The sequence below is a fragment of the Eurytemora carolleeae genome, unplaced genomic scaffold (assembly GCF_000591075.1).
Source record: "Eurytemora carolleeae unplaced genomic scaffold, Eaff_2.0 scaffold49, whole genome shotgun sequence".
Lineage (NCBI taxonomy): Eukaryota > Metazoa > Arthropoda > Copepoda > Calanoida > Temoridae > Eurytemora > Eurytemora carolleeae.
The window spans coordinates 4,848-149,026 of record NW_019396071.1 but is presented as its reverse complement, the minus strand read 5'-3'; the positions used below and the strand labels follow the sequence as shown (position 1 = coordinate 149,026).

Here is a 144,179-nt window from a genome sequence, read left to right as displayed (position 1 = left end):
AAGATAAGAAAGACCAATAGGAAAAGTACTAGAACTATTTCCTAAAGTTTTCCTACCACAAATATAGAATTCATTGTCACTAGAAATAAAAAACTCTTGTTCTTTAAACTCGTTAGAAATTAATTGCATGTGCCATCCTAAGTTCTGAGCTAGATATTGATCTTGATTGAGCTACATAACCCCCCCCCTCTCTCTCTCTCTCTTCCTTATACTTTCCCCCTACCTATTGGACGAAAACCAATTGTATGATTTAAAAATGATGTCATACAATAACATCCGGGTTTGCTATTAAAGACGGCCTATGTTGGCTTGGCAAATCCCGTCATTCAAGTGTTTTATATCCATGTAAAAATATGTACTTAAATGGTAAATATCTATCTATCTATTTTATTTTTAGCGTACGAGGAGGATGACGAGTTAAAATCTCTAATCTCTGGGACAGTGACCGGCGCGGTTTTTAAATCCACGGCGGGCCTCAAGAAATGTGCTCGTGGGGGGGCCATAGGACTTGGACTTGCAACAATATGGGCCTATGGTCTCAAGCGTCAAGAGACAGTACAGAACTATATGTAGAACCTATATTAAAATTTTTCCATCATCATGATCTTGTAAAATGTGATTCATTGCTCGCTTGGTTAACGTCAACTGCTGACATTTATGATGTTAGTGGTTTGTACGTCTTCACACTTTTCTCAAATCCTCCAAACTCAACCAATTTCAAATCAAAAATGACGTTTTTTTGTTTGTCACAATTTGAAAAGAGGGTTGTAACGGTTTTGGCCGATAGAAATTTTAATTAGCTAGTCTGTTGCGTCAACTGCGCCTAGGTTGCGTATACATAATGTATATTACATCCTTGGTGTTGAATATTCATCCAGGTTATTTCAGATTTAAAATGTCAAATCGTAGTTGTAGAGTGTATATAGGTAAAACTAAAGCATAAAGTATTGATGTCTGTAATGCCCTTCCATATTGTTAAAATTGATTTTTTTTAACGAGAAACAATGCTTGGTATGTTGTGAAATAAAATTAGCCTTAATAGTACTTTTTACAAATAATTTTCCACATGAAGAAGTACTTGCTCGGTTCTGTACCGCACCCTTTAATACGATGAAGTATTTATTGTGGGTTTTTTATTTACAAAGATTGACATTTTAAAAAGGGAGAACGTGGATGTAGAGAACCATTGTGAATCGTAAATCATTAAGTGAAGTAAGGTTAATTTAAGTTTACTCAAAAGTCGCTATATATATTACTGAAATGTCATAAATATTGAACATTTATTAAATAGATTTTTCATTCCAAAACAATTATTGACGTATATTACTTCTGTGATAGTTAATCTCTGAATTTAATTTAGGAAACCTGCCTAAGGATTGTCGGGAACGTGACCTGGAGAAAGAATTTAAACATTTCGGTCGGGTTCGTGATGTTCTTGTCAAGACAGGATACGGGTTCGTAGAATTCGACGAACACAGGTCAGTTTTAGGATTTTACTCAAGTCTCGAATTCATTCACAGCTTTTATTATTTTTCTATGAACCATTCTATTTTACAAGGCTTCTCGACCAATCATTCGTTCTTCTTATAAATATTTACAAGGTCTTGATCTCAACATCAATATAGTTTTACTTCTTTCTTCTACAATGATCTTTTAACCAATTAACTGATTCTTAATTTTGATTTGGATTCTGGTTCTAAAGAATTGGGCCGAGAAAATGGATCCCTGTCCAAAGATCATAATTACATTTTAGAGATTTTTTTTACACAAATTATTTCCAATATTTGATTATTTCGAGGGAGAAATCGTATTTTTTTTGTGCCAAATTTATCAAAATCTGCCATTTTAATGGCTCCATGTATGGGTGAAAATCAAAACTCGTTAACTATTAAAATCGTCCGGTCCGGATTACATTTCTCAACTTAATTATTTAAAGTTTTTTTTCTGTTTGGGTCACTTCGGACCAACTTTCAATATAACTAGTTTATTTTGAATATTTAAAAAGAATTGTTTAGGGATGCTGATGACGCTGTTTATGATATGCATGGCAGAGAATTCCTTGGAGAAAGGTAAAGATAAAAACTCTGTGGATAAAATAATTTTAATTTTAATATACCCTATATTTAAAAAAAAGTAACAAAAAGACGGGCATGTCTGATTCACAACATTAGCTCTAAAAACGTGAATTTGATCATTGATGTGGGAGAGATCTTCGTTTTTTCTAATAGTTCACAGCAAATTACGTTCTCTGTTCAGAGGCCGAATTGAGGTCGCTGATCCGCCAAAAACCGGTTCCTATTGAGCTCCGGCTCAAATCTCTAAACACTGAATACAATTTGGAATACAAAGTGGAACCAAACTTGTTTGAACCGCGTCTCATATTTTATCCGTTCGGCCTCAGATAAATCTCACTTTTAAAGTGACGTATTATTTTCGTATCCGTTTTAAGCGTAAGCATAATTTCAAGTGAAAATATTTTTTCTATATTTTTATACTTTTATGTCCGATTTACACTGCACATGTAAATTATGGTGACATACTAATGGGGTTAAAAACAATTAGGGTGCATAGGTTAAATGGGTGATGTGGCCCATTGCATCAGGTGGAAGTCGTATTTGGTGAGGGTCAATGACCTCCGATCACAAATTTTCTTTGTGATCCGGGTATATAGCCACAATGGGAGGCTGAATGCGAAATAGCAGCCTTTTATCTCAATTTTTAGAACCAAACGCTGCCCGTACCAAATTTGATGTCTCTAAGTGTCGAATTGCCCCCCCCCCCCCCCATCCTAAACAAAATCCAGATTATTTCCTGAAACTACTTCCACCAAAGTTTATCAAGTTAGAACAAAAAATGTTTTTGCAGTTCAATACTAAGGGTTTACATCACCCAAGGAACCTATGTACCTTTCATTTTATTACTTTAACTTCTTTATGTGTCACCCTTCATGTTTTTTTTTAATCCCGAATATCAATTTTATGCCGAACGTGAAAATTAAAAATTTGAATGAACCTTTTTACGCCGGTGACTCCCGGAAAGTTATTAAAAATATGTTTAACATAAACAGCTTTCACACAAAATACAAACGTTTCTACGGATCGCTGAAGTTATCTTTGATCAGTGGAAGATCTAAAAATAGAATAACGTCTGCCCTTCTTATTATGATAAATTGTTGTGGAGTGATTTTTTTTTAATCTTTACGTTTTTTACAATGTGTCAGCTCTTCTACAAGCAGGGGTTGATATTTTAAGAATTTAATAACTAGGGAAATTTTTTTTAAATCGACGAGTAAAGGCAAGTTTTTAATCCATTTTCATACTTTAACCCCACATTTTTAAAAAATTTTCTTAAATTTCATTTATTTTTTCCTAATTCGATGAATAAAACCCGAACTAAAACACGTACTTAACTTTTACAATAAAAAAATGTTTTGTAAAGGAAAATATACACCCCTGGCTACAAGCTTTTGCACTTCTGTTCTTGTTTAATTTGATTAAAGATTCTGATCAGTGTTCAAGTGAATTCAATCATCTACTTACGCGAAATCAATAATTTTATTTTTATCAGTTTACCAGAAAATTAATAGTATATTATATTAATAATATTTGTTTTAAACGCTCACGACCAACTACGTTTTATTTTGAAATGAACCTAATGCAGGGGTTCATCTAGGATTAATTAATCAGAGATTACTTATCCATTAAACCCAAAAACGTCACTTAGCAACATTTGGGTGTATAAAAACTACCTCAAATGGTCAAAAAAAATGCAACAAAAAGTATTACATAAAAGTCACTGATTCAGGATTTAACATTAGCCCATCCTTAAACTTGATCGGTATAGATGCCTGGCTTTCAAAAAAAAAAAACATTTTTAGAATTACCGTTGAGTTGGCCCGAGGAACCAGGAGGGAAAGAAGCAAGGACAGGAAGAGGGGCAGGTACCAATATTATTATTCTTGTAAATATCAAATATTCAAATATTTGTATTCCTGTAAACATCAAATACTATCTTGAGAGAAAAATGCTTGGAAATTAACTTTCTATGGAAGGGGGATGACCAACTGTTTTTCTGCGCAAGTTTTATATAAAAAATCTTTTCTACTTTTTTTCTTAAAAATATTTACTTGTATTAAAATAAAAGATACAGGATATAAAGGGAAAATATTATATATGATAAAAAGGGAAACCATAGGTTTTTTTTTCTCTCTTTCAGTCCGAAATTTTTCTCAACTAAAATCTGAATTTAGAAAATATATCAATATCTTGTGTAGAGATACTCTCAAGTTCATAAAGCGCGTATGAAGATGTACACTGATGTACATATTAAAATGTTGTTTTTGTAGCCGAGCACCCTGGATGGATAAGTATGGTCCCCCTCAGCGTACCAAGTACAGAGTTGTTGTCGAGAACTTGAGTACCCGGGTATCCTGGCAGGTAACAGCGCCAATAAGAACAAACCATATTTAAATAGCGGGAGAATTTTTTTGCGTCAAATTTTCTATAAAAATGTCCTTCTAAACGGTTGTTGAGAAAAAATATATTTTTTTTTCAAATCTCCATTATGGTTAAGGCTATAAGCATGCATGCATCTGTATGATTTCAATTCACAATTCTCTGAATTCTAACATTTCCCCCCCAAGCTTAGGAAATGTATTTATAATGGGAGTGTTCGTGAAAAATGAAAGGGTAGTAGTATGAATCCGGTGCACATTTTTTTATCCGTTTTTTCTATACGAGAATTTGTAATAAACTGTTGAAAAAACTTCTTCCCTCCATATTAACAAATTTGTCGATTTAAAACAGAAGACTATTTTGTCAAATAAAAGTTTTTCGTTGCGCGCGCACGTTGCCCCCCCCCAAAAAAAAAAAAAAAATCTTTATCTAAATAAATTCATCGAAATCGGCGAAATTTTTGCAATGGAAGGAAGGAAGTTGTCTTTTTTATCAAGATAGACAGAGCATTAACTTCTTATGCTCAATGATGTAAAATGAGTTAGGTAATGATGAAAAACTGAGATTTTAACTGAGTCTGTGGTTTATTACAACTTCTCAAATTAGGTCCATAATTAGAAATAAGAATGGTTCCAATCGATAGAAACCCCACACAAACCCTATTTCATTTTTAACCAATACCCTCTTAAACTAGGTGTAAAGAATGACATAATTTTAGTCATGTTAAACACGACTTATCTTTCTATATCACGGAACCGCCACTAAAATGTATGCCCGTAGTCGAGACATTTTTCTCAATTATTATATTCTTTGTTTACTTGAGTTGATTTTATTATTACTAAGTCCACTCCGGATGAAACCTTTCGGGTGCCCATTGGATGCTTTCGACACCCCTGAGATGCCCTCTGAGGCCCTAGATGCCTCTTGCCGTGTTCTGATGTCGCCCCTTGACGACCTGAGCAACAACGTATCTGGTGTAACCCCTGGATGTTTGTATCCCCCTAAAGCTGGATTGCCCCCAGGAGGTGGTCCAGGGACCGGAGGAAGGATAAAGACGACCTCTAGCCTCTGCTCAAAGGAGTATGTAACTCTCTTTGTATTGACAAAATGTTAAATTAAGATGTATCCGGAAAAGTCCGTCTTTTAATCTAAATCATTATATTGACGCAAGATTTGAAATTATTTTACAATATTAACATTTTGTCAACATGATGGTTTTTAACAAATGCATTTGTTCACAACAATTCTTTCATCCCGTTTTTATCCAAAAGAAGAAGAAAAATCAAAACCAATTGAAAATTGTTAAGTGTGAACATGCTTTCTTATTAAACTAAAGGCTTAATGTTGATGTTGTAACGGGTTGCACTTGAACTCAAGTTTTTTTTCTCCCATGTTCTGAAACTCTTTCTTTCTGACCTACTTCAAAATGTTTCTGAACTCGGTCCTATACTTGAATATATTTCCAAGCATTTCCTGCATAGTCCTAACGACCTTTACTAAACCAAATCTGCCTCTTTCCTAATCCTTCTCAAAAACTTGTCTTCTTCCTTTTCCTTCGCCAATAACGGGCTCTGCCATTAAATTTTATTAATTCTTCATTTTTCATGATCTTAGCAAACTATTATTCTATATCCTGCACAAATCCTAGCACATTTCTCTATCCTAAACTTATCCTAGCCTATTTTTCTATCCTTCATCAATCCTAGCATATTTCTCTATCCTACATCAATTCTAGCATATTTCTCTATCCTTCATCAATCCTAGCATATTTCTTTATCCTTCACCAATCCTAGCATATTTCTCTATCCTTCACCAATCCTAGCACATTTCTCTATCCTTAATCAATCCATGCCTATTTCTCTATCCTTCACCAATCCTAGCACATTTCTCTATCCTTCATCAATCCTAGCATATTTTTCTCTCCTTCATCAATCCTAGCATATTTCTCTATCCTTCATCAATCCTAGCATATTTTTCTATTCTTCATCAATCCTTGCATATTTCTCTATCCTTCATCAATCCTAGCATATTTCTCTATCCTTCACCAATCCATGCATATTTCTCTATCCTTCACCAATCCTAGCATATTTGATTTCTCTATCCTTCATCAATCCTAGCATATTTCTCTATCCTTAATCAATCCTAGCATATTTCTCTATCCTTCATCAATCCTAGCATATTTCTCTATCCTTCACCAATCCATGCATATTTCTCTATCCTTCACCAATCCTAGCATATTTCTCTATCCTAAATCCATGCATATTTCTCGATCCTTCGCCAATCCTAGCATATTTCTCTATCCTTCGCCAATCCTAGCATATTTCTCTATCCTATATCAATCCTTGCATATTTCTCTATCCTTTATCAATCCTTTATATTTCTATATCTTTCACTAATCCTAGAATATTAGTCTATCCTTCATCAATACGAGCATATTTCTCTTTTTCTACACCAATCTTACTCTTATTCCTAATCCTAGACAATCCTTAAATTTTTCTGTTTCCTTATCCTTCACCAATATTTCTCTTTCCTGATCCTAGACAATCCTTAAATTTTTTCTTATCCTACACCTATCTTACTCTTTTTCTAATCCAAGATAATCCTTAAATTTTTCTTTTTTCCTTATCCTACACCAATCTTACTCTTTTTCCTAATCCAAGACAATCCTTATTTTTTTCTTTTTCCTTATCCTTCACCAATATTTCTCTTTTCCCTAATTTTGTCCAATTCTTTTAACTGTTAATTTCTTGCATGGCAGTTATTTATTACCAGAGACCTTTGAAATACTTCACTCCTAATTTAATTTTTTCCTAATTATTTCTACTACATAACTTCCTTACCTGAATGTTCAGCCACTAGAGCGAGGTTCTAAAACTGACTTGTGTATTTTGTGTTTAACATTTTGTTTCCGGTTTAGGATCTGAAGGATCTGATGAGAAGGGCAGGGGAGGTGTGCTATGCTGATGCTCATAAGGATCGGAGAAACGAGGGGTAAGTTCATTTTATATTATCTTTTCAGTGTTGTAGAAATATATATAAGGTTTTATAACATGCAGCATATAGTATAACATTTGTAGTATAACAAATCAAGCCATGAATGGTTGTCTTAATGATTACATTAATCCTATTCTTTCCTCAGGGTGATAGAGTTTGCAACCAGGCGCGATATGGAGAGAGCATTGGACAAGTACGATGGTTATGAGATGAACGGTCGCAAAATCAAGCTTATCGACGAGTCAGGAGGTGGTGGATCCCGATCAAGATCTAGATCCCGTAGATCTCGGTCCCGCAGATCCCGATCAAGACGATCTCGCTCCAGGTCAGGATCCAAGTCAAGGTCTCGCTCCCGTTCTCGGTCTAAGCGGAGCCGATCCAAGAACAAGTCTAGATCTAAGTCCAACTCCAGATCTAAGTCCAAGTCTAGATCCGCCATGAAAGAAGAATCTAGATCAAGGTAAAGTGTTGAGTACAGTTTTCCTCCTAACAAGCCATTCAGTTTGAACCACCAAATGACATTTATTAAATGTACCTACAGTGCATATGTCATGCAATACAAAAATGTGATAAATATTGGTCCAAACCTCATATCGTGGAACTTCTACCCTAAACGTGAACTAAACTTACATTAAAACCCAATTAGTTTTAGTCCATTAAGGGATTTACAGTTACCTTAGAATCAAATGTGATATTTCGAAAGAACTGTTACGATTTGCTTTTCCTAAATATATAATTTGTTTAGGTCTAAGAGTCCAATGGAGAACGGCAGTGACAAAGATTAAGAATTTACAGTTCCCAACTCTGGAATCTGGATACAAATATCAAAACCTCTTTTTAATCGTTACAACCACGGCTCATCACAACTGTATTTACCTATATTTTTTTTCTCATTAGAATAAAAAACACTAAAAATTGGCATTATTTGTTTGCGTTGTTTGTTTTTGGGGTGTTTAAAAGAAACGGCAACTTTTAAAAGGGGGGAGCTATCTTAAAGGATGGAGCGTGGCAATAAAAAATCGAGCATGCTCCCACCAAGCTGGGGTTATGTCGTTAACGCCCAGAAAAAGATTTTTTTCTTCAAGATACCAAAAATCGGAAATGTTTTACCGTTCTTGTTTGACGACATAGTCTGAAATATTATGACTTATTTGTTCCCCTTATCTTGGAATGTCTTGCGAGTCCAAAACTAAAGAACGAAAAGTAAAATCGCCGAAATTGACAATTTAAATTTTGTTACTCCGAGAAATTCGCGCAGTCTCAATCTTCTAATGCAATTAATTATGATTCTCAGGAAATCGTTGCAGCGCTTCCGTATTCACTTAGTCCATTTTTATCATGAAACATATGAGTCAGCGATTAAAATTGATTTAATATTGAATTCATTTTTTATTAAACTTAATTATAAGCTATTACTACAAACTCTCGCATTCTTTAGTTATAGGCTCTGGTAAGTTAATTTTGTATGAAGAGAAAAGGCTTGGAGATTAAAGCAAGTGGTGTGCTCTTTGACTTTTTCTTGTATTTACAGGAGGGTTGCCCAAGAAGGATAAATGACTAAATAAATGACTTGATTAGAACAATCTAGATCTAAAGTTTGTTCATCATCCGTAAATACTAAAACAGTTTAACTGAATGATTAGACAAAGAGAGAGTGAGCTGCTAGAAGCCATTAATGTAGGGGGAAAACTTCTATTTTGGATAATTTTGTCTGTAAAGACCCATTATCAGCGGGTTTAATTGGTGAGATTATGTTTACATATCACGGGTGTGATAATTTAAAACATCTCTTTTCCGACTTCATTGGCCGTTCAGGAATTCAGCCAGTTATCGACCTTGTCTTTGAAAATGTTCAGGTTTCCGACCTTGTCTTTGAAAATGTTCAGGTTTCCAGCACTTTTGATTTCATATGGGATATCATTCCATATATTGATAACTCTTGCACTAAAAAAGTTTCTTCGTATTTCGGTGTGCACAACAGGTATTTTCAGATTCAAAGGATCACTGGACATTCTGGTTTGTCTTTCATTTTCACCAGGTACATAGGCATTTGTTTTTATCCACATGATCATGTTCATGAAGGATTTTCCAGACTTGAATCATATCTCCCCTCTTCCTTCTTTCCTAACCCTGTATTTCTATATGACAAATTCTGATGTCAAAACAGTTGAACTAGTCATATCTTTTTATTCAAAGGGGCTTAAGGTAATGCTTGACCATTATCATTAGTTGTTGCTTAATGAAACATATACCCAACAGTTGTAATAGGCTTTTACCAGATTTGGTCGGATAGGTGGGATGTAATTAAATGCCAGGAGTAATATACAGGGTGTCCCACATGATATTAGATCGTTAAAATAGCTCTAAATTCAGGTTAGATCGTTAAAATAGCTCTAAATTCAGATTTACAGGCTAATTAGAAAATTATAAAAGAATAAACCATATAAAATATTGTTTATGGCTAATATTAAATCTTCCAGAAAATACCAGGTTTTTCGAGTATTTGGCGTTTTAGCTTTATGATCTAATACAGGGTGTCCCACGAAGCATGACAGTTGGTGAATCTAATCTGAACCCAACTAATCTCTAACTTAATGTTAACAGAGTATATCTCTAATCTGAACCCTACTCATCTCTAACTTTAACCGTGTATATCTATAATCTGAACCCTATTGATCTCTAATGTTAACCGTGTATATATCTAATCTGAACCCTACTCATCTCTAACTTTAACCGTGTATATCTATAATCTGAATCCTACTCATCTCTAACTTAAATCGTGTATATCTATAATCTGAACCCTACTAATCTCCTACTTAAACCATACTCATCTCTAATCTGAACCCTACTCATCTCTAACTTTAACCGTGTATATCTATAATCTGAACCCTATTGATCTCTAATGTTAACCGTGTATGTCTATAATCTGAACCCTACTAATCTCAAACTTAGACCGTACTCATCTCTAATCTGAACCCTACTGATCTCTAATGTTAACCGTGTATATATCTAATCTGAACCCTACTCATCTCTAACTTTAACCGTGTATATCTTTAATCTGAACCCTACTATAACTAATCTCCTACTTAAACCATACTCATCTCTAATCTGAACCCTACTGATCTTTAATGTTAACCGTGTATATATCTAATCTGAACCCTACTTATCTCTAACTTAAACGGTGTATATCTATAATCTGAACCCTACTAATCTCCTACTTAAACCATACTCATCTCTAATCTGAACCCTACTGATCTGTAACTTTATCCGTATTCATCTCTAATCTGAACCCTACTGATCTTTAACTTTAGCCGTATTTATTATAATCTGAACCCTACTGATCTCTAACTTTAACCGTATTCATTTATAAGCTGAACCCTACGAACCCTACTGATCTTTAACTTTAGCTGTATTTATCTATAGTGTGACCCCTACTGATCTCTTACTTTCATCGTACTCGTCTATAATCTGAACCCTACTCATCTTTAACTTTAACCGCATTCATCTCTAATCTGAACTCTAACTTTAACCGTATTCATCTCTAATCTGAACCCTACTCATCTCCAACTTTAACCGTATTTATCTATAATCTGAACCCTAATCATCTCTAAATTTAACCGAACTCATCTCTAATCTGAACCCTACTGATCTCTAACTTTACCCGTACTCATCTCTAATCTGAACCCTACTCATCTTTAACTTTACCCGTATTTATCTATAATCTGAACCCTACTGATCTCTAACTTTAACCGTATTCATCTATAGTCTGAACCCGATTTCATCTCAAAAAGTATCTGCGCCCAATTCATTTTATCACTAAATAAATCTTCCTTTTTACCAAGAAGAAATCAGATTTAATTCAATTTGTATAATTTTATTGAAAATACAATGACTAAAATATTTTGACAACACAGTAATCTGATGTTTTCTAAAAAATTACAAACATATAGCACATCTTCCTCTACTATTCTAGGTATGTTACAACATTATTGTTAAATTACCGAGTTTAGAATTTCAATTATTACACTAGGCCTCAAATCCGCACAGACGCAGACTTTCGCATGAAAGACTTATCAGGGAAAGCTGAGCTAAGCCTTGAATATTGGAAATCCACAATGTTGAATAAATGAATAAAACCTGTTTGTACAGTGGGGCTTGATAAGCTCTCTCACAGAGTATACTTTACAATAGAATATGGTAATAAATTATTTTTGGCACAAATAAGAACCATTATTAAACCATGTTGCTATATCAAAATAATTTGATAAATTGAAATCTTTTTCCTTTTTAAATTTGGCAACATGTGGAAAACAACGGAACTTTACAAAAATGACTAAATACACTTATAAAAATAGCAAAAAAATTGGCAAGAAAATATTTGGCACATTTATATTGAGATCTTAGAAATTTTTGAGACCAATGGTATGAGATTCTAAAAATGTAAGTACAAGATATGTTTAAATAAAATCACTAGAAAATTTCTAAAAAATGGGAAGAAAGGCGGGCAGGCGGGGTTTATAGAAAAATACAAACATTTTTGGACAGAATAATTAAAGCCCAGTAATTGTCCGGTTACATCACATTTAATTCCATCAAATGCCATTAAACATTAATCAAGTCCATCCTGTGGCTATTTTTTGGCTACAAAATAATGCCATGGCGAGACTCCTCTAATTCTAAGTTTACATTAATTCACAGCGTAACATGAGTATTTCTCGACATAAACATTCATTCACAAAATAGATATTTTTCACATTTATAAACATTGATTTTTGGCTACACGCTAAAGCTCGTTTAAGTTTAATTTACACTTATCTCTAAATATTAGGTACACGTATTTGAATGCTTTGGTCTTGAATTCAGGCAAACCGAATGGTTTGAGGCCTAAATCAGAGTCGTCCACCGTAAAGGACAATCCAATAGAACTTAAGTTCAATTATTTCCTAATTCAAAATGTTAAATAATCTGTAGTGCACAACTTTGTAAATTTGTTTCCAAGTTTGGATTAGAATGTCGAGTAAAATATTTCCAGATTTTATACATTAAAATGAAGCATAATTTATGGAAAAGATACAACTTAAATTACGAATTTAAATGCAAAATATCGACTGACCTAAATAAACTTAGACATAACTAGATTTTTTTTTGCTAATTCGAAGTTGGAATTAAATAAATGAATTAGGAATGCTGAACTTAAATTCCGGATCAATGCTTCAAAAAGTCAGGACTCTGAACCAGTTTTGGAATGTGAATTTGCTGAGCAAACCTCCTTTTTATCTTTGGACTAAAATTGATAAACATTGAATGACTTATTTTCCATCGAAGACATCGGTACGAAACTGACTAAATATAATTAATTGCAACATGTTGATACTTTCTTTACTTAAGATTGCAAATATTCCCTTCTCATATAGAAAACGCATAATCCTGCTTTCAATTATTTTGAGCGAACAGTCTCGATTAATACTGGAGGGGGGGGGGGGGGTATTTATGCTTTGGTTCTTACAAGGAACTTGAAAACCTCATTATCCCTAGATCTTTGGAAGCATCTTATCGAGGTTGGCGAGGCGAGTGTTTATGCGGATATATTATGCTGGTTCTCTTGTTCTAAGAACGGTTGTTGGTCTGTCATCAGTTCTATTCTGTGGGTTTTAATATGCTGCTTCATGTTGTAACGCTGGATAAACCGCCTGGAAATATAAAAATTAAGCATTTTTAAAAGTTGATAAATTACCGTAAGTTGAGAACTAAATGATGAAATTTGCTTTTATTTGACAATGAGAAAATGTTTGGAATTATAAAAGTACGTTATCATGTTTCCCTTCTCCGCAATTTATAAATAATCATTTATGTAGTTTCCAAAACATTTAATTCTTTCCTGTTCAATAATTAAGTGCATTAAATACATATTCTACCTAGGACAATATGGACATTTGTGAGGTTTATCTCCGGAATGAATCTTCCTGTGTCTGTACAGACTACTAGGATCTGCTAACTTCTTCCCACAAACCTCACAAGCAACACTTGGTTTTCCATTCGTTCCAATTTCACCAGTTCTAAACAAATTAGATTTTAAAAACACTTTAAAAATATTATCATCTAAGAAAAAAGTGCATGCACTGTAGAATTAGATCCCAGAAGAAAATCTATGTTTATGATATCACATTTTCTTGCAAGTTCTATGCCACATGGATTTCAGGATGCTTTGCAACCATCTTTCAACTTTTAAAACAAAAACAAAAAATGTTTGATCATATTTCTTCGTAGATTTTAAAAATTTACGGAAATTAAAAAATCTTTAAGACAAAAATTCGTTCAATTCTGAGCATCCATAAACCACCCTGGGCCCGTTCGGTTCGCCTGTTTTGACTGTATACATATGTAGAATGAATCAGATTAATGAAAAAAATAAAAAGCTAAATTTAACGAGAATAAAATAAAAACTGCCCGGCGGCCCTATTAATTGTTTAAGGGTGAACCTGGTTTGCGAATTGGAGTGGACCAAAGTCTTCCAATATTTTCGCAACTCAAGTTCACCCGATCTGAAAGTACAATATTCACAGACTGATAACAAATATATATAGACCAAGAGAGATAGATAATTATAGAGATATAGAAAATAAAGGAAAATTAAAGAAAAAAAATTAATTATCTCTTACGATGATCCACGGGGCACTAGGTCATAGTTTAAAAAAGTTATTTTAAAGATGTAAACAAAAAGATTAAACACACAAAAAGATCATCATTTTCGTAAACATCACATCTCTAAATGAAACAAAACGACAAAGAAAATATAAAATTAGTTACAAGAATCTTCAATGAATAAAAATATTTTACAGGAGAGCATAAATTCTAACCTTATTCCTCCAAGTGGGTTTTTATCCAGTTTATCCGTTGAACCAGTGGACCCCCTTCTAGACTCCTTAGGTAGGTTTGCAAGGGAGCTCAAGGTACTCAAGGATCCCATGCTGGCCAGAGAGCTCATTGAGCCCAGAGAATTGAGTGAGCCACCTCCCATACCGTTGAGCCAGGCGTAGGATTGTGTTGGAAGGTTTGAAAGGAAATGAGAGCGAATGCGTCCAGCAATATCTATACCAAGAGTATCACTTAATGAACCCAAAGGTTGTGGAATATCCTAAAATATCAAGTAATTAATTGACTGTTAAACATGCATGTTGCTAGAATTTAACACCAGATAAAATTTTTCCTCACCTTAATATCTTTCTCATAATCTTCTCCACTTGAGTTTCTCTCCTCCCTTGAGTCTCCTCTGGAGTCCCTTGAGGCAGGTCTTTGACCTCGCATGCTGGTCAACTGTTCCAGACTGTTCAACCATGGACTGCCTCCATATCCAGAACGGCGGAGATCTTCCGCCAGCTCCGCCCTTCTTAGATCATAGCCGAGGTCCTCAGGAGGTGTTGTACTAGATCTGCCTGTCTTCAGGTAGGATCCGAGGATGGAGTACCGGGGCGCGAGGTCAATCTTCCCTCCCGTGCTAAAATCTACAGGTTGGTCGGTGTCTATCTCCTCGGTGTCAGAAACTGGTAGATTGTCGATAGGGGATCGGTTCTCACTGGACCCTGAGATCTGATCTAGGGATGTGATCCTTAGATCATTTTCTATATGGGGCCAGGGTCGGGGGCTGGACATCTCGCTTTCCCGGTCTCCGCTCAATCTCAATTTTTTTGGCACAGAGGATTTCCGTCCTTCTCCTTTCCTACTCCCACTCTTACCACTAGTGGCGCTGTGGCTGGACAAGGTTTCAACACTCTGGAATTTATCTCCAGACACATCGGAGGCTTGAAACTGCTCGTCTACTATTAAAGGTCTCGGAGTATCATCATCGGAGGTCGGAGGTTCAGCTGTTGTGAGACCTCTGATCTTGAGACTAGAAGCTGTCCTAAGAACCTCCTCAAGGTCGACTTGGCGTACAGAGATGTTTCCTCGGTACATGTACTCTAACAATAGGCGCATATGCTCGTCAGAAACATCCTGGAAAATTTACTTTTATTTTTCATGAAGAAAAAATACTTACTTCACAGAAGAGTAAATAAGAGTCAGAGGATTAAAAGTTTATCAAGATTCTTCTGTGCTAAATGTTCAATATATTTGAAATCAGCACTTTCTAAAAAAATCGATAAATATTGGATAAATGGAAAAAAACTCTAAACTAAAGAAGGTAAGAGAATCCTCACAGTTTTGATTTGAAAAGAGAAATAACACAACATACTTTATTAACAGCTCACGTTTTCATTTAGCGTAAACATTCAGGAATTGTATTTATGAATTGGATTCAAGAATCAGCTTTTTTTAAAACCTTTTGAAGGGCCCGTTGTTATACAATAGGATGCTTGCAAGGATTGGCGAGGAATAACTGCCTGAAGGGCCCGTTGTTACCGGGGTATTTACCTTGAGAAACACAATAGGATGCTTGCAAGGATTGGCGAGGAATAACTGCCTGAAGGGCCCGTTGTTACCGGGGTATTTACCTTGAGAAACACAATAGGATGCTTGCAAGGATTGGCGAGGAATAACTGCCTGAAGTAGGGACTGCAGGCGGACAGAATCAGCTTGTGAGCCTGAAATAGTTTTAATATTTATATTTCCTTTTATTCGGATCATTGTGTAAGCAGTGTCAGTATCAGTAACAGTGTCAATATCAGCGTCAGTGTCAATATCAGCGTCAGTGTCAATCAGCGTCAACGGTCGGGAGTCGGCGTTGACCCTGTCAGCATCAGTGTCTGTATGACTTATGGTAAAAAAAACACAAAAAATTGCGCCTTAAATTTAATTTAAATTAAAGCATAAATACCTTAAACTGTTCTGTTTCTGTTGCAATAGTCACGTCTGTAAATTCTCCGCTCTGAAAACATAAAAATTAAATTATCAATATTGTCAGTAAATAAATTTTTTTGTCAAAAATTTTGTATTTCTGGTGGAAAAATATAAAGACTCTGTAATCTGTATGATTTTTTTATTTCCCTCCACCCCCTTCCTTCTGGGGAGGGAGAGTACAAAAGTTTTGAACTTAAAACCTTTCACAATTGTACGTTTAGTTTATTCGAAGTGATTTGTTTTTCTTTATTTTTCCCTCATATTTGAGATATTTAAACACTTTTCGACTTTTAAGCTAAATACTCTCGAGAAATGATTTTAAATTCTTTTAAAATGTCTTCCACAGTTTAAATAAAGGTTTTCTGTATTCAGAAACAATAAAGAAGTTTAAATATTTACAGGGTTTCATGTACGAAATGCGGGCATTTTCTTTTAATAATTTTCAAAGATAAATTTTATTATCTTAAAATTAACTCTTAAAACATTGAAGAAATTAAAAAGTACTTGTTATGTAGAAGAAATCAATGTTTTGTATCATTTAAAGATGTAGAAGAAAAAAATCAATGTCAAAAACTTAAAAAATTTGATGTCAGTTAACTATTAACTATCCACGAGATGAAAATTTTAATGAAGTTAAAAAGTAGTCGAACTGATAAGGACTAGTACACTTCTTCACTACTCTCCGTAGAGTAGTCGAACTGATAAGGACTAGTACACTACTTCACTACTCTACATAGAGTAGTCGGAACTGATAAGGACTAGTACACTACTTCACTACTCTACATAGAGTAGTCGGAACTGATACACTACTTCACTACTCTACATAGAGTGGGACCCAAAAACTGTGGAATAAGAAGACAACTGTTAAACGCAATTTAGAATACTAGGCTTTCGGGCCCATCTTCCCAAATTCAATTGTGAACATTTTCTCTTTAAATACATTGTAAAACAAAAACAAACAGTTTGCGGATTTTATAACAAAAAAATTTGGTGGATAAAATGGAAATCGAATTTTGTTAGAAGCTATTTTAGGAAATTTGGATCATTCATAAACCTTCCGTGGATTACGTAAGGTCCCACACACAATTTGGGCCCGATCGGTTCAGCATGTAACACAGCCATTTTGCAGTGCACAGAAACCCAATTCACTCAATAACGTAAATGAATCATAATAACTATACCTGACACAGTTGATGAAACACATTGATTAGTTGGGAGTTGTGTTCTGACCAGCGCAGCATATATTCAGATTCATTCTTCATCCTATTCATTAATACATTCAGATTTATCCTCTTCGTTAAATTATTCATTCTTCGTCCTATTCATTAATATATTCATTCTTTATCCTTTTCATTAATATATTCATTCTTCATCCTATTCATTAATATGTTCATTCTTCATCCTATTCGTTAATATATTCATTCATCCTGTTCGTTAATATATTCATTCATCCTTATATTCATTCTTCATCATATTCATTAATATATTCAGATTCATTCTTCGTCCTGTTCGTTAATATATTCATTATCCATTCTTGATCCTGTTCATTTATATATTCAGATTCATTCACCATCCTATTCAATAATATATTCATTATTCATCCTATTCATTAATATATTCATTATTCATTCTATTCATTATTAATATATTAATTCTTCATTCTATTCATTACCATGTTCATTATTTATAATATCCATTAATATATTAATCATTCAATATTCATTATTCATCCTATTTATAAATATATTCATTATTCATCCTTGTCATTAAAATGTTCATTATTCATCTTATTCATTCAAATTTTCATTCTACATTCATTAACCTATTCATTAAATTTTCATAGTTCGTTCTTTATGAAATTCTTTGTTATATTCTCTATTCATCATTCCTCCTATTCATTGATATATTTAGGATCGTACTTCATCTTATTCATTGAAATAGTCCTTGTGTATTCGTTAACATGTCCATAAAAAAATTTCTTTCTTTATCCTTTTCGTTTAATATATTCATATACATTACATACCTTAGTTCGTTGTTCTTCGATAAATTCATTAATATGTTAATTAATTAAATTTATCTTCGACATTTTTAAACTTACTCTTCTTCCTTTATTGAGTGTAGATCTGAGTGTGATGGAGAGTTAGGAGTTAGACCAATCATTGTTCACAAGTATAACTTCAAGTTACTGACTTAGAATGGGTTGCCTTTTATATTGCACTTGTTGGCACTTTTTGCAACTTTTTAACTTAAAAAAGTGGAAAAGTTTGTCTTTTATATAAAAATATTAAATCTCTCCACCGCGCTGCCGTCCTCCTTGTTCACATGACGGAGACTCAAACTGAAATGAAAATAATGAGTTGGTTGATTTTCCCCCAAGCCGCCGCCCGGCTCTCTCCCTCTCTTTCTCTCTCGGTGTAAGCAACATAGGATCCAAATCCCCCAGATCGAAGTCTATAGAGTCCAACGGTTTGAAAACCATTCCTAATTAGTATTTTTTCAATTGTAATTCTATTTCAGCAATCGAGATTTCCTTTAAATTTAAAACTTGAAATGTTTTAAAATGAAAAAAATCTAACCCGGAAACCGCCGGTCTGTATAGAGGACGTGCTTAGACAAGAACTCGGTGGTACTTCAATGCTCTGACACATGCCACGGGAAGGGGGGATGCTTTGGGGGATTTTTAGGATGGGGGAATGGTTGCTTGGCCCGGACCTGAGGGGAATTTTGGGTGCATATAGGGATGAAAGGGGAAGAAGGACGCTATGATTCATTCAAAGTGTACTAAAATACACAACGGTCGCTAGTGCTTTTTCAGCATTATTATACGTGAAAAAAATTATATGAAGTCCATGAGGATCGGAATTCGTCAGAATTAATAATATATTCATCTGTTGTTTAAATGGTGTAATTCTGGGCATTACAAATTAATTCCCGTTCAATGCTTTCTGCATATATATATGAGATTTTCAGTCGGAAATAAAATTGTGCCAATTAAGTAATTTCCTCAAAAAAGCTATTAACTTCAAAGCAACATCGGCTTGGTTTTAAAAACATATGTTAGATCTAAAACCTGCAATATATGTATGTCTATGATGCTGGGGGAGTCCCTCAAAACCATTTCAGCAGATGGTTCTTGAATAGGCTTTAGCAGGTGCATGTATTACACTGACTGCATATATTTCAGATTTCAGCGTGTGCTAAGAGGGAGGGGGAAAGGGGTGTGCTCTGAGGGGAGAATGGGGGGTACCAAGTGAGGGTTGGGAATATTTTTGATGAAAGCTGAATGAGAAGGTTAGAAAAAATAATAGTAACAATATAAGAAAGCAGACAAGGGAATATTATACATAAGATTTGAACAAAATTTGAAAGGAAAGAATTAAAATTCAAGTCGAAATTTAAGCATTTGACATGATAATAAAGTCGAAATAGATTAAAAGCTCTGATAAATAGACAAAAGTTGAGGCTTGGCAAATAGATTATCAAGTAAATATGGTGGCAACTGGCAACAGAGAAATGAACCAATAATACACGACGTCACAAGTGTCAAATTGTGTCAAATATAACGAGGAAAACGAAATTTTTTAGTTCACATGTTTTCCAAGATTTAAAAAAAGTGTAAAAACAGAAAATAAAGAACACATAAAATTTCATTTTTTACTGGAATATATGCGCTTGTGAAGTAAGAATACAGCTGTACTGAGAATTGTACGATTGTACTATATATTAGAGGCTTGAGAGAATTTAGAAAATAAAAGTTGAAGAGAAAATGTTTGTACAATTAAGGAAATGTTTGAAACTGGAACAAAACCTACGATAGTAGGAGGATGGAGATTCCTAAGAAAGGATTGAACAACAACAAGAATAACAAGAATAATCATGTTTAAAATTATAAGCAAGAAATTAATTCCTAATCACAGTCTCAATCGCGGGCAGGTCAGCCCCCCACCACCCTCCAAACCTAGACCCCCCCCCTCTCCAGGACAAAATCTATTATACAGTCCTTGTCTAGGGTTCCGATGCTACTAGAAAGGTCTCCCCCCCCCCCTTCTCCCCTGCCCTAATACCCAGTCAGACCAATGCTAAAATAATCAATAGTAGACGTAGACATACATGGATTTGGGCAGATATTACACTATAAACTAGTATGGCTCAAGGGGGGGGGGCTCATCCTTTAAAAGTTTCCAATCAGGATTTGAAGCCATAAGTAAATCTTTTAAAGTTCATGTCCTTATACATGTAGAATGACAACTATAAATATTGTATTTAATAAAATTTTGTCCTTCATATCTAATTTATTTTTCTATAAAAATAGTAATTTATTTCCAAGCATTTTTTCTGGGAGGATGCAAATGGTTTGATTTGTTTTGATCATATTTTTATTTTTACTTAGATCAGAAAATATCTAAGGACGTCGAAACCATACCGAAGAAACATTAAGACGATGAAAAATAAGGTATTCTCTGCCTAATCACGTGTTTCTCCCAGCAAAGAAAAAACGAAATGATTGAGACATAAAGACAAAAACAGATTATATAAGCTGGGACATAAGAAACAAAAACGACTAATTTGTATAAGTGTTTATAGCAAAACAACCAAAACAATTGGTTCCAAAAAAAGTGATCATTTGGAAATTAAAAACAAAACATAGTAAACTGCAGTGTAAAAAAATGATGATTTAGAAAGGAGAAAAATCAAGGTTTCAGCTCGAGCTTTATAAAACAAGAAAGTTTTGGAAGCTGGAAACTCACAAGAAAACTTTCTTTTAAGAGAAAATACCATTATTAAACGTGACTAGAATAATGATATTCTATTCCTCAATGACATTGATATCTTAGAATTAAAATAAAAAAATACCAAATAATTGTGCTGCAGGGTAAGATCACAATATTTGTGCATTCTTTAATTATTCGTTGAAAAGGCCGTAACTGAAAGTTTTTGCAGGGGGGGGGGAGGGTACGATAAAAAGGGTGAACAGGGGGCCGGAGGGACAAAGCCCTCTACACAATCAAGAAGCACTAAATCATAGATGGGGGGGGGCACGAGATCGTGTGCCCCCCCCCCTTAGACGGCCCTGCATTTAAATGCTAACTGAATGGCGCAAGAATGTGACACGAGTTCATGGATTATAATTTGTGAACATATCTAATCAATATTAATAGTTTGATCAATTTAGTAAAGTTGATAGTGAGGCATAAAATGTTGACAAATATATGCATGAATCATGCACTGACTCAGGCAAAACTTGGTTTTTAAAACTGGTATTGAGGGATTCAAGGGGAATATATAATATAACTTTAAGGTTCGATGTGTCGAATGACTGTTAATATCAACCCCCTATAGTGGAAAGAGGAATATTAATTATATGCGAAAAGAACCATTAAAGGGACTGTCATAGAATCTTTCTTTGAATAGCAATATAGAGATTAAAAAGAAGTCCATTATAAAGGGACACTGCAGTGAGTTAAAATTTAAGTTAAAGAAATCAGATATCGATCTCGCGCATGTAGAAACACAGGTTTATAGGTTATTAAAGAGTCGAATCATAAATATATTACATGTATAACAGATATGTACAGCAGCTATTAAAACAGACTTGCTTAAACACTACCTCTTAAAGGTCACTTTATGTAAAAAATCTCTTTACGGTGAACCTATCGTATCTGCACTGTATAGTGTATACTGCACATTAGGGTCCGACCTATAGTGAATGATTTTTGGACCCCAGCCCTCCCTCCCCCCTCCTATAAAAAATCCAAAAAGGGTCCAAAAATAGTATACGAGGAAATTACCGCACATTACACGAGGAAATTACCGCACATTACACGTAGTGCAGGGAGGCATCGAAGGCACATATAGAGGGTGGAGGGGTGGAAATCGCAAGATCAATTATTTTATTTTATTTCTCAGCAATACGATTTTTGGACACCTCCAGCTCCTGTCAATTTTGTACATGGATCTTATGTATTTAAGACATGGATAAAGTTCAACAAGGTTATATTTGACCATGTGGTCACAGCTCCGGCCTCGAATCCTGTCATAGCCGCGGCGCTCGGCCCTCATAGCAGCTGTCCTATAGCAGCAGCGCTCGGCCCCGAAAGTGTCTTAACTTAACCTGTAAACCCTAAATATATACTAATTTTGTTGAAAATTTTTGAAATTGAAGGCCCGTTCTGGCCGCAGCGCTCGGCCGGCCCCAGCCTCCTATGCCACATGCGCTCGGTCCAGAAATTGTCTTTATAACCTAACATATGCCCCTAGTGTAATACAAAATCACTTAAAATTAATGGTCATGTACAAAATTAATAGAAGGGGGGACGGACCTGAAGGATTTAAACTTATTATTAATTTGTGTGCACACACACTGCACTGCAGTCAGTTATGTTATTCAGAACGTAAATACTTGCATGCAACGTGCAAAATTATAATATTTTTTGAGCAAAATCAGTTGTTCTCAAAATTACGCAATTGATGTGCAGCTGGATGCATTATAAAATATAAACTTAATAAGATAATTTATTACCAGTTAATCTTCGAAATGTTGAACGTATACGACTTCTTATTCCGATTGCGCGGAATAACTTTAATGCGTGATCACTATGCACTGACTGAGGCTATTATTGATCCGTTTTTACCAGTTTCTCCCCCCACTCTCATCTACCCGGACCGGCTTAAGGGGTTGAAAAGGAGTGTAGGCATTGGTCATCTTCCCCCCCCCCCACCCCCAGCAATCCGGCCTGGACAAAGGTCGCCTTGTTGAGATAGGGGTTGGGGCATTCTGACCCATATTGCCCTGCTTGAAGGGGGGGGGGGGGCTACGGTATGGGTTGACCTGCCCAGGACACAGCTGGATTTCATTAGATGTTTCTATCCTTAATTTCTTAGTTCAGATTATAATATTTAAAAAAGCCAAAGCATGGATGGATTATAAATTGATCATTTTTAAACCATGATCTCTTAAAGAAAAAGATCAAATGTGATCATTAATATTCCCCCCCCTCTCCCTCCCTCTTCTCATAAAGAATTGTGTTGAAAGCATGCCCCTGATCGCCCTGAGTTGAGGCCTGTAAAGCAGTGACAGGGCAGACTTTTCATATGTAAACATCTTTAAACCAAGAAACTGGTTTTGCTTTAGAAGGCCCGTTCCGTAACAATCGAGGGGGGCTCGGGGGGCACAGCTCTGGGTCACAACTATACTGCAGGATCATTTTTCTTTTCTCAACAATAAAAAATTTTCTGCACTCATTCAGTTTCTTTATTTTTATGTGAAAATGAAATGTTAAATTTTAAATCATTTCTAACATTTTGAGCGGTGCACCTTATATTTCCCAATTCTTTAATACATGATTTAAAACTTTTTTAGCGCTATTATAAGTAACAATGAAGATCAATTGAAATTCAAGATTTTCTTTTTATTCAAACTCCAGCATATTCTATAGTTGCATGTGAGATTTATAAAACTAGAATTTTGGCAAACTGAATTATTTTCATAAATTATCTTTTTCATGCAGACATTTACATCCTTTTTTCATGCTTTTACTAGTTCCAAAGATAATTTTCGGCTGTTCATGGCTCATGCAATAAATTATTAATATTAGGTTTCATAGTCTTTAACTCTTATCTTCTCAACATGTTATCTGAACAGAGTTTTCAAGGGCGTATACAGAGGGGGGCATGGGGGCAGTACCCCCCTAGAAATCAGAGCTTTCACCTTTTCAAATTTTAAACTGAAGAGAGAAGAACATCAAAGTTGGCTGTTCATTCAGTGCACTAAGAAAATTGTAAACGTGGACCAGAGCCACCATTGGCAGATTTCCGAATGAAAAATCTATCTAGAATGCACATTCATGTTAATCGGATGGGCGCTATCAGGGAATGGGATAGCAAAGTAAACAGTTATTTTTAAATGCCAAGCCACGAAGGCTTCAGTTTGGAGGTAGTAAAAGATCATTTTTTTTTTTTTTAATTTAGATTTAATTTACTTTAATCATTGCACCGCCGTTTTGTAATCTTTGCTTGTACCCATGGAATTTTAAATATCGAATTAAAACAAAAAACTTATAATTTATTTAGCTTATGTCATCCCCAAGGGTATCTATGAGTTTCCTCACTAAAATTCAGCCTATTTGATTCAGCCGTTTGGCCATCCATAGCAAACACATAAATGATCTATAAGTGATTTATTATTATTATATCTTTGCATATATACTTTGTATAATTGTACTCCTACTTTTTTTTCACAACTGAAACTTTTTCAAGTCATTTACTTTGTCCTTTTTTTTATCTCATAGAATTTAAGTTGAATTGTTTGGTTTTTCATGTCTTTTACTAGTATAATAATAATTATTACAAACACAAAGTATCATAAAATGTCGATATATTAGAAACAATGCTTTTTTTGCTAGTTTTGTTTGAAGGAGAGATAAAGAAAAGTACTTGCAAGCAGTGGCGGATATAAGGGGGGTTATTGGGGTTATTTACCCCCCCCTAGAATCCTGGGGGTAAATACCCCCCCTAGAATCTTGGAGGTAATTACCCCTGAACATATATTCAGGCCCTGAATAGCAGGGGTTCCTCCACTTGCTGCCTCTTCAAGTTCTAGTTGCCTTGACCCCTTCACTTAAAAAAAAATATATTCCCTATTGCTTAGTCTGCACTCAAGTGTAAAGACTTCTATTTTCATGATAGTAAAAGTTTTTGCGGCATTTTGCAGATGCCTAAACAGTTATAAGCTTTGAAAACTGTTTAAAATTTAAACAAAAAATATAAACGGAATTGTATATTGATAATTAGGTTGCTAACATGGCTACGGAACACCATGAAAACAGAAAGGCTATCTAGCCTTGCACTCATGCACTCCCATCCAGGGGTGTACGAGGGGGGGCCGCGCCCCCCCCTCCCNTTAAGCAGTTATATATGACAACCTGACTGATGTAGGAGGACAGGGGCAAGTGGGCGGCTGTCAACAACTCTCGCAGCGAAAGGGTGCGTTCTTTCTACTCAACAAGAAAGAAGCTTTAAGTGGATTGATCCAAGTGAATGACTATAGATGTTTAAGAGAGGAAAGGTGGACAAGCAGTGAGATTCTATGGTTTCCAGTTATAGGCACTTGGGGGTATCCCATCCAGGCTTACACATGTTTGGGAGCAATGAGTGTGATGTTTCCTGTAAAGAAGCCAAATGTTTTGAATTTACAGTTTAAATTTTGCCCCCCCCCCCGGGCAACTCCTTTGGGGGGGGACCAATTTTGCACCCCCCCCCCCCCACCACATTTAATTCTGTATATGCCCTTGAGTTTTATGATCAATTGCATGATAGACAAAATTTTTGTGCAATGTAATTGTTAAAAATCAGTTTTTTAGTCTTGATTCATAGATTTTAACATTTTCTGATGTTTTGGGATAAAAAAAAATCATAAAATGTTTATCCAGCGGAGCACACCTCCTTATTATATGCATCTATGCATTTTTTAAAACTTTGTGCCCCCCCCCCACAAACAGTTTCAACACAACACACTTTTTAAATAATAACACCATATTAAAATTCCATCCAACAATTTGATTATGTCATATATACTATAAGCCATTAATTATTCATTGGCTCAATAACTTGTAAACTTCACAGTCGTCTTCTTATTCCGCAGATTATGGGAGTGGGACCCAGGGGCGTGCGAGGGGGGGGGGGCTCTTTTAATATTATATCTGCTTGCATTTCCCTTCCTCAGGCAATCTACATTCTATTTCTACATTGCATGCATTGCGTTGCACTCACCCAAACTAAAAGATTAAGAAAAGAAATAAAATATATTCTGATTCACAACAATACCTTTCAAAGCTTTGTCTGATCAAGTATTGCATTAAGAATCCATGTTTCCCTTTTTGAAAACTGAATATTTTTATTTGTGGTTTCTCTACAAAAGTGACTCGCACATTTCTTGCTTCAAAAACGATGGAGAAATGAAGATTTTAAAGGTACGTTGGATATGCCACTCTATAAATGGAGAGTCACTTAAATTAAGCATGTATTCCATTAAGTATAATTACATCTCTGCACTGTTGCCCTTAACTAAAAAAGTTTCATTATAAAAAGCTTTAATCAATACTGCCTTCAGTGTAAATATATATTTGCTATAATATTTGATAATACAATATGTATCAATCCTATTAAAATATAGATAATTTTTTAGAAACATTTCCATCTATGTTTTTCATCCCTTGAAGCTTACACCACAGTATTAAGAGGGATTGCCTGATTTTGTAGGTCCTCCCACTTGGCAACATTGTGCCCCCCCCCCCTTAAGAAATTACATAAATAATTTATTTTAACGCTTGTAATATGGAAGTGCGTATATGATCAAATAGTTTACATAGTCAAGAAAGGTATCAATATTTTTTTCAAAAAAGGGGTTTTTAAGGAGTGGGCACAAAAATATGCAACCCCCCCCCCCTCCCCTACACAAATGCTCTGGTACGCCCCTGGTGGGACTCACTGTAAATTTAAAAAAGGGAAAAAAATTTAAAATGTTTTAATTAAAAGTTGAAGTACTTTAAGATTCCGAGAAGAATAGGATATTTTGTTTGTTTATAAATATATATTTATTTATATACAGGGTGATTTGCGGCGCCTGGTGCAATATTGTACCTTTTTTTGCGCAACTCTCCTGTATGGTGTTTTTTCAATATTTTTTGAAAATTTGTAACTTTTTTTGGCCAAAAGAAAATCCGCGAATCTTTTTTTTCTCTCAAAATCAAAAGTCCAGAAAAGCAATTAAATGTGTATTCATATTATTTCTCTCGAAAATCTAAAATTTTATTAAGATTGAATCACAGAATCCCAGAAAATTGGCAAAATTGTAATAAGAAAATTAGCAATTTTTAGTTATGGTCTAATTTTTACGGAAAGGTTATTTAAATGCTGAAGTTCCTTTCTTCTTAGTATATTCTAAAGTATTAAATATACGCTGTTCAGTTGAAACCTTGAGAACCATAGAAAAATAATTTTTCCGTAAAAATTATACCAGAACTGAAAAATTGCGAATTTTCTTATTACAATTTTGCCAATTTTCTGAGATTCTGTGATTCAATCTTTTTAAAATTTTAGATTTCGATAGAAACAATTTATTTACACATGTTTGCTTTTCTGAACTTTTGATTTTGAGAGAAAAAAGGTTCGCGGATTTTTTTTTTGGGCCATTGAAGTAACAAAAAAAATTACAAATTTTAAAAATACCCTACAGGAGAGTTGCACAAAAAAGGTACACTTTTGCACCAGGCGCCGCAAATCACACTTTTTTTTGACTCACCCTGTATATAAATATATATATAACAATAATTTTCCTTATTTTTCACAAATTAATTGCCTTGCATTCATGTCCCAGAAATTTCCTATGAAAAATAAAATAAATTTATCTTGAATATTTTCTTCTTAAACGCAATTATTAAAGTAAAGTAGTCTCAAAATACACATTAACAAACTAAAATATATTTTTTCCCGCTTAACTAGTGTTTAACGAAAAACGTCATAAGAAAAATAACGAGGAAAAGCGGTGGCTTTTTATTCACATTTTTTACATGATATACTCAGGGGCGGATACAGGGGGCGGCAGGACCTTAGCACCCCCTGACGGATTCAGGGGGGGGGCGTATTCAGAATAGCTTCTTAGTAGCACTTAAGAGGAAAAACCTAGTGCAAAACAGGAAAAATATCTATATCTTAAAAAATTTTCCCCTTTTCTTTTTGTTCTTAACTCTGAATTTTTTGTTCCGAAATAAATCTAGCACCCCCCCCCCCCCCTTAAATCCTGTATCCGCCCCGGACATACTCTAACTATATGAGACACCACACTTGTTCGCCTCGGTGTAAAAAAGGCTCGAAATGGTTGGGTCACTGAAGTTAAGCACACTTGTCCACAGACAGTAACTGGATTGGTGTCCAGACTGGTGTTCATGGGTTCGATTCCCGTACTCCACACAAACCTATTGTTTCTAAAACATCTAAAGCCTACATTTGGTTAAGCAGTTATATATGACAACCTGACTGATGTAGGAGGACAGGGGCAAGTGGGCGGCTGTCAACAACTCTCGCAGCGAAAGGGTGCGTTCTTTCTACTCAACAAGAAAGAAGCTTTAAGTGGATTGATCCAAGTGAATGACTATAGATGTTTAAGAGAGGAAAGGTGGACAAGCAGGGAGATTCTATGGTTTCCAGTTATAGGCACTTGGGGGTATCCCATCCAGGCTTACACATGCTTGGGAGCAATGAGTGTGATGTTTCCTGTCTGAACTGGTGGGTAACCTTGTAAGAATTTCATAACTTTAACGATAGCTCACAAAAAATAAAGTTGTGTTAGATTTTATGATTTCAAATCAAACCAAGAACTTTTATTGTTTTCTTTCTCATCAGTATCTTCGTCAGAATATTCTCTTTCGTTTAAACCCTGGTATTTTCTAACATTATCTCTTGTACTTTAACATGAATAATGTTACAAATATTGTAATGGAACCATTTTGTGTTGAGAGAGCAGGAAGAAGGGGAGGGGTTTAGGAAAATGGAAAAGGGGAGGAGGGGGCGGATATTAAATTTAGATGATTTGTTATCCAATCTATATCCTGCAACCTTCGCAGCTTAGTAAAAGTAAAGATATAGAACCTTGTTCAAAATATATAATTTGGTTTTACATAGGAACTCTAATTTTCTAATCCCTGTAGCTATAATAATGTAATCCAGCTCATGATATTTTAAACTATCTCACCTAGCGTATATCAAAGGACTTTGACATTAGGTTGCAAAGATATGTTTGAAAAAATAGGAGTATGAGGATTCGAGAGTAATTATCTTTTATTTACTTAACGCAATCAAGATTTAGTTTATCTATATTATAAAGATCTTTGCTCATATATATATATATATATATGTAGATGCTGCAGAAGAATATCCGATATGAAACACAGTGTCCCACAAAAACCAATCTTAATAAACAATAGAACATCTTCTAGACTTATTTCAAGCTATATCTGGCCACACGGCTGACCAAATTGTCTGAATTTTGTTGAAGGGGGGGGGGGGAATTCCACATGCAACGCCGGGGCACTTCATTTAAAATATTAATATAAATATAAGAGCACAGACGAAGTATAAGCATTTGATAGATATGATTTACTCTATTCTTACCAATACAAGTGCTTAAAGTTCATTAAGTGCTTTAAGTTCATAAAGTACTTAAAATTTATTAAGTAATGAAAAGTTCATTAAACGCTAAAAATTCATTAAGTGCTTCAAATGCTCCAGGAATAAAATATTCATGATAAAGTGATTAATGTACTTTTAATACTTGAAGTTCTTGAATTGCTTTATAGATGCTTTAATACTTGAAGCACCTAGGATTAATATTAAAGTTCCTGAAGTTTATGAAGTGTTTTAAATGTTTAAAGTTCATAAAGTTCTTATGCTTTAAGTACTTAAAGTGCTCTAAGTGCCTGAATTACTTAAAGTGTCTGAATCACTTAAAGAGCTCTAAGTGCATGAATTACTTAAAGTGCTCGAAGTGCCTGAAATAGTCAAAGTGCCTGGATTTACCTTCTCGTTGGCCTGCCTTGGCAGGGTGCAGGTCCACACTGGTCAGAGGTTATAGATAGATAGATAGATAGAAAGATAGATATTTAGAAAGATACAAACTATCCACCGATAGATAGATACACAGTGCCCAGAGAGGACTTAGCTCAAGACCTCACAGGCTTGGCTCTTAAATGGAGGATTTCGTAGTTTTTAACTTTTCAAAAATTGGATTTTCTATTTTATTAAATGTTATTCGTTTAAATAAGTCCAAAAGCCATGTTCTGTACTTCCTGTTTTTTTCTATCTATCGTTCTATCAATCTATTTTCGAATCTTTCTATCTTTCTATCCATATATATATCTTTCCATCCATCTATCTTTCTATCAATCTATCTTTCCATCCATCTATCTTTCCATCTATATATCTTTCCATCCATCTTTCTTTCTAGTCATCTAAATATTTGTATATCCATCTGTCTTTCTGTCCATCTGTCTTTCTATTCATCTATCTTTCCATAGATCTATCTTTCCATAAATCTGTCTTTCTATCCATCTATCTTTCTATTCAAGCATCCTTCTATCCTTGTATTTTCAAATCTATCTATCTATCTACTCTGGATGTTATCTCCCTCTCTGTCTTCTTTACTTTTAGTCAGAAACCACTTGTGGAGGACATTCGGCCTCTGTCAACGAGGCCAAGGGGGCGCAACAGGGTTGGATATATTCTTAATTCTTAGAAACAGGGCTGGATATATTCTTCTAAGAAACAATGATAAATATTCTTCTAAGAAATAAGGTAAGATATTCTTCTATAGTTTGTGTCCAAGTCTTGGACACAATGATAAATATTCTTCTTAGAAACACGATTAGATATTCTTCTTAGAAACAATGATAAATGTTCTTTTTAAAAACAGGGTTAGATATTCTTCTTAGAAACAATGATAAATGTTCTTTTTATAAACAGGGTTAGATATTCTTCTTAGACACAGGATTAGATGTTCTTCTTAGACGCATGATTAGATATTCTTCTTAGAAACAATTATTAACATACTTTTTAGACACAGGGATAGATATTCTTCTTAGAAACAATTATAAATATTCTTCTTAGACACAGGGTTAGATATTCTTCTTAGAAACAATTATAAATGTTCTTCTGAGACACAGGGTTAGTTATTCTTCTTACACACAGGGTTAGGTATTCTTCTCAGAAACAGTGGTCTGGACTCCAGCTAATCTCCAATAAATTCTCTGAGTTGATTGAAGGCCCTCAGATAGCTTTTCTCGGTTTAAAAGTAATAAAATTATATAAGCAACTTTACCTTTTGTATAATTTGGGAAATTATATTTTTGCCGGGATTTTTACTTTATTTAGTTTGTTTGAAGTTAAAATTCAAGCCTTACTTTCGGGATTTAAAGGATTGAATTTTAACCTCAAACAAACTAAATTAAGTAAAAATCCCGACAAAAATATAATGTCCCGTATTATAACACAAGGCAGTTGCATAAATAGAAATTTTTCGTTATCTAATTCCTAACTTTGATCCAATTATGGTTTCCATGTACAAAAACTATTTATTTAATTTTAGGAAAGTTTGTATTATTCTTCTAATTATTCTACCAATACAATTTTTTGCTGTGGCAAACAAGATAAATTTTGAAATTGTACAGATAGGTTAGCCAGCGTCAGATCAAATTGTGCGCTATTATTACGCATATTGCGTATGGAAACCCTTATAGATCCAATTTACGCAAATCAAAAAAAATCACAATTGCTCTTAGCTCTCGCACACACACTTCTTTTTTAATTATTAGAAATAAGAAATATATAAGTTCTCAACACAAACTTTTTACCATTTATAAAGAAAAATCTAAGATCCCTCAGCCGTTCATGCCATTAATACCCCCCCCCCCTCTCCCCAACCTTCTTTGTCAAAGATAATTCCCCGGAGGGAATGAATTATAAGTTTACCCTCCTTTGTTTCCTTATAAAGGTTTCAAGTATATTTCAGGTTTGACGGAGAAGGTTTGGTTTGCTCGGGTAGCAGATTAAGCTGGTATCAAACCTCGGACTCTGTAGGTCCGGGTTCTTAGAACTTTTCTCTTTTTATCTCTGTAATAAAACCTGAAAACTGTTTTCCTGATTTTCTCTCTCTCGCTCTGTGACGTAAATGTTCAATGTGCATAGATTAAAAGGTAAAAAAGTACGGGGGCGGGGAGCCTCTATAACCATGACACAAAATTAAAATCATCAATTACTAAAAACATTTGTAATTTTTTTCTTTCAAAAACCTTACTATTTTTTTCTTTTAACTTAAGTAAATAATAAGTAATTTTTAAAACTTAAACTGAGAAAGAAAACCATTTGCTCCATAGGTGTATACGAATGGATCCATGCCTAGTTCAATGACTTCCGAATTCAGGAGGAGAGGTGTGAGAAGCCGAGTGATTTTTTCCCGATATATTTGAGAGATTCAGAAAACTATAAATAAAGTTTTCTACGAATCCTCAAAATTCTCTAATTGAAGTAGCGAGGTCGGGTCCGGAGGACGGAAAAATGAGATAAAAGGATGGCGAGGTTAAAAATATTTTTAAAAATGCATCCCTTCCCTTGGCTTGGTTGGTCAGCTGGAAGTGGCAGAGAGAATAAATGAAAAGATTTTTTCAACAAATTTTTTTTACCTTTTGAATATAATTCGAAATCATAAGATTACAAAAAACATTACATCAACTTTTTGAAGTTAGAAGATCGTTAAAAAACGCGGACACTTCAAATATTTATTTTCTATAAATTTTGCGTGTTAGCAATATTTTAAGCACATTGTCGAGAAATTAATAATATTTATCTACTTTTTAGTTCTGTATCTTAAATATCTATCTACTTTTTAATTCATTATCTTAAATATTTATCTAGTTTTTAATTCATTATCTTAAATATTCATATAGTTTTTAATTCATTATCTTAAATATTTATCTACTTTTAAATTTATTATCTTAAATATTTGTCTACTTTTTAATTCATTAACTTAAATATTTATCTACTTTTTAATTCATTTTCTTAAATATTTATCTACTTTTTGATTCATTATCTTAAATATTTATCTACTTTTTAATTCATTATCTTAAATATTTATCTACTTTTTAATTCATTATCTTAAATATTTATCTACTTTTTAATTCATTATCTTAAATATTTATCTAGTTTTTAATTCACTATCTTAAATATTTATCTGGTTTTTAATTCATTATCTTAAATATGTATCTAGTTTTTAATTCATTATCTTAAATATTTATCTAGTTTTTAATTCATTATCTTAAATATTTATCTAGTTTTTAATTCATTATCTTAAATATTTATCTACTTTTCAATTCATTATCTCTAATATTCATCTAATTTTTTATTTATTATATTTAATATTCATATACTTTTTATTTATTATCTTTAATATTCATCTACTTTTTAATTCATTATTTTTAATATTCATCTACTTTTTATTTATTATCTTTAATATTCATCTACTTTTTAATTCATTATCTTTAATATTTATCTACTTTTTAATTCTTTTTCTTTAGTATTCATCTATTTTTTTATTCATTATCTTTAAAATTCATCTAGTTTTTATTTATCATCTTTAATATTCATCTAGTTTTTATTTATTATCTTTAAGATTTATCTACTATTTGTTTCATTATCTTTAATATGTATCTACTTTTTAATTCTTTTTCTTTAGTATTCATCTTTTTTTTTATTTAGTATCTTTAAAATTCATCTAGCTCTTATTTATTCTCTTTAAAATTCATCTAGTTTTTATTTATCACCTTTAGTATTCATCTAGTTTTTATTTATTATCTTTAATATTCATCTACTTTTTATACACTAATTCTAATTAATTTACTTTTTTATACAATCATAATGCAAATATATGGGGATAAAGAAAAGCAAGAGTTTGAGCCAGATTAACAAATTTTTCTTTAAATCTTGAAAGTGCTTTCTTCAAACCTTCCTAAATCCTGGTAAAGATCGAACCTTCCAGTAAACCTAATCTGATCTGCATCTTGGTGAAGTCAGACCCTTTAAATTGCTTTCTTCAAACCTTCCTGAATCCTGGTAAAGATCGAACCTTTCAGTAAACCTAATCTGATCTGCATCTTGGTGAAGTTGGTCCCTTTAAAGCTTTCTTCAAACCTTCCTGAATCCTGGTAAAGATCGAACCTTCCAGTAAACTTAATCTAATCTGCATCTTGGTGAAGATCAAACCGTCAAGTAAGCTTCGTCTGATCTGAATTCTGGAGAAGATCGAACCGTCAAGTAAGCTTCGTCTGATCTGAATCCTGGAGAAGATCAAACCATCAAGTATAAAGCTTCGTCTGATCTGAATCCTGGTGAAGATCAAACCGTCAAGTAAGCTTCGTCTGATCTGAATCCCGGTGAAGATCAAACCGTCAAGTAAGCTTCGTCTGATCTGAATCCTGGAGAAGATTTGAACTGACCTGTAGCTACTTCAAACATATACGTAGTGTAAGAGGAGTTAGGCAAGGGGGGGGGGTATTCTATAAATACATACATTAGTTGGTAACCGCCAAAAAAGTTCTTTAAAAAACGTTTACGAAAATAAAGTAAAAAATTTGGCTCTAAAACGCCCTGAAGAAAAAGTCCTAAAGATAAAAAGTATCTGGAAATAAAGTCCTATTATTTTGTGACCTTATTTTCTAGGAAAATTTTTATCCGGGACGTTGTTTCCCAAATTTTTATTTCTAGGTTTTCCTGTGACTTTATTACATAGATGAGAATGAAAAAATATGACAATTTGAAGCTTGCTTTTTGGTTTTACACTCAATTGGGTATTTGGATGGTTTACTAAATGATTAAGCACAGAAGTAAGCCAGTTTTAGCCAACAAGGAACCCTGAAAGCAAGGAAATGGACAAATAAATTCCGTACAATCGTCTCTGAAGTCTCATCCTTTGTGGGTAACCCTGTAAAACATGCGCTTTGTTGAGATCGTAAAAATAATAATTTTTTTATCTGAAAGATGTTACAGTCATTTATCTGGATCTTTTTTACTTTATTTGTGTGTTAAACAGTTAAACCCTAAATAAGCCATACATCAAAAGAATTTATCCAATGTTGTCTTGACAATTTTTCAATGGGGTTTTCACTTTTTTACGAAAATATTTGCGAAAATAAATAAATAGCCATAAATATGCGGGACAAGTTTTAAAGAGTTCCATATAATCATTTAATTAAAAAACTAAATATCTGCAACATTCCATTATTAGAAAGTGAAGAATACGACATTTGATGAATTCTTTCGATGTATGGCTAATTTAGGGTTTAACTCAAATAGATTCTAGTACTTGATAATCTATTTGGTTTAACTGAAGACTGTCCAAGGACACGGCAAAATAGACAGAAGGAGAGAAAGGAGGAGGTCAAATTTTGGCTACATTTTTTTCTCTTTTTAATTCTTCTCATTAGCTTTATTAAACGAAAACACAAGTATGAAAATATACCAAATAATTGAATCAAAAATACGCTATTTCGACGTAAATTTTACAAAAAAGCATACATTATTTATTGGTACTATACTTTGTGACCTAATAGACTAATAGCTACTAGCTCCTCTAGATTTGATTTTACGCACACGTACATCGAGTGTCACAGTAAACATGGGAATTAAATGACGACTTCTATATTGTATTTGTTCGATGCGGGGGATTACTGCGTAACCTTAATTTTGTAGTATCACAGATAAATATTTAACACTGAAATTACTAGTCTCAGGATTTCCAAATTACAAAATTAGAATTTTTTTCAAAATTCAATTGTTTTTACAAAATTAGAATTTTTTCCGGCATTGGGCACTTCAGCGAGTTTTTAATGTAAAAATATCGAACTTCAAAGATTTCATGCAGTCTCTGAAAAGCCAAAAAAAAACCTTCAATGTTCAAAGGACCAAAAATTGTATCCAAGTTTTGCCTGTAGGGATGGGTCAGCTATCTATGAAGGTATGCTTATTACATTGATATATCTGGATATATTGACATTGATATATCTGGATATATTGACATTGATAAATCTGGATATATTGACATTGATATATCTGGATATATTGACATTGATATATCTGGATATATTGACATTGATATACCTGGATATATTAAAGTAAAGCATTTATTGACGTTGATATACCAGGACATATTGACGTTGATATACCAGAACATATTGACGTTGATATACCAGGACATATTGACGTTGATATACCAGAACATATTCACGTTGATATACCAGGACATATTGACGTTGATATACCAAGACATATTGACGTTGATATACCAGGACATATTGACGTTGATATACCAGAACATATTGACGTTGATAGACGTTGATATACCAGAACATATTGACGTTTATATACCAGAACATATTGACGTTGATATATCAGAACATATTGACGTTTATATACCAGGATACATATTGACGTTGATATACCAGAACATATTGACGTTGATATGCCAGAACATATTGACGTTTATATACCAGAACATATTGACGTTTATATACCAGGATTTATTGACGTTGATATACCAGGATTTATTGACGTTGATATACCAGGATTTATTGACGTTTATATACCAGGACATATTACGTTGATATACCAGGACATTTTGACGTTAAAATAACTGTAGTAAATACCCTACTCCACTAACTAACTTTAGATCCGTACCAATCCAGGTATAACCTTCCGTATTCTCAGGTATCTGTTTTACCAGATACAGCTTAATCTTGAATTCAATGTTCTGCAATAATACACTAGTCATTATCAATCTGGATACGACTCTATCTGTATTTTCAGGTATCTGTTTTACAAGATACAACTCAATCTTGAACTCAAGGTTCTGCGATAATACACTAGTCAATATCATATCAATCAGGTTACAAATCTATCTGTATTCTCAGGTATCTGTTTCGCAAGATACAACTCAATCTCAAATCAAGCTTCCTCTCTTATTGTCGCTAAACAAGGAAACAAAATAACTCTCTCGCCATAATCAAAGCGGAGTATTTTCAAACTAATGTATATTTGGGTTCTATGGTACAGGTTAAGTTAATCAATGCAATTACAAGTGTTATATATAGTTATTAACAGACGTAATTAAGCTAAATCGTGATAACGACCTTACATATTTATTTACAACGTAGGTAACCAATAGAAGGCGTAGTTAGGTTAATGATAATAATATACAACGTTATAGTTCAGGTTTACAGATATAGTGTTATGAGTATGACGATATTTAATACATACCAGTACATTATAGGTAATTCGATTTAGTCTTTTGTGTTTTATTCTTATCCAAAACGTTTCCCATAGATTTCCTCGAATTTCATTTAAAAGAAAGGAATTGAGTATTTTCCACAAACTCAAATTTTATATTCCCTATAACTCTGCAACCTGATTGTGTACTCGTTTGGTATTAATACCTCAGATTATTTGTCCTAACAGAATTTGTAATTTGAAATATCTAAGGTCCACGACATTGTGTTGCAAAGATATAGGGATTAGAAAATCAGAGTTTGTGGGAAAACTCAATTTCTTTGCAGAAATCTTCGACAAAAATCTTTAGAAAATGAAGATTTCATGATAATGATGATAAAAAGTAATCGCTTCTTAAATTGATTACATCGATAATTTCTTTTAGAAATATAACCAAAAACAGTAAATTAGATTATAAAAGAAATTATGTTGCCTTTTATTGTCCAGGTTATTTAATGATTTTAAAACTGGAATCTCGTGAGCCAATCTCCAGAATTATCCAGCCCCGTGATTTTAAAAAAACGATGGTTCAGTCTTATTTAGCAGTTATAGAACATCAAAATATTTCATGAAAAGGTATCAAAATATTTCATGAAAAGGTATCAAATGAATTCTAATATTCTATTTTCAACTATGCAATACCTAGCAAGTCACTATCTTTAATTATAGGGTCACGTGGATTTAATGGTTCTGTCAATATTCCAGAAAGCTATTACTTTTGATTACAATTTCTCCTATTAAACATAATTTTCAGCCTTCTTTCTTAAATACTTTTTTTGCCGGCATTAGCGTTTTGAATAAAAAGTATTTAACAAACAAATCCGTAACTTTAAAGATTGTTAAAATAGAAACCAAAATGCGTATGATTTCAAATAGAAGAAACCGAATGCCTCTAACTCTGGTTAGTCCGGGCATGGGGTAACATCAATTTAGAAAAATATATTATGGCAAATTAAATGAAGCCATAATTTTTTGTTTGCATAAAGAACATTGATTTAAATATTTTTATGAGGCAAGTTGTCTAAAAAGTAGGGATCCTAAAGGTTGGTGTGGGGGGGGGAGGAGATGAGGGGTGACGTACTAGGCTAGGGAGGGGATATTCTCCTTTGGTTGCTTGAGCCTGTATTGTGCCACTAATAGGTTTCACATCTGTTTCTGATGCTGTCTAATATATATAGGAGGTCTACTACTACTTGCTTAATACATAGATAAAAAGAAGATGAGAGGGGAATTAATAATTACATCTAATCTTTACTTCTATTCCCCCTATCTCCCCCCCCCCTCTGGAGCTCACAAATACACTAATCAGTACTTTTTTAATCCTTTAGAAAATGTATCTCCTTACCCTTATTTCTATTTCTCTGAATTACACTTAATGTCATAAACCCTGAATTTCTACAGATATTTTTGAACAACTGCAGTCGTATCTCTAGCTATTTATTTCTCTATTCTTGCATCTCTGTATTCCTGTATCTTTGCACCTTTTTATTCCTATTTTCCTTGTTTCATTGCATCTGTGTATTCTTATTATCCATGTATCCCTGTATCCGTGTATCCATGTATCCATGTATACCTGTGTCCATGTATACGTGTATCCATGTATCAATGTATCCGTGTATCCGTGTATCCGTGTACCCTTGTATCCGTGTATCCTTGTATCCGTGTATCCGTGTATCCGAGTATCCTTGTATCTGTGTATCCGTGTATCCGTGTATCCGTGTATCCGTGTATCCGTGTATCCACCTATCCATGCATCCACCTATCCATGTATCCATGTATCCGTGTATCCATGTATCCGTGTATCCATGTATCCGTGTATCCATGTATCCGTGTATCCGTGTATCCGTGTATCCGTGTATCCATGTATCCGTGTATCTATGTATCCACCTATCCATGTATCCACCTATCCATGTATCCACCTATCCATGTATCCATGTATCCGTGTATCCATGTATCCGTGTATCCGTGTATCCCTGGGATTAAATATTGATTACAAGGAAAGCTTGGAAGGATCGATATTGAATGTTTCTAAGTATTTAACCCGACCTGAAAATGAATGCATGGTCTGCTTGTAATATTATTTAGATATCATGGGCACAGAGTGTACGTTCAATTTACGAAGACACTAAATTCCATAAAAACCATTTTTCTTGAGAAAAATTGTTCCATAAACCATTTTCCTTGAGAAAATTGTTCCATAAACCATTTTCCTTGAGAAAATTGTTCCATAAACCATTTTCTTGAGAAAATTGTTCCATAAACCATTTTCCTTGAAAAAAATTATTCCGTAAAACATTTACTTTGAGAAAAATTGTTCCATAAACCATTTGACTGATGAAAAATTGTTCCATAAAACATTTACTTTGAAAAAAAATTGTTTCATAAACTAAAATTTTTAGAAAAATTGTTCCATAAACCATTTTTTGAGAACTTTTGTTCCATAAATCTTTTTTTAAGAACAATTGGTTCACAAACCATTTTTTCCTTGAGAAATTCTGTAATTCAATTCTGTGTCCTTTAGAACTGGGGACTTAAGCCTGGTTGAGATTTGGACTGTGTGTCCTTTGGAACTGGGGACTTAAGCCTGGCTGAGATTTGGACTGTGTGTCCTTTAGAACTGGGGAATTAGGCCTGGTTGAGATTTGGACTGTGTGTCCTTTAGAACTGGGGATACTTAAGCCTGGTTGAGATTTGGACTGTGTGTCCTTTAGAACTGGGGACTTAAGCCTGGTTGAGATTTGGACTGTGTGTCCTTTAGAACTGGGGAATTAAGCCTGGTTGAGATTTGGACTGTGTGTCCTTTAGAACTGGGGACTTAAGCCTGGTTGAGATTTGGACTGTGTGTCCTTTAGAACTGGGGAGTTAAGTCTGGTTGAGATTTGGACTGTGTCCTTGAGAATCGGAGAGTTAGTCCTGTTTGATCTTGTTAACGACTAGACCTTGATAGATACGTCCCGAGTAAATTGTTATGGAGTATGCGTTTACTACATCCTTGTATTCTTTTAAATTCCTGAATTATTTTGCTCTTGTATCCCTGTATTACTTATATACTTTATCATCTATCTTTGAACTATTGAATCATTGTACCCATCTTAAGTTCTACATTATATTTATTCAAGTCAGTCTGACTTGAGTAAAACATTATTTAAAAAGCAATTAAAATATTTTGATGTCCCGTATGGAAAACCCTCTGAAATACAAAAATGAACCATCTAAAACGTTGAAATTCGAAAATGATGTAATTCTTTAAAGGATAATACAGTGTTACAGTGCTATTTTAAAACATTTTATCCAAAAAGTTGCTTTAAAAAATCGACTTCATGCTCATTGCACTGATATATATTTACGAGCAAATTCTTCTTTTTTAATAAAATTATTTCTTCTTCTTTTTTCTTTTTTAATAAAATGTAAAGTTTAAAAACTGATATATATATACGTATATTCATGTTTGTGTGTGGATAAATGCATCGAGTAAAACTACAGAAAAGAAGAAGTTTAAATAAAATATTTTATAAAAATCTTCCCTCACTCTACTTTCTCACTAATCTCTTCTGTTAGGCTGGTGTGATTAGGTTAAATTACAATCATTAGACAATATTTTGGTTGGGATTAGGTTAAATTACAATCATGAGACAATATTTTGGTTGGGAGTAGGTTAAATTACAATGCAGTAGACAATATTTTGGTTGGGATTAGGTTAAATTAAAATGCAGCAGATAATATTTTGGTTTGGTTTAGGTTAAATTACAAGAATTTTTTCGAGGTTTCGTGAAAAAATACGCCGAGGTTCCGTGATTTTTTAGCATTCCCTGGTGTTGAGTTCTTGTATGAGTTGTTTCAGGCGCTTTTACAATATTTTCGCACAAAGTATGAATTTTTTTTTGCCCCCCTGGATATTTCCATATTAGTCTACTAAATGTCCTTAGCCGGATCGCTTCACGTACGAGGGTCTAGCCCCCAATTCAACGACTACATATTATAATGTATTCATCTGTATAGTTCTGTAAAAATCTCTGAAGTTCTGAGTTGTAACCTGAGACTACTCCCCTTTGTAGTCCACTGTAGTCCCGATTCAAGAACTATATATCATAATGTATCCCTCTGCATTACTCTTTGAATTACTCTGTATTACTCTCTGAAGTCTTCAGTAGTCTCCTGAGGACTATATCTTAAGTCTTCCTTAGCTTCTTTATTCTCTCTTAATCCTCTCCTGATGTAATCTCCCCTGACCTACATGTGGGTTGCGGGAAGACATTCCAAACAATTACATAATGCATATAGCTATAATTGTTTATCAAGTAGGGGGGGGGGGAGATTTTATATAAAAGGTAAATACTAAGGAAAAATTTGAAAATGAATGGCGAAGCGCAAATAAAATTGTCAACTACTTTTATGGGGAAATCTTTTGTTCATTGATGTTATTATGATTCAAGGAGTTTTACCAGTAGATTGAAATTATCATATTACAGAATTACCCACAAAAGATGAGACTGTAAAGACGACCTGAAGCCCTACAAATTCCGTTCACTCGTCTCTTAGGTCTCATCCTTTGCGGGTATAAACCCTGTAGGTTAAATGGGCTATAGCGTATTATTGCACTGCACAACTGTTTCATTTAAAAACATAACTCAAGTCTAAAAGTCATCTTCCTATTCAACAGATTTCTGGTCCCACTGGACTGTATGTTTTTTTATATCCATCATAGGTAATGAGCTCTGTTGTTTTTATATCACAATAAATGTTAAAAGGTTTAGAAATTGTATTTAAATCCAGTATTTTTCATATTTTCTGGATCCAGACTAAAGATGAAAAGAATAAAGATTAAAATAATTATAGAAAATGAAAAAACAACATCGAAATATATTTTGCCAGTTGATGAGTAGGGTCTCTCCCTTCCCTCTATCTGAGACCTGAAAGTGCACAAATTAGAACTTTAGTAAAACACTTAGAGTACACTGCTAGAGTACACTGTTAGAGTACACTGTTAGAGTACACTGTTAGAGTACACTGTTAGAGTACACTGTTAGAGTACACTGTTAGAGACTACTGTTAAAGTACACTGTTAGAGTACACTGTTAGAGTACACTGTTAGAGTACACTGTTAGAGTACACTGTTAGAGTACAGTGTTAGAGTACACTGTTAGAGTACACTGTTAGAGTACACTGTTAGAGTACATCCTGACAAATATTTTGTTCGAAATTCCAAAGAAAATGTTCTATTGATATTAAATCCCTCTAGCATTATGTTCATAATTTCCAAAAACATATGTACAGGATTTAGTTCAATATTACACAGACAAAATGTATTCCAACAGCACAGAAAACCCCGAGTCATTTCAACCCCGGGTCATTTCAACCCCGGGTCATTTCAACCCCGGATCATTTCAACCCCGGGTCATTTCAACTCCGGATCATTTCAACCCCGGGTCATTTCAACCCCGGATCATTTCAACCCCGGGTCATTTCAACCCCGGATCATTTTAACCCCGGGTCATTTCAAGTACCGGGCCGACTTTTAACCAGTTAGAGCAGTATAATTACGGACTATGTAAGGCAAACCGGGACGGCACGCCAAATTAATGATCCCCTTCATTCGAAATTTTTTGACAATGTGATCTGAAAAATGTAGGGGTTCCCAAATTATGTAATTTAAAGATATTGGTTAAGTATGGAATTCAATTCAAACATACAGAGAGACCCATTATAAGGTGAAATATAAATCGACATTTAAGCAATCTTATGTATATGTATTTGATGTTGCTGTAAAGTAAATAGTCTTACCAATATTAAGTGACATGGGTCTGTATTTCATGCTCATTGGACTTTAAATAATCATAACTTGAGTTTCACAGTCGTCTTTCTACACCACAGTTTTATGGGAGGTTACTGTATGATTTTTAAACTGTGAAACATGTTTATATGCTCAATTATCCTTATCATTTAGTCCTCAATGATACAAAAGAATTTCAAACTGTGAAACATAAAATTAATCAAGTTGCGAAATGTTACAAACAAAAAAAGTTTTTAAAAACTTAAATTTTAGCTTCTCGTGGCAGGGTTATATTAATACAATGAAGACGACATTTCGATTTCAGATTACAAGTTTAGTATAATAAAAAGAAGCTTTTTATTGACACCTTTTTTTTCTTTCTATGTTTTTGTGTATCTGTTCTGTATGAAAGCTTTGTAAAAATTAAAATTAAAATTTGAAAGTCGTCTTCCTTGTTTTGATACATACGACGACGACGGAAATATACATAATTGTTTCGGCAGCACTTGACGTTTGAGTCTGTAAGTTTCTTTCAGTAAAAAAAAAACTAAAATAAAATTTTTCTTATATTCTTTTAGCCATGGCATTGCTAAGTTAGGTTTGTTTAATTTACAGGGCCATCTATAAAGAATGAGACTTTTTCGGACATTCACGGAATTCGAAGTTGTGATTTTGATTTCTAGTTCATCAGTTAATAGGATTTAAACTGAACTAACAAGCAGGAATACAAGAACTTATTTAGTTATCTATCGCTCTATGGACTCTATGTGGTCTTACTGCCATGGTTAAACAAGGCTTGCCATAAGTTTTCATTTGATAAGTATAATTACTTGAATAAAATATTGAGGTCGTATAAAATTGCTTTAACCAAATACAATTTGAATATTAAATTATGTTTAACTAGATATATTCAAAAATTATAAAACAAAGTTTCTTTTATAAAAGAATATTTTATAGAGTTTAGAATATACCGCAAAGTGGTTGATTTTTAACATTTTATTTTATAACTTTTTATGAGATTAGTTCTTTACCTCTCATTTTGATATTGGTCATGCACTTGCACTTCCCTTTGAACCAGAATAGAGACGTCTTAAAAAAACATTTCTATTAAATAATTTAAAAACAAATAATGAAATTTAAAAAACTGATTATCGGTCTGGGGAGTGTTTGTCCGTTGGTTTGTATTTAAGAAACGTCAAAAAGGCCAAACCGATCAGGACATTTTTTGTGTGAGAACTAACATGACCCAAGGTAAGGTTTATAACCTGTCAAAATAAAAAGACACCATTAAAGACAGAAAAATCTCCAAAAAAGTCAATGTTAATATTATAAAATAAAAAAATTCAAACAGTAAAAAGGCCGGCAAAGTGCCAATAGAACAGTGACCTAAAGCTAAAATTATTACTAGAGATAGGGTCGCAACGTGCCATTTTGGTCTTGTTTATTTATAATTGGCTTGTTGGATTGTTTCCAACAAATGTCGAAACGACTGACCCAGAATTAGGCCCAAATGTTCTTTGGTAACTCACCAAATAAAAAGGCTTCGTCTCAAAATAACTAAAAAAAAAAATTGAAACGCAGAAAAAAAACCTAAAGAAAATCGTTTCTTAAATCTTATTGTAATTATTTCAAAATATTCAGTCGTCGTCGTATTTATCATTGCAATGAAGAAGACTTTCTATTTAATTTTTATTTCTACCAAACTTTCAAACAGCAGAAACAAGTAAACAAGTAAACAAAGAGAAGATGTCAATAAACAGCTTCTCTTTGTTTACTTGTAAACTTACAACTTGAAAAAGCGCGCTTGTCAGAGTGCAAAACTTAAGAAAATTATAAAACTCGCTACGATACCCGGTTTCCTGAAACCCGGGTTTGGCAGAGTTCGGGTTTCATGTTCTTAAAACGTATTTTGAAACTCTAGGAAACTGGGTTAAAATATGCTGTCGTTGGAGTCTCCAGCTGTGGTGTTTTATGAATAAAGCTGCTACGCACTTGAAAGTGAACAAATTGGTATCCGTTTTTTGGCGTAATAGTCGGCCCATTCAAGGAAAGATTTAAATTTACACGCTTATAATGTCCAGAAAGGTGGAGCTACAGATTTTTTTAAAATATCTGTAGTTGTGTGATGTCATCAGATACATTTGTGAATTTGCTGAGACTTTCTTTTAGTCAGACTTAAGAGAGCTAACCCGGTTTCGTGGCCAGGTTTGGTTTGGGATACCCGGTAAATTTCTTTTAAGTTTTGCCCTCAGGGATCAAAACATTATTATACAGAAGTCTCCAGGGGCGTATTCAGGAATTTGTCCAGGGAGGGGGTTACATTTTTTTTCTTTCCAGGGGGGTGCTCAGCATCCGTTGGGGCCTGAAACCCCCCTGAAACCAATAGATTACACAAGTCCAGGGGGGCTTAGCCCCTGAATACGCCCCTGGTCGTCTCTTTGTATTGATATAAATGCCAACCAAGCTGTAGATCAGAAACAAAAGCTAAGATTTTTACCTAATTTTTATAGCTAATTTTCATATATTTAACCAAATAATAATAATAAATTTATTATCTTCATAATACGGGTAGAACTAGAGATTAGTTATAATTAAGTGTGAGCATATATTTATGGAGGGGGGGGGGGGGGTGTACGTTGAAACCAATTATTTGGTCAGACACAAACTTAGTTGCAGAGTCAGTATTCGACCAAAGTTCATAAAAAAAGAGGAAAATGTTAGAAAAAAAACCTTTAAATCATGCAACATATATGTGTAATGTCACTCAGTGTAGACATTTCATTTAGTTTGATAAAATGGTTTTTAATCATATTGACTTTGTATAAATAGTAAAGGCGAACCTGAAAATTTACGTTAAAAGCAAAGGAAGGGTTTGAGGAAACATAAGTAGAGGAATTTTTATTTATATATGTTCTTTATAAAAAACTTTTAAAAAACATAATCATAAAACAGGATTAAGGTGCTAATATTAATTTTTTACAAATTTAATTTTTTTAGCACAGATTATTTATTTAAAGAGACATAATTTGAGACCAGACTCTGAGCCTGGATACCGGTAGACCTGTAAAATGATTTAGACAGCGATTTCAATTTTTGACAAAGGAACAGAACAATTATTATAAACTCTAATTTTCTAAACATTATATCTGTGCAACCAGATATAATGATATTTCAAACAACACATTCTGATAGATCTTACTGTCAAAGCTAGAAATACCAACGGTTTAAACCATCCGGTTCCAAAGATATATAGGGGTTAGAAAATTAGAGTCTGTGGCTAGTCTTTAGTTCACCTTAAAATTGAACAGAGGTCAGAACTTTTGAATTTTGAATCTAAGAATCAAGCGTTGATTTTCAGCTTATGTAGACCTAAGGATTAATTTAACTCCTCTTCGATATCCCGTGGTGTTCTATGCTCTACAGGGATATCCCGTGGTGTTCTATGCTCTACAGGTATATCCCGTGGTGGTCTTTGCTCTACAGGGATATCCCGTGGTGTTCTTTGCTCTACAGGGATAACTATAATTGAGGGAAGAGGCATTTATCCTAAAATTCAATAATGCCCACATTGGATATCTATGTTTATTACGTTCCTAATTAACAATACTCCACACAAAAGCCAATACCTTAAATTCATTTACCTGAAATTTCGGATTGTTTTTTTTCTGTCACTAAACTCTTCAGTGTAATCAACTTCAAGGTTAAGACCTAGAAAAGAAAACACATATTAATTTTATGCTGTTAAATTCTTCTTCATGGCTTTAAGTTAACAGAGGCGTACTAGGCGGCCGAATACTATTTTGAAGATATATGAAGACAAATTATTATTTTTTAAAGTATTTCTATTTTTCATTGTTTCCGTGTTATATGGTATGAAAGGAGGATAGGATTAGTTTTAAAACACATCGAATAGAATATTCTACCTTTTTTTCAAAGTCTGATGTGGAAGGATTTTCTTTAGCTTGGATATCTTGGAGACAGAGAATTACCTGTGGGAAAATTTAATACTTTTTAATTGTTTCTTTTTTACTTAATTTATTTTTAAAAATAATTAAATTTTATAATTAATTTTTCATAAGAATACAAGTAGTTAAAATTTTTTTATTTTAAGTGAGCAGACCTATCGTGGTTTTTCATAATTGAAATTTAAATAAATTATAAGTCGGGTTGAAAGCAAACAAACCTTTACTAGGAATTGGTAAACCAAACTTTCTACCAATGTTAAACCAGGCCCAACCATATTGTTGGCAAACAGGTCACACCAAACTAAATGTTTGGTTGATTATTTTTTTGCAAAAAAAGGCTCAAAAAGATGTATTTTGACAAATGCAGTTTTAACATTTAAATCAATACTATAGGTCTTTTCTTATTTGTTTTTCTTAATTAAAGTTTATCACAAATTCTCGTTTCTCTAAACATGGAAAATAATAGTCTTTTATCAACGTCGCAATTAATCATTTCACATTTACAAAATATAAGCAGGCCTTATGTCAAAACCATAATTAATAACCAAGGTTTCCAAATTGGGGTTCCCGCTGTTTTATACGCCTCCAAAATAACTGAGATATTTGAAATTTGTTTAATTTTGTCCAATTTGACTTTATTTGATACATTAAAGCACAAAAAAGTTTGAAGGACACTGAGGGAGATGTTTCCTATATGTTTAGTGCAAGCACATCGTAAAAAAATGTTATGTTTTAATTACGGATTCTATTGCATTGCAACTTTTATTTTTCATGAACACTTCAATGTAAAAAAAATGAAGTAAAAACCCGAATAAAAAATTATCTCCTATAAAATAGAAACGGGAATAATTGGCAGACACATAAAAGAATGATAGATAATAGATATATAGATAGGTATATATTTATATAGATCGTAGAGAGATAAATAGATGTCTACCTGAATATTTATTGTACTTTTTTTGAAGCAATGGTTGTCGGCCAAATAACAATGAGAAGAGGTAAGAATACACTGCAACTTGTACCACCTGATTACAGGAACTGTAGTATTTCTTACACCTTGTACCACCTGATTAAAGGAACTGTAATGTTTCTTACAACTTGTACCACCTGATTAAAGGAACTGTAATGTTTCTTACACCTTGTACCACCTGATTAAAGGAACTGTAATGTTTCTTACAAATTGTACCTCCTGATTAAAGGAACTGTATTGTTTCTTACAACTTGTACCTCCTTGAAAGCGACAACATTGTAAAAATAAACATATATCCTCTTCCCCCTATGATGTACCCGACATGTATCAGGAATATGCGCATTAGTCCAAACTTATCAAATTTGTATCAACCACTGAGATTTTGTGATATAAACATTGCTCAATGCTTTCATTGCACAGGTCATCTATTAAACCACCTGATTACCACCGAGAGGTTGGTCAACCTGGGAAGAATGGCGATGCACCCAAAGAGGTCTACCCATAGATAAAGATAGATTGCGCATTAGACGACATTTTTCATCTTGAAAGATATAAATGTACAGAGATGTTTTAAAGATATTCCTATTATATATTGTGAACATTGGCTGTTCTTATGTCATTGAGTACTTGTGGTGTACATGAGTTCTGTAGAGAAAAATTTAAGTTAGTTTTGTCCTTCTCATGTCCTTCTTCAGTTCTCGTCAATATGATGTATTGTTGTTCAAATAGTTCCATTCCCGGAGTTATTTTACACTCTATTTTGAAATCCATTAAAGCACCAAAGCATCCCGCTTATCATTGAAGTACACTTTGACACCTAGAAGTATCAGTTCGCGGACTATACAATTCTTGGTGATTTTGCGTACATAAGCTAAATATGTTTATTTATTTATCTATGGGTCTACCTCAATTTTGGACATCAGTGGTTTAGATGCCTTTATTTCAAGCGGCCCAAGAAAACTAAATCATTGTAGATTGGAATAAAAGAAAAAGATTTTTTAAATTTTTTTTTATTTTGAACAAAAATTCCTTTATTTACTTTCAGCCTTCTCTTGGTTATTTTTAACTCTTAAAATAAACTTAAAAACTACTTGCAGTTTCCTGCAAGAAAAATTAACAAGAATAATAGCAGGAAATAAAAAATAATTCTCCCATCATTAGAATAATATGATATGATATGTATAATGTTAATGTATAAAGTTTAATCAATAATATTTTTTTATATCGTTTTTAGAGAAATAAATGGATTATTAAGACATTTGCCTACCCTATACTATAAAGAAACTGTAATTTTGTTGGGATTAGAGGCTTATGGGGGGGAGGAGTTTCAGAAGATTACAGGGTCGGGGGGATTTTAAGCGCATCATAAATCCTGAAACAGCCCTTGTTTGTTTAGATGCACAAATAGATTATTAAGTCATTTTTTGCCTACCCTGTCATTAAAGGTAAAAGAAACTGTAATTTTAGTAAGATTGGGGGGTAAATAAAACTGTTTAGCTTTATCCAATGATTTTGACAAGCAATATTTCATTTTGGCTAGAATTGAAGAATGACTAAACTAAACTAAATTTAATTTTCTCTCTACAGAACTCATGTGCTCAATGACAAAAGAACAGCCAATGTTCACAACTAACCTAGGTAAGCTATAAGTTTGGATTATATTTCAAATATCTGTTAAGTTGAGAAATGTCATCTTATGCGCAATCTATCTTTTTCTATGTTTATTACCTTGTTTTTCTAAAACGGAAAAAATGCTAGTTTTCAATTACTGGCCAGTTCTCTACATTGGGAACCATACAACTATAGAATTGAAAGCAAAGGATGATGTTACAAAGCAAAGTATATTGAGTCTAATAGTCGTCTTCATATTCCATAGTTTAATGTGTTCCACTGGACAAAAACCATTTGTAGAACTTTGCAGCACGAGAAAAGGGAAGAAATAAAAAGATTTTTTATTTTTTTTTTAAATTAGGAAAAAACCGATTTCTTTCTGAAATTGCTTATCATTGGGTGTCTATCAACTTGTTAAACGAAAGGTAACCTAAAATTGCGTCGTATATATATATATATATGTATATCCTATAAAGTTAACCTTAAGAAACAAAATGGCGATATTACATAGATAGTAGAAGAGGGTCGAAATTGATTTGGTCCGATTTTCCAATATTTTAATTCCTATATATTTGCAACCTAATGGGTAAACATTTGATATTTCAAACTAAAATTATTTGAACTAACAGAATTCATTGTTTGAAACATCTAAGATCTGCGACAATTGGATAGGGATTAGAAAATCAGATTTTGTGGCCAAGACTCAAGTCCTTTATCAATATCATATTATTATAGCTGACATAAAGTAGTGTAGAATTAAAATATGATTAAATGAAAATTAAATGATTGCAACAAAAATTTCCAACAAACTCTTTACAAGACTGCACCTTAACGTGAATGAAGATGGGGAACATGGAACCATGACTGATCTTCACACTTCTTTCAATCTTAGAAAATATTTCTATCGTCTTCAAACATGAACATCGATTATATATTCAAGTGTAAGTTGTGAAAAAAATAAAGTCGAAAGAAAACTAAAGTAAATTAAAATGAATAATAATAATTTGTAAACCTTAAAAACTTTAAAACTTTTGAATTCAACGCATTTCGAATCCTCAGTTCTGATCAACAAAACGTTAAAAAAAAACCTAATCCCTGAACAAGAGACAGCTAGAAACAAATTAAAGATTTTAGAAACGATTTAGATTTGACCATTGAGAGATTTAGATTTGACCTTTAAGAGATTTAGATTTGACCTTTCAGGGATTTAGATTTGACCTTTAAGAGATTTAGATTTGACCTTTCAGGGATTTAGATTTGACCTTTAAGAGATTTCGGTTTGACCTTTAAGAGATTCAGATTTGACCTTTAAGAGGTTTAGATTTGACCTTTAAGAGGTTTAGATTTGACCTATAAGAGATTTAAATTTGACCTTTAGGAGATTTAGATTTGACCTTTAAGAGATTTAGATTTGACCTTTAAGAGATTTAGATTTGACCTTTAAGAGATTTAGATTTAACCTTTAAGAGATTTAGATTTGATCTTTAAGAGATTTAGATTTAACCATTAGGAGATTTAGATTTGACCTTTAAGAGATTTAGATTTGACCTTTAAGAGAACCGATTCAATACTCTTGTAATTGACTAAGCTCTATCCATCCATTATTCCAGGCTCTAATTTATTTTAGAAAGTCACGATGTTTATGAGAACTTGAGAATTAAGACGACCTTTTGGTTTAATTGGTTGAGCAATATAGAAGACAAATTAAGACCCACAAGTCCAGAGAACACAAAGAAAATGAGTTTTACCACAAACTCTGATTTTCTAAGCCCTAAATATCTTTGTAACCCGTAAAAGGGTTAGATGAAATGAAATAGTCTTTGTTATTTAAAACTATAAATATGGATACGATGAAATAAAAAAAGTCTTTGTAAATATCTTTGGAATCCGTTGTTGTAACCTTTGTGATCAGGGTTAGATGAAATGAAATAGTCTTTGTTTGAAATATTAAAGGCTTACATTGTTGCAAAGATTTAGGGACTTGAAAATTTGCGTTTGTTTCAAAAACTCTTAAGAATATGATGTTTTTATTATGGTTTTAATGATTTTTTTCATGTTCCCTTGGTTAACTGTGCCAAACAAAATCTCTGTAAACTAAAAAATTTTTTTTTTTGGAAGGGGGTAAGATATTTGATTTATATAATATTAATTTTGACTGGATTTAACCTGGATTTTGAATAAAATGCGAGAAAGTTTGCTTCTGCAATGCATAGGACACAGAGTAATTCTACAGGACATCTTGAAATAACCTAAAAACCGTTTAATATTTTTAAATGTTTAAATAAAAATGGTCTGCGGGCAAACATGCTAAATTAATAGAAATAAAGGCTTGAATAAAGATATGAGCAGAAAAGCAAACTTAAAATAATAAAACCTCAAATATTAAGCAAACATAGATTATTTACTTAAGCATAATTGCCGCCAAAAATAAAATAAGTGATTTCAATTAAATGGATTCCCGGGCAAATTACCGCCAACTTGATTCTACCTTTTTTTTAAATAACTTTACCGTAATTTAAATTTTGAATTTTTTTCTCAAAATATCGTCGCAAAAAAGTAACAGACAAAGACAACAATCTTTTCTTCTTAAAAAAAGTATGTTTCTGCTCAAATTCCAAATGGAGAGCTCTAGCTAGCGCTATGAGCAATCCAATATCGTCCATATCGAAATTGTTCGAAGTTCCAAAATCACCCGGAAAATTTTTACAAGTGCAAGGAATGATAAATCAACTTAAAAAATACAAAATGATGCGTTCGAACCTGCACAAGATGGCCGCCAAGAATGAAACTGGTTGGTAGAACAGCAAACCTGGAGAAATCATCAGAATAGGAACAGATGCACTCAAACCTTTCCCTCCAACCAGCATCATCGAATAAAACAAACCTTAAAGTATAAAACATTATTATTTGAATTAAAATAAAAGTTTTAACGAAAATATCCTATAGTACGTACATGGCAATTAAGAAATAAGATTAACTTTATGAACAAGAAGAATGGGATTATATATTATTTAGATTATGAAACTGACATCTAAACATTAAAATCAACATTAAGGAGAAATTATTGTATATCAGAACGTCTTAAATATAGCATTAAGAAAATCATTAAAAAAATATTTAAATTGCATAGGGCATAGATTAATTAACAATAACAGATAGAACACTATATGTCGTCTTTTCAAGTTTTTGGTTCACAATAACCACGAAGCAGAGGCCCAAAGGAGTTACGCGTATGCTCAATCTCTCTCTGTCTGTATAATGCAAGCCGCATGCGCGTAACTCCTTTGGGCTGAAACCTCAGGGTTATTGTGATCGAAAAATCCATAAATCTTGAAAAGACGACATCTAGTGTCCTATCTGATATTGTTAATTAATCTATTGCAGAGGGCGTTAATTTTGAAAGAGGAGTCAGAATCGAAGCATAATCAAATCATGCGTTGATCGGCTTTTTTCCAACTTAAATTTTTATCCAAGGAAAAGTAGATTTACATGATATGTGTACTGCAGTTTCTTAGGTGAATATAAACAAGTACCAGTTTATGCAGCACTGACTTTGTTTATGTAATTTGCTCTAAAAACAGCAGTACACTTTTTTGTAAACAAATATAAAAAACTTATTGTTGCATTTATCTATATTAAAATTCAATGCATGTATCAAAATATGTTTTATCAAAGGAACTGATTACATCCACTTTCTAATCATTATATCTTTGCAACCTGAGTTGGGAACTCTTGTATTTTGGAGATCAAGATCAATGCTTGATCTCGTACTTTTGTTAATTTGAAGATACGTTTATTCTATTTGAAATCCTGCATTTCTACCCTGGAGAAATAATTAAAATGAAGAGATTAAGCATTGATCCAGAAATTAAAAGTTTCTCCAGTAGATATAGAGATCATGCTTTGTGATTATGAGTATCCAACTCAAAAGTTCCCAGCTCTAATATGGTAGACCTTTAATATTTTAACCACAAAATTCGTCTAGATCAAATATTGATATCAAGTTTGAAATATCAATAGTTGCAAAAAGTTTTGGAGTTATGGTATGTGTAGCACAGTAATCCAAAGTGAGCATGCTTTTAAGCAAAATACGTCAGAATTTTGCCAATTACTCCTTTTAAACGAAAGCCAGAAACAAACGCGATGTGTTTTAAATTGTAGGGCTAAAAAAAGGATAATTAGTAATGTAAAACCAAAGACTAAAGTTTTCGACACTTCAAAGCCTACCCGGTCTAAATAAAATTATAAATTATCTGCATAGCTCTCTGGATTTCTGTGGGAGAGTAATCAGTTCCTTTCCAAAATGAGGTTTTTGGTATATTCTCTGTATTTACCTGTACACCAAACCTATTCCTAGGAACAGGCTCAGATAAAACAAGATGAAGAGAGAAAACATCATTTTAAACCTTTCTAAAACACTAAACTAATATTCAATACCTGTGCCTGTACCTGTACCTGTACCTGTACCTGTAATATTGTAAGTAAAATATAAAAATAATTAGACCCTCTGTATAAAAAAATATACAAAAATATGTAGGATAGATATTTATAAATGTATAAATGTGTAGAGAATACAACTGATTACACTATATTCTGATTAAAATGTATGAAGCAAGACGAACTGGAATTTTGCCAATAATAGATTCTACAATTAAACTCTTTAATGAAAATCTTAAAGTATAAATAAGAAAGACAAAACGGCTCAAAACCGGTTTACGTTTTTTACATTTTCAGATTTGTACACCTAAAACATGATGAAATTGCCATTTTTACACTTAAAACATGATGAAATTACCATTTTTACACTTAAAACATGCTGAAATTACCATTTTTTCTGTCACCTTATCTGAATTGTGGCAAGAATTTAAGTTTCTGCATCTTAAGGTTATCTACTATATGAAGAAAAAACATTATTTTATTTTGAAAATGCCATGAAAACATGCAAAAGATTAAAAGTCGTGTTGATGTTTGAAATCAAAATATTGGAATGAAGAAACATAGTTTGATGAATATCCATTATTCATGTGTCCCTATTATAGTTAACTACAAATATTTAGTTTATTTTATTTTATATTATTATTTAGTGAAATATCAGGCATATTTTCATTTTATAAGCTCCGTTTTTCCAGAGAAAAATGGTGGATAAAATGTGATAGATTTTTTTCTTCGATGTTTTTTCGTTTAAAGCAATTTTTTAGAAAATTATAATATAAGTCATAATTTTTTAATTGATTTATATTTGCAAAAAAAATTATGTATCTAATCAGTACTATCCAATGTTTCTATATAAAAAATATTCAACTCATGACTTCTAGAAGGTAATAGTAGCATTATAGCAATGTGGATTTTCACTGGCAGCTAAACGTATTTATACTTTCGCATTGCAGTAAACCTAATTTTTAACGAATCTTTAATTTGCATACGTAATTTTCTCAAACCCTTAAAATAAACCTTTACTTACATCTAGACTTTCTTACAGTTGTTGTTGTTGTAGCTGCTGTAGTTGTCGTAGCTGTTGTAGTTGTTATGGATGTTGCACTTGTAGCTGTTGTAGTTATTGTAGTTGTTGTAGCTGCTGTAGTTGTTGTAGCTGTTGTAGTTGTTGTAGCTGCTGTAGTTGTTGTAGCTGTTGCAGTTGTTGTAGCTGCTATAGTTGTTGTAGCTGTTGTAGTTATTGTAGTTGTTGTAGCTGCTGTAGTTGTTGTAGCTGTTGTAGTTGTTGTAGCTGCTGTAGTTGTTGTAGCTGTTGTAGTTATTGTAGTTGTTGTAGCTGCTGTAGTTGTTGTAGCTGTTGTAGTTGTTGTAGCTGCTGTAGTTTTTATAGCTGTTGTAGTTGTTGTAGCTGCTGTAGTTGTTGTAGCTGTTGTAGTTGTTGCCACTTTAGCTGGCGTTTCTACAGTTACATCTGTTGATGGAACAATTGAACATTGAACCTTTGTCGTAGAAACTACATCATTTCCTGTTCCACCGTTAGTTCCATCAGTGAAAAAAAAACAAGTTTTTTGCTTAAAATCATAAATATATCCTATACATTTTGTATCTTCTTTACATTTTCTTCCACAGACAAAGGATTCCTGAACTCTCTCTTCTGTTGGAGGAAGAACATTAGAAATAGTTCCGTGGTTCAGGATGAATCCCGGCCCACAAACTGAAAATAGGATTTTCTATCGGATTTGTCCATCCTTCAAATTATCGCCATCAAATGAATTTAGTAAATTTAACCCATAGAGAATAGAATATATAGAGAGGAATTTATACTGCAGGTGTACTTCACATATTTATGCTATATAACCTGTAGGGCCCTGGAATATCATTTTATAGAAAATCTAAAATTATTGTTAAAAGAAAACCAAATTATGAAATAGGCTGGTTTCATAATTGACCAATGATCATTTCACATAGACTCTATGCCTTCCACTTTACAAACTATGATTTTCCGTTATAACTATAATCAAATGATGTTTTTATTCACCTAATCTATCTATATATAAATTTGGCTTGTCTGTTTGTCTGTCTGTTTGTTTGTTTGTATCCAATAAACGTCAAAACGGCTGAACCGATCGGGCCCAAATTTTTTGTGGGTCATCTAGGGACTCCAGGGAAGGTTTATGAATCATCAAAATTTCAAATATTTGTCTCCATCAAAATTCGATCGTCATTAAATTTTTTAAAATTTTGAAAATCCGCGAAATTTTTTGTGAAAATCCGCGAATTATTTTTGTTTTGTTTTACGATGTACACAAAGAGAACATGTTCACAATATATTTAGAAGATGGGCGCGAAGCGCCCTCTAAGGCTAGTTCATTATAAAGTTTATTTAACAGTTTAAAAAATTAGAAATTGAAATGGATAGTCTAGGAAACATACTGTATTAATGTACTCTACAGAATATAATTTGTGAACATTTACATGATTTGTACACTTTGAACTCCCTTTCAGGCTGAAAGGGACTGAAAAAATTCATACCGAGAGATTCTTTTAATTCCTCTCTATATATTCTATTCTCTATGATTTGACCTGGAGGGGCTAAGCAACTAAGTCCTGATTTTATTGAATTCTTTCTTTCCGTATCTTGAAACCCAGACATCAGTGAACACTCCTTGCTAGTCTCGTTAAAGGACCAAGCATGACACGTTGTATTGATCCAGCAATGCTGAGAAAAAAACAGTGAAAAAATCAAATTACCCATCACTGAAGGCCATAATCTATATTAATCTATATATATATTTGGGTAGTCTGTCTGTTTGTATCCAGATCAAACAAAATTTCTTTGGTAACTCAAATGACCTCAAATGTAAATGATATACTATTAAAGGGAGTGACCGCGGCAATGTATGATAGTTGAACGGAGAATATAGTATTGTGTAAAGTATTTTATTAGGATTCATTCGAGACATATATAACTTTATAATGATGTACAATCACTGAGTTTGAGCGCAAAGTCCTCGTTCAAAATAATCCTTTTGGGGTTTCGTCTTGAGAATCGATTAAAAAAATTATTATATAACGACGACAAAAATTGTAACAAAAATTCTACAGTAAACCAAATATATGTTTAGGAATAGGGTGAGAAAATAAAAATTGATTCTTATTATCGAAAATAAGAAATCTTATTCAGTTATTTGTTTCTCTAAGAAATCTGCAAACAAATTCGTAAAGAATAAGAAATTAATTATAATGATAAAACATTGATTCTAATTAATAACTGATTCTAACATTGATTTATTGACAATTTATTTTTTGAGAAATATGTTCCTAAACATTCAATTAGTTTATTGACAATTTTTTTTACATTTTTTGTCATCGTTATTTAATAATTTGAAAAAAATCGATTCTCAAAACTTAACCTGCACCCAAATGGACGATTTTGAACGTGAATTTTGCGCTCAAACTCATTAATTATAAATTAATTCAAGCGTTTTATATGTCTCAAATGAATCCTAAAAAATTTCTCTACAATACTAAATATTTACTTTCGAGCAGGTTCTATCTGTTTCTAAATATTTACCTCCGAGCAGGTTCTGTCTAATTCTAAATATTTACCTCCGAGTAGTTTCTATCTGTTTCTAAATATTTACCTCCGATCAGGTTCTATCTAATTCTAAATATTTACCTACAAACAGGTTCTATCTGATTCAAAATATTTACCTCCGAGCAGGTTCTATTTGTTTTTAAATATTTACCTCAGAGCAGGTTCTATCTGATTCTAAATATTTACCTACTAGCAGGTTCTATCTGATTCTAAATATTTATCTCCGAGCAGCTTCTATCTTATTCTAAATATTTACCTCCGAGCAGGTTCTATCTGATTCTAAATATTTACCTCCGAGCAGGTTCTTTCTATTTCTAAATATTTACCTCCGAGCAGCTTCTATCTGATTCTAAATCTGGAACTTTTGAAGAATCAATCTTTCCAATCAGATCTATGTTATCATTAGAGCAATCATCTGCAATACATAAATTTGTTTCATATACTGCATATATAAATAAGACCATTACTATTAATAAATACAATGATTGCTCGCCGCAATCTTTACTTTTCTAATACTTATATATTTTCATCTTGTGATGTCGTAACCTTTCATTTGTTTAATTACGAATTTTACAAGATCTAAACTTTAAGCTTAAATTATCAAAGGTTTACACCATCAGTTTAAAAACATATATGGATTTGAAAATTTGAGTTCATGTCTAGAAGATGAAAAAGTTTTCCTTGTAAAACAGACTGTTGCTATTTCCAATTAAGAATTATGTTAGATCAAATAGTCAAAGTGTGAAATATCAAGAGTTTTCACTTAAAGATTAAACAAAGAAAAGTAATTGAAAAGTTCAAAAGTAGAATTTGTGGCGAGTAATAATAAATCTTTTATAAAAAAAGTACCAACTATTGAGACCTATATATATATATATTACCTAAATTCAACGAGAGCATTCTGAAACTCTCAAGTCCTAGTCGCGAAGAATCTTGAGGTCTTTTTGCGGTCAACTTCAAATATCGAAATTTTGCACCAGACAAAATGCCTTTTATCAAACCCATCTTGCAGTTCTAAAACATTTTCATGATTAACTAGATATTAAGAATCAAGTTAAGGATTAAGTTAAGGATCAGATTGAGAATTAAGTCAGAATCAGATTAAGGATCAAATTAGGGATAAAGTTAATGATTAAATTAAGGATCAAGGTAAGGATCAGATTAAGGATCAAATTAGGGATAAAGTTAATGATTAAATAAAGGATCAAGGTAAGAATCAGATAAAAGATCAAATTAGAGATAAAGTTAATGATTGAATTAAGGATCAAGGTAAGGATCAGATTAATGATCAAATTAGGGATAAAGTTAATGATTAAATAAAGGATCAAGGTAAGGATCAGATTAAGGATCAAATTAGGGATAAAGTTAATGATTAAATTAAGGATCAAGGTAAGGATCAGATTAAGGATCAAATTCCCTTTTCATATCTCTGTGTCAGTAAGATCTATTTCACACACACTTTTGATGATGCTTACCTCTGTCTCTGTGTCTGTAAGATCTATATTCCCCATATCCGTCCAAGTTCTCAGATCAGTAGACAGCTCAAAATTAACTTTGAAGGGTCCTGGAGCTTCCTTAATTATCTTCATAATAATGTTTCCAACGTTTCTTTGACACGAATAATCTAAATTAAAGTTCTTACAAACAAAAAAGAGACTGATTACATTAAGATAATTGTAATTTCAGTACATTGGTAGGTGATTATATCAATACAATGAAAACGACTTCAATTTCAATTTTTATTTATATCAAGCTGTTGAACGGCATGGATACACATAAAAATTAAAACAAATTGAGCTGTCAATAAAAAAAGCTTTCTTTTTATTACTTGTATTAACTTTTAATTCGAAAAAAAGCTCGTGAACAATCAAAACCTAAATAAAAAATCGTCTTCATTGTATTGATATAATCGCCTACCACTGTACTAAAATTACAATCTTAGTCTTATCAAATAACTCTGAGAGGAAATTACGCCCTCAGTCACAAAACATCAATTTGAAATCCATTTTAAATCTCTGAGGCAAAAACGTGGTGGTTTATCATAACACTAAGTAGTGTATCTCATTGAAATATCAAAGGTTCCACTATGATTGAACATTTAACATTTGAGGAGAGTAATTTGTTTCTTTACAAAATTTTACCCAGAACAAAATACGGATCTACGGTTGAAGTCTGTGGTGCAAGCCAATACTCTGGAGCCTGACAGCTTGATACAAAGAGAAAATTTTTCGCTTGATTAGACAACCCTTCTTCTTCCAGACTCTTGATGATATAAGGATCAGCAGGAGTACAGCCAGCTAACATTAATTCAATATAGTATATTTATCGAGTAGAAGGTTTGTTTAAAATACAATTTAAAGGGTGAGTAATCGTAATTTCAAGTGACCCTCCATTGATAGAGTGGCATATCCGATTCACAAAGAGATCCTTAAAAACTTTCTCGCATTACAGGGAGTGTTCGCGAAAATGAAAGGGGGGTATAGGCTTACGGCGAAAAATAATCGCCTTTGATAACTACTAATTTTACTCCTATCTGTTGCGTCTATAAGGAGAAAGTTGTTAAAAACGACTTATACTGAAGAACGTAGCGCACTTTGTACAAAACTGTCTGATTCAGGATTTTCTAGAAATTTTACTTTACAAAACAATCTGTTGACCAACCCCTTGAACACCGCGTAAAATTAAAATAGAATTTTTCTCTAAAAGCCTAACACTCTAAACAAAATCAAAAATTAAACGAAAGCGCAACACTGCAGAAACTTACCTTGTTTTATACAAAATACTGCCCCACTTGTAAGCTTGTAATCATTACCAAGAATATAGGAAGTAAATTCCTTGTAAAGAATACAAGATTTTTTATTTTGATCGTTCTCCCGATCCTCGAATGTCCAGTGTGTGCAACCAATCTTAGATTCACATTCCCTCTGACAATCTGTCCATGCTTTACTACAATCCAGTTCTTTAGTTTCTAGGAAGAAAGAATTTACGTAATTGCTCAAAAAGTTTTGAGACATTATCGGGATTGTTAATATTCATTTTCAGGTCAATTATGTCATTAGAAAAGCAAGGCACAAATGACAGGACGAAAGTTTTAGCCTTTTTGTACGTACTTTTAAACATATAAGATGAAAAAATGCGTAATTAAAAGATAAAATCAAAAAAATGTTAGGAACATCACGAAAAGAAAGTGTTCCAAATTGGAAACCCATTTTTTAATGTAGCAAAAAAGGTAAAAATATGGACATATAAATATATAAAGAGTGATAACCAGAAAACAATGGAATATGAAGACGAGATTATAGCAATGCTTAAGTGCATTTGATGTTGTTACAGAGCAAATAGTTTGGCTTGACACTAATTAAGTGAAATGGGTCTATTTACACTGCCCCATTGCTGTGGTTCGTGCTCATTTGACTTTTTATAGTTATAACTTGATTCTTAAAGCCGTCTTCCTATTCCAAAGTTTTCTGGTTATCACTGTATATCACTGTATATATACATAAATATATTAAAATTTATTGTTTCCATATACCTATTACTGTTCCATCGACTGAACCAGTAATTTTACACGTGACACCTAAAGGATCCAAATTGTAGATACTAAATAGATTTGATAAGATTCTTCCCATATAAATAGAGGCTTATTCAGGAGGGGGGGGGGGGGGGGGCTAGGGGGCTTAGTCCCCCTGGACCAAGGAATTTTTATGTTTTTTAAAAATGGTTTTAAGGACCCAACAGGTGCTGAGTATCCCCTGGAGAGAAAAAAATTAAGCCTCCCCTGGACAAATTCCTGAATACGCCCCTGTTTATAAAGATTTGGGAAAAGTTTCAAAATTATAGCAGAACATATTTACGTTTCTGGCAAACAGCTGATACTGAAGTCCCATCCACCTGCGTTGCAGTACACAGAACAACCTTTAATTCTCCTTTAAACATGACTACACAGGAGTTTTCTTTAACCTGCAACAACAAAATTACGGATTTTTATTCTTCGCGCTATTAATAGGTTTGAGATTTAAAATTTTTTGATTAAAAATATAAATAATGTAATTGAAAAAACAGAAAATAAAAAAATTATAGAAACAAAATTAGTTGCGAGAGTAGAATAAAATGATAAAGGAAGATACATTTATGTTGGGACAATTTATATAAAAAAACCTACCGCAATGTCATGTAACCTCTTTTGCATAAATAGGCCATTGATAGATACAAAGCTTGATACAAAGCTTAATACAAAAATAGTCATAAAGCTTGATACAAAGATAGATACAAAGCTTAATACAAAGATTTGTACAAAGCTTAATACAAAGATTTGTACAAAGCTTAAATAGTAATAAAGCTTGATACAAAGATAAATACAAAGCTTAATACAAAAATAGTCATAAAGCTTGATACAAAGATAGATACAAAGCTTAATACAAAGATTTGTACAAAGCTTGATACAAAAATAGTAATAAAGCTTGATACAAAGATAGATACAAAGCTTGATACAAAGATTTGTACAAAGCTTAATACAAAAATAGCCATAAAGCTTGATACAAAGATGAATACAAAGCTTGATACAAAAATAGATACAAAGCTTGATTCAAAGATAAATACAAAGCTTGATACAAAGATTTGTACAAAGCTTAATACAAAAATAGTCATAAAGCTTGATACAAAGATAGATACAAAGCTTAATACAAATATTTGTACAAAGCTTAATACAAAAATAGTAATAAAGCTTGATACAAAGATAGATACAAAGCTTGATACAAAGATTTGTACAAAGCTTGATACAAAAATTGATACAAAGCTTGATACAAAGATAAATACAAAGCTTGATACAAAAATAGATACAAAGCTTGATTCAAAGATAGATACAAAGCATGATACAATAGTAGATACAAAGCTTAAAGCAAAGATAGATACAAGGATAGTAACAAATCTAGATACAAAACTTGATACAAAGATAGATACACACCTTGATACAAAAATAGCCACAAAGCTTGAAATAAAAATAGATCAAAAACTTGATTCAAAGATAGATACAAAGCTTGATGCAATAGTAGATACAAAGCTTAAAGCAAAGATGATTCAAGGATAGATACAAAGCTTTGTACAAAACTAGATACAAAGCTCGATAGAAAGATCAATACAAAGCTAAATACAAGGATACATGCAAAGCTTGATACAAAGATAGATACAAATCTTGAAACAAGGAGACATATGCAAATCTTGATACAAAGATAGCTAGATATAAAGCTTGATACAAAGATAGCTAGATACAAAGCTTTGTACAAAACTAGATACAAAGCTCGATAGAAAGATCAATACAAAGCTAAATACAAAGATAGATCCAAAACTTGATACTAAGATAGATACAAAGCTTGATACAAAGATAGACACAAAGCTTGATACAAAGATAGATACAAAGCTTGATACAAAGGTAGATCCAAAACTTGATACTAAGATAGATACAAAACTTGATACAAAGATATATACAAAGCTTGATACAAATGTAGATCCAAAACTTGATACAAAGATAGATACAAAGCTTAATACAAAGATAGATCCAAAACTTGATACTAAGATAGATACAAAACTTGATACTAAGATAGATACAAAGCTTTATACAAATGTAGATCCAAAACTTTATACAAAGATAGATACAAAGCTTGATACAAGAATACATGAAAAAAGGAAAAAAAGAAAAGAAGATAAATCCAAACTGCAGAATATTTACCGGATCTTGTTTCCAAAGAGGATCATTTAGCTCTGGTTTCAAGTAGGCGCCATCAGAGTTCCAAATAAACCGCCTTTGCTTTACATCCGCCTTCAGATCAATCCAAAATGGAGTTTCAGATTTGACTTTTAAAATAGAATCGATAGTGGCGCCATTTCCGCTAGGTCTTAGTTCGATGGTATTTCCTTCTACGTAATCACAAATCTGCTCAGCTGATTTAAAATCACATCCAGAACCACACACAGCATCCACATGATGGTAGCAGAAGTTATCAATATCAGACACTTTTTCAGCACAATGGAGAGAGGACATCTTTTTCACTGTGGTAGCATTTATAATTGGGACCGCTAAACATTTTATTTATTCAAATACAAACAGTCTAAAATCAACTTCAGCTAAGGGTGATTCTTTTTAATAAAAAATTTCACATCCTTTTTGCACCAGAAAAAAATTGTAAGTTACATATATAACAGAAAAATATCTTAAAATCAAAACTCATTCAGCATTTAACAATTTAGAAAAAAAACAGATGATCGAAAGGGGAGGTCGATTTGTCTGATTATTAATATTTTGAAATTGTTTTATTTAAGGCTAAAAAACTATTTTTTATATTTATATGATTTTCTTAATTCTCATGGAATTTATCCTTTCTGAACTCAATGTTTGACGACGGCAATTTTATACTTTTGATTTAATTTGATAAATTTTTTTAAATTTGATTTTCTTCAAAAAGCAAAATACATACATAAATTTGAAATTATTTTTATGCAAATTTTCAAATATTTTAAAAAAATGTATCTAAAATGCAATGTGGATTTCCAGAAAGTTACCCGGATAGTTTAACATAGGCCTTACTTCAATAACTAAAGGGGACTGCAGTATTGAGTGATTGTCTGGTGAACCCTTTAACCTGGCCTTTGTCTGATCAATGATATACCCATGCTCATCTATTTCTCTCAAAAATATTATCATGGATATATGCTATAGAAAAAATGAAAAAATTGTCAGAATTCAACGTGTTATCTGACGGAAAAACGACAATATCTTTCCCCTTTTTACTAAGATTTAAAAAAGGTTTAAAAGGTATGAAGCATGCAACTCATAGGGTTACAATTAAATCTAGTGTTCACAACATAATATCAAATCTTAAATATCTTGACTTAATTGTTTTTATTTTAAACTTGAATTCTACAATTATGAATAAACTCTTGTTAACTAAAACTAATAGGTCATGCAAATTTTGCAAGACATATTTAATTATCAATTCAATCAAGAAATGTAAATAATATACCTTCACACAGCACTTGCTGCTTATCAGAGTAAAATTCCTTTTTATCACAACCAATTTTCCATACATTCTAGACAAAACAAGCAAGTTCAGAGGTTTAAGCCCTTCTGCGACGCACAAGCATACACAATTTGTTCTTTGCCACCAAGGGCATAGTGTTAGTAATTTTCTGAAAATACCCTCCCCCCCCNCCCCCCCCCCCATAGAATTGAGAGTATGCCTCCGTTCCCTTGTTTTCTGATTAAAAACTTCAACTACTTTCCAAATCTAGAGTTAATGACAAATGAGTTTAAGCCTGAAAAGGCATGTGTGTCTGAAGTAAAAACTGTATTATTCATGACTTACCAAGCTTGAACTTGAATAGCGAATCCGAATAATTAAACAGGTATCCGATGGATTTGTCATATCAATCTCTAGATCGGTTACCCGGGTTGTATCCTCAATCCTTCACAGTTGAAATTATAATAAATAAATTATAATAAAACATTCTATGATAAAACATGGTTTGAGTAGTTGATATTAATTGTGAACTCTGATAAGCTGAACGCAGATGAGCTTCAGTTTGGTTTTTAGAAGCTAGCCAGTACAACAATGTGCAGCTGGGGGTCAACTCTGTAGTGGATTATTACAACAGAGCTGGTAGAGCAGTTTATGCTTGTGCAATGGATCTGAGTAAGGCATTTGATCTTGTGTCATGGGAAGTGCTCTTCACAGAGTTATTGGAGAGGGGTGTTTCACCTCTAGCATTAAGGTGTTTATTTACTTAAGCCAAACATGTAATGTTAGATGGGTAATGCTTTCTCAAATACCTTCAATGGAATCAGACAAGGAGCAGTTTTTTCCCCTGTGTTATTTTGTATATAGTAAATACATTGACAAAGTTATCAAGTTATTACGCTATTCAACTATTGGATGCCATTGGATTGACAATGTAATAAAAACAACCATATACCACTGTAAAACCAAACCAAACATTGTTTTAAAAATCATTAAAAACTCCCCAAAAAAATTTGATTCAATGACCATATTTTCAATAAAAAACAAGCTATTTTCATTTCAAAAATTCATTCCCTTAACCAAGAATTTTACTTTAACAGTCCTGATGTTATTTAGAAACTGTGTACTATTTATTTTTATAGTTTTTATGGATCTAGTATTTGGGACTTGAGTTCCCAATGTGTTTTAAAATTGTATACAGCATAATGCTGCTCTAAGCATGGAAAGTTCCGGTTTTACAAGAACTTTTAAATACAAGAACAAATAACTTATTTGTTGAAAGATTCGATGATTACGTAATAACTGAAATGATAAATATGTTATGTAATGAGTACTGATCAATGTCACCTATTTGTGCATAAATTTGCAAATTTGTTTTTCTTTTGTACAACTATATTTTCAAAATATCTAAACAAATTTAAACCATACACCATTTATATATGTATGTATATCTTTGTGTGGTAATAAATCTTTATAATATAATAATATTATAATAATAGTATAATTGGTAAACCCTAATCCTGCTGACTTTGACTTTTTCTAAATATTTTTTTTCTAAATCTATGAAAAAAATTAAAATTGTTGATGACTGACTGAGGGTCCAGGCCTACTGCCTGAAATAGGCCTGTTTCCATGACATACATTCTAGGATATAATAACATATGAAGAACGTATAAGCAAACTGCTTTTGCAAACTTTTTGCATAATTTTCGCAACATTTTTCAAAAAAAGTTTCTTTATTTAAGAATGTTTCATCATTTTTGAAATAGTCAGGTTAGATGCTTTCCAGAAATGTAAACTTATGTATGTATGCCATATGTGTATGGAATATTGTGCAAAAAAGTGAAAAAATTGTATTATTTGTCATATTTATCTTTAAAACTACGGATTTGACCCTCCCCCCTCCCCTGGCCTAGTTTTGAGGAACCATGCAGGGATAGGGTTGAAGGGACTGTAAGTGTACTTTAATGTGACCTTAATTGATAAATTTTGACCAAACAAAAAAATTTTAAATAATTTTTTTTTCGTTTCAAAGAAAAAAAATAGTAAAATTTACTCACAAAAACGCTTGTTCTGTGTCATTGTATTTTATCCCTAGCCACCAAAAATGTTCCTGAATTAAATAATAAACAGCTTTTTTTAGAGGTAGATTATACTTAAAAAAATATTTCGATTTTTGAACAATAAAATTTTTAGAATTTTTTAGCCTCTGCCTAGCCCCAGGGTACCCATGGGTTCCCTAAAAAAATTTCAGCCCATTCAGTCTAGCGGTTTGGCCGGCTTTAGGGAACATATATAGGAATGTCTTGTTTTATTCTATGGATTATAAAGACTTACCTTATATTTGTCCTGTTTTTTCAGCCAGTCCTCAAGAACAGGCAAACTATCCTTTGATACCACTGGCAGAACTCCGTTTTCACTAGAAGAAAACAGTAATAACCAATAAATTGTAGAATGATTGTTGTCTTCTTCCTTTTGTCTGTTTATCGCCGTGAATTTTTAATTTACTTTGTATTTTTGTCTACAATTTCATAGATACACTGTATTTAAAGCAAAAACATACCAACTTTTTAGCAGCATGTCTAATAAGAATAATGAGCAAATAATATGAATAAAACTAGAAAAGTTAAAAAAAAATCTAACATTAATTTATGTCAAGAATAATAGAATGCCATTAAAGAAAAATTAAAAGCTACAGATAGAGAGGTGTGCAAAGCGAGTAAACACCATAATAATCACCTAAACAATTCAAGGAGAAAAATTGGAATTAAAGTCTCTTACATTTCCGTTTCCCATCCACATCATATAATTGAGGATATAATACAAGAATTTTTCCACAGGGTTTTCCCCATATATTTTTTCCATTGACTTTCTAGCATAGATTTTCATCTAACCTGCATCAGCTTATTAACTACAGAAAGTTAAGATAGTATTTCATTAAAGATTAAAACAATATATATTTTATTCTATATTTTATATGTTATATATCTCATTCCTTGTTGATTTTAAATTGTACCATTATAATTGTGTAGGAATAAATAGAATAAATACATGTGAAACAGTTCAACCCTTTATACCTTGGGAGCTAAACACTCCGGCATACCTTATACATGCCCGGAACAGTCAAATGTGGAGGTACGGAAGGGGAAATAGTGGTGGCTCATGGCTGCCGGAAGAGAAAAAAAGCTAATATGTGGCACGGAAGGGGAAATAGTGATGGCTCATGGCCGCCTGCCTTCCCCCGCTCGTGGTAGTAGCAAATACTCCAGGGAGGCCCTAGAGGATCGATGTGGAGATGGGTTTTGTGTGTACAGCCATTGAACACGAGTCAGTCAACCCAAAGGTATAGCGGAAGCATTGTTCAATGGAGCAGTGTTCTATGTTTGTTCAGATAGAGTCGCGTCCACAGCGGAGAGGGGATTAGGTTCTCATTCCTGGTGGTAACACAAACAGAGCTTGTGAAGCCCGCCTGAACTCTTGGAAGAGTAGTCTTTTCTGCATAAGTAAGCAAGGCCCTAGAATTTCTTAAAGCAGAGAATGGGTTTTGGTTTGGCAAGAGCACAGCTGTTCTTGCTGTGTCCATGGGCGTCAGGCAGGACCTTGAAAATCAAGCTCGTACCCATATCCAAAGCAGGTCTTCCAGGTAAACAGCCTCTGGTTGATAGAATAATGTAGGTTTAAAGAGTTTTGTCAAATTTCCTTATTATATACATTGTAAACATTTGACTTTACCTATGATGCTTCAAGGATTTGGGTGTGGTCTTTCAAAATTGGCAGTATTTGAATTTCTGCAATCAACGTGCAAAATTGAGCTTTTTGCCCTATTCGATAGTCCAGGCCCAGNGGGGGGGGGGAGTTATGCTTATGTAATGGTTTCTAGTTTTAAAAAGGTTTATGTTTACAATAATCACAATGGCTAAATAAAAATTTAATCTGACAAATATGTACAAGTTCATCATTTAGTATTTTAATGGAAAATTACTTAATACACTTAATCTTAGCATCATCTAAATTGATACTTGCTTTTTACACTTATTCTTAGCATCATCATAATTGATAGTTACTTTTTACACTTATTCTAAGCATCTTCATAATTGAAACTTACTATTTAAACTTATTCTGAGCATCTTCATAATTGATACACTTACTTTTTAAACTTATTCTTATCATCATCTTAATTGATACTTACTTTTTACACTTATTATTATCATCATCATGATTGATATTTACTTTTTAAACTTATTCTGAGCATCTTAATAATTGATACACTTACTTTTTACACTTATTCTAACCATCTTCTTAATTGATACTTACTTTTTCAACTTATTCTTGGCATCTTCATAATTTATATTTACTTTTTACACTTATTCTTAGCATCTTTATAATTGATACTTACTACTTTTTACAATTTTTCTTAGCATCATCATAATTCTGCTTATCTTCTCCAGGAATAAGATAACAGGTTTTCCCAGCTGTCAATCATTGGAATTAAATGGATTGATTTTTATAATTTTTTTTTAAATCTGTAAACTTTTTTACCTTTTTTTAAAAATATTTTAGGTGACCGGAAATTATTTTTGAAAAAAAATTGGAAAAACCTTATAAAATGTCATCCGCAGGACCAGATTTAATAAAAAGCGAGATGTAAGCTGAATCAAGCAGACTCTTCAAGCTGAAGAGAAGTGGTCGAACCACGCGTTTACGCAGTTGATTCATATCATGTATTAGAATGATATTTAAAAATGGGGGGGAATGATATTGGTAGAAAATATACAACCCTTGATATGATTCATATCATGTGGAGGGGGGGGGGGGTCATACGCAAAAACTTTACATTCAATTTCAGGAAAGTTTCATCAAACTTTGTTAAAGATATGTTTAAATATTAATTATCAAAATATAGCCTTTGAGAAAAAGCACCATTGCTATACAAGCAGTAAGTTTTAGTGCGCTGATGCTTAACCTTTTTTTATTCTTTTGATATCCATAACAACAGAGACACTGGAAAATATTTTGTGTTCTACCAATTGACTTGATTGTTGCATGCAAAAAGAATCTTTTTTTTATTTATACAGATAAGTAAGCCAGCTACAGATCCAGTTTTACGCTATTATTGCGAATATTGCGAATGGAGCCCCTTGGGCGTGGGGGGGGGGGGAGAAAACAATCTCTATCTATTAAAATGTAAACACATGCAAATCTTGATGTTACAAATTATTTACGAAAAACCTGAATACTAATTATGTCCAACTAGGTTTTCAAACATGTAAATGAAAATGTTTATTTTTGGCGACTCCTGTTAATGGACAGGGTGTACGTCTACGTCTACGTCTACGTCTACGTCTACGTCTACGTCTACGTCTACGTCTACGTCTACGTCTACGTCTACGTCTACGTCTACATCTACGTCTACGTCTACGTCTACAGTATCTAAGAGAAAGGAAGGGGGGGGGGTTCTTCCAATGAATTTGTTCCTATTTCATAATTTTTGGGGCATACTGTATTTGTGACAACAGAACCAGTGACTATTCCTGAAAATAGAATTTCTCTTTTAGAATAGGAGAATGAAGGAGCATGAGTTTTCTGTAAATATATTTGAATTCATGCAGATGCAAAGTTGTATATAGGACAAGCTTTTTAATATTTCATTTCTTATAGCCTTGAAATTTGTTTAGTAAAAACCTCCAATGTTGAATAACTACAAGTAATACACCAGACAGCTATTTTTTCAAGAGCAGGTTTCCCCCCGTTTTACTTATTTAATCTTCTTCAATGTTGATAAATGTTGATAATTTATATAAAAACGACTTGTGAACCACTAATGGTTTTAATCTGGTTCACACTGTTTCAAACTGGTTGAATATGGTTCAAACTTGTTTGAGGCAGTATTCAAGAGGGGGGGGGGAAGGTAGTGGCCAGGCCTACAATGGAAGAAAAAAGGCATAAAACTGGAAATTAGAGAAGTACATTTTCTTTTATTTAATCCTAATTTTTATTTCATGCAAAGGAAAAAGGTAACCCCCCCCCCCCCACCTCCAATTTAAACAATACTCTCATAGTTTAAACTGTTTTACCTTGACAAAGCTGGTATTCGACTAAATTTTCCTCCTTTGTATTTTCACACGGTATGTTGGTAACCTAAAAAATACATATTGAAGATTTTATAAAATATCCAAATTTCATCATACCATTAATATATTCCGTTCTACTATATTTTCCATCTTACATCATGTTTCCTACAAACCCTGTATTCTTGAAGCAAAAATTGAGGCCTATTGTAATTAACGTCGTACCTAGTTCTTATAGTAAATAACCTGTAATAATTATGCAAATCCTGTATTGTGATTAACCTATTCCATGTACGTAGATATATATAACTCTTTCATACCCATATTGTGATTGTTTAAATGCATTTTATATAAATAATTGCGCTGTTAATGACCCAATTCTAATTTAAGAAATACACATCAGTTGATAGAATAACTCCGTACTGTTTACTGCGAGAGAGTAAACCTGCAACCCTTGTGTCCCTTTGTGACATTTAAAGCGGATTAGTAACTGGATTTTGATAGCTACGCTTGTGTCCCTGTGTGGCATTTAGAGCCTGGGATTCAGTCCTGGTTGAGTTTGATAGAGGACGGATTGTACCTGGATGGATATGTTTTAAGAAACTTGTTATGGAGTAGGTGTTTACTGCATTCTGTCTCCTGTATCTTTTATCTACAGGGTTATCCACAATAGATGAGAATGTAAAGACGACCGGAAACTCTGAAGATATGACAATTTTAAGGTAAAATTAAGTTTCCTGTCTTAAAGATAATCCATTTATGGCGTGTTTAATAATTTTGCAATGAAATAAACAAGTTTACGATGTAGTCTGCAGGGAATCATGAATGCTTAAATTCCGTTAAGTCTTCTCTGAAGTCCCATCCTTTGTGGGTAACCCTGTATGATTTCTGTATCATGTATCCTGTATCCTACCTTCCAATCGACTGTAGAAAGAATAAGACAAGTTCCCTCTACAGGATGACGACTCTCAAAATACGATAAACTTGATTCCTCTCCAGTCTTCTCAGATCTGGAATTGATTTTAACCGTAATTCCTATAGCGTTGGCGGATATATCAAAAATGTATCACAGTTCTTCAATATTTTTAATATTTCCCCCATATCGAGATTCTCTTAGACAACTATTTCAATTGATATCCAATATGGATTGTGCAAAAGTCGCTATTTTAGTTGATCTTACAGTCATCTCGCCCCCTCTTTATAGTTTTTGAGTCAAGGGATATGTGACCCCCCCCCGCATCATGATCTAATTTCACCCCATCTAGGGTTTTGTACACCAAATCCAAAAACTTGAATTTTCACTCCCTTAAAAAACGATCCTTTAGGTGATGAAAATACAATTCATGATTACCGCGATAGGACTTTACAATCATTTGAATTGTCGATACAAAATGCTATTAACTTGTAAAAAGAATTTTCTAGCCCAGAGGCCGAATTTAAAGAATCAGAGCCGTGTCTCAAATTGAGACGCGGCTCAAACATTGTTGGTGCCACTTGAAATTGTATTCAATGTTTCTAGATTTGAGCCGGCGCTCAATTGGAACCGGTTTTTGGCGGTTTAAAATTTTTTAAATGGATTTTTCAAATGGATTGACCTGAGAAAATAATAAAATAAACTTACATGAACTGACTTTTTTGAGCATCCCACTTTACTCCGAGCCAGAACATCTTCTGAGTTGTTGTTCCCTACAGTAAGCTTTGATTGGAAGGTATAAAAATAGAGCATCACAAGCAAGGTACTAATGCAAGGAAAGTTAGATGAAGTCGCTTATACTCTGCGTACATATTGAAACTATATCTCTCTGGGCGGAATTTGTAAACAAGAGTAGATGCGATCAGTGTTTGTTTAGTATCCGAGGAGGTTAAAGGCATTTAATTTTGATAATTTTGAAAATTCACATAATAGGGTCCTATGACCAGAATATTTCATAGATTATTTTTGTGAAAATGGGTTCCATGTCAGGCTGTGACATCCGTCTTGTATTTACTTTTTCGCCCAAAGACACTGCAGTACAAAAAATGCATGCATACACCTCTGAAATAACTTTCCTTTTATTAGTACCTTGATCACAAGATGTTTACAGATAGTACAATTCATAGTTCATTCTCCTTATTTAAAGGATACGTTCCCTCATGATTAACTTCTAACTTTCTAAGAAGCTAAACTAACTCAATGTTACAACTTAAAGGGACTATAAGCTTTATTTAAATTGATCCTCCATGAAAAGATGGCAATGTCCAATTTACAACGGTACCCTTGAAACCAGATCAAGTATGAATTAAATATTAATGTTTTTGTTTCTTTAAACTGTTTATTTCTATTTGTGGTTTCTCTGCGAAAGTGACTTGCTCATTTCTTGTTTAAAGTAAGCAATGGAGAAACTCACAGAAATAAACACGTTTCGAGTCAGAAAATCTATGGTATTTTTTGATCAAGATTTAGGTTTCTGGTTTACAGTTGTAAATCGGTACCATTTGCACATGGAGGATCACTTGAACTTACGCTTACAGTCAAACAGATCCGTATAATACTTTCCGTCACAATCGTCAAGTTTCTGCCAGAAAAGTCGGATTTAATGTAAATTTCGTCAATTTAAAGTATTTGCCATTTACTTAAAATCATAATGACGGAAAATGCTTCAAACGTAGTTACAAACATGCATCATTCTACGTAAGATTGTATGACTTGCAATTCTAATAGTAGTACAGGGTTATACCTACAAAAGATGAGACTATAAAGATGACATGAAACTCTATAACAAATCTGAAAATTCCATGGTAAATTAGGTCTTCTGCCTTAATTATAACATTCTTATGGCTTATCAACGATTAGGCTTAGAAAGAAACAGGTTTACACTACAGTTGCTGGGAATAATAAATATAAGGAAACAAAAAGTATGGATAGTCGCCTCGGAAGTCTTATCCTTGGAGGGTAATCCTGTGCATCATTCTAAAATATGTTGCAAATTGCGTATTTTAAATATCTGTACTTTTATAAGAGATTAAGAAAAAGTCCAAGAAAATTGATTAATGAATAATGATTAGAAAAAAACTTTATCCTGAGCTGGGAATTGGATAGTTTTGATCCCGATCTCTTAATCTGAATATTCTATGTGGACACTTCAAATTCATGCTCAACCCGCTCGTTTTCTCTCTTTTTAGATATCCCATAGTAGATTCCGAGTTTTCTCATTAAATGGCGAGCAAAATAATTTCCCAGCTTCTTATTGGCTTTTCAAAATTCTTTATACTATTGGTTTAATATTATACACTTTTCTGGAGATTAATAAACGGAGGAAATCAAGCAGCATTGATTTCAATATTCACAATTATACAGTTTTCAGCTATGTAACCTGATGTTTAGTTTTTAACCATTCTACTAGAGATGGTAAATCTGTATCCTTGATGTGAGCCAGGTATCCATTCTCTTCAGCATCACTAAACAATAATTTGAAATGATTTAAAAAAAAGAATTTTTGGCATTTTTCTCCGATACATTCTCTGGCTCCGGTGGATATTTTTTTTTGAAAACTTTTCAATGAAATGTTCTCTGAAAAGACCCAATTATGATGGTCATATTTCTGTAGGTTAAAATTTTGCTTGAATTAAGTTATTGGTCAAAATGTTACTAAAACTCAATTCCTTTAACAAATATTTCATGTTCCCAATAAATGCCAAAAATGAATTAACTACTTGGGTATTTTTGTGTAGGACCTGGAATGCAGTACATGGGTTAATATGATCTTAAAATTCAATCCTTTCATTTTGGAAATTGATCAAGAAAAAAAGAAAAAAAACTTGTATAAAAAAGTGTGCTATTAAGCAAATTAAAACCTACAAATTCAAACTTACGTGTTACACTGTTTAATTGTTTGGTCATAATTTCTAGAGGTTTGGAACGATGTCGTCATAAAGCACTTCGTTCCTCCCACTAATAATTTATTTTCATAATAAGATAAGAACTTTTCTTCATTTTTTGGTGTTGTGGGTGGGTCTAGTGTAATCATTAATAGACAAAATTGCTTTGTAAAGCTAGGTATTCATGGTGAAATAAAGAGGTTAGGTACTTCCCCAAAAGATTTCCCCCAAGATGGAAACTTCTCAAGGGTATTTTCCCAAGTGGCAACTTTCCAAATTTGAAATTTTCCCAAGCGGCAGCTTCCCAAGTCTGTCCTAGCCGCAGCTTTCGGCCCCAAGCTTGTTCTAGCCGCGGTGCTCAGCCCCTATCCCATCCTAGCCGTGGCGCTCGGCCCCCATTGCAGCCTGCGGCGCCTCAGAGAACCTAACCTAACCTTTGGGAAGTTGCCGCTTGGGAAATTGCACATTTGGTAAGTTGCCACTTGGGAAGTCCCCCTTGGGAAAATGCCTTTGGGAAAGTACCTAACACCTAAATAAAACATATATAAGACTAGGGGGATAGAACTAAAAGAATTTGAGCTAAGTCGCTGATCAACCTACCGCTGGTTCAAATCTTGAATCACCGATTCCTGAGGATTTGAATCGATGATTGAGGATTTAACCGGAGGAAGGTAATTCAGCGACCTCTCTAATTCATTTAATGAGGTCCTGGAATTGAAAAAATTATTAGCTTTCGTAAATTCAATTTTAAAAAGTTGAAACATTGTAAATACACTGTGAAACTGTGCGTAGACAATAAAACGAATTTTAATAGACTTTTTTATGATTGATTCATGATTTTATAAAAATAATTTCCTAGTTCATATTTTGACGAGCACTTCATAATCATTACACCTAAATAAAATGTTTAATTTTTTCGCGCATTATCAAAATTTTACAAAAATAAAAACTTTTAAGCACAATTTTTTTAAATGAATAAATGATTAGGATTTTGTAAATAAAAAGAATCCACTTATCAAATATTCGAAAATATCAATTTTGACAAATGAAAGTGGGATAAACGGTGAAGGTATATAATGTGTGGCCACTATGATACAATAACTCCCGCATATCTTTATCCTTCCTCCATATCTTTCCGCTGTTAAATTAATCGTTTTATTCTATTAATTTTTATCTACTTTATTCTACTTGTACCTACATTCTTAGTTATGTCGATTAAAATCAAAATAGCATTTAGATAAAATAAAAAAGGAATGAAGTCCTGTTTTTTCTACCTGCATGTGCTGGTTCAGGTTTCCAAGAAAGAACTAGAAGCAGAAGAAGGAGAACCATCTCTCTTGGTCCAAGGTTAACCAGGGTAACCATTTTTACCCCTGGAGTCCTGGGAACCCAAGTTACATCAAGGATTCAAATATACCCGTAGACTCAGACTCAATGTGTCAATACTAGAGTCATACTTCTTTTTAAGGACAATTTTAATGTAATAAAAAAATGGATGAAATTAAAATTCTTTAGAAAATCATTTTTAATCTACAACCAGACCTTTTTTTGCCAAAAATAATAAAATTCTGTATCTATCCATATTTTGTCTTAGAAAATGATCACTATTATTTCTAATTGTTTTGAAGATATAAACAGGATAAAACTTCACCTTAAAAAGGGAGTGTTGCGAAAAATAAAAGGGGTTAAAGGCTTACGGCGAAAAATAATCGCTTTTGATCGATGCTAATCTTACTTCCATATGTTGCGTCTGTTTGGAGAAAATTATTAAAAAACGACTTGTACCGAATAACGTATGAGTCGGACGTAGAGTCTATACAAATTGAGAAAGTTGCAACAAACAACTCGGATCGAAAAAAAATCTATTTCATATCAAACAAATCATTTAGATATTAAAACCTATAGTCATCGATTATTTTTAGACGCATTCATATAAAGTTGATATTTCATAATATTTTTTATTTGTTTTAGATACAATTCACTGAAAACAGCGATTTTTTCCCTGTCTCTGCCATCACGTGGAATCATTAAGAGCATCAAGAGCATAGACACCTGGCGGTCAAACTAATCGGCGTTTTAAGTACATTGTATATAAAAGAGATACAAATATTATGAAATATCAACTGTATACGAATTTGTCGAAAAATAATCGATGACTGTAAGTTGTAATATCTAAATGATTTGATTGATATTAAATTGATTTTTACGATCCGAGTCCTTTGTTGCAACTTTCTCAATTTGTAAAAGACTACGTTTCTATACAAGTCCTTTTTAACAATTTTCTCCTTATAGACGCAACATATAGAAGTAAGATTACTAGTCATAATAAGCGATTATATTTCGCCGTAAGCCTATACCCCCCTTTCATTTTTCACGAACACTCCCTTTAACTACAAGTTTATCTACCCTGGAGTATAAATAAAAAATGTCTCACAAAATGTTTTACAAAAAAGCTTTTCATTTGGATACAATTGACAAATGCTGTAATTATTTTAATATTGTATGAATCTCATGAATCAAGTTCGCTTGTGAAGTTGTTTAAGCACAAGATGGTACAGCAGAGTTCAGAACAGTACAGTATGTACAGAAGAGCACAGAAGAGTACAATATGTACACATGAGTACAGAACTGTACACTATGTACAGAAGAGTACAGAACTGTACAATATGTATTGAAGAGTACCGAACAGTACACTACAGGGTGGCCGAAAAAAAACAGGGATTTGGGGGTTTCAGCCCTTTTTTAGTTTTAAAAAGACCCAAAAATGTTCCCCAGCAGATAGTTTTTAATTTTAGACGGGGTCGTTTAATTAACTTTTAGTCGTCCGATCTTTCCGTTTGGTGTAAAACCATGTCCAATAATCGAAAATCTCTCCGTTAACTTCAGCTAAAAAATATTAAGAAATAAAAAATTCATTTATATAGATCCGAACCCACTTCGATTTTAATTATGGGCTTTTGGAATCCAAGGTGTTCCACGTGGTCATAATCCGGAACCTAAAACCTAAAAGAAAGGTTGCAGCAGTCCCGGCCCAGGGTTGCAAACAGCTTTGATGAACCTTACACATAGACCATTTTTAGAATGGCATCAAATTGGGGACTCTTCAAGAAATAATATAAAATATAACACAAGAAAAATCTAAGTGGGTTCAGATTTATTATTATGAATTTTTTTATTTCTTAAGTAATATTTGTTAGCTGAAGTTAACGGAGAGATTTTCGTTATATTATTGGACATAGTTTTTAAACCAAACAGAAAGATCGGACGACGACAAGTTAATTAAACGACCCTTTCTAAAATTAAAAACTATGCACTGAACCACAATTAAGTTTTTTTAAAACGAAAAAAGGGCAGAAAACCCCATTTCCCTGTTTTTTGGGCCACCCTGTATGCACAGATGAGCACAGAACTGTATACTATATACAGAAGAGTACAGTACGGTAGAGTACACCAAAGTACTCGGATGTTTTCCACAAGGCCTACAACAAAATAATAAATAATGTTTTCAGTATACGGTGGGAACTTTAAAATTGCGGAATAAGAAGACGACTATAGGACTCAATTTATGATTTTAATTAGTGAATGAACATAAAACACAGCAATTTTGAAGTAAAAACACAAATCCATTTTACCTAATAACTTGTTTTTTTTAGTTACTGGTAAAACTAATTGCTTTATAACAACGCGCGATAAATACATAAATTATTGTTAATAAAATGGAAAAAATGTGCAAGAAATCTAGTTTTTTTTTGAGAACTGCAGCCTTTAATTAATATTGGGGTAAAAAGGAACTGAGTCTTTGCCACAAACTAAAATTTTCCAATCCCTATATCTGTGCAACCTAATAGTATAAGCCTATGAATGATATTTTAAACTTTATTATTATTTGATCCACCCGAATCCATAGTTTGAAATATCTAAGTCTACCACATTGGAATGCAAAGATATAGGGATTAGAAGATCAGAATCTGTGGCAAAGACTCAATTCCTTTGTGTACTTTTGACAAGTACTTTGAAATAATCCCTGACATTTTAAGAAGTTAACACCTCCTCTCTCTGAGAAAAAGTCTGCAAAAAGCTTGAGTTTTTTAAGGACTAGGACCGACCCATGTATAATTTTTAGGAGAAGGAATGGAAACCTTGTAGTTTCCAGATGATTTGAGAGAATGGGTTTACACTCTATGCTTATGGTGGATGTCAAAGTATACCATAGTCAACATGAATAGGTTCAAACCACTTGCTAAAGGTGAGAGTCAAGTGTACTAGAAACATCGAGAATGGGTTTGCTACTGGTGGACGTCAAAGTCTACCACAGTCAACAAGAACGGGTTCAAACCACTTGCTAATGAAGGATGTCAAAGTCTACTTCAGTCAACAAAAATAGGTTTAAATTCTTTGCTAATGGTGGATGTCAAGTCTACTAGAAACATCGAGAATGGGTTTAGACCTTTTATTAAGGCTGGAAAAGTCTGTATGCAGTTAGAATATGTGAGTTAAGAACTAAATAATTGCTTATGTTCATTCATTTTTATTTTTATAAAATTTGATATTTTACTGAATCAACATGTTTAATCGCAAATTGCAATGCATATATTCCTGAAAATGGTTTTATTAAGTAATCTGTCAAGAATACTTTGAAACAGAATGTTCATGAAATTAGAGAATGAATATGTAGAATTCTTTTATTTGACTTGTTTAAAGATTTTTGATTGTTATGTTTTGTAAAGTATCTACACCAATAATAATTTTGATGGGATGGAGTAGGGAATGGAGAGAGGGGGGGTTACCATACATATTTGTAAGTTTCAAAAATATATTCTGCTGATAAAAAGAATATGCATATTACCTAGCAGGTTGAGATGTTATGATTGACTAAAAGTAACGTTGATAACGTTTACATGGTTTCAACTTTCAAATAGTCAAGGAAGGAAAGTTACTACATTTAACGCAATACAGGGTGACTTAATCAGTCAAAAAATTAATAAACTTTGATTTTTTTATGGTCATTATTTCGAAACGTTCACTTTACAAAGCATTTTTGCAAAAAATATTGATTCAAAATCTGTCAAACAAACCTTTTGAAAGAAAACAATAGTAGACTGTATACAGGCTTTTTTACAGTCTTGATGAAAATAAATGATTTTTGATAAAATTCCATGATTTTTTTTTTCTTCATATAAGAGCATTTAAAAAATGGTATTAACAAAAAGCTTTTGCATAACTCAACTCTAATCAATTTTGAAACGATATATTCACAATAGAATTGAAAATCAGCGGGGCGTAAACAAGAATTTTTCCGAGAAGCCTTAAACTTTTTTTGTCAAAAGTTTTTCGTCTCTGGACTTGAATTGTTTTGTGTTAGATTTGTTATTTGATTTGATATGTTTTATACATCTCGTTAAATTTATCAATTCTTTCCTAATTTGATGTTTTATTTTAGATTTGTTGTGTATATGCTAGGACAGTTTGAAGGTGGGGGAGAAGGTGTGACAGGATGGAAAAGGTTTGATGGGAGAGAGAAGGTATAGGGAGGGAGAAGGTATAGGGAGGGAGAATCCATAATGGGAGGGAGAAGGTGTACTGGGACTGGGAGGGAGAAGATGTAAGATGTAAGAAGTAGGTGTGGTGGGAAGAAGAGGGTATGATGGGAGGCAGAAGGATTGATGGCTGAGAGAAGGTGTAATGGAAGGGAGAAGGTATGATGGGGAGAGAAGTTGTAATGGAAGGGAGAAGGTATGATCGGAGGTAGAAGGTGTAATGGAAGGAGATCGTGTGATGGGAAGAAGAGGGTAAGATGGGAGGCAGACGATATGATGGGAAAGAGAAGGTGTAATGGAAGGGAGAAGGTATGATGGGAGGTAGAAGGTATAATGGGAGGTAGAAAGAGTAATGGGAGGGATAAGGTGTGATTGGAGGGGGAAGGTATGATAGGATTGAGAAGGTGTAATGGGAAGGCGAAGGTGTAATGGGAAAGAGAAGGTGTAATGGGAGGGAGAAGGTGTAATGGGAGAGAGAAGGTGTAATGGGAGGGATAAGGTATAATGGGAGGGAGAAGGTGATATGGGAGTGAAAGGTGGAATGGGAGGGAGAAGGTGTAACGGGAGTGAGATGGTGTAATGGGAAAGAGAAGGTGTATCAGGTGTGATGGAAAAATAAATTGATAACTGTTAAGAGTTCACCCTGTAATATTACTCCAGCCGTAATTGTACAAAATAGAATAGAATCAAATATTAATGTGATATATTATTATTATTAAGCCGGTGTCACATGAACAGAGATCCGAGGCTAATACATTTTAATCTTTGCATGGCGAAGTAATAATTTTTTTAATTTTCTCATTAAAATACCCTGAAATATAAAAAGTTTACGAACATCGGCAGGTGCAGTACAACACTACGTTTACATTGAGCAAAGACCCAAAATGAGTATATAAATTATAATTAACGGCTCTTTCCATTTGTTGATATAATTTTCCTTAATTTTCAGATCATCGTTTCGCTAATGGAATTTTGCCGTTTCCTACATTTGAAAACTTATTTAACTTTAAGTTTACACTCAATAGATGTTTACCAATGCAATCATAATTTAATTTTTTGAAGAAATTATTAAGAAGTTCCACACCACCTGGGTGTAACGTTACACCAGCACTTTCCACACAGGACACCGGTAACATTAAGCTATATTAATAAAGAACGGGGACAACGCTTACTTATTCAATTGTCTTTATAAATCATCAGTATGAGAAATGACCCTTTCATTTCTTAGTATTAATACGTGGCCTACTATAGTTTACTTGTATAAAGAGAATTGTTAAAAACACAAAAATGCCTAATAAATACACAAAATGCAGACATGAAATTCTTTTAAAATGTTTAATTGGAAGAAAAAACAAGAATAAACTAATTACTGAAAATCCTATAATAAAAGAATATTTTGGGATGATTTCCTAAGTTATATTTATATACAAAATGCACAGTATACGAAAACAAAAATAATAAATATCTAAATAAATATCTAAATAAATATCATAAATTCATGAAAAACATAACAAATCTGTAAATCTATATATCTGTGAAAAATAGTTTGACAAATCAAGAGAAATTCTCTTAGTTGAAACCTCTAGGGAGGGAAGGAAGGCCAGCCACGATAATTTCTAGTCCGAGCCACATTCTCCTCATTTTCTCGTCCGAGCCACCACTGAATCCTCGTCCTTCCAATATTATCTCTAAAAGTGTCTAGTCCTCCAAGATAAAATTAATTTTTAAGAATCGGGCCACGTTAGGGCATAAATGAAATATTGAATTTTAGTAAATCGAAAAAAATAGTTTCAATTGAATTGAAGTTTTCTTGTTCTATGTCCTTTAAAATTGTCACCTTTATTACGCGCATTTTCAGATATACCTGGTGTAGAATGCCGCAAATAATTCCAAGGTTAGAACTTTAATCTTTTTTGTTAACTTTAGTGAAAACCATAGAATTTTTCATGGTGGTTCCATGGGGGAAAAATGAAAGGAAGAGGTATGCCACATATTTTGCCATTACGGAGGCAGAAGAGTTTTAAGTTTTACCTAAATAAAGTTTGACATCATTCTCATGTTTCTAAAGTTTCAAACATGATTTAATCATTGCAATACTTTAGTCTATCCATTTTTAATGCCCTAACATGGCCAAGTTTGTTAAAGATAGTTTTATCTACAAGAACTAGAAACATAATGATCGAAGGACGAGGATTTCAAGGTGGTTCGGACGAGAAAATGAGGAGAATGCGGATCGGACGAGAACTTTTTGTGGCTGGCTGTCCTCCCCTCCTCTAGGAGTATCTCTAAAGCGCGTCATGCTTCAGGGGAAGATATTTCTCGATTTACATCACTGCTTGATAATGTGTTGAATTCTATAGTTGAAACTTTGAAACACTATATCAAGGATTTTTTATTTTACAAGAACCACAGACCTTTGAGCTCTATTAGATTCATGATCACATTTAAACATTAAGTACACTGTACTATAATGTTATGTACATTACCCATAAAAAAATAACATTTTCTACACTCTCAAGTTACATAGTTCCCAGTTAAATACCATTTGACAATGTTATTTCATCACATTCCACATGTGATATTTTTAAAATGTTTAATATGCTATTATTAAAAAATATTATGTCTCCATTTTGTACAATTTTTAAGTATCTTTTGCTTTATTTTTTTGTTTATATGTTTAGGTTTGGAGATTCTTTGTCATGAAACCTAATAATGGGAAAACAAGCCAAAAAGGAAAAGATATGATTCAAATAAAACCTGTTCTAAAAAGGCCTAAAACTTGAATAATTAAATACAATAAAGGCACAAAATTAAGTATTTTACAAAAACTATTATCTTTTGAAAATTGGTGGAAATCTAGTTAGATTCGTACATGATACACCATGTGAAATTATATAAAAAGTGTCTATCTATTAAATAAAGCGTTGTGTGCAAGTTTAGGAATTAGCGAAATTAAGAAAAACAAAAACAGACTTTCGGTGGATGTAAAAGCCAAATAATTGTCATTGGAGGAGGATGCTGGACGTGGAGGATGGAGGGAACCCCCGGACGCCATGAGCCTCCGCTATGCAGACACGCAGAATTAAGCTTGCGCAATACATCAAATCTCATTTTATCTTTTATAATCTTTGATTTAAGCAATACCTTTTTTGTAGTTCGAATTAAATCTAGAAAACTTACATTATTATTTAAATCTTTACATTTTTCAAAAAGCTTAAGAGCGGGGGAAGGCAGGTGACCATGATCCACCACTTTTTCCCCTTCCCTGCAACATATTAGCTTTTTTCTCTTCCGGCAGCCATGAGCCACCACTATTTCCCCTTCCGTACCCTAACATTAGACTCTTCCGGGCAAAACTACTTTTCTTAAATGGTATATTTAGGGCCTTTAAAGTGTGATTTTAAAAAATCCAGCCGCGTCACTCAAAAAAGCACAACTCGAACGATTTTTTCAATTCTATTTAAAATTAATATTTTGTGTGTTGAATTCTTAAACTGTTTTACAATGAAATTTTTGACAAATTTGACTGAGTATTGGATCTTGAAATATCACAATATTATTCAATTACTGTCTCATGCTAAATCCATCTTAAAATCACTCATTAACCAACTCGACCTCCATCATCCAATCACCTCATAACTCTTTCACTCACCTCATATCACTCATTCAGTCTTTTCATCACTCCCTCACATCATCATACACACTTAACACAAATCTACTCTCTTACACACTCACACTCACTCACTCACTACCTCACACTCACACATACACACTCACTCACTCACTCACTCACATTACAATTCAATTGAAATTTCGTTCCTCATAACTTTTTTATAGAAAACAAAATTTGATAGGTTTAAATATATTGTTAGGTTCAGACATTCAGGGTTACCCACAAAGAATGAGACTTCAGAGACTACTGCAGAGAAGTTATATTTATTTTTCTCTGCAATCGTAAACATCTTTCTTTCTTTGCCTAATAGATATATAAGCTATTAAAAGATTGTATTCAAGCAGGGGCGTAAATAGGGATTCTGTAGGGGGGAAAAATTTAAAAATTTTTTCCCCAAAATTTTTTTTTCCCCCCCCCCCCCCCCTAGAAAAATATCATGATGTATATCAAATTATTGGTTTTAGTTGGGTTTGATTTGCATTTTCCACTCATTTCTGGCATTCACATCCTCCATGAAATAAAGGCTTCATTTCATTCCTTTCAGCTTTCACCTTGTTTTTTATCCTTCATTCATTATAGTCATTCATTTTACATTAACTACAAAGATCTGTAAAAAAACTGAATTTATTTTAAGTAAGATAAAAAATAATAGTGTTACTTAAAGAGAAAAAGAATGTTACTTTTTATAAATATTAGAAAAGCTACTCTGCAAAACTTTGAAAAAATATTGTCTTTGTTTATATTCTTATTTCTTATTTCTAAAATTTTCTTGTCCTCAATGTAGTATGTTAAGATCTTAAATAAATCTAATATGGAAATGACATTATTTAGAAGTAAAAATGTATTTTTCATTGTCCATACCCTTTTTTTCTATTAAAGAAACATCTAATTGTAGTGACATTTACTATTACTTTAGAATTTAGAATCATTTAGAATATGTTGACTTAAAATCTGAAATATCTGAAGTATCTGCACATTTAAATTCTCGCAAAGGAATCAAGTCTTTGCCACAAACTCTCATTTTCTGATCACTATATCTTTGGAAACAAATGTTGCATACCTTAGATTTCAAAGTATGAATTCTGTTAAATAAAATAATCTGAGTTTGAAATATCAAAGGTTTACAACATCGAGTTCTAAAGATATTGTGGTTTAAATATTTGATTTTGTTCCAAAGACTCAATTCCTTTAAGATATTCAATTTTAAAATCAACCTTTTTAAAAACAAAAACAAAAGTAACAACTCGCTATTCAGGACCTGAATAGTTCAGGGGTATCTACCTCCAAGATTCTGGGGGGGGGGGTAAATAACCCCAATAACCCCCCTTATTTACGCCACTGTATTCAAGGTAGAAGATTTAATTTAACCTTGGAATTGTGATTTAGGGTTATATATCGTCTTGACAGTCTCATCCTTTGTGGGTAACCCTGTATGTGAGAAACAACGAAAAATCACTCATTAAGCAATTCTCATCTCATCTCTCAACCTCATCAACCAGTCTCTTTATCACTCACCTCACTTCACCTCATCTTAAATAGCCATCACATTTAAATGACGACATTTAAATAAGTTGTTTGAAAATGTAAAAAAAGAGGTAGTTTAATTTAGATTTTAGCAGGTAAACTAAGTCAATTTTCGTATTGTGGGAGCTGAAACAAATTGTTCAGGTTAGTCTGAAGATTAATAGGAAAATATTATAAAAATCACAATATTTACTGTTATTACTTAGGCGATACAGATTTTGTAAAAAAAACCTGTTTTTTTTGCCATTTTTTCTTATCACATTGCACATTTTTACACAAGGGTTCCCTTCAAAACTGAAGTTTATTTTATGGTGCATCATTTTTAAAATTGATATTACTCTTAAAAATAAGCCATTTTTGTGAAAATCCGAATTTAGATTTGCAAAAAAAAAGTTTTACAGTTTACATTAAGCGAAATAATCCTTATTACATATTAACACTGAAATATTAAGATCTAAATATATATGTATTGCGTGACGTGGCTGGATTTTTTACAATCACACTTTAAGGCCCTAAAAATAACCATTTAAAAAAGTAGTTTTGCCCGGAAGAGTCAAATGTGGTGGTACGAGAGGTGAAATAGTGGTGGCTCATGGCTGCCTGCCTTCCCCCGCTCCATTGGAGAGCCAATAACTTTTTTGCCTTTAGTCCCTTTAAAATAAAGAACTAAATGCGTATTTAATACAGGTCTACTAATAGTTTTTAAGGTTTTATTTCAACATTGCTTTTTGTGTCTATATGAATGGTTAAAAATGTCGGGAGAGGTGTCCCCACTCCACACGCACTACGCTACGCTATGCAGCACGAGACCCAGGATGTCCCACAAGACATGACAGTTTTTAATGTATTTACTGTATTATACATTAATGACTTTATGTGGTTTATTTTGTTCAAAATATCTTATGTCTTTTGCTTTAAGATAACTCCCATTCCATAAATTATTTTTAATTATTCTCTTTAATAGCGAACAACTTAAATTAAGGAGGTAGACATTTTTAACCACTCACCAACTTTTAAGTTCCGTGGGATACCCTGTATGTCAAAAGTATTTCTCGATCATGATAATTAGTGCATTCAATTCAACTTGAAATGGAAAAATTGAGAAACTAACAATCAGTTGAATTTCATTTAATATTTTATAATCTATGCAATACTTTAATTTGCAATTCTAGATCATTTTTAAATCTTGACAAAGTTACTGCAAATACAGTATGTTCCACGAAACATCATGGTAGCACGACGACTTTACTTCGATATAATTTCTTGCATTTATTCGTCAACCTAGTTTGTTGTCTATTTGTAATTTTAGGGATAACACTATACCCCTAATTATGGCAATCAAAAAATGGTCTGCCTCATTTCGTGCTTCAAGTAATCCCGTTCAAGAAAGTGGTCGTGAAGTTAAGTACTTTTAGTGACGATTTGTTATCCACTAGATGTAACATGCTAAATTCTTATATGATAATGATAATTACACGACGACCAATGTGGGACGTCAAATTGTGAACCAATAAGTTTATAGAAGGAACGGCCTCAGAATTGTGAAGATTCAGGTCTTTATCGAGTTGGAATATCTTTTTTAAGATTAAAATCGCATAAAAAGGCATTTCACATTCTAGAAATACCAGGGTAAGAATTTTGTGGTTAATTTTTCAAGAGTATCTTAAGTAAAGAAATACAATCACACATCTGAGCATTTTGTAAAACTGCAATTAATATTCACAATTTAAGAAGTTGTAAAAAATAAGAAAAAAGGATGTCTCAAATTTTAGACTTCCGAGCCCATTCTCTCTTTTAGATATGGTTTGTGTTGTTAATTCACGTTCTTTAAGAGGCGATATATACTGCTGAAGCAAATTTGACAATACAAAAAATATTAATTGACCAATACTGCGCAGGACTTATTCAAGTTTATCTCCAAGTTAACCTATCTACAACACTACATCATGATAAAACTCAAGATAATTTTAACGTTCAAATCTTTATTGCCGAAGTGTTGGAATAGTGGCAGGCATTAAATGCACATAAATGGTTAAAAAGTGTGTTACAGGGTTTTAAAATAAACCAATAAATCCATGACAGAAAAAAGTTGAAGGGATTGAAGAGTTAACACTGGCCACAGTCAGCAATGACGACCTTCTTGTTAGTCTTTCCACTCTGAGATCCGAAGGATTCAACCTGAACAAATTGAAAAATTGTTTAGTCATTGCTGAAAACTTTTGAATTGTGGACGTCAATCATTGCTTTATCTACTCTTTTAATTGATCTTAATTAAATCTGGATTCCCAAAGAAAATTCAACCCAGCAGATGAGAGTTTAAAGAAACCTGAGCTAACTTTAGAATGGGATATCCTTAATCCCGATCGGTTAATTAATCTGGAGATTAATAACATGAGAACAGCCATATTTAATCTGGAGGTTAAGAAAAAGAGTGGATCAAGCATTAATCCTGATATTCAAAATGTTCCCAGCTCTGAGCAGCCAACCAGAAGCTAAGAACTTCAAAAGAAGTAACCGTCATTGGTCAGAACAAAGTAGGGATATCCAAAAAGAGATTTTTTTTTATAGATTATGCGATCCAGATTAAAGCCTAAATGTATTCAATTCGAATGTTTAAAGTTCAGGTTGAATTGAAAGGTTGAATGGACAGGTTGAATTGATAGACTAGAAATTTATTTCAAGTTACCTTCTTAACAACGTCCATGCCCTCAACGACCTGACCGAAAACGACGTGCTTGCCGTCCAACCACTGGGTCTTGGCGGTGCAAAGGAAAAACTGGGATCCGTTGGTGTTGGGTCCAGCGTTGGCCATCGACAAGATACCTAAAGAAAATAAGAATATTTAGAAAATCATGAAACAAACAAATCCTTATTAGTAAATCATTTCATTTATTTAAATCAGTGCTTAGGATCCGAATCAGTTGGATCCTCAAGATTTTGTCTTCCTGGATCCGGATCCACGGGAATAAGATTAAAAAATTTCCTCAATTCTGAATGGTTCAAGATTTAGGATAAAATTCCGAAAAAATTATAAAAAAAATTGAAAATTGTCAGTAAAGAAATGATCTGGATTTGGATACAATTAATACCAGTGCGGATTCAAGATCCGGCTCCGCATCAACATTAAATGGATCCAAGCAACGATTGATATGAATAGTTTTTAATGAACAAGGGCAGAGAGCTGCACCAGTAGGACACTCTCCAACACAGCTTTCAAGTTCCAAATTAAAAAAAAACGACAAGTAATTTAGCATACCAGGTCCAGTGTGCTTCAGGGCAAAGTTCTCATCCTCGAACTTGTTTCCATAAATAGACTTTCCACCGGTTCCATTGTGGTTGGTGAAATCTCCACCCTAAAACATTATTAATGAAAATATTAGCGTGGAAAAAGGGGCGGGGGGGAGGGGGGGCGGGAAGCATTAAACTTAGAACAGCTTTTTAACACATCGTACATAATATTTTTAGACTAAAAGCCTAGCCTGATCTGTTTGAAGATTATTTAAATAGAAAGCGGTTGACCTATTTTGAAACAAGAGAAAGCAAATAAAAAGTTTCCTTTTCTCGAATTAAGCAGACTGTGCACGAAATAATGGGGTCAGTCTTTGTTGGCGGTTATTGACTCCCCCCCCCCTCTCCATATCAATTTAGTACACGACCACTTTTAGGTTAGGTTAGGACAAGGAAAGGGGCCGGGCGCTGCAGCATCAATGTTAAGTCTTTCAAAATCAATGCAACAAACCTTTAGGCAACAACCGACAATAATAATTATAGAAACGCTTTATCTTCCGATGCCAGAAATATTTCTATTCGATAAAATCTTTGTACATCTCACCTGGCACATGAAGTTGGGGATGACCCTGTGGAAGGTGGATCCCTTGTATCCAAATCCCTTCTCTCCAGTGCACAGAGCACGGAAGTTCTCGGCAGTCTTAGGGACAACATCAGCACGGAGCTACAGAATAAAACAATGGTAAAAATTGAAAATAATTCATTAACATACTAAACAGAATTTGAAAAAAAAGTGATGGTCACAGAATTTGAATTACCTCCATGACGATACGTCCAACAGGAGCGCCATCGGCGGTCACATCAAAGAAAACACGAGGAGTAGACATGATTACTGTTTGTATGAGTAAAAGCTATGTTTAACTGAAGTACTATCGATTAACCGGCCGGTTTCCGTTGTGGACGCCCTGAAAATGTGGTAAGAGAAGCTGCTTGCTTGATTTTACAACTGGAAACCCTACGAACACTGCCCTGTGAAGAGGGGAGCGCAGACATATAATTCTAGTGTTCTGAAACTCAAGGATATATTGATCTCATGTTCTAGAATATTCCCAGTTCAATAAATATTCACATCATCAAAATTTACAAATTTTAACTCAAACGTGAAGCAAAATCAATAAAATTTAAATAATACATTTTCCTGACGGTTCAGTTTTAAGTTTCTTCTTTTAACTCATCAAATTAAAAAGAAAATAAAGAGAACTATTTTCTATTTTTGCCGGTACCATGCTTACCTAGCCTTTTCACAACCCTCCCTGAGCGTTGGTAACCTTCAAAGCCTAGGACAAAGGTCAAAATATGCCTCATATATTTTTCATTTTAATTATTAGCACCATAAATAAACAATTAATTGAATTGGGAGAGAGGGGGGGGGGTGAATGAAGAAATAATAATTTTTATTTATTTTTTTATTCTGTACAGTGTTCTTCAACAAACATGCATACAAAAAGAGTTTCATGTAATGATGCTGGCTGCTGCAGTCCGGAACGGAAAGTTCTCTTCGATTTACACCCCTCTTTGCAATTTACAACCAAATAGTCATAGCCTACAGATTCCAATTCCCGCATTTTTTTCTGGAATGTGATGCAAAAAAAATCAATAATTAAAAATTTCGCGAAATATTGGTCCCCGCTGGAATCTTTAAAGGCAGCTTAAGGGGTGTACTCAAAGATTTCCTAGGGTCGAGGGGGTGGTATACATTTTACGAATTTTCGAATAGACAATATAAACAACCACCGAAGATGAATTATAAAATAATAGCTTTAGTTGGAATTGATTTAAATTTTCCACTAATTTCTGGTCTAGCTTTCAAAAACCTCTATATATTAAAGCTTTCTNTGGAAAACACTAAATTAAAAGCTGAAACAAATTTAAAAAGTAACAGCTGACAATGACAAAGACTAAGGGGTTGTCTAAATCACTGTTAATACAAAATTTAAGATACTTTAAACTAAAACTTTTGCAAAAATGAGACCTTGACATATTAGATGCTCATAACATGATGGAAGATGTAATAGGTATTCTTTTTTCTCTTTTTCTCTTACAGTCAATTAATAAAGGAATTGAGTCTTTGCCACAAACTCAAAAATTCTAACCTTTGGAACCTGATGTTGTAAACATTTGATATTTAAAATTCAGAATATTTGATCTGACAGAATTCATAGTTTGAAATATCTAAGGTCTAAGATATAGTAATTAGAAAATCAGAATTTGTGGCAAAGACTCTATTCCTTTATTTCTATAAAGAGATATTAAGCGTAATTTCAAGTTCCCCTTTATGCAATGATGACAATAACATCGAATGAAGGAAAGAGAATTGTCTAAAGAGAATACTTCATTACACAAGATTTACTATGACGGACAAGATGTTACACACTATGACGGAGAGCAGACTTAACGATCTTGCACTTATGGCTCACTACTGAGAAAATCATTGAAATGTTTGTGCAAGCAAATCCCAGAAAATTGAAGCTTAAAACTTATAAGAGTTGGTGAATATGTGGATGGAGTAAATTCTATCTAAAAATTTCAGAAGAAATTTTGTTTATTAGTGAAAATATAACTTTTTAATTATGCTGTGATTATTGATTTAGTTAGCTGTGATGGAGAGGTGATAAATTTATAAATTTATAAAGTTAAAAAGTTAAAGTCAGTTTTTAGAGCAAAGGAATAATTTTTATACTCTACAAGGTTAGAACACACAAAAATGTTGTCTTTTTGATGTATTTTTATGGTGTTAATTGACTTTTTGAACTAAACAATTCCAGGGGGGGGGGGGCAAAAAAAATTTTTTCGCGCAACGCATGAAATCTTGCCCCCCCTGGCTAAAATCCTGTGTACGCGCCTGTCTCGATCACATTACTTCATTTATTTAATCAGAACCTTTTTGACAGAAACAATCTCAAGAACTGACGTGGTTCAACCCAGACCGAAATGTATTTTCAATAAATGTGGAACTAATTCATCTACTTTTTTACTCTATAGAGGTTTGGTCCGTCACCATCACCGAATTTTATATTTAATCTGTAAAAGACTGGATTTATTTCAATCAATATGCAATATTATGTATATATATATATATATATATATATATATATATATATATAAGGGGCGTACGAGGGCATTTGTGTAGAGGGAGGGCATATTTTTGTGCCCCCCCCCCTTATAAACCCCTTTTTAAAAAAAATCATTGATACCTTTTTCAACTATGTAAACTATTCGATATACACACTTCCATATTACAATCGTTAATAAATGCTTTATGTAATTTCCTTAAGGGGGGCACAATGTTGCCAGGGGGGGCACAAAATCTGGCAATCCCTCTTAATACTGTGGTGTAAGCTTCAAGGGATGAAAAATATAGATGGAAACGTTTCAAAAAAATATCTATATTTTCACAGGATTAATACATATTGTATAATAAATTATGATATCAAATATATATTTACACTGAAGGCAGAATTGATTAAAGCTTTTTTAATGAAACTTTTTTAATTAAGGGCAAAAGTGAGATTTAAAGTATTTTTTCTATACGATAAAATTACACTTAAATGGAATACATGCTTAATTTCGAGTGACCCTCCATTTATAGAGTGGCATGTCCGATGTACCTTTGAAACCTTCATTTCTCCATCGTTTCTGAAACAAGAAATGCTCGAGTCAATTTTGTAGAGAAACCACAAATAAAAATATTCAGTTTTCAAAATGGGAAACAGGGGATGTTTAATGCAATTTACTTGATCAGACAAAGCTTTGAAGGATATTGTTGTGAATCAGAATATATTTTAATTCTTTTCTTAATCTTTTAGTTTGGGTGAGTGCAATGCAATGCAATGTACTATGTAGATTGCCAGAGGAAGGGAAATGCAAGCAGATGTAATATTAAAAGAGCCCCCCCCCGTGAGTGCCCCCTCTCAGAGGGCCCCCCCTCGTACGCCCCTGATATACATATATACAATGCAAATCTTTAAATAGTTGCTGATATTTGTTTTATTTATACATTTATTACTTTTACTCTTAAGAGAACATTTTTTTACTTATAAACTTCATACTTTAAATAATCTTTATCTTTCCCCTTCCAATTCTGCTGTAATAGTCAGAGGCGGCAGAGGGGGGAGTTAAAATGGGGGACGCCCTTCCACCCTTTATCTACAGGATGTCCCAAAAAACATGGGAATTCATTGACGAATTGGATATCGTCTTTGTTATGAATTAGCATTGTAATACCTAATTTCAAAAGCCATAATATTATTATGTCTGCTAGAGTTATTTTATGAAAAAGGTAAAAGACTGTAAAGATGTGTCTATAATGTCTCCGCAAGAAGATGTCTCAAAGAATTATTTAAAAAGACGATATCGAATTCGTCACTGAATTCCCATGTTTATTGGGACACCCTGTATAATAATTTAATTCTTTGTATTCTATTAGAACAGAACAAAAATTAAGACGACATCTGGACGGAACTTGTTTTCAACGGAATTACTAGAATTCAATAAAAGACTTTTACATTTCCCCTTAAGAATTCAAATCCTCATGAATTAACCGTATGCCTGCTCCACCCTTACCCAATCAATATAATTTGCAATTAAACTATTTCTGAAAACGTAAGATATTAATATAGAATATATTTATAGTTACTCTTTTTTGAAACAACTGAAAATAAGAAAAAAAACCTTAGCTATATTTATTGGGAGACGCTAAACTCCAACCTTCGAGTGTGCGAGGTGGGAAAGACTTCACTTCAGATTTACTTTTGTACATGGCCCCTTTTTCAACAATTTTCAAAAAATTTACATAATTGAATAAATCCTACCAATTAGTATTATTTTTTTGCTTATCAAATATAATGTGAAAATTTTGTATCAAAATTGTTTTTAGCTTAAAAGTCTTCTTGCAGTTTTACAAACTTTTAATTAGTTTGAATGTTATAATTTAAATGATTCATCGGTAAAGTTAAAAATTCATTTGTTTTGTGTATATATCTTTCTTGTACTTTCTAATGTTTCTAATGTCCATCATGTTTTATAAATTTATAGTCCTTTTGCAAACATTTTTATTTTACCCCCTTTTTATCTGAAATACCTATAATCTTTCTCAATCGTATCATAGATATATATACTGTTTAAAAAGTTGCTAAATCGGATGTAATTAGGTCTAAAGTAAAAGTGAAAACATTAGTCAACTCATGAATGTTAAAGAAAATTAAACTTTAACTCATGAATGTTAAAGAAAATTAAACTTTAACTCATGAATGTTAAAGAAAATTAAACTTTAACTCATGAATGTTAAAGAAAATTAAACTTTGCCAATTATTTTCCGGTTAAAAGTAATTGCCTCGATATTTGTCTTTTGATTTCCAACCTTTATATTATTGTATAAATATTGAACTAAACTAATAGATTTCCAACCTTTATATTATTGTATAAATATTGAACTAAACTAATAGATTTTCTTACAAAACAAAGTTAAAATTAGTTTTCTGAAGTTTTACAAACAAACAAACTCAGTCGAAGAGACACAAGTCTCCTCTTTGATAAACGCCTGCAAAGAATTCCCCCCGTTAAACTGATATTTATCAGTTTGAAAAAATAGTTGTGAACTTGTGATTATACGTCAGAAGAATTATAGCGTATTATGATATACATCAAAAAATATTCCAGATTTGAAAAAGTGAACCGTTAAATATGATATAGATATTACATAACTATTTTAAGAATGTATAATATAATGTGTAAAATAAGATAATTTATAGAAAGACAAATGTCATAGATATACAAATATGACCTAAGACATTTCATAGATAGAGTATTTCATAGATAGGACATTTTATAGTGCAGGACATTTCATAGATAGGACATTTCATAGATAGGACATTTCATAGTGTAGGACATTTCATAGATAGGATATTTAATAGATAGGTTATTTCATAGACTTGGACATTTCAAAGATAGGATATTTCAAAGATACGACATTTCATAGAAAGGATATTTCATAGACAGGCCACTTCAAAGACTGTTGCACATTTCAAAGACAAAACATTTTATTGGCACGACATTTCATAGATAGGATATATTCCTAGATTTAAGAACATATGTCTAAATATGGGAATATATTTCTAGATTTGAGAATACATTTCTAGATTTGAGAATATATTTCTAGATTTAAGAATATATTTCTAGATTGAAGAATGTATTTATAGATTTGAGAATATATTTCTAGATCTGAGATTATATTTTTAGATTTTAGAAAAATTTCTAGATTTGAGAATATTTTTCTAGATTTGACGATATATTTCTAGATTTGAGAACATATTTCTATGTGTTTCTTGAATTATATTTCTAGATTTGGAAACATATTGTAGATTTCAAAACACATTTCTAGATTTGAGAATAAATTAGAATTTGAGAATATATTTCTTGATTTAAAAACATATTTATAGATTTAAAATATATTTCTAGATTTGAGAATATATTTCTAGATTTGAGAATATATTTCTAGATTTGAGAATATATTTCCAGATTTGATAATATATTTCTAGATTTGAGAATATATTTCTAGATTTAAGAAAATATTTCTAGATTTGAGAATATATTTCTATATTTAAGAATATATTTCAAGATTTGAGAATATATTTCTAGATTTGAGAATATATTTCCAGATTTGAAAATATTTCTAGATTTAAGAAAATATTTCTAGATTTGGGAACAAATTTTTAGATTTGAGAACATATTTCTAGTTTTGTGAAAATATTTCTAGATTTGAGAATATATATATATATATAGATTTGAGAATGAATTTCTAGATTTGAAAAGATATTTCTAGATTTAAGAAAATAAATTTCTAGATTTGAGAATATGAATTTTAGATTTAAACTATATTTCTAGATTTAAGAATACATTTCTAGATTTTAGAATATATTTCTATATGTAAGAATATATTTCTAGATTTAAGAATGTATTTCTAGATTTGAGAATATATTTCTAGATTTGAGAATATAGCTAAATCTTAGAACAAATTTTTAGATTTTAGAATATATATTTCTCGATTTAAGAATATATTTCTAAATTTAAGAAAATATTTCTAGATTTGAGGATATATATTTCTAGAGTGAAGAATATATTTCTAGATTAAAGAACATATTTCTAGATTTGAGAATATTTATTTCTAGATTTGAGAATATATTTCTAGATTTAAAAATATTGATCTAGATTTGAGAATATATTTCTAGATTTGGTAATAAATATTTCTAGATTTGAGAATATATATTTCTAGGTTTGAGAATATATATTTCGAGATTTGAAAATATATTTCTAGATTTGAGAATATATTTCTAGATTTGAGGGTATATTTCTAGATTTATGAATATATTTCTAGATTTAAGAATATATTTCTAAATTTAAGAAAATATTTCTAGATTTGAGGATATATATTTCTAGAGTGAAGAATATATTTCTAGATTTAAGAATATATTTCTAGATTTGAGAATATATATTTCTAGATTTGCGAATATATTTCTAGATTTAAAAATATTGATCTAGATTTGAGAATATATTTCTAGATTTGGGAATAAATATTTCTAGATTTGAGAATATATATTTTTAGGTTTGAGAATATATATTTCGAGATTTGCAAATATATTTCGAGATTTGAAAATATATTTCTAGATTTAAGAATATATTTCTGGATTTGGGAACATATTTCTAGATTTGAGAATATATTTCTAGATTTGAGAATACATTTCTAGATTTGAGAACAAATATTTAGATTTGAGAACAAAATTCTATATTTGAGAATATATTTCTATTTGAGATTATATTTCCAGATTTGAGAAAAATTTCTAGATTTGAGAAAATATTTCTAGATTTTAGAATATATTTCTAGATTTTAGATTATATTTCTAGATTTGAGAATACATTCCTAGAGTTGAGAACATATTTTTAGATTTGAGAACAAATTTCTAGATTTGAGAACAAATTTCTAGATTTGAGAACAAATTCTAGATTTGAGAATAAACATTTCTAGATTTGAGAATATATTTTTTTTTAGATTTTAAGAACAAATTTCTAGATTTTAGAACAAATTTCTAGATTTGAGAATATATTTCTAGATTTGAGAACAACTTTCTAGATTTGAGAACAAATTTCTAGATTTGAGATTATATATTTCTAGTTAAAGAACTTCATCTACTACTGAGTTTAAAACTTAGAGTAAATGTCCCGGAACATTCCAATGGTTTTGTAGATTCCCCTACCCCTCCCCTCATCTTCAACTATACTCCTTTATACACAGCATCCCTATACCCATTCATATACTCATTTTCTTTTTATACACTCTTACTAGTTTGAGAACTGAGCTTTAACTGGAAACTGAACTGTGAACCCAGCTAAGCACATTCTCATGGTTCTTCGGAATTCCCCAATTAAAATTTGATTCAAATCGGTCAGGGGGTTCCTTAGTTATGGTACATATGAGACATACAAACAAACAAACAGAGATTACTACTTTACATAAAGATAATATAGAAATATATGCCTAACAAAATCCCCTACCCCCGCCTTACATCTCCTTATACCCAAACCTTCTTGGTCTATTATAGGACTGAGCGAAGTTACATAATTAAAAGTTAGTTTTTTAAACCAACACATTTTTATAACAAACAGAATAAACTGTTATATGTTAACTTTAAAGTGAGCCTTTTATTTTTACAGTGGCATAAACGATTTAACACGATCTATCGCATCAATTAGTTTTCATAAACCAGAAGAATGTTAGAAAAAGTTGAATTAAAGTTCCACCTTTCATCCATACATTTCCTTCTTTTCGCATTTTTATTGGAAATAATTTTTTTTGTAAATTTCCTTTTTGAAAGTTTACCACGGCACCTTCACTTTAGTTTCAGAAGCAGTAAATATTTCAATTTACTGTTAGCTCCGATTAAAGGATTCATATCTCTTATTGGATAATGAGATAGATAGAACGATAGATGTTACCGCCAAACCATTTCTATTGGTTCATAATAAACAACAAACACATGACTGAATGGATCAGGCGCTAATGGAATCTACATACAAGTGTGCCTTAAAAACTGCTAAGAACCGACAGCTATAAACATAGTTACACACACGGATATATAATAAAATGGATGGATCATAAACGAGTTTCGATGTAATTTTCTGGGTGGGGTGTTATGCAGTACATTGGAGTTCTAGCAGACAATGGACCCTGGACCAGCTCTTGCATAATTCCTTTCTTATTTAGCCAATCAGTTATATTCCACTGAATTTTAGAAGGGGGGGGGGGGGCGGTTTGTTTAATTCCTTTGTGTAGTTTTCAATGTTTAAACTTTATTTCAAAGATAGCTTAATTATCGTTGCCCCCCGACCTTTTTAAAGGCTTTAACATGAATAATACTGAGGAAACAAAACAATAAATATATTTTTGACTAAGAGTAAGAAGGCCAAATTTTTTATTTCAAAAAATATTGTTTGTATAATTTTGATAACAATAATGAGGGATTCTTCCTTCCTACTGATTTTTGAACAAGATCAACTTGGACAGCTGAACTCGGACCTTGGTTCTCTGAGATTTTACATTCTCCAGGGCATCCTCCAATGATTTTACTTTCTGCTTTAACCTGGTGTTCCTAACTCGAAGTTTGTTGTTAAGCTGTTGTAAATCGTTGTTTGCAGCAGACAGTCTATTAAGTGTGGTCTCCTGGGTTGCATAGGAATGATCTGAAAAAAATATTCTTTTTAAATCTAGAAAAAGCTTTTAAACTTTTTCTTGATAATGAAATCTTCCAAAAAATACATATTATCGCAGTGCTGTAACCTAATTTTCCCTTTTAATTTCACAGAGTTTAGTTTGAAGAAGAGAAAAAGTAGTACTTAAGAAAGCAACTACAAGGTGATTGGACTGTATGTGTACCTTTAAAGTATACTTGTTCGACTTTTGCCTCATATCCAAGAAGCTAAATGTTCTGAATTTATATCAGCTGGTAGGCCCATGGAAAAAATTACCAAAATAAAATTTGTACTGTGGCCGAGTTCAGTGTAGATAGATAGATAGAATCATATCTATAAGCGGGCCGTGGTTACACAGCAAGAACATAATAAAATGAGAGTACATTAAAAACTATGTTTGTTGTTCTAGTTTTTATTTATAATTATTAATCTAAATTTTTATTACAGTCATAGTAAGACGACATTATAGCAATACTAAAGTTTATTTGATCATTTATTAAGTTTAATGGGTCTGTTTACACTGCACAATTTCTGTGTATCATGTTTATTGGACTATTTAAAGACAAAAATTGAGTCTAAAAGTTGTCCTTCTATTCCAGAGTTTTCTAGTTCTCACTGTATCTGAGAAGAAGAAGGTTTGCGGTTGAACTTTTATTTTCCAAAATGGCGGTTGTGTGTTCTCTGATGAAAATGGTAACTATATAAATTCTACAAATCGTCTGCACTGAAAAACTTTTCTCAAACTTTTCTTTCAAGTTTTCAGATTGCCCTATCTCGAGCAATTTCCCCACTTAACCATATCAACGGAAGATTGGACTTTGCAACCGTTTCTATCATTTTCTTACTGATTTTCTGCCTTAAAGGGATTGGTCATCAATTAGAACCAGAAGACTTTCCGAAAAGTGTAAGATGATAAATTAAGTTTTCACAGTGCTGGGATAACTTTTTTATAAGATAAACTTAGGAAACCAATTAAAATATTTTTCTGAATTGTTTGTTGAAGAACTCTTTTTTATTATGGTTTTGGTTGTCGTTTCTAATTTATATTATGAAATTTCGCCAAAGGATTTTAAATCAGTAGTTGTTACAACTGAAGTATTTATTTAAAAATATTCTAAAATTGTAGATATCGAGATCAATGCTTGATCTCGATCTTTTCTTAATCTGCGGATTTATGTAATCTTTATTCGATATCCTGCAGTGTAATCGCACCCAGTCAGGGGTTGAAGGGAGCTTTGATCACAGGAGGGATAGCAAAAATAAAGATATGGAAAAGTATCTTTTTTTTTAATAGATCCTCAAATCAAAAGTGTCCACAGTGTAAATTGAGATCGGGAGTATCCGACACAAAAGTTCCCGCTCAGAGCATATCATTATACATGAATCATTTACAAATTACAGAACCGTAAAATACATACATACATACATTTTTAAATAATAAAGTAAGAAAAGGACAATCATTCCACTGTTTTTTGGTTACCACTGCATTGATGAATGAAATGAATAATAGCAGAAGTAAAGTACAATGAGACAGAGCTTTTTTTTTCATATTTATTATTTTATATTATTTTCTTTCAAAGTTCAGACTTTACTAGACTTTCTTCTCTTCCATATCCCTGCCGGGTTCTCTGTGGTGTCTAGGTAATACAGTCCTTCTCCACCCTCTACATTAAGTACAGCAGGAGATATCAATGTACTGGAGCTGGTTCTTGAATACAGTCCTTCTCCACCCTCTACATTCAGTACAGATGGAGATATCAACGTTCTGGAGCTGGTTCTTGAATACAATCCTTCTCCACCCTCTACATTCAGTACAGCAGGAGATATCAATGTACTGGAGCTGGTTCTTGAATACAGTCCTTCTCCACCCTCTACATTCAGTACAGATGGAGATATCAACGTTCTGGAGCTGGTTCTTGAATACAATCCTTCTCCACCCTCTACATTCAGTACAGAGGGAGATATCAACGTTCTGGAGCTGGTTCTTGAATACAATCCTTCTCCACCCTCTACATTCAGTACAGAGGGAGATATCAACGTACTGGAGCTGAATCCTGAATTCTGGAGGTCAGCGGACTTGTACGTGAAAGAGGTTTCATATGTTCCTCCATATCTGTACTTCTCTGAGTAGTCTTCTGAAGCTATAAAAATAAAATCTTTTTAAAAATAATTGATGATTAAAAAATCTGATATTGATTTGATTTTACTTTGATTTTACCTTCTCTACTTATAGAAGAATAAAACCTACTGGAAGGTTCTACTGGAATCTTACTCAGAGCCTCATCTTCAGTAGAGGAGGACGAGGAGGAAGAGGAGGAGGAGGAGGACGAGGAGGAGGAGTAGGAAGAGGAGGGGAAGGAGGATTTATCTAAAATATTGTGTTCTAAAAAATGAGAGAAAAACCCTTGTAAACAATAAAAATTTTGCACTTTTTAAGAAAAATAAATTTTGAAATATGAGATGATTAAAAAAAATTGTGTATGCCCATGCACATTGTGCATTTAAATTTAAATCCAAGGTTTTTTTTCAAGAATCAAGAAAAAAGTTTACACTCAAAACAAAAACAAAATAAGCTTTCCCATCAAATTGAACGTAATAATTAGAAATAATAGACATACTTGTATATTTAGATTTTGTTGGATAAAAACCAATTACACTTTTCGGTCTTTCGTCCCCGTAGGATGTTTTCTCTTTTTCTACAGCTGATGAGAAGCTTTGCTCTAAAACATTTAGATTAGAAGTAGAACTCATGGAAATAGTTAAATGTTTGATAAGCAGTTGAACAAGGTACGCTTAGTTTAAACACAATAGAGAAGTAGTTCAACTAGGAAGAAATGGCGAAGCTATTTCTTGTTATTTTAATAAGAAATAAATATGCAAATTCTAATTCGAAAATCTATCCTGAGGCCGAATTTAAAGAATTTGGGTTGCGGCTCAAATATGGTTGGTTCCACTTAAAATCGTATTCAATGTTTCAAGATTTAAGCCGGCGCTCAATTGAAACCGGTTTTTGGGCGATTTAAGACGCGGATCAAATTCATTAAATTTGGACTCTGATTTTGAAAAATATAGAAAACCAACGCTAATTAGCTTCGAAAACTAATTAAAAATCAGAAGACGAAAAATAAAAATAAAAAATTAGTAATGTTTATTTGTCGCAAAAAAATGGCTTCCACTCCCTGATATTTGCATTAAAAGACTGAAAGTCTAGTTCCAAGTGACCCTCTATGCAAAGATGGCAATGCCCGATTTACAACAGTACCCTTGAAACCTTAATCTTATCAAAGGCTAAAAATTTCGGTGCATTGCTTCTTAAATAGCATCCCTTTTGCAGAGAAACCGGAGATGCAAGGTATCTCACCTTGGTCAGTTTAAGTTAGTTTAGAGATACCTTGCATTATATCTCACCTTGGTCAGTTTAAGTTAGTTTAGAGATACCTTGCATTATATCTCACCTTGGTCAGTTTTAGTTAGTTTAGAGATACCTTGCATTATATCTCACCTCGGTCAGTTTAAGTTAGTTTAGAGATACCTTGCATTATATCTCACCTTGGTCAGTTTAAGTTAGTTTAGAGATACCTTGCATTACATCTCACTTTGGTCAGTTTAAGTTAGTTTAGAGATACCTTGCATTGTATCTCACCTCGGTCAGTTTAAGTTAGTTTAGAGATACCTTGCATTATATTGTTGTAGAGGCATTCATATCCAAACCAGGTCGGTTAAAAAACCTGAAATAAAGCAGTTTTTATATTTGCTGTGCCCTAATTCCAATTTTATCAAAGTTTTTATAAAAAACACATAGTTTAGTGCAGCAATTGTGAAATTACGTTTTTTATTGCTTTGAACTATACAAAATGTGGAATTGAGTATTTTATAAAAACAAATTCTGCAGGTTCAATTTTACAAAACAAGTCACTGAGAGTGAGAACCGAATTTTTTCTTGAATAAAACACTTGGTATCTCACAAACCTTCTTATTTTCTGAGACATATTAAACAAAGGAATTAAGTTATTGTCACAAAATCTAATTTTTTAATCGTCATATATCTTTGCAACCTCATATTTAAAACTTAAAATAAAAACAGAATTAAAAGTTATATGAAATATCTAAGGTTGACAACATGGGGTTGCACAGATATGGGAATTAGAAAATTAGAGTTTGTGGCAAAGACTCAATTGCTTTATTCATAGAGTATCTAAAAAATCTTTAGCTTGAGGTTTTTCTAAATATTTAACTATATCAAGGGACACCTGGAAGCTTGACTGGAAACAGATGATTGATAACTCTCTTCGCTATCTGAAGATTCAGCTTTTTCCTCAACAATTTGAGCGACATCAAGTCCAACTTCAAGATCAGCATCAAGACCAGCATCAAGACCAACTTCCACATCAGATAACGCAGCTCGCTGATGATCTGAATATCAAATAGATCAAACTGTGTTCCTGAAAGTTGACTCGACTCTTAATGAACAGATGAGTGTAAGATGATAAAAATGCTTAAACATTCCCGTTGTGCTTGCAATTATCTTACGGGTTTAACAAAGTTTAATCAGAACTAATTTTTCAGTTTAAAACAAAATTGTTAATGATTTCCAGATGAAAAATTGGAAATAGTTCAAGCCGGTGTCTTTTAAATTGGCGGAACAGATTCAAATGAGCTCTTTCTCTGAGCTCTCATAAACCTCTTGATTAAATCTTCTTAAAGTTTCTGCTTTGAGAGATCCTTCTATATAAGACAGTTTCACTCGTTTGTCTCCACAAAAGGTCGGAACTGAGAAGAAATAAATGAAAGATTCAAAGAACAAAGGAATTGAGTTTTTGCCACAAACTCTGATTTTCTAATTTCAATATCATTGCAACCCAATGTCGTAGACCTTTAATATTTCAAACTATGAATTCTGGTAGATCAAATAATGTAAGTTAGAAATGTCAAAGGTTTACATCATAAGGTTGCAAAGATATAGGTTTTACAAAAACTGAATTTGTGGCGAAGACTCAATAAAGACTCAATGTCCTTTTATCTAAAAGTCCCAAGCTTTCAACAGGGTTTCGATATTCTAATTCTAACTTGCTGAATGTAATTAGATACCGTCATAAGGGTTTGAAACATGGTGTTTTGGGGAAAAAGACACTAATTTGTGAATCTGTAATTTCATAAACCGTAAAAGTACTCCAATGTAAAATTGCTCTTGACTTCATTATCGCAGTGCAAACCAACGAAACCTTTCAGAATTCAATAAATAAAGTGTAAAAACGATCTAGAGATGCATGGTCCATGGGATAACATCTATTTCTGTGATGATGCTCACAAATGTAAATAAAAATTGCAACACATTTGCTATTCTATAAGTTACACCATCTTTCGTACCTCGAGTAGAACGATGAGCAAGGACTACTGTATCGTAGTTGAAAGATTGGGATGTTTTTCGTCTCAGGTGGTCAATAGTATTCTCCAGTCCTTTCACCATACCAGCTGTCTTAGATTCATCTTCCTTTAAAGGGATTAATAACGTAGTTTTCAGGTGATTATTCAAAGAAATGATGAATTACAACATTCCTTTAAATGTTCATCAGTGAAGCCATGCATATATAATTGCTACATATAGCTTTGTTGTAAAAAATCCACGCGTTTTAACTTAATAAAAGCTACCACTTCAAATGATTAACTTGCAGATAGTTTTCACCATTCTTAATTCTTACAAAAGCTGTATATCGTTTTTATTTAAAGGGTATAAACTGTAGGATTATAAATGAAGAGTTTGATATAAGTAATCAGTTCCCTAACCCTGGTTTTGCCTATAATCTGATTGTTGTCCATTTCATCTTCATCACTCGACGCAGAACTATCTAAAATCAAAAAAGATAAAAAGACCAATAAATAATTTGGAAAACAAATCTTAACCTTTTAGACTTCCGTTTTCTAGATCCATTTCCTTGATATACTCTTGGTATATCTGTCCTAGATACCTACTGGAGCTATCTGTCTTGGGTTCTCTTGATTCTTTCTCCTTCCTTCTTCCGACACTCAACCTTCCTCCATCTACAGATAACAGGGGTTGTTAAGATATTTCAGATCAAATCTACATTACATATCTAAAAGAAGTTTGAAAGGAAATTATTTTATTTGCCACAAACTATGATTTTCTAATCCCTATAACTTTGTAACCCAATGTCGTAGGCTATTCATATTTCAAACAATCAGTTCTGTTAGATCAAATAATCATAGTTTGAAATATCAAAGGTTGACGACATCAGGTCGCAAAAATATAGGGGTTACAAAAGATGAGTTTGTGGCAAAAATTCAGTTTCTTTAGTCAACAAATAAAAGAACTGAAAACTTTACTTTTTTGATGTAAATGTAAAGTTTCAAAAAACGATTATAGACAGGGTAAAATATACTATTTTTGTAAATTTGGTTTGATATCTGTAGTTTAAAATCAGGTTATACAAACATAAAGAATGAGAAATATATTGACTTATTTTCGCTCAAGTATGTGCACTACATCTGATCTCTGTCTGTTTGCCTGTTTGTTTGTCCGATCATAACTCAGGAACCCCTTAGACCGATATACCTCAAATTTAGCTTGGGGAACTCGGGGGAGCCAAGGGAATGTTCTTAGCTTTGTTTTGAGATTCTAAGTTGAGTGGATTATAGCGAACATTTAGTTTCCCTGAAAAATTCGACAAAGTGCGGGTAAACGGCGTGAGTTACTATGTGTACCCTAGGCAACGCTGGGTTTAACAAAAAGGAACTGATATTTAAACTATGAAATCTTCCAGACAAATTTGTATATGTATTGATTAAAATTAAAGGTTTACATTAGCAGGTTGCAAATGTACAAAAATAAGAAAATTAGAATTTTGAGCAAGTGATCAGTTAGAAAACGATATGTAAAAGGAATTTGCGGATTCAGCGAACATATTATAAAAGATATAGTTTCTAAATAAATGCGTGCAATCTCATCCTATGGGGGTAACACTGTATCAAAAACAAGTGTTTTAGAATATTTAATTTTAAAAAAATAATTCAAACCTGGTTTATCATTGAAATTAAACATGATCCGTCCGTCAGCTCCTCTCTCTAGAGAACTAGCTTTGGATGGATCAATATCTTGGTTTGGAGGAGACAGTTTCCGTCCTACTTTTCCTACTCGGATCTTTAGTTCTTGTATCATCTTGTCCTGAGGGTTGTATCTTCCTGAAAATATATGATAGGGATGTAGTGGATGAAAATATAAGAAAGAGGATTATAAGATTCTCTCCTTTAAAACAGCAGTAAAGAAACCACAATTGAAATTAATCATACAACATTATAAACATTTATTTCTACCCTTTCTCCGTTTCTAATTAATCCTTAATCATTTCTATTAAATTTCTAAAACAGTCCCTTTTATTTATTTACCTTTAATACTTTTATTCTGCAAAGTGTTGTCATCTCTTCCCTTTTTACTTCTGAGGAACCAATGCATCCCGTCGTCGAAGAATATAAGGTAGGTCAGGTAAACAGAGGCAATAAATTGAGCAAGGGCAAAACTGCAAGTCTCACCTAGTAATCAACAAATGTTTTTGTTGTTCTAATTTTTTATTTTTATTCAAATAAAGAAATACTTATAGTCAATGCAAATATCTTTTTAGATATCGTGCCTTTTTCCCAAATTCTTATTGTTTTTATGTATATAAAATTAGAAGCTGTTTCTATCCCCCCCCCCCCCTGGTAAAATATACCTTCTGCCAGTCCAATTCTAGCTTGACCAGATAAAAAAAGAATCCATGAGAGCATTGTCAACGGGAAAACAATGTACATTATTTTAAATGTAAACCTAAATTGAACAATATAAATTAACACAGATACATCATAAAAAAAATTAAATTAGTGAAAATGTCAATTTTCATGATTTGCTATAATATACAGAATAACCCAGAACTTCGGGGACATCGAAAGAATTAATGAGATGTCGTCTTACAATTTTTCAGTGGGTTTTTGCCTAAATTCTGCCTAAATCTCAGGTATTGTAAAACTCAATAAATACGCTGGAACACTTGTAAATTTTTCGTATTTCTGGGGTAAACTGTACATAAATTCAAATAATCTTTAATTCATTTCACTTGATTCTTAAAGATTAAATTTAAAAATTTAAAAGATCTTACTTTATCCTTTGAAAGGTCGCCTGGTAAAATACTTTCTTAGAGTAGAAAAATATATTGATTGTAAGAGAAGCAAGAATAACAATATCCATCACTAATATAACACTAAAAATAATCATTTTGATAATATTTTGATGATTAGAATAACTATTTATAAGACTAATGTTTTATTTCGCAGTGCCATACAGTTATTGAACAGACATTTTAAAGAGAAAATTTAAATCCAAAATCTTTTTAACACATCGTGCCAAAATAATATTGTTATAGGTAATTTTATGAAGTGTTTGTGTACTAGTCTTGATGAAATGGTTATTCTTAGATATGATAAATTTTTGAAAAAGCAGAAACAAAAAAATAAAATTTAATTTTTATTTTCATGTTAACTAAAAAATCTTTTAGAAATATCCTATCTCACAGTTATATCACGGTGCTATAATACAAAGCTAATTTTACATTATAACACGATGATTCCTTTATAGCACGGTGCTAAACTATACAAATAATTTAACTTTATAGCACGATGATAACTAAATAGCAATTATAAAATTCACCATGGAGTGAGTATGAATGATAGATTGATAAAAGTTTGAAATTAGTTCGACCTGAAAGCAACAATGCTGGCCATTGCCACACTTAAAGAGTTGTTGGACATACCAGATTTTACACTGAAATAGAAATATAAACTATGCAAATTTGATCTTTTTCTCTTAAAGAGTTGTTGGACATACCAGATTTTACACTGAAATAGAAATATAAACTATGCAAATTTGATCTTTTTCTCTTAAAGAGTTGTTGGACATACCAGATTTTACACTGAAATAGAAATATAAACTATGCAAATTTAATCTTTTTCTCTTAATCTTCCCACAGTTAAACTTTCTGCGAAGCAAAACGATTTATTAGCTCTTACGCGCAATTAACAACACGCAAAATGTCAGCCAATTATTAAGATTTTACGCCTAATTATTGAATCTATAATTGGGAAAAGAACCTTTATTTGTTTATAATTTTCTGTTTTTATACCACACATATATCCAGGCTGCAGTGCAAAGGAATTGAGTCTTTGCCACAAACTCTGATTTTCTAAATCCTACCTCTTTGCGACCCGATGTCGTAGATCTTAGATATTTCAAACTATGAACTCTGTTTGATCAAATAGTCGTAGTTTGAAATATCAACGGTTTACACCATCGGGTTGCAAAGATATAGGGATTGGAAAGTTTGAATTTGTGGCTAAAACTCAATTCCTTTACATCAATTTTCAAGACTTTGAAGTGACGCTTATATTATACATTTCAGATCTTTAAAGCATTTGGTTGATTTTTAAAGAAAATATCGTTAAAATCAGATTATCCATTCGGAATATTGACAAAAAGGATATTTTAACATTCTATGAGAAGCAATTAAAATTAAAAATTAAAATAATTTTGAAAAATAAACCTGTTATGAGGTGTAAGTATTCCTATATATGCTCTAGATCCTTCATCTACCCAGCAGACAAGAAGAACAACAATAATAGTTGGAATTATAGTTGTAATGATAATAACAACTATTCCACTAGTCAGGGTACTCCTACTAATATTATAACTGCAGTGATAATAATAATAATAATACCACTTGTCAGGGTACTCCTACTAATATTATAACTGAAGTGATAATAATAATAATACCACTTGTCAGGGTACTCCTACTAAAATTATATTAGTGGTGATAATAATAATAATACCATTAGTCAGGGTACTCCTACTAATATTAAAACTGAAGTGATAATAATAATAATACCACTTGTCAGGGTACTCCTACTAAAATTATATTAGTGGTGATAATAATACCACTAGTCAGGGTACTCCTACTAATATTATAACTGAAGTGATAATAATAATAATAATACCACTAGTCAGGGTGCTCCTACTAAAATTATATTAGTGGTGATAATAATAATAATACCATTAGTCAGGGTACTCCTACTAATATTATAATAGTAGTGATAATAATAATAATACCACTAGTCAGTACTCCTACTAATATTATAATAGTAGTGATAATAATAATACCACTAGTCAGGGTACTCCTACTAATATTATAATAGTAGTGATAATAATAATAATACCACTAGTCAGGGTGCTCCTACTAATATTATAATTGTAGTGATAATAATACCACTAGTTAGGGTACTCCTACTAATATTATAATAGTAGTGATGATAATGATAATAATAACACTAGTCAGGGTACTCCTACTAATATTATAATAGTAGTGATGATAATAATAACACTATTCATGGTACTCCTACTAATATTATAATAGTGGGGATAATAATAATAATACCACTAGTCAGGGTACTCCCACTTATATTATATTTGTAGTGATAATAATAATATCACTAGTCAGGGTACTCCTACAAAATATTATAATAGTGGTGATAATAATAATAATAACACTAGTCAGGGTACTCCTACTAATATTATTATAGTAGTGATAATAATAATAATACCACTAGTCAGGGTGCTCCTATTAATATTATAATTGTAGTTGTGATAATAATACTTGTCAGGATACTCCTACTAATATTATAATAGTAGTGATAATAATAATAATACCACTAGTCAGGGTACTCCTACTAATATTATAATAGTGGTGATAATAATAATACCACTAGTCAGGGTACTCCTACTTATATTATAATAGTAGTGATGATAATATAATACCACTAGTCAGGGTACTCCTACAAATATTACGATAGTAGTGATGATAATAATAATAATACCACTAGTCAGGGTACTCCTTCTAATATTATAATAGTAGTGATAATAATAATACCACTAGTCAGGGTATTGTATATATTATAATAGTAGTAATGATAATAATACTACTTCTACCTGAAGATGACTGCGAATCTCTCCAGGAAGGTTGTGAGGAGCAGGAACATGGTGGACAGGAGGACGGACATCCAGGCGAGGTGCAGCATTGGACCACACCCTCGGTAGGCATTCTACAAGCAGGAAAAGTAATTGTGTTTTTATTGTACTTTATTTTAAATGTTTTTTTGACATTTAAATATGTATTTTTACAGTGTTACCCTCAAAAACGCAAAAAAGTCTTTTAGCATGATGATTTGAGCGTTCAATTTGGTATCCCCTGCCTTAACATGGCTCTACAGTCGACTATAGTAATGTCTTTTCCTTAGCCCTGTCGTATATTTTTAAAAATATAGAAAGTTTTAAAACCAAAAATATATATTCCTTGGAGACGAAATTTCAACTAACCAACCATAATAAATGTCATATCCGATTAACAACAGTAATCTTCAAATATTTGTGAAGTCAAGGATGAATGTCATTTTTTTAATTGCCCAGTTGCACATAAATTTCACTAGATATGGATGATTCATTTAGCGTCCCGTTTTGTCTTATATAGTCTGTATTTGTACTGTACAGCTTGCTCTAGCTAATGAAAAGACAGGCCGGTACCTGAAATGAACCTCAGTTTACAGTGGTTCTGAACTAAACATGCCTCCTCTTTTTTAATAAAGGGCCCCTTGAAATTACAAACCCTTTAAGATATTTTGATACCTCTCTGTGTCCATATCCTCCATCATAATTCTCCTCGAGTCGAATAGTTTTAAGAACCAGGTAGAAGATATTAGAGAAGAGTAGACCTAGCACTAGTAGCAGCAGTAATACATTTATATACTTAGGATCCGCCCTGGTAAACATATAAACTAGTTTAATACATTTATAAACTTAGGATCCGCCATGGTAGACATGTAAACTAGTTTAATACATTCATATACTTAGGATCCGCCCTGGTAAACATATACACTAGTTCAATACATTTGAATACTTAGGATCCGCCCTGGTAAACATATAAACTAGTTTAATACATTTATACACTTAGGATCCGCCCTGGTAAACATATAAACTAGTTTAATACATTTATACACTTAGGATCGGCCTTGGTAAACATATACACTAGTTTAATACATTTATACACTTAGTATCCGCCCTGGTAAACATTTAAACTAGTTTAATACATTTACATACTTAGGATCCGCCCTGGTAAACATATACACTAGTTTAATACATTTATACACTAAGGATCCGACCTGGTAAACATATAAACTAGTTTAATACATTTATATACTTAGGATCCGCCCTGGTAAACATATAAACTAGTTTAATATATTTATATACTTAGGATCCGCCCTGGTAAACATATAAACTAGTTTAATAGGTTTATACACTTAGGATCCGACCTGGTAAACATATAAACTAGTTTAATACATTTATATACTTAGGATCCGCCCTGGTAAACATTTAAACTAGTTTAATAAATTTATACACTTAGGTTCCGACCTGGTAAACATATAAACTAGTTTAATACATTTATATACTTAGGATCGGCCTTGGTAAACATATAAACTAGTTTAATACATTTGAATACTTAGGATCCGCCCTGGTAAACATTTAAACTAGTTTAATACATTTGAATACTTAGGATCCGCCCTGGTAAACATATAAACTAGTTTAATACATTTATACACTTAGGTTCCGACCTGGTAAACATATAAACTAGTTTAATACATTTATATACTTAGGATCGGCCTTGGTAAACATATAAACTAGTTTAATACATTTGAATACTTAGGATCCGCCCTGGTAAACATATACACTAGTTTAATACATTTATATACTTAAGATCCGTCTTGGTAAACATATAAACTAGTTTAATACATTCATATACTTAGGATCCGCTCTGGTAAACATATACACTAGTTTAATACATTTGAATACTTAGGATCCGCCCTGGTAAACATATAAACTAGTTTAATACATTTATACACTTAGGATCCGCCCTGGTAAACATATAAACTAGTTTAATACATTTATACACTTAGGATCCGCCCTGGTAAACATATAAACTAGTTTAATACATTTATACACTTAGGATCCGCCCTGGTAAACATATAAACTAGTTTAATACATTTATACACTTAGAATCCGACCTGGTAAACATATACACTAGTTTAATTCATTTGAATACTTAGGATCCGCCCTGGTAAACATATAAACTAGTTTAATACATTTATACACTTAGTATCCGCCCTGGTAAACATATACACTAGTTTAATACATTTATATACTTAAGATCCGTCCTGGTAAACATATAAACTAGTTTAATACATTTATACACTTAGGATCCGCCCTGGTAAACATATACACTAGTTTAATACATTTATATACTTAAGATCCGTCCTGGTAAACATAAAAACTAGTTTAATACATTTACATACTTAGGATCCGTCCTGGTAAGGTGGGACCCGTAATCTGTGGAATTGGAAGACGACCGTACAATTAGTGATTTTAAAATCAAACAAGTTTTTTCTAATTTTAAATATTAATTGGTGTATTTTATTGGAATACTCAAAGTTTCACCTTATTTGGTAAGAAATGTAGACAGATGATACAACATACAGGCCAACAGATAAACCGAGGGTTACAAAAGTGAAAATATAAACACCAGTTATTGTATCTGTAGTAGAATATATGGTTGTTGTTGTTGTTGTTGTTGTTGTTGTTGTTGTTGTTGTTGTTGTTGTTGTTGTTGTTGTTGTTGTTGTTGTTGTTGTTGTTATTGTTGGTGTTGTTGGTGTTGTTGTTGTTTGTTGTTGTTTCGTTAGCTGTTGTTGTTGGTTGTGTTGATGTTTCCATTTCTTCTGTTGTTGTTGTTTCTTCTTCTGTTGTTGATGTTGTTGTTGTTGTTGTTGTTGTTATTGTTGTTGTTGTTGTAGTTGTTGCTGCGTTTGCTGTTGTTGTTGGTTGTGTTGATGTTTCCATTTCTTCTGTTGTTGTTTCTTCTTCTGTTGTTGATGTTGTTGACAAAGTTGTTGTTGATGTTGTTGATGAAGTTGTTGTTGTTGTTTCTTTTTCTGTTGTCGATGTTATTGTTGTTGCTGCTGTGTCTTCTTCTGTTGTTGCTGTTGTTGTATTTATTGTTGCGTTTGTTGTTGTTGTTGCTGCTGTGTCTACTTCTGTTGTTGTATCTTGTTCTTCTTTTGTTATTGGATCAAAAAAACCATCTTTCAAACTATCTAGTGGTCCACCACCAGGAGCACCACTAAACCCATCTTCTAAACCATCTAGTGCAGAACCACCAGGAGCACCATTAAATCCATCTCCTAAACCATCTAGTGCAGAACCACGAGGAGCATAATAAAACCCATCTTTTAAACCACCTAGTGGAGAACCACCAGGAGCATCATTAAATTCATCTTCCAAACCACCTAGTGGAGAACCACCAGGAGCATCATAAACCCCATCTTCTAAACCAACTAGTGGAGAACCACCAGGAGCATCATAACCCCCATCTTCTAAACCAACTAGTGCAGAACCACGAGGAGCATCATAAACCCCATCTTCTAAACCAACTAGTGCAGAACCACGAGGAGCATCATAAACCCCATCTTCTAAACCAACTAGTGGAGAACCACAAGGAGCATCATAAACCCCATCTTCTAAACCAACTAGTGGAGAACCACCAGGAGCATCATAAACCCCATCTTCTAAACCAACTAGTGCAGAACCACCAGAAGCATCATAAACCCCATCTTCTAAACCAACTAGTGTAGAATCACCAGGAGTATCAATAAAATAATCTGTTAGAGAATAAGATTTGCCTGTAGAATTTTCAGAATTTGTAAAATCCAAAAAAAAACTTGGTTCATATTTACGGGATTCAGCTAAACTCATTTTCAGATAAACATTAGAACTGATTTCATTTAATTCTAGAGTTAAATACTCTTGTAAGGTAAGATCAGCCTGGAGTATAGCTGGCTGCATTTTAATACTTTGCTCTGATATTGATACTAGGTTAATAAACTGCTCTGGTTGCAGATCTAGTGCTGGCAGCTGAACTAGTGGCGGTTGCTGATCCAGTACTGGTTGCTGATCTAGTGGTGGTTGCTGATCCAGTACTGGTTGCTGACCCAGTGTTGGTTGCTGATCCAGTGCTGGTTGCTGATCCAGTACTGGTTGCTTATATAGTGCTGGTTGCTGATCTATGGCTGTTTTTTGCTCCAGTACTGGTTTCTGATCTAGTACTGGTTGCTGATCTAGTGCTGGTTGCTGATCCAGTATTAGTTGCTGATATGGTACTTGTTCCTGATCTAGTACTGGTTGCTGATCTAGTACTGGTTGCTGATCTAGTGCTGGTTGCTGATCCAGTATTAGTTGCTGATCCAGAACTAGTTGCTGATCTAGTGCTGGTCGCTGATCTTGTACTGGTTGCTGATCTAGTGCTAGATTCAGATTATTGACCTTCTCTGACACTGGTTTCATGTTCAAGATTCCATAATCACTAGCCTTGCTCTCATATACCCCAAGGGAACTAAACCCTGAATAAAAAATAGATTATTTTTTTCATTCCATTCCAAATTCAAAGTTTATATTACGTTCCTAATTTTTCTTTCTCAAAAAGTTTTGCCTAACCCATTTAACCAAAAAAAAGGGTTAAAATGTCTTTCTATATAAGTTAATCAATGAATGTAAGTCTTCTTTAACCTAAATCAGTTAACTTGTAACAAAATTAATTGATAAATGTCTATCTATGAAAATAAATGAGTGTATGTCTACCTAAATCAAATGAATAAAATTAAATGTTTACCTATCCAACAGAATAAATTGAATGTCTACCTGGATAAATGTCTACCTATCTAAGAAAATAAATGACTGTAAGTCTACTCAGTGTGTGCCAACTTAAACTTGAATAAATATAAGTCTACGCATATTTAACAGAATAAATAAATGTCAACTTTAACCAAAATAAATGTGGACATAATGTCTCCTTACCTAGAATAAAAATAATATGAAACTTGAAATTCATTTTCTCATTTCAAATTTTTACACTAAGAATGAACTTTAACTGTTGTTCTAAAAAAATCTCTTTTTTACTTGAGTGCAAAGTTATGAAATTATGTCCTGCACATCATAGTGTTTTCCTTCTTTATCATACATGTGATTACACTGACTGTAACAAACTACATTTCCAAACCACAATTATGGAAAGAACACCTACTTAGATAAATACACTTTACACCGGCGATAAGCAAAGGCCAGGGGGTTCGTTTTCAGGGTGTACTGTAAACTTTTCACTGTTATGTACCTAACTTCGGTTTTCTGTGTCATAGTTATATAAATATATTTATATATTATTTATTAAAATTGTGTATTTTTTCATGTACCTGTGTACTGTAAATTATGTCTACGTCCGGAAAAATGTTGTGTACTGAAAACTATGTAGTATATTGTGAACTGTGTAGGTACTGTGAACATTGCAGTGTAGTGTACTGTGAGTCTGTGAACCTTGCAGTGTAGTGTATACTGTGCAGTGTACTGTGAACTGTGTAGTGTACTGTGTAATGTAATGTAAACTGTATTGTGTTCTGTAAACTGTTTAATATACTGTATACTTTGTAATATACTGTGAACTGTTTTGTGATCTGTATAGTGTACTGTGATCAGTGTAGCGTACTGTGAACTATGTAATGTACTGTAACCTGTGTACTGTGTAGTGAACTTCGAACTGTGAAGTATGCTGTGAACTACTTAGTATATTGTAAAATATGCAGTGCACTAAGTACCTTGTCCTGTGTACCCTGGTACTGTGATCTGTATAGTGTATTGTGATCAGTGTAATGTACTGTGAACTATGTGATATACTGTGAACTATGTTATGTACTGTGAACTATGTAATTTACTGTGAACTATGTGATGTACTGTGAACTATGTGATGTACTGTGAACTATGTGATGTACTGTGAACTATGTGATGTACTGTGAACTATGTGATGTACTGTAAACTGTGTACTTTGTAGTGCACTTCGAATTGTGAAGTATGCTGTGAACTGTTTAGTATATTTTAAAATATGTAGTGCACTAAGTACCTTGTTCTGTGTACCCTGGTACTGTGAACTGTGTATTTTGTACTAGAATCTATGATACATGTACTGTGTTAAGTGAACTTATACTTTCATCTATATGAATACTGACTCACTGAGACGAAGTTTAATGAATAGTGAGTAGTAGTTGAACCGCGTAGACGTAGTTCAATCACTTCATTTTAACTTGAACCAGATCACAAGAGAACTGGTTTAACTACAGCTAAGTGGATCAACTACTTCTTCATTCATTAAATTTTGTCTCTACAAATTTAAATTTACAAAGAATATAAACACTACCGGGTTTTTACAAGAAAATGCTTCTAAATATCGAATTTAAGAAAATGTTGATGGGATATTGAATAAATTTTAATTAAATTATTGGTTTGTCTTGGGTAGGATACACTATCTAAAACTAATCTATTTTATTGGGTTGGAAATGAAGATAATATTACAGTTTTGAAAACAGAATTTTAACAAAATATTTTCAACCTAAAGAATTGTTAAGAAAAGTGAAAAAAGTTTAGATTTCATTTTGCAACAAATTCATGATTTATTCGCACTCATTTTAAGATTTTCACAAACGAACTCCACGAACTTAAAGACTTTGTAGTTATCTGAGAAACGTTTTTTTATAAAAAAAGTCCGGGACATCACATTTTTTTGCAAGTCATTTGTGGATTTCTACATCAGTGTCCATATTTTTGAAAAAGATATGTCCAATTGTACAATGTGTATTTATATTATAATGCGTTTAGAGAATAATTGGAAATAATAAAAAGAAATTGAGTATTTGAGCTTTTCATAAATTTTGTGTTGCGTCAAATATTACTTATTTCAAATTCATAGATTCATTATATTTATCCCATATATGATCCCCCCCCCCCCCATGCCGCAGTTAAAGATATATAAGAGAGAAGAAGAGAACAGGGAGAACATGCATGGCTCAATAAAGAAAATAAACAAGAATTATATTTGTGACATTTTCAACATACTTCTATTATTGTTAGTGGGGTATTTCAATCTGTATCGGGGGGTGGGGGGTAAAGTGTGATGGGTTGTTAGGGGGGTGGAAGGATGGGGTTAGTTTGGTATAACTGATTGATTGTAAGTAAATAGGATTCGTTGAGTGGAAACTATATATACATATATCTATGCACTATATTATATATATAGATACACACTTATTCAATCATTTATTTACTTCTTCTTACAATAATGCTATAGCCATTGAAATAAGAGGGATATTTCTTTTTAAATGTTTTTGTTTTATTTCGATAGAAAATATTTTTTTGATGAAATCTGATTGGTCGGGTTTTGAAAACCGACCAAAAATGTACTTAAAAATTCCCAAAAGTCCATAAATGTTCAAAGATATTATAAAATGTCCCTAGAATATTGATATTAAGTATGTAAGCCTGAATGTGGATTATAAATAGCCTAGACTGGAGTCCAGGTGTTTTTTATTCAACCCTATATTCACAATACAGAGAAATATACAGGAATAAAAATAAGAAATTTAAAATGAAAACTTTTGGCACGACTTTATTGTTTCAAAAATAAAATGTTCTAAGAGATAATGTGTTTCACAGATACAATTTGAAAAAAAAAAAATGTAAAAAAAAGATAAATTTGGCAGCGATAAAATGTATCAGAGATAAAATGTATCAGAGATAAAATGTATCAGAGATAAAATGTATCAGAGATAAAATGTATCAGGAGGTAAAATGTATCAATGATAAAATGTATAAGGGATAAAATGTATCAGGGTTAAAATGTATTAAAGGTGAAATGTATTACAGGTAAAATGTATCAATTATAAAATGTATTAAAGATAAAATGTATCAGGGATAAAATGTATCAAAGGTGAAAAGTATCAATTAGATAAATAATTACATCCTTATATACGGTTCCGGATAAAACCTCTAGGATCCGAATATATACTGCTACGATCCGGATTTATATGCCTAGGATCTGGATAAATTCTCTTCAGATCCGTATATAGATACTCCTTGGATCCGGATATAGATACTCCTTAGATCCGGATAAAGATACGATTTGGATTCGGATACAAATACTCCTAAATCCGGATATAGATACTCCTAAATCCGGATAAAGATACTTCTAAATCCGGATATAGATACTCCTTAATTAGGATCTAGGTATAGATAATCCTAAATACGAACATAGTTACTCCTAGGATCTTCAAATTTCTCCTGGGATTTGAATATTTACTCCTATTTCTCCAGATATATACTTCTATGATCCGGGTTTATTCTCCTATAATCCGGATATACTCCTCGGATCCGGATATATTCTCATAGGATCCGGATATTTACTCCTAAGATTCGAATATAATCTCATTGGATCCGGATATATACTCCTAGGATCAGGATATAACCTCCAAGGATCCGAATAAAAACTCCTAGGATCCGGAAATAAACTCTTAGGATCCGGATATATACTCATAGGACCCGGATATATACTCCTAGGATCTGGATATAAACTTCTGGGATTCGGATATGTACTCCAAGTATCCGGATTTATACTACTAGGATCCGGATATAAACTCCTAAGATCCGAATATAATCTCCTAGGATCCGGATATAAACTCCTAGGATCCGGATATATACTTCTAGGATCCGGATATAAACTCCCAGGATCCGGATATATACTCCTAGAATCTGGATATATACTCCAAGGGACCGAAAACAAACTCCTAGTATCCGGATATATACTCCAAGGGTCCAAAAACAAACTCCTAGTATCCGGGTATATACTCCAAGGTTCCGAAAACAAACTTCTAGTATCCGGATAAATACTCCAAGAATCCGATACTCAAGATTAGGTTTTTCTCTCCGGGTTATTGTCTAACCTCTCTCCAGGTCTAGTATTAAACACTAGATACAACACCAGATAATGAGTAGTCTACACTCTCCACTATACATCAGAGGAGGTTCAGAATATTTCTGCACTGGATTTTAGAAAAATGGGGCAAAAATTGGTTCACTCTATACACTGCAGAATACATATATCTGTTACCTGATTATATTTTGGTTCACTCTATACACTGCAGAATACATATATCTGGTACCTGATTATATTTTGGTTCACTCTATACACTGCAGAATACATATATCTGTACCTGATTATATTTTGGTTCACTCTATACACTGCAGAATACATATATCTGGTGCCTGATTATATTCTGGTTCACTCTATTTACTGCAGAATACATATCTCTGGTGCCTGATTATATTTTGGTTCACTCTATACACTGCAGAATACATATATCTAGTACCTGATTATATTTTGGTTCACTCTATACACTGCAGAATACATATATCTGGTGCTTGATTATATTTTGGTTCACTCTATACACTGCAGAATACATATATCCGGTGCCTGATTATATTCTGGTTCACTCTATACACTGCAGAATACATATATCTGGTGTTTGATTATATTGTGGTTTACTCTAAACACTCCAGAATACATATATCTGGTACCTGATTATATTTTGGTTCACTCTATACACTGCAGAATACATATATCTGGTGTTTGATTATATTTTGGTTCACTCTATACACTCCATAATGTATTTGTTTTGGTTCACCCTGTACTCTACAGATTCCAGATTATCTGGTGTATTTGTTTTGGTTCACCCTGTACACTTTAGATTCCAGATTATTTGGTGTATTTGTTTTTGTTCACCCTGTACACTACAGATTCCAGATTATCTGGTGTATTTGTTTTGGTTCACCCTGTACACTACAGATTCCAGATTATCTGGTGTATTTGTTTTGGTTCACCCTGTACACTGCAGATTCCAGATTATTTGGTGTATTTGTTTTTGTTCACCCTGTACACTACAGATTCCAGATTATCTGGTGTATTTGTTTTGGTTCACCCTGTACACTACAGATTCCAGATTATCTGGTGTATTTGTTTTGGTTCACCCTGTACACTGCAGATTCCAGATTATTTGGTGTATTTGTTTTTGTTCACCCTGTACACTACAGATTCCAGATTATCTGGTGTATTTGTTTTGGTTCACCCTGTACACTACAGATTCCAGATTATCTGGTGTATTTGTTTTGGTTCACCCTGTACACTGCAGATTCCAGATTATCTGGTGTATTTGTTTTGGTTCACCCTGTACACTGCAGATTCCAGATTATTTGGTGTATTTGTTTTTGTTCACCCTGTACACTACAGATTCCAGATTATCTGGTGTATTTGTTTTGGTTCACCCTGTACACTACAGATTCCAGATTATCTGGTGTATTTGTTTTGGTTCACCCTGTACACTGCAGATTCCAGATTATCTGGTGTATTTGTTTTGGTTCACCCTGTACACTGCAGATTCCAGATTATTTGGTGTATTTGTTTTGGTTCACCCTGTACACTGCAGATTCCAGATTATTTGGTGTATTTGTTTTGGTTCACCCTGTACACTACAGATTCCAGATTATCTGCAGTCTGAGGTCTAAATAACCAGGAAAGTAATATGAAGTCTATAGAAATTACATGTTAACCAAAAAAAAATCGAAATATTTAAAATCCAAGTAAGTTTTTTTATAAATAGCTTTACATATTCCTATTGTCAGAAGTTTTCAAAATCAGTAGTAATTCATTGTTTCTTCCAAATTTCATATTCGTTTCTTCTTCAAATTTCATCTTATTTTTAAACTCACTATATATTTATTGGTTTACCAAGGAGGCAATATAAAAAATCTATCTAATGTTTATATTTTCAATAAATGTGGAACTAACATCTACTTTTTTTTACTCTACAGAGGTTTGGTCCATCACCATAACCGAATTTAAAATTGAGAATACATGTTTATGCATAGATATCTACACTACAGACCTGACTTTCAAATAGATGGATAGATTAAAGCAGACTCTACAGATAGATATATTTAATCTTTATCTATCTATCTCCTCTTGTCTGTTTGTAAAGTGTTCTATATTTCAGAATTCTGATTTGAAAAGAAACTTCAAGTTTGTGAATGAAAAAGAATTTATGAATGTGTGAGTGTATAATGTATGTGTACAGTGTTCTTCTGTAAATCAGGGGGATGTAAAATATAGGGTTTCTTCAAATCCGATCATGTCTTACAAGGGGGACTATCNAATAAGCATAACATGTCAGAGATATTTTTGTATTTTAACATTGTACAATGTATCTACATTGATTCATTGCATAATCAGAAGTTTAACAAGACAAAACTTTGAAGTTTTTAGCGCCCATTTTGAATCTTGACTACACACTATCCTTTTCTATTCATTTAGATGTTTTGATGGTTTTTAGAATCATAAAATGAAACTAAAAGAAGTAAAAGACACTACCATGTAAATTTGTTTATCTTATCTAAATAGTAAAATTATCTTTACTGTAAAATCAATCTTATCCCCCAGCTGGTTAACACTTAGTTAAAGATTTTTTAGATACTTGTAGTTAGCAATAGCATCTGATATAATTATTATGGATTAGAAATCCCCCGCTCTGTATTGGGTAAAAATAGTAAATAAATAAATAATATCGATTGAGTTTGATCATCTAGAGATAAATACATTATTAACAGACTATTAACAGCATATGAGAATGACAGCTTACTCTTCCATCTACCTATCTAGCTATCTTTCTATACTCCTCCATCTATCTATTTAGCTATCTTTCTATACTCCTCCATCTACCTATCTAGCTATCTTTCTATACTCCTCCATCTACATATCTAGCTTTCTATCAATATCTAGTTATCTAGCTGTAGTAAACACCTACTCCATAAAAAGTTCTCGAAACGTATCTATCCAGGTCCAACCAGTCCTCTATCAAATTCAACCAGGAAACGATCCACGCGGCTACAATCCCGCAAATTATCAATGCCACTATCTTTGAAAAGTTTTATATGTCTCAAATGAATCCTAAAGAATTTGTCCACGACACTGCATACTCAGTTCAACTACCTTACATAGCCTGTCTGCTCCTTTTAAAGGATTAGCATGGTAGATATAATCTTATCACAATTCATTTTTTAATCATATTACGTAATTCATGTTGAATATAACTAGGTATGTTCAGGTTAACAAATATGGGGATTGCTACGATATTTGCTACATAGCTATCTATCTATACTTCTTTATCTATCTGTCTATCTATCTATCTATCTATCTATCTATCTATCTATCTATCTATCTATCTATCTATCTATCTATCTATCTAATCTATCTATCTATCTATCTATATATCTATCCTTACTTCTCCATCTGTCTATCTATCTATCTATCTTTACTCCTCCATCTAGCTATATAACTATCTATCTATACTCCTCCATCTAGTTATCTAGGTACCTTCCTATACTTCTCCATCTATCTATCTATCTATCTATCTTTACTCCTCCATCTAGCTATCTAGCTATCTATCTATACCCCTCCATCTAGCTATCTATCTATACTTCTCCTTCTATCTATCTAGCTATATCTATACTTCAAAATCTATCTATCTATCTATCTATCTATACTTTTCCATCTATATCTAGCTATCTATCTATACTCCTCCATCTATTTAGCTATCTATCTATCGATATTCCTCCATCTATCTATCTAGCTATCTATCTATACTTCTCCATTTAGCTATATCTAGCTGTAAAGCTATCTATCGTTACGTCTCCATTTAGCTATCTAGCTATCTATCGTTACTTCTCCATCTAGCTATCTAGCTATCTTTCTATACTTCTCCATCTAGCTATCTATCTATCTATCCATACTTCTCCATCTAATTATCTATCTATCTATTTATCTAAACTTCTTCATAAAGCTATCTAGCTATCTATCTATGTAGTAAATGCCCTACTCCATAAGGGTGTCTCAAACCCATATCTATACAGGTACAATTCAGTTTCACTTGGCTAAACCCGGACACAATCTCGTCAACTATCGATGGCAAACAGGACGCGAGCTATTAATCGATCAATGCTAAAGCAATGTGCACTTTCTCAGCTCGTATATTTCAACAAGGATCAAACTACTCTCAACACAGTAATCAAAGCGGAGTCTGTATATCAACTGAGTATATTTCTATATGTTAGATTAAAGTTAGGTTTTAACATATCAATTACAAGTTATTTGTTGTTATTTATAACGTAGTCAAGCAATCACAATATGGGTTTGACGGAGTTATATATATGCGTGCCTAGGTTAGGTTAATCGCAATACATGACATGCATATTTATAAATGAGTGCATTTAACTCTACTGACAATGTACAACGTAATGTATCTAGATTGCCATGGGGCCCTTGTATTTATTACATCTATATTTCTTCATCTAGCTATATATCTATCTATCTATAGATAGAACACAGAGATGTGTAAATACAGAAGAAAACAATTACGGGACGATTTAAAAATCCTTTGAGTAAGATTTGAATACATTTTCCATCCCTTTAATTTTCTTTTAACTTTACTAAGACAGACTTTGTTAAAATTTGACTTTAAGGAAGTTAGGTGCCTTTCCCACCCTGATCAAGTATCAGCTTTAGTTGGTCTCTACTGGTTCCCTTCACAGGACCATCCAAAATTCACTTGGGTTATGTGAGGTTAGGCATTTTCAGACTAAGATTAGGACCAAACAACTCAAAATGGCAAGTCATTGAGGATGGTCCTTCCACCACCACCACATTTTTTGATGAATCTTTCAAAATTTTGGCATGCACACCCAAAATTTATGTCCCTCTGGTGAAAAAAATTTTCAGCTCAATCTGACACCCAGTGCCACTCGTCAAGTGTGATATCCTCAAGGACCAAACAAATGGCTGATTCCTATAGGTATGCTTTCTGAAGAGGCCCGGGAGGCTTCCAACAAGAACGTCACGAGGTTTAGGGAAAACCTCCAGGTTTTCACCAGGAAAACCTCCAGGAAGGATACAAATTGCTATCTGATGAGAAGAATGTTATACTCATCTGATCCTGTCATCAGCTCTTTAAGAATGAGTGCTGATAATAAGGAGGTTCTAGAGCTAGCTGAAGAAGCTGCAGAATTGCTTTTGTAGATATAAATGAATAATAAAGATTTCTTTGCAAACTAATTATTTTTGCCAAATGCATACAGACACAACCATTTAAGCTGCATAATTGAATTCCTTAACCCCAAAAACATAAATATTGATGTATAACATGCTTATATGGATACAAATGGAAATTCTAATGCACGCACGCGCTCATTGCACACAGCTACGGATTTTTAAACTTCATATTTGCGTTCCTTAACCCAAAAAACATATAATTTGATATGCATGATGCTTTTTTGATGTTTTTTTCAAAAACGCGCGCGCGCGTGCCAAATTCATGCACATATCTGAAATTTGAGATTGGATTCGAAATCCTTGCCCCTTAAAACCCCTAATTACATGTGCAACTTGCATATTAAAAATGTGTAAATAGTTTTGCTAACTTTTCTTATGTTCTGTACCACTGTGCCTTGGATCCACATATTTTTGTGAATAAAAATCAGAATCTGGAACCTTGGCACTGCAGTGAGTCAATGACCCTTAATTTTAAAATTTTAAAAATCAATAAATTAATGAGAGAAAAAATTAAAAACAATTATAAATGCGTCTTACTTTATCAGTCTGTCGACAGCATTTGAGGGTACTGAAGGATTTTGGACCAACCACGCTCTAAAGACATCTGCTACCGTCTTGTCTAATAGTGGTTCTTCTTCATATTCTCCTTCCTCGTCATCGCTCGACAATGGCCTAACATTTAAGGGTGAATTGATTCTTTAGTTTTAACCCTTGATGTCATTGTTTTGATGTCAGGCTCATAAAACTGCGAACGGGTCTAGACACCCACCCCTGCAGAACTGGACTAAACCATGAAATGTACTTAATTGGTGCAAGATATGCTACTGACTCTCTGTGATGTTAAAATTCATTTACACTACCTAATATACTCATCCTCATCATCCCCAAAACCTTGGTCTTCATCAGAATTTGGCTCTGGTATTTCAAGAGGTTCTTGCACTGAAAACAAAAAAATAATATGTTACTTATTCTTTTATTTCTTTTTTAAATTTTGGTTTATCTTAAAAAATTGCTGATTTCCCAGTAGAGAAACAGAAACAAAACAGCAAACACTTTTTAGCAAGAAAAACTACAATTTATGAAAGGTTTTAAGGTTTTGATGGTGTGAATCTCTCTATGAATGGAGGGTCACATATATTGACATTAGTTTTAATAAAGGGCAATTTATTTTTCACCCTTTTTTGGTACACACACATTGGGCCATAACAATTGTCAAGAATTAGAACAGGGAAATTTATTTTTGATGCTCAGGGTGAATAAAATATACACTAAAGGGACTACTGGCGTAATTTTAAACATAACAATTATAGAGTGGCATGTACAATATTAAAAAATGAATAATATGTCAATTGTTGAGCTCTGGGTGGAAAAAATTATACACTCAAGAGACTAAATGCGTAATTTTAGGTGACGCTCCAACTATAAAGTAACATATCCAATGTACAACACTACCCTTTAAAGCTTTGTCTGATAAAAAATTAACTATATCCGCTGTTTATCTTTTAAAATATGAATATTTTTTAATGTGGTTTCTATAAATGAGTGAATTGCGAATTTCTCTTTATCTTTGAATAAAATACCTTCATTGCTTGTAGATGCATCGTCTGAACTTTTTTGTCTCTTAGATTGAGATTGACTCACAAATGAAGATTCATAATCAGAAGAGCTGCACCCTGACTCCAACTGCCGTTTTCTTGCTAAATAACTTAGTAATTAGTATTTAAATCCTTAAGAAAACTTATACATGTATAACAATTTGTCTTCCTGACCCCATAAACTAAATTAATTATTAAAGCAGTATTTTTATGACAATAAACTCAAGAAAATAAATGAACCTAAAAGTTTGTACATTAGTTTTTAATAAATAAATAGCTTTTTTAAATTTATAATACAAGGCTTTTAGAGGATATTCTATTTTAATTTTATACATTTTCTCTTTCAGTATATTGTAAAACAAAACAAACAAAAAATTAAAGGATTTTTTCAAAATAAATTTCAAAAATATAATTTTGTTAGAGGCAGATTTTTGAAAATTCTATAATTCATAAAACTTAATATAGTCACATGAGGTCACACAAAAAATTTGGGCCCGATAAGTTCAGTCATATTAACGTTTACTACATGATACAAATAAACAAACAAACAGATAGACAAGCAAAGAATATTTATATATATATATAAATTCTGAGTGTCATCTTTTTTATGCACTTATAGATTTTTGAAGATCTAAGCCAACAGTCATGTATTTTAACTTTAACTTGGTAGAAAACTTGAATGACTCTGCTTCAATAATTATCATTAGAATTAGTTAAAGAACTCAATGAAAATTAATCATTACCTCTTTCAATTGTTTCATTAGCAATGGCTCTTCTTGCTTTCGCTTCCAACCTTCGGTCCCGATGCTGTCTGGGAGGTTTAGGCATTCTCTTATCAATTTATAATAGATAATATCTGAAAGTATACATATTAATGTACATGGGTAAAGACTTAGTTCTCCATAACAATGTAGAGAGTCCGACAAGCATTTGTAAATGATTATAAATGTTGAAAAAATTATAACTGCTGAAAATTGTAATGGAAGCATTTACAGGAAACAAGATAAAATTATATTTATAATAAAGCTCTTTTCCTAAAATATTTTTAGATGTAAGCTGATGTGGCCAAAGGGACAGACCAAATAGGCTATAAATTGTTAAAGGAAACCATGGGTACCCTTGGGGTAACATAGGCTTAAAAGACGAATATTTTTTAAACATCTTTTATTTTCAAAATTCGTTTATTTCTTCTCCAAATTTTAAGGGCCATCGCCAGGCATTAAAGCTAGTATTAAATATAGCAAATCTTAGATATTTAAAAATAGAATTTAATGCAGGAAAATTAAGACGAAATTATGTTAAACAGTTGTAAGCAATGATTATTTGTTATTTGAGATTATAATCTATTAGCCCGGTGATTTTTAATGGTTTTCTGTCTCATATTTCCCTTATAATCAATTAGCCTGGTGATTTTTAAGGGTTTTCTGTCTCATATTTCGCTTAACCAGTAGACTTTTAAGATAGGCCTCCACTTTAGCCTCTTCCCATTCTTTATCCTTTTCCAGGAGTGCCAAATAATCATCCTCCTCATTGTTTTTTGGGTGACCATATGGTCTCAGTTGCTTGACTGTATGGAATACCGGCTTAAACATGACTTTCTAAAAAAATATATACCTCATTTTTAGATTGGTTAAATGGGCAATGGGCCTTTATATAAATTTTATCACAAAATTTTATTTACAATTTTAATTAAATGCTTAACTGATGGAATGTAAGCAGAACGTATATATTTTCTAGTCAATTGTATAGTTTTCATATATTCTGTGTAGTCTTTGATATTTTCTAGTCAATTGTAATAACGTTTCTGTGGATTTCCTGAATTCTCCTTTATTTAAAATTTGATGCTAAATAAATAACCAATTTCAAAAATTACATCCACGAACCCCCAAGGTGGTTTTAAAAGGCATAAAATACAGGGGGGGGGGGGCGCAAGATTTTCCATATGTTTGAAAAAATGTAACGTTACAGCTATTTCACCATTAGCTTGAATGAAAAAGTAATTTCAGTATATAGTTTTTATGTTTGCTAATGCATCATGACCTGCAGGTTCGGTACAAAATGTGATTTAAATAATCTTTGAAAAAACTTTCTTGATTTGCCAACTTGTCTTAAATTTATAAATAATTTGTTTTAGAATCACCAAGCCCCCCCCCCCTCTGCCACATGAATATGATGAGTTATCAATATCTTTATAATAAAATAAGACATTCACGCATTTACACATATATTGTCCATATAGCCAGACAAATGGCTGGACAGAATGGGCGGAAATTTGTTTGTTTGTTTGTTATAGGTAGCCTGGGGGTGACATAGGCTTAAAAAAAATTCTTCAATAATCTATTTATTGATTTGATCATAAAATTTCACGGGCAAGGCCGGACACTTAGCTAGTAGTTTTGAATCAAATTTTCCTTAAATTTATCAATATATGCTCTGGGCAATTAGGAAGAGCTTCATACATTCTTATTAATACATCCACGTCAGGAGGTTCATCATCCTCTAGAACTTCCCTGATAGGAGAGAGGGGGGGGNGGAGAAGGGAAAAATTGGCGGGAAATCAGAGGGAAAGGAATAGGAGAAGGAGAGGCATTAGGAGAGGAAATTTCGGACATTATAGGAGAAGAAGGAGTTGAATCAGGAGAAAGGATTATATATTTTGAGGAATCTGGAGAAATAGGAAGGGGGAAAAATTGGCGGGAAGTGAGAGGTACAGGAATAGGTAAAGGAGAGGGAGGCTGATCAAGAAAAGCCCATAAGGCCACGGTGGTAGGAGGAGAGGGGTGTCTTGCAGCAGAAATTTATGAACTAAACTATTCTGAAATATATGACTTTACACTGACCAATAATATCCATGTGATATATGATTGAGATCCATGTACAAAATTGATAGGGGGGGAGGGGCGTTCTAAAAAATGAATACTAGGAATATATCTTAGAACGTTTACAAAATCCTCAGCATTTTTTATGTATTTTATTTCTAAACTGGCCACTGACTAATAATATCCATGTGATACATGATGAGATCCATGTACAAAATTAATAGGAGGGGGGGGGGGGTCCGAAAAGTGAGTACTAGGAATTTATCTTAGAACGTTTACAAAATCATCAGCATTTTTTAATGTATTTTATTTTTAAACTGGCCACTGACTAATAATATCCATGTGATACATGATGAGATCCATGTACAAAATTAATAGGAGGGGGGGGGGCGGGGGGTTGTCCAAAAAGTGAATGCTAGGAATTTCTCTTAGAACGTTTACAAAATCATCAGCATTTTTTTAATGTATTTTATTTTTAAACTACAATTAAGATGCATGTAAACTTGATAAAAACTTAATGGTCGGGGGTTCAGACAATAATTTCTCTGTAAGTTTTATAACATTCATATAGAATGGTTCCAACTCGATCGTTTTGAGCCGTAAAAAAAGGTTTAGAAATTTGGTAATCCGGGTATTATTGTTTGCTGCATGGATCGGCTAAACACAACAAAAAGCTTGTTAACTTAATGACTGATTTACTATTTAATATTGCAATCTCACTCTTTGCACCAAAATCCATTAAAACTTTTAGGATTTAATAAACAAAATTAACAATAACTTTGCACTTGGGAGATTTGTACAACATGAGTTTATATTTGCGTGAATGCCGTGTAAGTCTTGAAATTTTATGATGAAATAATCAGGTATAGAAGACGACATACATTTTAAATGTCGTCTTTCAAAATACTTCAAAAATAATTTGCGCAAGATTAATTCTTTTAACTTTTTATACTTAAATTGTTCTGTTTTTTTCTGAAAAATGTTAGTATTCAGAGAGGAACATAAAAATTGAAGATTAGATAAATGATCTGTGTAAATTATTGAAAAATATATTTTTTTAATTTGATGTTAAATTAACATCATTTAACATTGCAAAAATACAATTTTTGACAGAGAATAAATAACATCAAAATAACGTCATAAGAGGTCATCAAAAATTTAGCGTTTTAAAATTTAAATTTTGCTATTTTTTCCATTTCAAATAGTTCACTATAGCTATAGAGACATGATATACCAAGGAAAAAAGTTGTAGTGATGATATTTGATCTTGAACCAAAAAAAAAAAACGTTAAAAAATGTAAAAAAAATATAAAAAAACGTCTTGAAAAAATGTTATGTCAAATGACGTCAAAATGATGTAATTTAATGTAAGTGATTCAGCCAGTGACGTCATTGGCTTGCTGGGTAGATTAATTCTTGGGTCTCCCTGTATTTAATAACAACAAAATTGGAATCCTAATAATATTCTCATAAAAGATCTCATGTATCAAATAATCTGGATTCATGATCATATTTACTCAACCAATAATATAATGTTCTGTCAATGGAATGAAATTAAGAATATGAAAGAAAGTTGATTAGCTTGGGATATTTATACTAATTTAGAATTCCTTTTAAGGTTATTTCTGTCCACCCACCCTTTGACAGCGGGATTTATTACTTTTTTTAAACATTTTACACGCTCTAGATTTATTTACCTTTTTCAATCCTTTTTCCACGCCCAAAATTTATTTTTTCCTTAAACATTACAAACTGTTCGACAAAGAACTTTTTTAGTTAATAATTCGCCACACTAAGCAAAGGCACATTTTATAATACTTTCTTTGTAAATTTCTTCTTCAAAATTGATCAAAAATGTCAAAATTAGAAGATTGATTTTGATATGAGTAAATTTTATAGAGTTTTTCTTGATCTCCCTGTATATAATAGAGTGGTAAGACTATTCACCGGGAGGTATTTTCTTGATCTCCCTGGATATAATAGAGTGGTAAGACTATTCACCGGGAGGTATTAAAGCAACAGTGTTCTGGACACATTCAGACACACACTTTTTAAACGAAACAAACAAGAACAAGAAAATATAGAAAAACATGATATTTAGAAATAAATAATCAATTTATTTATAATGAAAATCCGAGAAAAGGAAAAAACAGAACAGAAAGAATAATAAAAGATAGAATAGAAAAAATAATGAAATATAGAACAGGAAGAATGATAATTAATAAAAGAAAGAATAGGAAAAATAATAAAAGATAGAACAGAAAGAATAATAAAAGATAAAACAAAAAGAATAATGAAAGATAAAACAGGAAGAATAATAAAAGATAAAACAGAAAGAATAATAAAAGATAGAACAGGAAGAATAATAAAAGATAAAACAAAAAGAATAATAAAAGATAAAACAGAAAGAATAATAAAAGATAAAACAGGAAGAATAATAAAAGATAAAACAGGAAGAATAATATAAGATAACACAGGAAGAATACTAAAGATATAACAGAAAAAATAATGAAATATAGAACAGAAAGAATAATATAAGATAAAACAGGAAGAATAATAAAAGAAAGAACAGGAAGAATAATAAAAGATAAAACAAAAAGAATAATAAAAGATAAAACAGGAAGAATAATGAATGAGACTGAGAATAGAAGAGGAAAAGGAAACGAAGGAAGAATGAGAATAGAAGAGGAAAAGGAAACGAAGATAGAATGAGAATAGAAAAAGAAAAGGAAACGAAGGAAGAATGAGAATAGAACAGGAAAAGGAGACGGAGGAAAAATAAGAATAGAAGAGGAAAAGGAAACGAAGGAAGAATGAGAATAGAAGAGGAAAAGGAAACGAAGGAAGAATGAGAATAGAAGAGAAAAAGGAAACGAAGGAAGAATTAGAATAGAAGAAGGAAAAGGAAACGAAGGAAGAATGAGAATAGAAGAGGAAAAAGAAAACGAAGGTAGAATGAGAATAGAAGAGGAAAAGGAAACAAAGGAAGAATGAGAATAGAACAGGAAAAGGAAACGAAGGAAGGATAAGAATAGAAGAGGAAAAGGAAACGAAGGAAGAATGAGAATAGAAGAGGAAAAGGAAACTAATGTAGAATGAGAATAGAACAGGAAAAAGAAACGAAGGAAGAATGAGAATAGAACAGGGAAAAGGAAACGAAGGAAGAATGAGAATAGAAGAGGAAAAGGAAACAAAGGAAGAATGAGAATAGAAGAGGAAAAAGGAAACGAAGGTAGAATGAGAAAAGAACGTGAAAAAGGAAACGAAGGAAGAATGAGAATAGAAGAGGAAAAGGAAACGAAGGTAGAATGAGAATAGAAGAGGAAAAGGAAACGAAGGTAGAATGAGAATAGAAGAGGAAAAGGAAACGAAGGTAGAATGAGAATAGAAGAGGAAAAGGAAACGAAGGTAGAATGAGAATAGAAGAGGAAAAGGAAACGAAGGTAGAAGGAGAAGAGGAAAAAGGAAACGAAGGTAGAAGGAGAACAGGAAAAAGGAAACAAAGGTAGAAGGAGAACAGGAAAGGGAAAAGGAAAGGGTGTGGGGAGAAAACCCAAAGAATTGTATCTGGGGTAAATATATATATTTGTATAAAGTAAGGTTTGGAGAGGGATGGAAGAGGGAGGGGGGAGGAGGAGGGATAGATCCGTCCTGGACTCGGAACTTTATCTCAGTTTCTTCAAGACCTCCGGACCATCCAGTACTTATAGTACGTGGGATCCTGACACCGACTATTATAGTGTCAATACAAATACTTCAACCTTTAGATACATAGTTGTACTTTGTAATTTTACCATTATTAGGTAAATTTATATACACATTGCACATAGACCATACCGAGTCCGTCCATATCTGTATCTGTACTGAAACGGCCGGGCCACGTACATAAGTCAAATAAAACGCACTATACGTTTATAAACGATGAGACATAACCTACTGGTATACGGACCAAACAGTCCTACATGGTCAATATTAGAAACTTACAACAGATACACGAACCGAACAGTCCTACATGGTCAATATTAAAAACAGACAATAGAAACACGGACCAAACAGTTCTACAGGGTTAATATTAAAAACATACAACAGATACACGGACCAAACAGTCCTACCTGGTCAATATTAGAAACATACAACAGATACACAAACCAAACAGTCATACACGGTTAATATTAAAAACAGACAACAGATACACGGACCAAACAGTTCTACCTGGTCAATATTAGAAACAGACAACAGATACACGAAACAAACAGTCCTACCTGGTCAATATTAGAAACATACAGTAGATACACGAACCAAACAGTCCTACCTGGTCAATGTTAGAAACATACAACAGATACACAGATACAACAGATACAACTGATAACCTAGTGGTACACGTACTATCCACAGTCCATATTACACACAGCCGTACAACACACAGTGCGTGCTACAAACACCCCATACTACACCCAAACATATAGAACAAACAAACTGAAATGTGCAAGGTTTCACAAATTCTAAAGTTTAAAATAAATTTTTGAAAAACTAGTTTTACACAATTTGTCATGAAGAAATTTAAAATGATTGAAGGAATAAAGTAAAATATTTGTGTGCCTTATTCACCCTGGTATTAAATATTTTCCTATACAAATTATAAACAGTTACATGCAATGATAGAAATCAGTTTATGTGTTTAGCAGGAATCTTACTCATGTGTTTTGTATTCACCAAATATACAAAGAATATAGATGTACACATAATTACAAAAATATAATATATGCAAATTGCACAACTATTTATGCTCAACGTTGGTTTGAAAACTAATTAAACAACTCGTAATTATGCATTCCTTTACTAGCTTGTACTACTTAAACATGAATGTATAATGTTTATATATGTACATATACCAAAGTATGTATACCAAGGTACATATACCAAGGTATGTATACCAAGGTATGTATACCAAGGTATGTATACCAAGGTATGTATACCAAGGTATGTATACCAAAGTATGTATACCAAGGTATGTATACCAAGGTATATATCTAAAGGTAGTTTTGTGTACTATACACCGTGACGTATTTGGACCGCTCAAGAACCGGATTAGAGTAAGTAAACAAGCCTGAGGCCAAATTTCTTAGATTTAAGCCGTGGCTCAAATATGGTTGGTTCCACTTAAAATTGTATTAAGTTTTTCATGATTTAAGCCGTGCTCGATTGAAACCGGTTCGGGGGGATTTGAGACGCGGCTTAAATTCATTAAATTCGGACACAGGTAAGGAAATTTTTTCTTCTTAGTTTTTTTATTTTTATTTTTTATAAATCAACTAAAGAATTTGGTTAACAGGAGGGCTGAGCTAAAACAGCTCCAGACTCTTGAGTCCGCCTGTTGTGGAAAATATTATTTTATATATTTACATATTGTGATTCGTTGAAAATTAAATTCATAAATAGTGTTTTTCTACAGAAATAAATGATTTGATTTGATTTGATACCTTATCCTACACGAAACCAATCCTCTTTTTATCTAACAAGACCTTCATCATCTTTGCTCGACACGTAGAGTTTTGTCGTTTCTGCTTTAGTTTTTGACGAAAACCTTTGAAAATAAATTTTAGATATGTTTTAATGGTTTGACAAGTAAATTGTTTAATTGACTTATTAAAGACTTTTGAAGTTTAAAAACTGTACACAGGGTTACATGTTACGATGAGACCACTAGCATATGAAAATATTATGGTGGAATTAAGTTTTCTGCCTTAATTTTAATCTTTAAATGGTTTATTAGATGATTTTGCATAGAAAAAAACAATTTAACAGTTGCAGGGAATTATAAATATAAGAAACAGACTGTACAAATTCTGTACAGTCGTCTATGGAGTCTCATTCTTATAAAGTCAAGTTCAACAACACAATGTAGTATTTAATACTAATATAAAGTCAAGTTCAACAACACAATGTAGTATTTAATACTAATATAAAGTCAAGTTCAACAGCACAATGTAGTATTTAATACTAATGAAGATAAACATAGCTACTAATCTCCAACCAGTGCTTTCCAACCACAATAACAATATATTTTTCATTCAAGTAATTTAACACAGATCTTAAACTCGAATTGTTTAATTCCTTTATCTTTGGTACAAGATGATGTAGATCTTAGATATTTAAAATTTTGAATTCTGCTTATCTTTATAGTAAAACAAGACATTCTTATATATATATTTTCCCTATAGCCGGCCAAACGGCTGGACCGATTGGTCTGACATTTTTTGTGGACACTCATGGGTAGCCGTGGGTGTTTTAGGCTAAAAAAAATCCCATTTTTTCCAAATTTTAAGTATAACATATAGTGATATCCAGGACAGTGTCTGAAATTCCACCAATCAGAATGTCGTTTTGTTTAGATATTCAGATTAAGTGATCGGGATAAAGGTTATCCAATTCAAAAGTTTCCAGCTCCAAAGATGGAGCAAGTAATTAGCCCCTAAAAAAACTAAAATATTCTCTCAGTTGATATAAATTAAGATATATTATTAATCTTATTAAATCATTCCTAATTTTTCTATTGAACAAAAATAACTAATTCTATTTCAGGTTGAATTGAGATCTATTTTCAAAAGAGTGATATCTATTAAATAAAAGTGCGAAGTGTTTCCGATGATCTAAAATGTAGTCGAACCTAGTGCGGTTTGTGCAGAATGAAGAGAAAATGAAACTGGCGTTGAACTGATAATTAATTAGAAGTTGCTTAGTTCATCCTGCGGACACAATGTTTATATTCCTTCTTCTAGTTTCAACCACAGCTCAGGGTAACTTATTAATTCATTTTTCTTCGAATTATTTTTATGAATAGATTAAAATGAGATTTTCTTCTTCAAACCTGAATATTTTTATTGAAAATGGATAATTAACCCTAGCTACACTTTTCCTTTTCAGCTAAAATTCACATTTCACATACAGGGGCGTGCACAACATTCTAACTGAGAAAGAGAGAGAAGAGGGTCAGAGTGGATCAGGGGCGTTTACAGAAATTTGTCTAGGGGGATCATAACCTTTTTCAACTTTCCCGGGGGAGGGGTGAGGGAAGGCGCTCCCGTTGGGTGGAATGCAGTTTTAAGTCGTCTGGCAAGGTTCGGGTTAACGTTAAACAGTTTAAAATTATCTTTGCAACAAACCCATTTTTTCTAATCCCTATATCTTTGCAACCTGATTATTTTATCTAATAGAATTTATAGATTTGAAATATCAGATTTACGACATTGGCTTGCGAAGATATTATTAGAAAAAGGGGTTTTGGAAAAGACTCAATTACTCTGAGAAAATCAAATTTTATTTTTCCAAAATCAAATTTTATTTTTCCAAAATCCAATTTTATTTTTCCAAAATCCAATTTTATTTTTCCAAAAACAGTTCCAGTTTGTAGCGAGGTCAGGGGGACGGTTATTAAAAAAATACACCGATATAATATAATGTGAATGATGCATAAATGAAATCTCTACAGATAAAATAGAATTTATATAATCTCAGGAAAATGAAATCAAGTCAGTTTTTTGCTCATTTACATATTTTGTTTTCATGTTTACACAACGTATCGAGGCCTGCAGACAAGATTACAAGAAAGAAAAAGATTTATTTTAAAAAGATAATAGGATGGGGCCCCCCCATCCTATATTTTTTTCGCTACATTATTATGCGATTTTTAATTAAATAGAATTCAATATAAACAGATTTTGTACAGATTTTTGGAGATTCCATATACACCAAAATCTCCCAAGAAATTGAATCATTACCACAAACTCAAACGATCTAACAGAATTCATAGTTGAAAATATCTAAAGTCTACTGCATTAGATTGCGAAGGTAAAGAGATGAGAAAATCAGAATTTGTGGCAAAGACTCAATTCCTTTCTGCCACTACAGAAAAGTTCTGAAAGAATAATAGATTTATGTAGTTTTGATTTGGTTGTAGGATTGATTTTGTATTGTATTGTAGGATTGATTATGTATCGTACTGTAGGGTTGACTATGTATTGTTTAGTAGTATTGATTATTTATTGTACTGTATGATTGATTATGTGCTGTATTGTAGGATTGATTATGCATTGCATTGTAGGATTTATTATGTATTCTACTGTAGAAATAATTATGTATTGTACTGTAGGATTGAATATGTATTCTAGGATTTATTATTTATTGTATTGTAGGATTGATTTTGTATTGTATTGTAGGATTGATTATTAATGTACTGTAGGATTGGTTATGTATTGTATTGTTGGATTGATTATGTATTGTATTGTAGGATTAATTATGAATTTTATATGTAGGATTGGTTATGTATTGCACTGTAGGATTTGTTATGTGTTGTATTGTAGGGTTGATTATGTATTGTATTGTAGGATTGGTTATGTATTGTATTGTACGGTTGATTTTGTATTGTATTGTATAGAGTAACAGGGTTTATTATGTATTGTGTTGTAGGATTGATTATGTATTGTATTGTAGGATTGATTATGTATTGTGTTGTAGGATTGATTATGTATTGTATTGTAGGACTGATTTTGTCTGGTACTCCGCAGTCCTATGCCCAGTACAGCAAATGGTACATAGCAATCAATTCTACCCTAGGTAAAGCTATTATGTTACCTATTAAACTTATGACAGAATTGTCATAACAATATAATAGAAGAAAACAAATTAAAGAGTATAAAAACTTGTTCAACAAAGCCAACCTGAGAATTACATTCTGACGTGTTGTAGAAAAACTTTTTGACATTTTTGATCCTTGTTCAGAGCTTGAGTTTCGAACACGGGGGGAGGACGGACTTCTGGTTTATATGGATGATGGAGGATATTATGATTTCTTGGAGATAAAACTGTCAGGGGGCGGGCTCAGGGTTCGGTTTAACCAAGGAGGCGGCCCGGAGCTCTTCTCTTTAGGAGAAGGACTAGCAGACTTCAACTGGCATAAGGTTAGTCAATCATATGAATAACTGGATTTTTTTCTCAAAATAAAAAGTAAAAAACATCCAATTAAAGAGCAAATTGGATTTTTTCAACAATAAGAAGCTTTAGTGGGCGAAAAAATATGTTTTTTACTTTGTTGTCAATTGCGCGTCGATTTTACAGAAAAGAAAATTTCATCTGAAATGATTCTAATTTTACTTTTATTTAAGTTATTTGTAATTTGAGGTTAATGAATGAATGCTGTAACTTTGTCCTTTCTGACATGTTTTGTGGGACACAAATATTAACCAATTAAAGATACGTTGGTATATATCAACTACAACCCCTAAACAGTTGATAAATGAATAGAAATAAAAGTTTAAAAGATTGTTCTAAATGCCGCAGTGTAGAATATTACTTTATAGTTGAAAACATAAATGTATTTTGGAAGAAAGAGACTCTGGGAAATAGGATTTTAATTGTTTCAATAAATATACTACACCATCCTAACGTTTTAAATATTCATTGGGGAGTTTCTTATCAAAGGATAAAAATTATTCCGCTAATTTTTCTTATGTATTCATGTAGAGATAGATAATATATATCTTTATTAATATTCAAATTCTAAAAATTTATTGTAAAATAAAATAAGGGAACCATTTAATTTAAGTTGATAATAAATTTTTTCATTTTTTCTGTGGGATATTTAAAAGAGATTCTCTAATTCTTCAGAAAAAAACCCGATTTGTTTATGGCACTTTTGAATTAAAAACGCTGTTTATATACGTTTATATCCAAAGGTTGTTGAAGCTAAGATAACTATCAAGAAATAGCCCTATATGATACACAGAAATGATAATTATTATTTTTCTAGAAAAGTAATAAAAGTAATCGTTGCTCTGTGTGTGTGTCATGAATATATATTTTCTCGAGTCACGGAAGTTCGTAGTAAGATTTTGACTCCACTGGAGTCCACCGGAGGGAATTCTTTTTCACTGGAGGGGTTTGAAAAAATGCTTTTTACAATTCAAAACTTTACGCAGGGTGATTTACATTCCACTGGAGGGATTCAGATTTCCTTCCTGGGGGGTTATAATTCCACTGGAGGGATTCAGTTATCCTTCCAAGGGGTTTATAATTCCACTGGAGGGATTCAGATATCCTTCCTGGGGGTTTATAATTCCACTGGAGGGATTCAGTTATCCTTCCAAATGGTTTATAATTCCACTGGAGGGATTCAGTTATCCTTCCAAGCAGTTTATAATTCCACTGGAGGGATTCAGATATCCATTCAGAGGCTTTGTAATTCATTGGAGGGATAGAGATTTCTTTTCTGGTTGTTTCTTATTCTACTGAAGGGATTCAGTTATCCAACTAGGCGTTCATATTTTCATTGTTTGATTCATATATATTGGAAATCCATTAATAAACTTGGATACTATAAACAACATCAATTATCAATTAACGATTATCTGGCCCTTAATACTGATATAGATTTAAGTATATTGTCATTTCCTGATCCAAGTTGGGTCCCTTAAACAAATGTTAAAAAAGAAAATTACATTATAGCCATTTAAATAATTTTTTTTTTCAATAAAAACTATTACTTAAAAATAGAAGAAATCCGGATTCAATTTGTATATAGGACAGTTTGCTTGAAAAGCACATCTGGAACGTCACTGCTGAGAACTGCTGAACTGGCTCAGCATGGCTAGAAATTGGTGCAATCAAAGAAACCATCCAAGAATAAACGTTCAATACTTTTCTAGCAGCTTTAATTTAAGTTTAGAAGTTGAATGTGCTTAAATATTTTCATTGGACAATTACAAATATTAATACTGGAAACTCTTCAAATATGACAATCACAAAAATAGATGCTTTAATTTTTCCTTTTAAATGGTTTAAATCTCAACAGAGAGAAACGATTAAAACTAACTAACAAAAAAATAAACCTTTCCTATAAAAATAGAAACCTGTGTCAAGATTTCATCTCTAGGTTTAACAAAAAGTTGTAGTGTTTTAAGATTTTATTAAACTAATTTATAACATATAATTTGGATAGTCACATTTTTGGTAAGAAGTCGGCCGTTCCTGAAATACAAGATTCAATAAGTCAATTATTTATCATGATTACAGAAAATATTTTTGTAAATTCAACTCTTAAGTGACCTTTCATTTTGTTAACAAGGAAATTCTTTTATTTTTTATATGATCACTTGGGTTGAAGATATTATTTTTTCAATTTGGAGTTTATTTTGACAGATTCTAAATAGTTTCAAGCACTTGTAAGTCTGCAAGCCATTTAAAACCACATATTCACCAAACAAAGTTGAAAGGGTAGCTTTGTTAATTGGACAAGCTACTGTATATAATGGACAGTCAATAACAAAATAAATATTTTAGAGATTGGTAAAATATCAACTAATAAGAAATTATTATTAATATCATTCTAGTTTTTAATTTCTCATTTTGAGTAGTTGCTGTAAGTAAAATTGTAGGGTTGGGCTAATTTCCGTTCAAGGAACGGATTTTTAAAAAAATTAAGAGAAAAATCTGTTAGCCAGCGGCAAAAACTTTTAATTTTTAAAACGTTTAAAGAACAGATTAGATGTTTAAAAAAAAATTAACGCTAAAAAAGGGGTTTAAATTGCATTTAACTTGTAAAAGAAATTTAACGTCTTTAAAAAGTTTTAATTGTTTTAAACGAAATTTTAAATGTTACTCGTTTAAAACCTTTCACACCATTTCTTATGCACTTCTTGCCATTCCCGTAATTAATGATTTTTTTTAACCGTTAATGCGATTAATAAAATTCAAGTCATTAACTAAGGCTAATTTTACAAAAACGGTAAATGTTGTTAATGAACAGATGAACTAATTTGAAGTTTAAATATAAGGGCTACTTTAAATTTTACTTTTTTAACAGTTTAAACTAACTGTTAACGAAACATCTCGAAAAACTGGAACGTGCCCGACCTTATTTAATTTTACTTTTATTTTAATTTAAGATTAAACCGCAATTAAATGAAATTATTAATTTTATCAATTTATTAATTTTATTAGTAAACTGTTGTTTAAATTGTTAGCTCTTGAATCAAATGCTGGTTCATCAAAAATCGTCTTCCTTACGTAAAGGAGTATTTAATATTCGTTTCTCAACCTCTAGCCTCTCCATAGAGAAATGATCCATGTATATCTTTATCAAAGCCTCTGGTAGCAAAACCTTCCAAACATAATCGTTGTTATCCCTTTTCTCCTGATCAGTCCGCATCCAAACCTAAAAATTTATTTTCAGAGGTTGAAACTTTTAGATAGTTTAGATTAGTCACATCTAAGTAATTTTGTATCCATCGACATGGTAACTGTAGATTTAACTTCAAGAGACCCTCATATAAAACGTGTGGAATGCTGACAATATCTATTTTAGCTGTGCGAGAAACCACAATTGTAAATAATAAAATTGTTAGGCAAGAAAATTAGGATTTCTTAATCTTCCTATAATTATTTAAGTAAAAAAGCTTAATCCGACATGTCAATTTACAGATAAGGATAACATAAATTTTTATCTGCATTTACTTTAAAATATATTGCCAAACATAACCTTGGAAATCTCGTCTATAACCCAATCTAGCTGTTGCTCCGTGTAAGGGTCATAAATCATACTGAATCTCAACGCCTGCCTATCTGCCCCTGCCCGGGCATACTGGTCATGCCGGGCACAATTTCCCCTCCCAGACCAAATCTCCTTAACATTAGTGTGTTTTTTGACAATTGATAACCTATAAACAGTGGAATTATTGTTAATATATTGCTGAATAATCTATAATGTATAATTATTTTCTCTCTAAAAATGATTAAAAATTTTCCAGCCATAAATAAATAATCAATGACAAAGGTTCATATTTATAATAAACTAGAAACAAAATTTTTTTTAACTGTTTCAATGTATAATATTGTTGTAGATTTTCTGTTTTAAAAGGGGAAAGGAGATATCAAAAATATTGGTATGTCTGGTCAAAAATCTACTTAAAAACATTGACGACTGAATTGCATGACAGATAAGATACATTATGAAATTGAATTTCATTTAGAGGTAATGTTGTCGTTTAAACCATCTTATTAAAGAGGGACATGTATGATTCACAACTGTGCTTTTTCAACAATAATGTTGAAAAACCTTAATTTATTGAGCTTGATAAATGCTTTGTAACAAACTCTTCAGTGAAAAGAAAAGATTATGGATAGGTTGATCTAACAAAGCTGATAAGGTTATTCATTTTGTTAATTTGACATTTTACTCTTGAGAAATTCAGTCTAAAGACCAATTAAATTACCAAATTAAATACTTTGCTTACTTTGAAAAATTCCAATCTTTTGTTGAAAAGTTCTCTAATAACAGGTTCAGTAACCTCAGCCTCTAGCCTATCCCTGAAACCTTCATTTTCCTGGAGGTATTTCTGGTACTCGACCTCCTCAACTTTTGCAGCCTTCATGTTGAGAGGATAGTAAATAAATATATCACCAGTTATCCAGAAATCCAAAAAATCATCAAAAATAACTTATATACCAAAAATCAATCAAACATTATACCAAAAAATCTATCAAAATGTCCTGAATGAAGAGTATGAAAAGTTGCATTGAGTTGTCTTTTATTAGGAGGAAGGGGGGGGGGTGTTGAATGGTACATTTGATTTTAAATTACAAAATATTGTTTACTATCAACTACCTCAAGTTCTGCATCAATCTTTCTGATATGCTCATCCAGGTTGTGATCAAACTCATGCTCAATATCAACTATTAATATATATCTTATCCTTTCAAAAATTAATTTCCCCTATATTTTATACGCCNCCCACCAATTCAATTTCAAAATTGCCGTTATAGTTTAGAGATATTGCCCAAATTATTGTCAACATGATTATATTTTTAGTAGAAATATCATAAATTAAAAAAAAATTAATGAAATTATTAAAATAATTTGTTAATTTAAAAAAAAATTACCCCATCCTGGATCTGAATTACAGGGAGATCCTATTTCATCTGTGGATTTAGAATTTAAAGTTGTGCTCTTTTTTGGGGTTTTCATGTTAGGTTTAGATCCTTCAAGAAATGTAATTCTTTGAGAGACATATTTAGAGGAGTGCATTGTCTTGGTTTTAACAGATGTTTCAATTATGTTAGAATTAAGTGGAGACTCTGCTTTTTCCTAAAATGAACAATATGTATTTTTGATTTCAGATAAATAAATGAACTGAAAATGTAGTATTGAGGAACAATGTTAAAAATGTTACCTCTGGTAGCTGTAAACCAGAATAGAGCTCATCTGTGCATTCCCTCATAAATACAATATCTGGCTTTAAAGATTGTTTTCCTAGTATTTTATCAACATCGTTCTCAGAATCATTATCTTAAAAACAAATAATGAAATCCACAAATGTAGCAAATATTACATTACAATTCATTAAATTAAACTTTAAATTGAATATACTGTATATCGCATCATAACTTGTTTGATATTGGAAAATTACAAAGAAGAAATTGTACTGCCAGAAATGAATTTAATGTTTTGTATTTATTGTGGAATGATATAGACAAGAAGAAATAAATTTACATTTCTTTTTTAATTGCTAAATATCAATTATCAATAATGTATACATTTAATCTCATATGCATTCATCAAGTTTGAAAATAAAACAGATAAATTCAAATATACATGTGAATTGTAAAATATTTCAGCGATTATCTTTAGGTCATAATAGAAAAAGATAACTAAGAAATATACTTATGACAAATTACCTAAGCATGAGTTATCACCACTGGAATGTTTTCCAAATTCCTCTTTGTCTAACTTGGAATCTGACGTAGATTTCTTTCTTAGATTACAGCTACGAAAAAATGTTCTTTTTTTATTCTGATAATCATTGCTTTCTATAGTTTAGAGATTTAAGTTTAAAAATTTTTTATTACAATTATGGTAAATAAAAAGTTTAGCCGATAATATTTTCTAAAATTTAAAATTAATCACATTAGATATGGAAGTATAATAATGTGCTTTGGTAGGAATTGTTGAGTATTTTTTAACTACGTTGTAAAGCAAAGAGCAAGAATATTTGATTTGATAGTAAATTTGTTAGGAACCCATCATTCAATGAAATATGGGTTGGTGCTCCTAGCCGCCGAAATGTATGCATGGGCTGACCAAACCGTGTCACCCTAATGAGGAGACTTATACTATGCGATTAGCCAAAGACTTTAAAGCCTATTAAAAAATAGTATCTATTTTTATAGCTATAATAATGTGAAGACACATAGCTGTTCGGCTCTCTGCAATATTTTTTAGCAGCATCTTAACCATAAAACAGCTGGGAGGTGTGAATCTTTGAATAGACTGGTGGGCAGGGGATGCCCCACGCCACTTCTCTTAGAAAATGACCTTAGAGAAGAGGTATAGGGTTTAAATACATGTACATAGCCAAAATTTTCAAGGCCAGCTCATAAATAAAATTAAATCAATATTTTTTTTAGTTTGGGTGCTAGGGAGGGTTGAAAAAAATCAGAAAAGGTGGAATAAATGTTGAAAATTATTTTTTTGGTATTAAACAAATATCAAACATGTCTTTACCGCCATGTACCCTACGCTATGCATAACACAAAATTATAATCAAATCCTTTAAATTATTATTTATGAGAAGTAAAAAAATTTCACTTTGATAGTGTACAAAATAAGAGTGCTAGGGCCAAAAAAAGAGAGGCGGTTGGGCGCAAAACGCCTACCCCCCAGCCTGTTTATGATAAAGCAAACTTGTTATTTTAAAATCAAGGTATTATGTATCTTACAAAAAAACAATTAAACAGTTCCTTAGACCCCTGTAAAATCATAAAAAATACCTTGCAAGGCAAATTCTTCAACTTATCATTCTCTGGTAGGTGTGAAGTTTCAGGACTGGATGACATATTTAGGATGGGACTGTTCCTTATTGGAGGGTCGGTTTTCATAATGGATGGAATCATAGAGAATTGAATCACAGTATGGTTATGAACTTTCACTGAGGATTTGTCATTAAGTTTATATTTTTCCATCATTTTCTTTTTCTCTTTTTTCTTCTATACTTCATTGTTATGCAAAGGAACTAGATTATAAAATTTCTTCAAATATGAAAATAGAAATTTTGACGTTTCTGTGATCTCTGGTTAGGGAAGGCATTTTTTTTTTTTTAAACATAAAATATTTACTTATTTTTAAAATAAAATAAAACCATTTATTTTTAAAAAGTACATTAATTAGTGCTTATGTATCCATAGCTGTGCATTTTCTAAGCGGCTAATTTACAAAAAAAAACTCTAAAGTATATTTGTTATTTTTATTTATACAAATTTTTAACAAAATTTGATAAAACTTTTTTATAATTCACTAAAGGTTATTGCACATGGAAACCCTATATTTAAAGTAATATAGTCAGTATTGAGGCTGAATTC

General features: G+C 32.4%; 10 protein-coding genes across 22 annotated transcripts in view; 3 read left to right on the top strand and 7 right to left on the bottom strand.

Moving 5' to 3' along the window:
• Positions 1-889, top strand: part of LOC111712465 (mitochondrial import inner membrane translocase subunit Tim23-like) — a 3,162-nt gene extending 2,273 nt beyond the window's left edge. The window contains exon 5 of the mRNA XM_023487081.1: positions 398-889. Within this exon, the coding sequence (XP_023342849.1) occupies positions 398-573 (176 nt within the window). The 3' untranslated portion in view covers positions 574-889. The remainder of the gene's footprint in view (positions 1-397) is intronic.
• LOC111712456 (serine-arginine protein 55-like) lies at positions 829-8,369 on the top strand. Its single transcript, XM_023487070.1, has 8 exons — positions 829-926; positions 1,361-1,478; positions 2,016-2,069; positions 3,878-3,940; positions 4,346-4,436; positions 7,372-7,445; positions 7,594-7,908; positions 8,194-8,369. Exons 1-8 carry the CDS (start codon positions 842-844, stop codon positions 8,231-8,233), a joined length of 840 nt encoding a protein of 279 aa, XP_023342838.1. The 5' UTR covers positions 829-841; the 3' UTR covers positions 8,234-8,369.
• Positions 8,370-12,015: 3,646 nt separating this feature from the next.
• On the bottom strand, positions 12,016-29,873 carry LOC111712426 (longitudinals lacking protein). Of its 9 annotated transcripts, none has more exons than XR_002767449.1 (11): positions 22,804-22,913; positions 18,382-18,621; positions 17,465-17,546; positions 16,261-16,311; positions 15,938-16,027; positions 14,661-15,440; positions 14,306-14,583; positions 13,928-13,990; positions 13,364-13,504; positions 12,677-13,138; positions 12,016-12,332 (listed from the first exon to the last, which is right to left on the bottom strand). XR_002767449.1 is itself a non-coding variant. In XM_023487032.1 (10 exons), the coding sequence occupies exons 2-10, from the start codon at positions 18,441-18,443 to the stop codon at positions 13,024-13,026; spliced, it is 1,662 nt and encodes a 553-aa protein (XP_023342800.1). In that variant the 5' UTR covers positions 18,444-18,621; positions 29,856-29,873; the 3' UTR covers positions 12,718-13,023. The 9 variants fall into 9 exon arrangements, 2 of the variants coding, with proteins under 2 accessions (XP_023342800.1, XP_023342825.1); XR_002767455.1 differs by having other exon boundaries at positions 12,684-13,138; XR_002767460.1 differs by having other exon boundaries at positions 12,016-12,300; positions 12,684-13,138.
• A 17,233-nt stretch (positions 29,874-47,106) lies between these two features.
• Positions 47,107-79,332, bottom strand: LOC111712395 (uncharacterized). 5 transcript variants are annotated; one of them, XM_023486989.1, is made up of 29 exons: positions 79,276-79,332; positions 77,814-77,908; positions 75,704-75,810; positions 75,285-75,323; positions 74,424-74,502; positions 73,925-74,009; positions 72,193-72,257; positions 71,485-71,581; positions 70,578-70,641; positions 69,978-70,034; positions 68,900-68,975; positions 66,841-66,922; positions 66,564-66,616; positions 64,852-64,951; positions 64,510-64,576; positions 63,219-63,565; positions 61,348-61,453; positions 61,026-61,070; positions 60,258-60,461; positions 59,635-59,790; positions 58,969-59,117; positions 58,375-58,507; positions 57,820-57,908; positions 56,479-56,614; positions 54,923-55,609; positions 52,222-52,345; positions 51,628-51,710; positions 50,289-50,348; positions 47,824-47,946 (listed from the first exon to the last, which is right to left on the bottom strand). In XM_023486989.1, the coding sequence occupies exons 3-27, from the start codon at positions 75,792-75,794 to the stop codon at positions 51,689-51,691; spliced, it is 3,153 nt and encodes a 1,050-aa protein (XP_023342757.1). In that variant the 5' UTR covers positions 75,795-75,810; positions 77,814-77,908; positions 79,276-79,332; the 3' UTR covers positions 47,824-47,946; positions 50,289-50,348; positions 51,628-51,688. The 5 variants fall into 5 exon arrangements, with proteins under 5 accessions (XP_023342764.1, XP_023342777.1, XP_023342757.1 ...); XM_023486996.1 differs by lacking the exons at positions 47,824-47,946; positions 77,814-77,908; positions 79,276-79,332 and adding an exon at positions 47,107-47,181 and having other exon boundaries at positions 75,704-76,321; XM_023487009.1 differs by lacking the exons at positions 47,824-47,946; positions 50,289-50,348; positions 77,814-77,908; positions 79,276-79,332 and adding an exon at positions 47,119-47,181 and having other exon boundaries at positions 75,704-76,321.
• A 7,793-nt stretch (positions 79,333-87,125) lies between these two features.
• On the bottom strand, positions 87,126-89,374 carry LOC111712656 (peptidyl-prolyl cis-trans isomerase). The gene is made up of 5 exons (XM_023487339.1): positions 89,210-89,374; positions 88,996-89,115; positions 88,420-88,516; positions 87,850-87,986; positions 87,126-87,341 (listed from the first exon to the last, which is right to left on the bottom strand). The coding sequence occupies exons 1-5, from the start codon at positions 89,276-89,278 to the stop codon at positions 87,270-87,272; spliced, it is 495 nt and encodes a 164-aa protein (XP_023343107.1). The 5' UTR covers positions 89,279-89,374; the 3' UTR covers positions 87,126-87,269.
• A 10,351-nt stretch (positions 89,375-99,725) lies between these two features.
• LOC111712682 (uncharacterized serine-rich protein C215.13) lies at positions 99,726-100,982 on the bottom strand. Its single transcript, XM_023487366.1, has 3 exons — positions 100,811-100,982; positions 100,411-100,560; positions 99,726-100,333 (listed from the first exon to the last, which is right to left on the bottom strand). Exons 1-3 carry the CDS (start codon positions 100,941-100,943, stop codon positions 99,774-99,776), a joined length of 843 nt encoding a protein of 280 aa, XP_023343134.1. The 5' UTR covers positions 100,944-100,982; the 3' UTR covers positions 99,726-99,773.
• Positions 100,983-101,871: 889 nt separating this feature from the next.
• On the bottom strand, positions 101,872-111,961 carry LOC111712564 (uncharacterized). The gene is made up of 14 exons (XM_023487219.1): positions 111,772-111,961; positions 109,909-110,041; positions 109,216-109,328; positions 107,777-107,908; positions 106,939-107,001; positions 106,340-106,441; positions 105,917-106,011; positions 105,594-105,737; positions 105,225-105,389; positions 104,094-104,231; positions 103,977-104,038; positions 103,560-103,683; positions 102,443-102,605; positions 101,872-101,920 (listed from the first exon to the last, which is right to left on the bottom strand). The coding sequence occupies exons 3-14, from the start codon at positions 109,302-109,304 to the stop codon at positions 101,872-101,874; spliced, it is 1,326 nt and encodes a 441-aa protein (XP_023342987.1). The 5' UTR covers positions 109,305-109,328; positions 109,909-110,041; positions 111,772-111,961.
• Positions 111,962-112,158: 197 nt separating this feature from the next.
• LOC111712557 (mucin-5AC) lies at positions 112,159-114,457 on the bottom strand (the record flags this gene model as incomplete). The annotated part of the gene is made up of 2 exons (XM_023487210.1): positions 114,184-114,457; positions 112,159-113,729 (listed from the first exon to the last, which is right to left on the bottom strand). Coding segments are annotated over exons 1-2 (1,605 nt in total), but the record flags the coding sequence as incomplete, so codon positions are not given.
• Positions 114,458-134,349: 19,892 nt separating this feature from the next.
• LOC111712369 (neurexin-3) lies at positions 134,350-137,536 on the top strand. The gene is made up of 4 exons (XM_023486956.1): positions 134,350-134,569; positions 136,311-136,385; positions 136,551-136,729; positions 137,504-137,536. The coding sequence occupies exons 1-4, from the start codon at positions 134,530-134,532 to the stop codon at positions 137,534-137,536; spliced, it is 327 nt and encodes a 108-aa protein (XP_023342724.1). The 5' UTR covers positions 134,350-134,529.
• Positions 137,537-138,715: 1,179 nt separating this feature from the next.
• On the bottom strand, positions 138,716-142,611 carry LOC111712649 (uncharacterized). Its single transcript, XM_023487331.1, has 8 exons — positions 142,500-142,611; positions 141,995-142,110; positions 141,705-141,909; positions 141,430-141,497; positions 141,059-141,190; positions 140,305-140,448; positions 139,864-139,980; positions 138,716-138,794 (listed from the first exon to the last, which is right to left on the bottom strand). Exons 2-8 carry the CDS (start codon positions 142,040-142,042, stop codon positions 138,744-138,746), a joined length of 765 nt encoding a protein of 254 aa, XP_023343099.1. The 5' UTR covers positions 142,043-142,110; positions 142,500-142,611; the 3' UTR covers positions 138,716-138,743.
• Between the last annotated feature and the right edge of the window lie 1,568 nt (positions 142,612-144,179).

Coding starts and splice junctions, on each gene's coding strand:
- LOC111712456 (XM_023487070.1), top strand. CDS start 842: ATGTATATTACATCCTTGGTGTTGAATATTCATCCAGGTTATTTCAGA. Junction 3,941..4,345: donor AAGGACAGGAAGAGGGGCAG/GTACCAATATTA, acceptor TTGTTTTTGTAG/CCGAGCACCCTGGATGGATA. Junction 4,437..7,371: donor GTACCCGGGTATCCTGGCAG/GTAACAGCGCCA, acceptor TTTCCGGTTTAG/GATCTGAAGGATCTGATGAG.
- LOC111712369 (XM_023486956.1), top strand. CDS start 134,530: ATGTTTATATTCCTTCTTCTAGTTTCAACCACAGCTCAGG. Junction 136,386..136,550: donor AGCAATCAATTCTACCCTAG/GTAAAGCTATTA, acceptor ATCCTTGTTCAG/AGCTTGAGTTTCGAACACGG. Junction 136,730..137,503: donor CAGACTTCAACTGGCATAAG/GTTAGTCAATCA, acceptor TTATATCCAAAG/GTTGTTGAAGCTAAGATAAC.
- LOC111712564 (XM_023487219.1), bottom strand. CDS start 109,304: ATGCTGCACCTCGCCTGGATGTCCGTCCTCCTGTCCACCATGTTCCTG. Junction 107,002..107,776: donor ATACTTACACCTCATAACAG/GTTTATTTTTCA, acceptor TTTCTATTTCAG/TGTAAAATCTGGTATGTCCA. Junction 101,921..102,442: donor GTTTCCAGTCAAGCTTCCAG/GTGTCCCTTGAT, acceptor GCTTTATTTCAG/GTTTTTTAACCGACCTGGTT.
- LOC111712682 (XM_023487366.1), bottom strand. CDS start 100,943: ATGAGTTCTACTTCTAATCTAAATGTTTTAGAGCAAAGCTTCTCATCA. Junction 100,561..100,810: donor AACAAAATCTAAATATACAA/GTATGTCTATTA, acceptor ACAATATTTTAG/ATAAATCCTCCTTCCCCTCC. Junction 100,334..100,410: donor TTCTTCTATAAGTAGAGAAG/GTAAAATCAAAG, acceptor TTATTTTTATAG/CTTCAGAAGACTACTCAGAG.
- LOC111712395 (XM_023486989.1), bottom strand. CDS start 75,794: ATGGTTACCCTGGTTAACCTTGGACCAAGAGAGATGGTTCTCCTTCTT. Junction 70,642..71,484: donor TTTCTACAGTCGATTGGAAG/GTAGGATACAGG, acceptor TGTATTTTTTAG/GTTACCAACATACCGTGTGA. Junction 57,909..58,374: donor AATGCTCTCGTTGAATTTAG/GTAATATATATA, acceptor TATGTATTGCAG/ATGATTGCTCTAATGATAAC.
- LOC111712649 (XM_023487331.1), bottom strand. CDS start 142,042: ATGAGGGAATGCACAGATGAGCTCTATTCTGGTTTACAGCTACCAGAG. Junction 141,910..141,994: donor CTGGTTTACAGCTACCAGAG/GTAACATTTTTA, acceptor TGTTCATTTTAG/GAAAAAGCAGAGTCTCCACT. Junction 141,498..141,704: donor TAATTCAGATCCAGGATGGG/GTAATTTTTTTT, acceptor ATATATTAATAG/TTGATATTGAGCATGAGTTT.
- LOC111712656 (XM_023487339.1), bottom strand. CDS start 89,278: ATGTCTACTCCTCGTGTTTTCTTTGATGTGACCGCCGATGGCGCTCCT. Junction 89,116..89,209: donor TTGGACGTATCGTCATGGAG/GTAATTCAAATT, acceptor TTTATTCTGTAG/CTCCGTGCTGATGTTGTCCC. Junction 87,342..87,849: donor GCATGGACGTTGTTAAGAAG/GTAACTTGAAAT, acceptor CAATTTGTTCAG/GTTGAATCCTTCGGATCTCA.
- LOC111712426 (XM_023487032.1), bottom strand. CDS start 18,443: ATGATTGGTCTAACTCCTAACTCTCCATCACACTCAGATCTACACTCA. Junction 14,584..14,660: donor ATTATGAGAAAGATATTAAG/GTGAGGAAAAAT, acceptor TTGATATTTTAG/GATATTCCACAACCTTTGGG. Junction 13,991..14,305: donor AACCCACTTGGAGGAATAAG/GTTAGAATTTAT, acceptor TTGTACTTTCAG/ATCGGGTGAACTTGAGTTGC.